The following is a 129,238-nucleotide window of genomic DNA, read 5'->3' on the forward strand; positions in this document are numbered from 1 at the left end:
GAGCATCAAAGTTTCCTCCGGTGTAGTTAGGCCAGGCTCGAGCCTAGGTCACACATATGACGGAGCAGTATATTACCCAGATAAGCTATTTTTTGTCAGCTCTAGCCAAGACAAAAAAATCAATAATCTTTAAAAAGAATGAAGAGGGGAGTCCGGTGGTAGTGCACTGAGTTAAGAGCACGTACCGCAAAGCTCAAGGACCCGCCTAAGGATCACTGGTTCCAGTCCCCGGCTCCCCACCTGCAGGGCAGCTCCTTCACAAGTGGTGAAGCAGGTCTGCAGGTATCTATCTTTCTCTCCCTTCTCTGTCTTCCCCATCTCTCTCCATTTCTCTCTGTCCTATCCAATAATGACGAAGCAATAACAACAGTTATTGTTGAATAGTAACTACATTAAAACAACAAGGGCAACAAAAGGGAATAAATAAATATATATATTTTTTAATGAAGGGAGTTGGGCGGGTTAAGCGCAGGTGGCGCAAAGCACAAGGACCAGTGTAAGGATCCCTGTTTGAGCCCCCCGGCTCCCCACCTGCAGGGGAGTCACTTCACGGGCGGTGAAGCAGGTCTGCAGGTGTCTGTCTTTCTCTCCCCGTCTCTGTCTTTCCCTCCTGTCTCCATTTCTCTTTGTCCTATCCAACAACGGCATCAATATAACAACAGTAACTACAGCAATAAAACAAGAACAACAAATGGGAATGAATAAACATTTTAAACAATAAAGGGAGTCGGGCTGTAGTGCAGCGGGTTAAGCGCAGGTGGCGCAAAGTGCAGGGGACCAATTTAAGGATCCCGGTTTGAGCCCCGGCTCCTCACCTGCAGGGGAGTCGCTTCACAAGCAGTGAAGCAGGTCTGCAGGCGTCTGTCTCTCTTTCTTTTTTGTCTTCCCCCTCCTCTCTTCATTTCTCTCTTTACAACAATAATAACTACAATAATAAAAAAAACAAGGGCAACAAAAGGGAATAAGTAAATGAAGTATTTTTTAAAAGAACTCTTTAAAAAAAACAATAAAAAAAAATGAAGAGGACTCAGTGCCTGGTTTGAAAGTTTTCTGTTAACTAGAACTAAACAAGACATGACTGTGAGCCTGACAGTTCAGGAGGAATCACACATGCAGAACCACTAGCCAGCAGTCTGGAACTGGGACAATTTGGCATCTGCATGCTTCTTCTAGCATTTGCCCTTCTTCCATAGCCAGTCAACAGCGTCAGGTTGACTGCATGCTAAAAAGATTTCACACTTCAGGCCTTACACAAGCACAGATATACACAAGCACTGTGGTTGGATGAGGCAATGGCACCTCAGAACACACCTTAATAGAAGAAAAAACTGGGCCTTGTCAGCATGTAGTTTTTAAATTTATTTTGCATAGAGATAGAAATTTGGAATGGAGGGGGAAGTAGAGAGGGAGAAAAACAAACACCTCCAACATTGCTTTATTGCTCATGAAGCTCCCCCTACAGGTGGGGACTGGGGGCTTGAACTCGAGGCCTTGTGCATTGTAGCAGGTGCTCTCAACCAGGTGCGCCACCACCCAATACTGGCTTTGTCGGCATTTAGGAATTCTGAATGGCCAAAGGATAGAGACAAGAACTGGGCATTTAGGAATTCTGAATGGCCAAAGGATAGAGACAAGAACTGGGCTAAACAGATGCCATAATGGTTATGCAAAGAGACTCACGCCTGAGGTTCCAAAGTCCCAGGTTCAGTCCCCCACATCAGCATAAGGTAGAGCTGAGCAGTGCTTTGATTAATAATAACAAAACTGGGCTAATATGTTTGCAAAATGCATGTCTAAGAACCTTGTACCAAGAGCACTCTGAAAACTCAACAATCAGCCAGATTTAGGAGGTAGGCATAAGGTGTGAAAGGACTTTCACCTAGGAAGGCAAAAGAATGTGGCCATTAGTCACTGGGAAATGCAAACTATAACAGAATGCTACCATTTGGGAGTCAAGCGGTAGTGCAGTGGGTTAAGCGCGCGCGTGAAGCGCAAGGACCGCCGTGAGAATTCTGGTTCGAGCCCCTGGCTCCCCACTTGCAGGGGAGTCGCTTCACAGGCGGTGAAGCAGGTCTGTCTCTTTCTCTCCCCATCTCTGTCTTCCCCTCCTCTCTCCATTTCTGTCTGTCTTATCTAACAGCGACAGCATCAATAACTACAACAACGACAAAAAAAAAAAAACAAGGGCAACAGAAGGGAAAATATAATACAATTTTTTTTTTAATGCTACTACTCACCAACCAGAAAACATACCTGCTGGCGTGGGTGTAAATGGTACAAGTTTCATACAAAGTTATACACACCCAGCCATCTGAATTCCTTCCCTAAGTATTTCTTCACCCAAGCTAAATGTTCATAGCAGTTGCATTCATAACTGTCCCAAGCTGGATCCGAAACTTCCTTCAGTGACAGTGTGACTCAACCATCTCATGGGAATATACCAATAAAGGGCATGAGATTCTACTGCCCCGACCTGCTTTTTCATTCAGAAAAAGTGTCAGGCACCTCCCATGGGGTGCCAAGGCTTCTACCTGAGCCCCCATGCAATGGAAAGACTGGCTTGCTACTACCCAGTGAGTATCTCTTGGTCCCTGTGCTGACAAGTCTCACTTTAAATGAGGCGTGATTTTTTTTTCTTTTTTTTTTTTTTTTCCTCCAGGGTTATTGCTGGGCTCGGTGCCTGCACCATGAATCCACCGCTCCTGGAGGCCATTTTCCCCCCTTTTTGTTGCCCTAGTTGTTGCAGCCTCGTTGCGGTTATTATTGCCATTGTTGATGTTGCTTTGTTGTTGGATGAAGCGTGATTTTTGTCGGCTAGATTGCAATCTGGCGACGCTGGTGCAGGAAAAGGGCAAGGGGAAGGGGAAGGGTGTAGGTGCTGGGAGGAGGGCGGTGCGGCTTCTGGAGGCCCGCGGTGGGGGGGTGGGGGGGAAGAAACTGAAGGAGTCAAAGCGCGCAAAGGATGGAGTCAGCAACACTGGCCTCTGTAGTGACTTCGGCTTCCAGGACAGGGAGCCCAGTGTCCAGACGCGCACCGGAGAGGGCGCTGAACCATGTGGAGGCATGCGGTCCTCCAGTGGACCGTCGCAGTATGGGTGGGCCCGGGCTGGGGGGGCGGGGTTTGAGGTAGCTCGACCCGCCCGCACGGGGTGGACACGCCCAGTTCGGGTCCCGCCTCCCTCTCGCTTCGTCCAATCGGCCCCCCTCGGGGGGGGGGGGAGGCTCTCTCCGTTTCCCCAGCTCCGCCCACGCTTGAACTTTCCGAAAGACAGCCGAGCCGCCCAATGAGCTCTCAAGAGAGGCCGGTGCGGGAGGCCGAGCAGCCAATTGCCAATTGGGGTGCTGCATGGGCAGGAAAGGCGGGCCTCCGGGGCGGACGGGGAGGGGAACGCGCTGGTTGCTAGCAGCTGCGCACGCCGCCACCTTCCGCTGCGGGTCGGCTCATTATCAGTGGGCCTCTGCTGCGACGCCGGGTCAGGGCGCGAGGCCACGGGTCCGAGGTGTGGACCCGCGCTCCCGGTCAACGTGTCCCCCGCCCTCCGCCCGGCGCCCCGGCCCGCAGGTGAGGGCGCCCTGACGCGCGCGGGGCACAGTGTGCGCGGCGAGGGCGAGGGCCGGGGCCGGCGGGCGGGGCACGGGGTCGGACTCGCAATCACACCCTCAGGGGCTCCCCGAGGGCTTGGCTGCACCCCTGCTCCGCGCCCCGGAGGGACTCCCCTGCCGTTGGGCTCCGGCCCCCAGGTTTCCACGGAGAGGCGCCGAGGACGATTCCGGAAGCGCCAGGCGGACTCCGCCCCCTAGAGGCCGGGGGCGCCCCAACCCTCCTAATTCTGTCCGAGTGATTCCTGGTGCATCCCCAGCCCCCAAGGGTGTCGGCAAGGGACCAGCAGGTGTCCAGCCTGGTGGAGTCTCCTCTGGGGGTCTGAGCGTTTGGACTTGTTCTAGTGCCCGGAAGGCTCCCAGGGTGTTCAGAGCCAAGTCCCCTTCAGAATGGTGCAGGGCACAACTGAGTCATTCACAGAACGACAGCTGGGATCTCAGGTCAGGGTTGCCAGTGCGTGGTCACCTGAACCAGGAGTAGGGGCCTGGGGTGCAGGAGACAGCAAGTGGGAAGAGCAGCCACAGAGGTGTCAGGCCACACCTCGCAGTTTCCCCCAAGAGGGTGGGTGAAGGGGGAGGCCTGCAAGCCTGGGATCATCCCAACTTCAGGTATCAGGAAGAGGAAGGGTTGGTGTAGAGGGGGACCCTCTCCCCCAGATGCCTTCTCCTGGAAGCTTCTGTGTGTTCACAGGAGGGGTTCCACTGCCAGAAATGGTTGGGGAACTGGGCCCTGAAGGGTTAAGCAGGTTTCTGCAGAACATCTCAGTACAAACTCAGGAGGGGCCGCCTCTCTGGTGTCCAGTCTTACTGACGCAAGACAGGGGCTGCTTAGTTACCTAAGTTTGGCAGAAGAATAAAACAAATTCAGCCAGGGGAAGCACTTGTCACAGGAGAGGAGGACATGGTTGTCCTCACATCTGCTTGCTTCAGACAGCCTCACCCCCAACCCAGGGAGGCATTACCTGGCACTCCAGGCTCCTTCCTCTGCTGCGGAGGCTGACACAGCCTGCCTCAACCTAGACCAGCAGTGCCCAGGTGCCAGCCCCACTCTCATTGCATCTTCTCCTTCCTGCTCAGGCCAGCTAGTCTACCATGAAAGGCCATCGGACCAGCCCTGCTGGGCCTGTGGGGTGTTGCCCAGAAAGTGTGGACCTGAGTCTAACAGGCCTTCCTCCACCCATGACCCAGCGCCCCAACAGCGCCTCGGCCCCCAAGCCTCTCACCCGATCCATCTCTGTGGTCGCAGGCAGCGAATCTAGGAAGAGGGCACTGGTGAGTGACCTGGGGGGCAGGGGACACACCACTGAGCAAGGGGTTCACCTTCCAGGCCAGGAGCTGGCTCACAGGCAGTCAAGGGCAGCTTCTGAGGCTTTCTTGACCCATGTACTGGCCCGTGGGTTTTTTTTTTAAATGTTATTTATTTATTTTTAATTTTTTTCCTTTTTGCCACCCTTGTTTATCATTGTTGTTGTTATTGCTGTCGTTGTTGGATAGGACAGAGAAAAATGGAGAGAGGAGGAGAAGACGGGGGGAGAGAAAGATAGACACCTGCAGACCTGCTTCACCGCTTGTGAAGCACCTCCCCTGCAGGTGGGGAGCCGGGGGCTCGAACCGGAATCCTTAAGCTGGTCCTTGTGCTTGGCGTCACGTGGGCTTAACCCGCTGGGCGCTACCACTCAGCTCTTTGGCCCGTGGATTTTTTTGAATTCTTAGGCATTCATGTCTGAAATTCTGAGGTCCCAGGTTCAAGAGCTGAGTAGTACTCTGGTCCCTCAGCATCTCGCTATAAATACATGTCTAGGGAGTCGGGCAGTAGTGCAGTGGGTTAAGCGCACGTGGTGCAAAGCACAAGGACCGGCTCATGGATCTTGGTTCAAGCCCCCGGCTCCCCACCTGCAGGGGAGTGAAGCAGGTCTGTAGGTGTCTGTCTTTCTCTCCCCCTCTCTGTCTTCCCCTCCTCTCCATTTCTCTCTGTCCTATCCAACAATGATGACATCAATAACAACAATAATAACCACAACAATAAAACAAGGGCGAAAAAAGGGAAACTAAATAAATATTTAAAAATAAATAAATAAATACATGTATAAAATAAGTAAGAGCCAGGGGTCAGCTCAGCCTCCCAGTAGAAGACACATATTACTGTGAGTGAGGACCCAGGTTCCATCCAACCTTTGGTGCCATGTGGGAGCAGCACACACCAGGGAAGCTTCGCGATCAGTTAGAACAGTGCTGGGGTATCCCTCCTTTTCTTCCCTCACTGTTTCTACCTGTGATTAAAAGGGAAAAAGACAGAGTAACCTTGTCCCCTGACTCCCCCAACCTCTGCATTCCCTACTCACCCTCTCCCTGAGTCAGTCTGACTGTGAAAGGCCAGGTTGACAGTGTGAGTGTTGGGCTTCCCTACACCAGTACTTTGGGAGCAATGAGGGTGGCTCAACCACAGGAATGGGGTGGAGGCTGACTCCAGCTGACCTCCCTTCTCAACTCTACTGGAGACCTTTGAGCTTTGAAAGTAGCCCATGTCAAAAGCCAGCAGAGTGGGGCTTGGGCAGTAGCGCAGTGGGTTAAGCGCACGGTGCACAAAGCGCAGGGACTGGCGGAAGGATCCTGGTTCGAGCCCCCACCCCCCCACCTGCAGGGGAGTCTCTTCACAGGTGATAAAGCAGGTCTGCAGGTGTCTGTCTTTCTCTCCCCCTCTCTGTCTTCCCCTCCTCTCTCCATTTCTCTTTATCCTATCCAACAATGACGACATCAATAACAACAATAATAATAACCACAGCAATAGTAAAACAACCAGGGTAACGGAAAAAATGGCCTCCAGGAGCATAACCCTGGAGGCAAAAAAAAAAAAAAAAGCCAGCAGAGATTAAACCAGCCTTCTTCCTGGCTCCCTTTAGCACATAAATAGGAGCCACTTTTCTTTCTAACGGGAGCACTGCTCAATTCTGGCTCCTAGTGATGCCAGGAATTGAGTTTCAGGCATGAAAGTCTTGCAAAACCATCTTCTCCCCAACTTGAGAGATGCTACCCCTATCCCCCACTGCCAGGCAAGGATTTATTTATTTATTTATTAATGATAGAGGAGAGGAAGGAGAAGCAGGAGCAGCACTCTGGTCACTGTACCAGCTCCTTGGCTGCTGTAGGTATTGTTTTTAATGCTGAGGACTGCTGGCTGTGCTCTCTGTGCCTGACATGAGTTGATGAATACCACCTGCTTATGGCTTTTTTTGCACATACACCCATGGCCTCATGTTTTATTCTTCACAAGGGGTGACCAGTGTGCCCCTATTATAACCAGAGGCTCACAAGGATCCTGGTTCCTAAGCTGGGACCTCTTGCCCCATCACCCTCCTTGCTGTGTGAGGGGAGAGGTCTGTTCCCTTGAATGTCCCCAATGTCACTATATCTAAGTCAGTGTGCTCTGTTGGACTGGTCCGCAGAATTGGTTCTCTCTGTCCATCCAGCTTATCCTTGCAGCCCACTACATGCTGGTCTTGGGCATTTTCAGATCACATTCTGACCCAGGCTCTGCCCCGCCCCTGTCCACAGGCTTCCTTCTCTCTGTTCCATGAGGCTGGCTTGGTCACTGGTCGCTGGCTTAGGCACCTGGAGAACCTATAGGTGTTACCCTTTCTCAGCCCCCCTCATCCAAAGGCCTTGGGAGTTGTGACTTCACCCCCAGGGCAAGGGCTCTATTCCCCAAACCTTCTATCTTCCTCACTTCCCTACCAGACCCCAGTGTCCCCCACACTCTGCTGGGCCTTGTTGTGGGTGCAGCCTGCCATGCTGGCCTTGCCCAAATGCATTCATCTTCCTATTCTGATGGTCCCATGGTTTGGGGATGTGCTTCTTAAATGGGTTGTGTGCGTACACAACTGAGTTAGCCCTGACCAGCCCAGAGAGGATCCTCTTAGGAGTAGTTAGTGGCTTTAGTTTACTGCTGATGCTTTTTTGTGTTCCTCAAAGTCCAAAACAATGCCCATTAGTCAGAAAAGACCCGATGTTGTTCTAGAACAGCCATGGGGTGGGGGTGGGGGAATGAGGGGCCTAACATGGCATCATTGGGACTACGCCAGTGTCCTTCCTGTGGGTTGGTTTGCTTGTCTCCAGGGTTCAGAAGTATTTGGAATTTGAAGACGTAGGTTTCTTCTGCTTAAAGTTCCCAGGCCCTGTGGCATTTGGTCATCGTCCCTGAGGCCATCCTCTGCTGGAATGTGGCTTTTCCTTTGATAGTGAAGCTGTTTTTCTCTACAGGGAAGTGGGAGAATAACCTAAGGGCTCCTGGTGCACCACAGTCAGCACCCCTAGTGTCAGTGTGCAACCATGCTGGCTCTGTGTCCCCACCAGTCACCGCAAAGCCCCCTGCCTGCCCCTTCACCCTTCAGCATCCTGAGGACCCCCTAGCCCCTCCACTGGGCCTTAGCTATGGCCCCTGTTTCCTCCCACCCCCTTAAGGCAGCTCACACCCTGCACTCAGTGGGTTTGTCTCTTTAGACTTGCAGCCTTTAGTCACTGGCTATGATGGTGCCATGCCTGGGCTGGCAGGATGGTGGCTAGGCAGCACCATGTGGCTCTCAGTGTCACATGGTGTGTGTGGTATGCTGCCCCCGCCCATGGCACTGATCTGTCTGTGGTCTGGATCGGTCCCACCCATGGCATCGCCTGTGCAGGTGGCCTTCTCTTCCCCAGCCTTCCCATTCCCTTTGATGATACGCTGGCCGAGCTGGTCTCTCTGCCTTTGCCATACACCTCCCCACAGGTGTCTCTGTCCCATGCTGATAGGAAGAGGCTGAGATTGGGTAGGGAGGACTGGAGGGGGCGAGATACCCAATTCCAGTAGTGGGTGGGGACATGGGTCAGTGTCACAGTTTTCCAGGCCAGAGTTCACACACTCCCACTGGCCCCCACCTGTGGGCATGCATAGCCATCTTCCTGGGAGCACAGTGGGGCTCTTGGAGGCCAGGCTCAGCACTCACAGCCACTACTCCAACTACTCTCCCACTGCCATGCCCCTGTGTTCTCAGCTCAGGCAAGGCCTGGCCACATCATGGAGTCCCCCTTTTTTTGCAGGAGGCCATGGTGCCCGAAGGCTCGAGGGCCATCAACAACCTACGCAGATCCAACAGTGCCACCCAGGTGCCCCGGGTGTGGAGCAGCCCCCTCAGGTGAGCCCACACACGGCATCCTGAATGCTCAGGTGTGCTTGGAGCCCTTTGTAGCCACACCTGTGTGGACATTGGCTGGGGGTGGGTGTGAGTGTCACATAGGCACAGCAGGACCCAGAGCCATCCTCAAGGCTCTTTCCCGGCTAAGGGGTGGTTGTGTGGTCAGCACACCACTTGCTCACTGTGGCTCCTGTGGATACCTCTCCCCTAGGCTTCCCGCCATGCCAGAACCTCCAGGCCATTGTGCTGGGGTTACAGGGTCACCGTCCCTCCTAGCCTAGATGACTGTTCCTGACTTTTTTTTTTTTTTTTTTTAACCAGAGCACTATTCAGCTATGGTTTATGTTGGTACAGGGTATTGAACCTGGGACTTTGGAGCCTCAGGCACAAGAGTCTCTTTGCATAACCATTATGCCTTTTATCCCTGCCCTGCCCCTGATTTTTCCAATGCAGGCCAGCAGAGTCCCCCGACTTCCTGGCCCTGTTTGAGGGGAGCCCCAGTAGCCAGAAGAGGCTGGGCAGCCTGGGCAAGGCTCCCAGTGAGCAAGGTGCCACCTGGAACATCCTGGTAAGGCAGCTGCCCCAGCACCTCCAGGGCCTCCTGTCCTGGAGGGATAACACTGCCCCCCTCCTTGTTCTTCTGTGAGGAGGAGCAAAGAACTCCCATTGCCCCTCCTGTTTGTGGGGGTAGGGTGGGGTGTCAGTGGTGAGGTGTGGCTCGTGGGCTGAGGGCCTCTCTGCACAGGACGAGCAGCCTAGGGCTGTCACCTTGATGTCCTGCACCCAGAGTCCCAGCACTATGGATGCACCTGCAGGCCCTCAAAGGAGAGAGTGTTCAGTGGCCTTGTCCCCCAGCTTCACAGCCAACAACAGGTACACACACACACCCCACCCCCCATCTCCTAGGGGTCTACTGTGCTCGTTTTTGACTTGTTCACCAGAGTGCTTGGCACTGAGTTGTGGACAGGTGCTGCAGCTTGGGGACCTGGGCAGGTGATCTGGGGCAATCAGCAGTGGGTGAAGGACGCTCAGACGAGGCCCGCCCCCTCCCACCATCTGTCTTTTGCAGGAGCAGCAAGGCAGCCGTGGGCAACCGTGTGATGGCCATGGTGCACAACCAGCACAGCCCCGCTGAAAAGGCGCCACCCCCCAAGAGCTCCAACCACACCTCCTCGCCCCTCAAGTGAGGCCCCTCACCACCTACCCTGCTCAGCAGGGACCCACCACCACATAATCACACACACACCAGGCCAGACAGCCAGTGTATGGTGCGTCCAGCCCCTGGCCATATCCAGAGCCACAGAGGGAGCCTGGGCTCTGAGCTGAGCAGTGGCTCCCGCTGTCATGGGTCACAGGGGAGGGTCCAGCAGCCACTGTGAGCCCCCGACCCCAAGGTTGCTGTAGGACCAACCTTTGACTCTTCCTACCCCCCCCCTTTTTTTTTAATTGATTGATTATTGGATAGAGACAGAAATTGAGGCAGGGGAGAGAGAGAGAGACAGAGACACCTGCAGCTCTGCTTTACCACTCATGCTTCACCCCCTCTGTAGGTGGGGACCAGGGGATTGAACCGGGTCCTTGCGCACTGTGATGTGTGCACTTAGCCAGATGTGCCACCACCTGGCCCCTCTTACCCCTTTTTTAAAAAATATTTTATTGCCTCCAGGATTATTATTTAAGAAAGGATTAATTAACAAAACCATAGGGTAGGAGGGGTACAACTCCACACAATTCCCACCGCCCAATCTCCATATCCCACCCCCTCCCCCGATAGCTTTCCCATTCTCTATCCCTCTGGGAGCATGGACCCAGGGTCATTGTGGGTTGCAGAAGGTAGAAGGTCTGGCTTCTGTAATTGCTTCCCCGCTGAACATGGGCATTGACTGGTCGGTCCATACTCCCAGTCTGCCTCTCTCTTTTTCCCTAGTAGGGTGGGTCTCTGGAGAAGCTGAGCTCCAGGACATATTGGTGGGGTCTTCAATCCAGGGAAGTCTGGCCGGCATCCTGATGACACCTGGAACCTGGTGACTGAAAAGAGAATTAACATACAAAGCCAAACAAATTGTTGAGCAATCATGGACCCAAAGCTTGGAAAAGTTGCCTCCAGGATTATTGATGGTGCTCTATGCCTGCACTATGAATCTGCTGCTCTTGGTGACCTTTTTTTTTTTTCATTTCTCATTTTATTGGATAGGACAGAGAGAACAGAGAAATTGAGAGCAGAGTGGGGGTTAGGGAGAAAGAAAGACAGACACCTGCATACCTATTTTGCTGCTTGTGAATCTTCCCCTCTGCAAATGGGGGATGGGGGCTTGACCCCAGATCCTTGTGTACTTTGTGTGCCAAACTGGGTGTGCCACCACCCGGCCCCCTTGTATTTTATTTTTTAATTTACCTACTTGTTTATTTTAACTGAGCCCAACTTGGCTCTGGCTTATGGCAGTACTGGTGATTGAACCTAGGACATTTAGTGCTCTACAGGCATGAAAGTCCTTTTGTATAACCACTATGTTATCTCCCCAGCCCTACTTATTTTATTTTTGTCTCCAGTGTTATCACTGGGGCTCGGTACCAAGCACTACATATCCACTGCTTCTGGTGGCCATTTTTCCCATTTTATTGGATAGGACAGAGGGAAATTGAGAGGAGAGGGGGAGGTGGAGAGAGAGAGAGAGAGACTGAGAGATATACAGGAGGTGGAGGTGGCACAGTGGATCAAGCATTGGAATCTCAAACATGAGGTTCTGAGTTGAATCCCTGGCAGCACATGTACCAGGATGATGTCTGGTTCTTTCTCCTCCTGTCTTTCTCATTAATAAATACTAAAAAAAAAAAAAAAAAAAAAATGAGAGAGGAAGAGAGACACCTGCAGGCATGCTTCACCACTTGTGAAGCATCCCCACCCCCCATCTACCCCCACCCTCAAACCAGTATCCTTGTATTTCATACTATGTACACTTAACCTAGTGCACTATCACCTGGCCCCCACCCTACTTACTTTACTTAATGAGAGATACAAAGAGAAAGACCAGGCTACTGCTCAATTCTGGTTTATGGTGGTGCGGGGGGGGGGGGGGCAGGTAGTAGCCGTACCTGGTTGAGTATAGATGTTACAACACACAAGGATTGGGGCTCAAGCCCCCAGTCCCCACTTGTAAGGGAAAAGCTTCATAGGCAGTGCTGCAGATCTCTCTCTTTCTCCCTCTTCCCCTCCCTCTCATTTTTTTTTTTCTGTCTCTATACAATACTAAAAATTTTTTTTAAAAACTATAGGGTGATACTGGGGATTGAACTTGGGACCTGAGAACCTCAAGCATGAGAGCCTGTTGCATAACCACTGTTTTCTCCCCTGCCCTTTCTTTTAGCAACATTGTCAAGGCAGCTACAGATGAGGGCCATGAGAGCAGCAGCTTCCGGAAGCCTCAGAAGAATCTAGCCAGCAGCAAGCAGGTGGCCCAGAACAACATGGGGGCCACTGCCAGCCTCCTAAAACGGAAGGAGGTGACAGAGGAGGAGGCTGAGAGGTGACAGCAGGCAGGGGTGGGAGGGGGCCCCAGCTCTGAGAGAAATGTCACTTTAGATTCTAAGGTTGAGGAGGCTATGGGCGCTGTGACTCCAGTTGGGCAAAACATCCTGAAAGGTGCATCTGCTGAGTGTCCCCAAACTATCACACTGACTCAGGGAAGCTCTGTGGCATCCAGGCCTGGCGGGTGCCCCAGAGTCAATTAAGGTCCTCTGTCTCTTAAGTGTTATTTATACACCAATGGCTATGCCCACTTGCACTTATACTTCCATGGGCGTTGACACATCATTGACACAACCTTCTAGGTCAGGGACATCCCACCCTGTCCCCCTCACTCCCCAACTGAACACCTCACTCCTCCAGAAGGTCCTGGGCTGTGCTGTACCAGCTCTGGCCTGGGTGGCTACTTCCCACCATGACTGGCATGTGTCGTCGCCTGTGCGTTCACACACAGCCAGATGTCAGTGTCACCCAGCCACCTGACCCACTGGGGTGCTGAGTTCTGCCGTCCTGCAGGTTCATACACCAGGTAAACCAGGCCGCAGTCACCATCCAGTGCTGGTACCGCAGGCAGGCTCAGCGGCGCCACAGGCAGGGGACTTCCAGGCTGGAGCACCTACTGGCATCTAAGCGGGAAGTGAGTTGCAGGGGCTGCTCCCTGGACATTGGCCACCCGGGGGTCCTGTCCTCTGTGAGGCAGAAGGTATCAGGCCAGGGGGAACAGGTCTGTGTCAGGAGACCTTGTTTCCCAGTTACACCCTCTGCACAGGAGCGGCGCCAGCGACAGAAGGAGGGGAATCTTTTGGATCTGCACCAGCAGAAGGAGACAACCCGGCGGAAGGCCCGGGAGGAGAAGGCACGCCAGGCCAGGCAGGCAGCCATTCAGGTGCAGTGACCACGCCAGGACCCCACTCACAGGGTCACTGCACCCTGGGCAGCTCAACTGGGTGTACGGGCCATGCTCCCCACAGGGCAGGCTGCTCACTGTGCTCCCGCCTACGGCAGGAGCTACAGCAGAAACGAGCCCAGAAGTCAGGCGACGAGGAGCTTAGGCTGCCGAGGGGGCTGCAGCCCCCACAGGAGGCTTCCCCGGGGCAGGGCAGTGTCCCCGGCAAACCCCACAAAGCCAACAACACTGGTGAGTGACCCCATGTGCAAGCACTCCATCTGACCACCCTCTCCAGGAAGGCAGCGGACCCAGCTGCTTTACCCTCCACAGCACAGTCCCCTCCAGCGTCCAGCCCACAGGGCAGGGCTCCAGTGCCTATCCTTTTTTTTTTTTCTTTATTGGGGAATTAATGTTTTACATTCAACAGTATCCAGTGCCTTTTCTGTGCATCCCCTCCATCCCTGCCTCTGGCTCCTCCACACTTAATTGCCTCCTTAAGAAGGTAACACCCAAGAGTTGGGCGGTAGCACAGCAGGTTAAGTGCAGGTGGCGGGCGCAAAACGCAGGGACTGGCATAAGGATCCTGGTTCAAGCCCCTGGCTCCTCACCTGCAGGGTAGTCGCTTCACAAGCAGTGAAGCAGGTCTGCAGGTATCTATCTTTCTCTCCCCCTCTGTCTTCCCTTCCTCTCTCCATTTCTCTCTGTCCTATCCAACAACAATGACATGAATAACAACAATAATAACTACAACAATAAAACAAGGGCAACAAAGGGAATAAATACTTTTAAAAAATTATTTTTTAACATCTTTATTTATTGGATAGAGACAGCCAGAAAATGAGAGGGAAGGGGGTGGTAGAGATGGGAGAGAGACAGAGAGACACCTGCAACACTGCTTCACCACTTGCAAAGCTTCCCCCATGCAGGTGGGGACTGGGGGCTTGAACCTGGGTCCTTGCGCATTGTGACATGTGCGCTCAACCAGGTGCGCCACTACCCAGGCCCAAATAAATGCTTTTTTAAAAAAAAAAAAAAATTTAATTAAAAAGAAAAGAAGGTAACACCCAAGTGGGGCAGCTTTGTGTCCTGACTATAGGGGGCCCCCTTTTGCACCGCAGGCATGGAAGACCCCCGCCAACATAGCTCTGACCCATTACCAGAGCCCCAGTCGCTTCTGGAGGACAAGTTCAAGGTTGGGGACCCTCACTCATATCCCTTCCTTGGTCACTCACACCAGGCAGGGCTACCAGAAGTGGGTGCTTGAGCCTGGTGGGGACAGGCTCATAGATTTGCTCTGGGAGGGGGGGTCTCCTGTCTGTACCCCCAAAGCAGCTGGGTGCTCAGATGTTCATGTGACACCAAGGCCCCCAGCTCCCCAGCTGCTGGGAACTGAGTCCAGGCCCCATCTCACCCACCCTTCCTGTTCCCTGGAGATGGAGGCCTGTGGCTGAGAGGGGCTCCCTGTTGGGCCCCAGGAGGCCGTGCCCCCTAGGCCTGGCCCACTTCTCCCTCCCTCCCACTTTAGGACAACAGCTCCTGGGTTGCAGCTGCTGAGGACTTGGAGCCACAGGCACCTGCTATCTACACGGCCAAGCCCCAGGCGGCCCTGCAAGATCTGCTGGCCACACTGAGGCTCCTGGAGGAGGAGCCGGAGCCACTTCCCTGGCCCCGGGCCTACTCCAAGGACAGATACACCTGGACCGATGAGGTGCCGGTGCGGCCAGTGGGCAGGAGAGCCAATGCCCCTCACTTTAGGCTTTGGTGGATCTCCAGCTTTCCACGGGATCCCTGGGGGGGATGATGGGGGCATCCACAGACAACACCCCCAGGGGGTGGCCAGTGGCTTCTGCTCTTCTCCCAGACCCTCCTTGGCTGCCTGTCCCCCCTGCCTTCTGCCCTCCCTGGACCTCTACAGGCCTGGAAGGTGACCTTAAGGCCCTGCCACCCACAGGAGGAGTCCAGCTCCCTGACAGCAGACAACCTAGAGCACTTCAGGCAGCTGGGGGCAGCGGAGCCCCCCGGAGCAGGCACCCTGCTCTCTGAGGCTAAGCTGCAGAGCATCATGAGCTTCCTAGACGAGATGGAACAGGCAGGCCAGGAGAGGCCAGCCTCGGCCCCACAGGTGGAGGGCACACAGGAGGGGGAGTGGCATCCTCAGGCAAGCAGGCCCACCTGACACCTCCCACCCACAGGGGCCGGAGCCCACTGCAGAGGCGAGCAGCATGGGGATGCAGCTTCGGCTGGAGGTGGAGGAGAAGCGGCGAGCTGTGGGGCTGCTGCAGAGAGCACTGGTATAGCCTCCTCCACCCCCCTGCGGGTCCTAGTGGCTGCCCCCCACCCTGCTCAGGCCTGTGTTCTCCCCTCAGGCACAGCAGCGGGACCTCACCGCCAGGAGGGTCAAGGACACGGAGCGGGAACTAGGGCGGCAGCTGGGGCAACAGAGGGAGCACTATGAGGCCACTATCCAGCGCCATCTGGCCTTCATCGACCAGGTGATGAAGGGGACAGTGGGGCCTCGAGCTGGGTGAGGTGGGTCACCCCATGTCATAGAGACCCCTAGAACCCCGACCTCTCTCACTGTACCTCTTCCTCTGTGGAAGAGGGCAGTATCTTTTTCTGCAGCACTAGATTTGAGGCACCCAGCCCCATCAGTCCCCCCTAGTGGGGCCCACTCTTTTTTTTTTTTTTTTTTTTGGTATCCAGGGTTATTGCTGGGCCTTGGTGCCTACACCACGAATCCACTGCTCCTAGAGGCTATTTTTTCCCCTTTGTTGCTCTTGTTGTGGTTATTGTTGTTGTTATAGATGCCATTGTTGTTGGGTAGGACAGAGAGAAATGGAGAGAGGAAGGGAAGACAGAGAGGGGGAGAGAAAGATAGACACCTGCAGACCTGCTTCACCACTTGTGAAGTGACTCCCCCAGGTGGGATCTCGAACTGGGATCCTTATGCCGGTCCTTGCACTTGGCACCATGTGCATGCACCTAACCCACTGCACTACCGTCCGACTCCCGGGGCCCACTCTTCACCTCGCCCTTCCTTCCTCTTCCATGGCCCTGCCCTGTGGGGAACTGCACCCCCTTCCTGGCCATCTGTATTCCAGGAGAATGGCCTTCTCTGCTCTGGGAGGGCAGGGCAGTCAGAGGTCTGTATGAGTGGGGTGAGCGAGGGGTCCCTCAGCCCTCCCTGTAGGCACCCCCACCAGGTCCTCTCACACTCAGGGAGTGGGGGAGGCTATGGATTGGGGCCCAGCCTTTCTGGTCCTAGTCTCCCTGGGAAAAGGGAACTGGGGGCCCAGGGCTACAGCCCACCAAACGTCTCCTCTCACTCTGTTTGCTTTCTGAAGATTCAGTCATTTATTTTCACGAGGAGACAGACCAGAGCACTGCTCAGCACTGGCATAGGTGGAGCTGGGGCTTGAACCCATGGCCCCTAGAGCCTCAGCATATGTGTTCTACATGCTGCCCCAATGCCATATCCCTAGACCCCCTGCCCCATCTGCCCATAGCTGATCGAGGACAAGAAGGCCCTGAGCCAGAAGTGCGAGACCTTGGTGGCTGAGCTGAAGCTGGGAGACCAGAGGCACAAGGAAAGGGCAGCCCAGATGCAGGAACAGCATGAGCTGGTGTGTGCCTCGGGGGGTGCGGGGGGAGGCACTGAGCCTGTGTCTAGGCACCTCCCCACCTACCACCCACTTTCTGGATGACAGGAGATCAAGAAGCTCAAAGAGCTGATGAGCGCCACCGAGAAGGTGAGGCGGGAGAAGTGGATCAATGAGAAAACCCGCAAAATCAAGGAGATCACTGTTAGAGGTGGGGTCCCCTCCTCCAGGGGGTGATGGGACCAAGGGTCCTCAGAGCGGATGAGATCCCTGCAGCCTTTGCTGCCCACCCCTCCACCCCCCCCCCCACCCCCCAGGCCTGGAGCCTGAAATCCAGAAGCTGATCACCAAGCACAAGCAGGAGGTGAAGAGGCTGCAGGGACTGCACGCGGCAGAGCTACAGCAGGCAGAGGAGCGGGCGGCGCAGCAGTACAGCCGGCGTGCAGAGGAGCTGCGTGCACAGCTGGAGAGCGAGAAGGAGGCTCTGGGCCAGCAGGAGCGGGAGCGTGCCCAGCAGCGGTGGGTGCCATGGGTCAGCCCAGAAGGGGGCGGGGGAGGGGCCACCTAGGCCAGGTAGGCAGCACCATCCTCCTGTCCTGGGGTGCTGACCCAGGCAGGGAGGCTCCTGAGGTTTGCCCCTGGGTGGCTCTGACCGCAGGGCGGGTATCCCGCACGCAGCTTCGAGCAGCACCTGGAGCAGGAGCAGCGGGCCCTGCAGCAGCAACGACGGCGGCTCTACAGTGAGGTGGCCGAGGAGAAGGAGCGGCTGGGCCAGCAGGCCGCCAGGTACACCCAGGCCTGGGTGTCCCTCCCCTTGCCACCCTCTTGTGCGATTTGGTGCTGACCTCTGGCCCCCGCAGGCAGCGCGCGGAGCTGGAAGAGCTGCAGCAGCAGCTGGAGGAGAGCAGTGCAGCAGGTGGCCGGGCCCTACGGGCTGAGTTTGAGAAGGAAAGAGAGGGGCAGGAGCGCCGCCACCAGGTTAGGAGGCCCCTGGGGGCTGGGCCGAGTGGGATTTCTAGCTGCCTGCTGGGACTCACTGATGTCCATCCCCAGATGGAGCTCAAGGCCCTGAAGGAACAGCTGGAAGTTGAGAGGCAGATGTGGGAGGCCAACTGCTCCAAGAAGGAGGTGGGGGCACACTCTTAGCCAACCTGCACCCAATATTCATTGGTGCCATACCAGGGCCCCACTCCTCAGCCCCCTCCTTCCAGGGCACATTTCTGGGTATCATGGTCTCACTGGGGGTGGGATTGGCAGTTCTGGGCATATACTGGGCGGTGCTGCTCCTGCAGTCACTGGATGGCCTGTGGGTCCCCTGTGAGAGGATAGACCTCTGCTTGAGTGACCAGTGTCAAGCACAGGTACGGGTGTGGACTCAGTGCCCTCTACCACTGCCTCCTGGGCCAGTATAGCACCCTCAGCCCTAGGATTTGCGGGATCTGGCCCAGAGTGAGGCACCAGAGTGGCAGCTCACTCCCTCCTCTCATGCCCCCAGGAAGCCTGGCTGCTGAGCCGGGAGCAGGAGCTGAAGGAAGAGATCCGGCGGGGCCGGGACCAGGAGATTGAGCTGGTGATCCGGCGGCTAGAGGCTGACACCACGCTGGCCCGGGAGGAGAGCGAGAGGGCTGCGGAGAGCCGGTGAGGCCACCAGTCCTAGGGAGCCGGGCACAGTGCAGGGGGCACCTGCTGACCTGCCTCTTGGCCCACAGCATCCAGCGCTTACGGGACAAGTACGAGGCAGAGCTGGCAGAGCTGGAGCGCTCTGAACGGCAACTGCAGGAACGGTGCACGCAGCTCAAAGGGCAGCTTGGGGAGGCTGAGGGTGAGGCTGGGCGCCTGCAGGCACTGCTGAGGCAAAAGGAAAAGGAACTGGCTGACACGCGAGCGGTGAGCAGGGCACTGGGTGGGTAGGTGGGTGGGCACCTCAGGGCACCCAGCACCCCACTGACGGTTCATGCCCCCGGCCACCAGGTGAACGAGCAGCTGACGGCTGAGAGGAGTGGCCTGGCCCAGGTCCTGCACCAGGAATTCACCGGCCGACTGGCAGCCTCCGAGGAGGAGAACAGGCAGCTCAGGGCCGAGCTGGCTGCACTACGTACCCGCCAGCAGCTGGAGCTGGAGCAACTGACGCGCGACAGGCAGGCGGAGCTGGAGGCCGTGCACAGGAGGTAGGCCAGGTCTCTGAGGCCCTCTTAGCACCTGCTTGGGGCAGGGCCTGGAGCTAGCCTCTTGTGAACGCTAGACTTAGACACCCCATTGGCGGGGGTGTGTGTGTGTGTGTGTGTGTGTGTATGTGTGCTGTCCCTCCCCTGGGCCCAACCCTACCAGGGACCCTGGGAGGGGAGGATGTAGGGGAAGGTCACTTGCCCTTAGTTCAGAGCCCAGTTGCTTGGTTGTTTCTGGGGCTCAGCGCTTTAGGATTGTTTTCCAGAGACAGAGACAGAGAGGCAGGGAGACAGAAAGCGACCACAGGGCCAAAGCTTTCTTTCTTTTTTAAAAATCTTTCTATTACTGGATGGAGACAGAAAGAAATTAAGAAGGAAAGGGGAGATAGAGAGAAAAAGAGACAGAAAGACACCTGCAGACCTGTTGAACCACTCGTGAAGCTTTCCCCCTGCAGGTGGGGGCCATGGCCTTGAACCCAGGTCCTTGCACACTGTAATGTGTGCACTTAACCACTTGCGCCACCACCTGTCCCCCCAAAGCTTTCTTCAATACAGTGGGGGCCTCTCCCTTTTGGGCATTATTGTCACTCCCCACACCCGGACTCAGAGGCCACCGTGCTGTCCTTAGGGTGAAGGTGGCACTGGCCAAGAAGGAGGAGGCAGTGAGCAGCCTCCGGAAGCAGCATGAGGTGGGTGCCTGCGGCGGCTGTGTGGGATGGGGTGCTCAGAGTAGGAGTGCTGACCCGTGTATGCTGCAGGCAGCCATGAAGCGAGCGGACCACCTTGAGGAGCTTCTGGAGGAGCACTGAGTACTGGGCTCCAGCACCAAGTGACGCTGCCCGTAACATGGACACAAGGTGTCAGGCTGTGCGGAAGGAGGTGCTGCCTGGTGGCCCCTGCTGTGTTCCTCTGGGCCCTGCCGTCCCCTCCTTACCTGGCCCTGCCCTGGCTAGGGGTGAGAGCCTCCTGAAATCTTACAGTAAAGTCTTTTTTTTTTTTTTTTTAAACAGTAGAACTGTGTTTCTGTGCTGCGGGTCATACCCATTTTCCCTCACTAGAGCCCCAGGGCCTCTACTCAGAATGACAGTGTGTTCCTTCCCCCTCCAGCCTGGCCTTATGGTCACCATAGACTCACCTCCATTTCATACCAAGCCCAGGAAGGACACTTCTGCCTGTAGGGACTGCGACCCATCTGCTGCTACTGCTGTACCAACCCTGTCCCCACCCTCACCCCCAGACCCTCGGGTTCCTCCCGAGGGAGGTAGACAGCTTGTAACTGGAGGTAGACAGCTTGTAACTGACCTTCAAGAGATGGGCACTGGGGAATTGATGGTGCACCCAACAGAGTACAGGTGACCAGTTATGAGGATCCAGGTTCAAGACCAGGCTGCCTTTTGGGAGCACCATGAGGGGAATATCCCAGGCAGTACTGAAACACTGAGATGTCACTCCTCTCTTTCCTTCTGCTTCTCTCTGATGCTAACCCTTTAGCTAGAGGAAAGAAAAAGTGACTGTCAGGGATGTTAGAGCTGTGCAGGCACTGAGCCCCAGTAATAACCCTGGTGGCAGAGAAATGGGCACTGGACCACCCTGCCCATGAGGCAGCAGGAGCCCCTTTCTCAAGGGATCCCCAAGAATCGGGCCTCCCCTGCTGGGGCCAGGCTGCTGGAGAGCTGCCCTCCAGCCCTGGGTGTCCTAGCCACTCTGTTGTCAGGTGCCACCACAAGGCCAGAGTGGCCCACAGCCACATATGAGCTGAGGCAGGATCCCTGTCTCCCTTTGAGGTTGGGAATGATACAGCAGGTGAGCAGGGTCACCACCAGCCCCATCCCCCAGGCCTGCCCACCTCCTGGACCAGGGTGGCAACACAGTGCTGGTGCCCATCTCTCCCTGCTCACCTGGGTGCCAGGCAGTAAAATTGGCTGGTAAACTGAGGCAGGTGCCCTGACCCCAGCTCCAGTTGGCTCTGGACTTCCTCCATCTTGACCCCCATGGAGAGGAGCCTGTACACACACACCCCCAACCCCTCACCCCAAGACACAGGGAAGGGCTGCAGCCTTGCCAGCTCTTCTGGGCCTCCCAGCCTGGGGGCTTCAGCATTTTAGGAGAGGAAAGAGAGGGAGAGAGATACCATAGCACTGCTTCACCATCCTTGGAGCTTCCTCTGGTGCTGGTCACAGGGCTCAAACCCAGGGCCTCGTGCTGGTAAGGTGTTCACTCTACCAGCTGAACTGGTAGAGTCTCTCAGCCTCTATTCTTTTGCACTTTTGGCTCTCAACCCCCCCTCCCCCACCCACTGTCGTGTGTTTGTGTGTATGTCTGTCCTTACTCTCCTGGCCCCAAGTGCCAGCTCCCCCTTCACATTCATTCATTCACTCACCCACCCTTCTGTCCTTCGTCACTCACTCATCCAGTACCCATTCATTCACCTGCTCATTCATCCCCTTTGTCCTCCATCCAGCAACTCATTTGCTCATCTGTCCATTCGTCCACTTGTCCATCCACCTATTCCTGCTCTATACCAGCCTCTGCACACCATCCCCATTCCCATTGTCAGCTCTCTGTGTCATTCCCAGCTCAGCTGTCAGTTGTAGTTGACTGCAGACATTCAGGGCTCTGGGATTCCTGTCATTCCTGCACCTCAACCCACCCCCCAGCCACTGGGCAGTGTCTCAGCCCCTCAAGAGGCTGGAAGGGGGGACCTGGACACTGGCCCTGAATGGCCTGCTCCCAGGGGCAGGGGGGCTGGCAGGTGGTGCTGTGGTGAGGGAGGCCTATTTGTGGGGTGACCAGTCTATCAAGAGGTGGCCTCTGCTCCTCCATGGGGATATGGGGATGAGGAAGGGCCTGCAAACCCCCCACACACACACACACAGAGCCAGCACCACCCCCCACCCCCACCCCTGGGCAGAGGAGCATAGTGCATCAGCCTGGTGACCACTGCTGCTCCCTGGGCAGCTCTAGTGGGCCTGAGGGGTGGAGCCTAGTGAGGGGCAGTATTAGGGCATCAGAGCTCAGCCTTGGGCTCCTCAGTTAAGACATGGATTGTGGCATCCTACAGCTAGTGTGGGCACAGCAGTGCCTGGTGCCTGGTGGTCTCTGAGCCCCCAGGTGTGCAGGTGTGGAAAAGTGGAGGTACATGGGGAGAAGGGGAGTGAGAGTCATGGGCAGAGCTGATCCATGCTGGGTGTGCTCCCAGGAGTGCAGCCTCAGGGTCCTTCATAGCTGATCTGTGACAGACAGCCCCCAGGTGTCTCCGAGCTCAGCTCTTGAGGCTTCTGTGGCCTGAGTGGAATAAAACCTCCCTGGAATTGGGAGTGGGCCCATGGTGGGAGGTCAAGTCCAGAGAGACCTTGCTGGAACTGGTAGTAGGACCCCCTCCATGGGTGCCCATGGTGAAGGGGAGCAAGGGGTGGCAGTAGGAGTGGCACTGGGAGTCTCCCCCGCCCCAGTTTCCCTCCTGGTCCCTCACAACCTAGCCTGTCCAGCCCCTCACACAATGTACTTCCAGACACTCAGACTGTGTCATGCATTTAATGTTGTTTGTCTTCCATGTTCTGGGTGTGAGCTGCATCTACTTCCTTGACCGCATGCACAACCCATGATGCCCCGAGGCCTTTGGTGGCCCAAAACTCAGGGTTACTTCTTTGGGATTTTCTCCTTTTTGACCAACTCAAAAAATTCTAGAAAAGGGCATGGCATAATGGTTAAGCAAATAGACTCTCATGCCCGAGGCTCCAAATTCTCAAGTTCAATCTCCCACACCACCTTAAACGAGAGCTGAGCAGTGCTCTGGTAGAAAAAAGTGTGGTCTGGGAGGTGGCGCAGTGGATAAAGCATCGGACTCTCAAAGCATGAGGTCCTGGGTTCAATCCCCGGCAGCACATGTACCAGAGTAGTGTCTGGCTTTCTCTCTCCTGTTTCTCATTAATAAATAAAAATATTTTTAAAAATTTAAAAAAAGAGAAAGTTCTAGAGGAGGCTGGTAAATCACAGTCCCAAGCCTTGCAGGCCTGATGAGGAGGCCCCCCTTTCATGAGGGAAGCAAGCCCTTGCTTACTGCCCCAGAACTGAGCTGAGGCGTTGGGTCAGGTCCTACAGGGCCCTCAGGAATTCCCTTAGCCTCTAAGCAAGTCCTTCTGTGGGGAAATAGGCATAGAGAGGCTGGAATCTGGGTCCTGAGGAGCGACCCTCCAGCCCCCAGCTGAACTTTCCCCAGTAACCTTTGTAGACACCAGCAAGCCAACCTGTCTCCACCTGCAGGAAGCAAGAGACCAAGGTGAACAGGATGTACTTGTACTTGCCCTCTCTGGATTGCCCCTGCCCTGTGGCCTGGGGAGGAGTGTGATGGGATGAGCTGTCCCCAGGGCAGCCTTGACAGCCCCAAGGAGAGCCTCCAGGGCCAGCCCCACACTGCCTAACCCCACTGTCCCCATCAGCTGCCCTGGCTTAGTGAGATGCCCCACTACCTAGCTCCTTAACACTCAGTTTCTCTTTCAAGAGTCGGGGTGGCACTTCCCACCACAGAGGCCGTTGACTTTGGGCATGGTAAAGAAAGGGACTCTTGACTGTGCCAAGGCCCAGGTGCTTGTGGTGGTAGGCAGGGACCCAGAGTGCCTGGGGAAGCTGCTGAATGTGTGTGTGTGGGGGGGGGCAATCCTTCTGAGCTGCCCACCTTCAAGGTCGATCCTCCCATCCCCATCTGTGTCAGCTGCCTGAATCATAGCCTCCGCCTCCTTGCCTGTCAAGGGGGTGGCGGGCCCACTGCTGGAAATGGTACAGAGGATGTACATGGGACCAAGAGGGCCAGGTCAGGGATGCCAGGGGTACTCACCTGGCCTGTGCCCCCCACCTCAAATCTCTGGGCCTATGGCCTGCCAGGACGACCATGGTCGCCAATTCCCCCCTCCCCATCCCCACTGTTACTTGATCTCATTCCATTCAATGAAGCCACTCTTGTCCTTGTCCAGAGTCTGAAAGGCCTTGTGGATGGCTGTCTCCAGCTGCCCTGAGGCCTGGAACTTTTGCATGTACACAAAGAACTTGAGGTAGTTGAATGTTCCTGAGACAGAATGCCCTGGTCACCCGGAGTGGCAGGGGCACACCAGACCAGAACCCCCTCACACATACACCCACCCCAGGGCTGAGGGAACTGCCCAGGCCCTGCAGGGGCCGAGATACCATGTCTCCAGGCAGCAGCTGAGACCGCAATTTCCTGAGACTGGAATCTCAGAGTATCCTCTGGAGAAAGGGGCTGGCATGAGGCCTTGGAGTTGGGGAGGGGGAAACAACATCACTAGGTCAGACTGAGGGTACCCAGGACAGACCCTCCCACTACTTCCCCCTCTGCCCTGTCCTGTGGGCACCCTGAGAAGGCAGATGGATGAGACCAAAGCTGGAGGCAGGGCAAGAGCAGGGCTTAGCCATTGGTATTTATAGCCTCACTCCACCAGTGGATAGAGTCTCAATGTCCCCAGATGGGGGTTTGCCTGCCTGGGAGTGGGGGTGGGGTGTTTCAAGGGCCTGGAAGGGCCGTGCCCCTTATGTCCTTGCTGTCTCAGTGTCTCCCCAGGCCCATCTCACTGCCTCCCCTGCCATAGTGCCCAGGCTTTAAGCCTGATGGGCTTAAAGACCCCCCCCACCCCCGGTGAGCCAGACCCCTCAGGGGGTTGAGGATGAGGAAATGAGAAGGGCAGATGGCAGCAGGCCCTGGGGGGCTTGTCAGAATCAGTGGGTGGAGGCCCTGGTTGCTCTGCCCTGCCAGGCCTTCCCGCTGTGTCCACACAGCATCCAGGGATCTCAGGACAGGTGGGGTGCATAGTCTGACCCTAGGGTGCAACCCCACACACCGGCCTGCAAACCCTTTGACCTGGGGGGAGTCCCTGTGGGGCAGCTGTGGTCCCAGATTTTACACCTGCTGCCACTGGTAAAAACATTCTGGGCCTGCAGCTGTCTCCCAACCCCCACACCCCCAAGCACAGGCTGCCCCCAGGGGCTCGCTGGCACTTGGCAGGTCTGTGCCAGCAGAGCAGATTGACCATGTGCCCATGCCCAAGGCGGGGGTGGGGAGGACTGGCTTGTGGAGCTGCATCAGCCACTTACCCACTCCACCAGCTGGGAGCCCAGCAGGGAACCAGATGAGCCATCTGATGGTCTGGGGAGGGGGGGGGTCACAGACCCTCACATAGAGCAGGGGGGCTGCTTTGTCTTGGTGATACCAAAGCTTGTTGCCATTATTGAAGGTGACATTCAGGGTGATGTGACCAACAGAACAAGCCCCTGTCCCCACTGCTAAGCCAGCCTTCTAGCTGCAAAGGGGACCTCAGGGTTTGGGGGCCAGGACAATAATTTGGGCCACAGGAGTTGCCAATGCAACCAGGGGCTGGGGGCTAGGCCGGCTGCTATCCTTCGGCCCTGGGTCACCCTGGGGTCATGGAACCAGGGCCAAGTGCCATTGTGAGGCCCCTCAGCTTGGGGCCTGCAGAAAGCCGAAAAGTGCCAGCCAGGAGGTCCCTGGGCTTCAGGGGTTTCCAGAAGAACTGGCTTACTCCCTGTGAAGTAGGGCTGCAGGTGTCTCGGTTTATCCCCCTCTTTATCTCCCCCCTCCTCAATTTCTAGCTGTCTCTATCCAATAAATAAAGATTAAAAAAAAAAAAAAAAAGACTGTCAGGGACAGGGGTGTAGTTAAGTAGGTATGAGCCCTTACACTTAAAACAAATTACCCCAGATTTGCTAATTTAGACACAAAAAAGAGGGGGCCCATTGGTGGCACACCTGGTTATTACAATGCACAAGGACCCAGGTTCAAGCCCCCAGTCCCCACCTGCAGAGGGGAAGCTTCACAAGTGGTGCAGCAATGCTACAGGTGTCTGTCTCCCTCTTTATCACCCCCTTCCTCTCAATTTCTGGCTGTCTCTATCCAATAAATATAATAAAAAAAGAGAAATACCTGCACCCCATGTTCAGCAGAGGAGCAATCACAGAAGCCAGACCTTCCACCTTCTGCAACCCATAATGATCCTGGGTCCATACTCCCAGAGGAATAAAAAATAGGGATGCTATCAAGGGAGGGAATAGGAGATGGAGTTCTGGGGGTGGCTACTGTGTGGAAATGTATCCCTTTCATCTTACAGTCTTGTCAATATTTCCATTTTATAAATAAATATTTTTTAAAAAAAGACCTGCACACCCTGGTTCCTGTACAAGTGTCCAGATGACAGGGACCTGGCTTGGAGGCAGGTTACAAGAGGGGGTCACGGGTCCATGTTGACAATGGCTGGGCATCAGAAAGAGGCAGGAAAGACCCCTATGACTCCAGGGCCCCTGGAGTTCAGAGGAAACTTTTTTTGCCTCCAGGGTTATTACTGGGGCTTGGTGACAGCACTACGAATCCACCATTCTTCATGGCCTTTTTCCATTTTTATTGTATAGGACAGAGGGAGATAGGGAGAAAGACCCCTGCAGATCTGCTTCGATGCTTGTGAAGCGCCCCCCTACAGGTAAGGAACCGGGGACTTGAACCCAGATCCTTGTGCAGGTCCTATGTGTGCATAACTGGGTGTGCTGCCCTGACCCCCAGAGGAAACTTTTTCTCAGTAAATCATTTATTTATTTATTTATTTATTCCCTTTTGTTGCCCTTGTTTTATTGTAGTTATTGATGTCGTCATTGTTGGATAGGACAGATAGAAATGGAGAGAGGAGGGAGGGGAAGACAGAGAGGAGGAGAGAAAGACACCTGCAGACCTGCTGCATCACCTGTGAAGCGACTCCCCTGCAGGTGGGGAGCCGGGGGCTCGAACTGGGATCCCTATACCGGCCCTTGCACTTTGCACCAACTGCGCTTAACCCGCTGCGCTACCACCTGACTCCCCCTTGGAGGAAACTCTAAACTGTTCAGGCCTTTGGGGCTGAGTGAGGCTCGGTGTCCATGGTGCTCAGTTCCTCAGCCTGTGGTCACTCCCAAGGGCCCCCTGTTGTGCTGGGAAGGCTGGGTGGGGGAGCTGGCCCAGGACCTGTTGGGGAGGTTCTTGTGCCAGGCCCAGCTGGGTCAGGGCATCCACCTGGGGTCTTGGGGTCCCCAGCTGGGGTGTGAATTTAAAAGGGGCTGGGCATAGGTGATTTGCCCTGAATGGCCCTTTGCTTCATCAATTCAAAGCTGATATTTACCTTACTAGGAGTTTCACCCTTCCATTTTGGCTCTTGAAAAATTTGCACTGCCACTTGGGAAGTGGTACAGTGGATAATGTATTGGACTCTCCAGCATGAGGTCCTGAGTTTGATCCCTGGCATTGCATGTGCCAGTGACACCCCGGTTCTTCCTCTCTCTCTCTCTCTTCTCTCTCTCTCTCTCTCTCTGTGTGTGTGTGTGTGTGTTTCTCATTCATAAATAAATGCTGAAAAGAAAATACTGCATTAGGAGCCAGGCAGTGGCCCAGCAGGTTAAGCACACATGGTCCTCAGCACCATGTGGGAGGTGCTTCAACAAAAGAGGAAGTTTCAGTGATGTGGCATTTCTCTGACTATATCTAAATGAAGAAAAAATGGTCCAGGAGGGGATGAAATTGTGCAGGTGTAAGGCAGTAGTAATAGTAATATAATAATAGTAGTAGTATTATAATAACAGTAATATAATACCAACAACAAAGGAAGCTTACCCTTTGGTGTATCTCCTGGGTCAGGACCTTTTAGGGCCTCTGCTCATGACCCTACCTTATGGTAGGTCACTCACACTTCTGTGAGCCACATTGTGGGCCCAGGGCCTGAGATGCTCCTATACCCTGGGGCAGAGAAGCTCCCACCAGCCTGGTCTTGGGGGTGGTGAGCCCCTTAGGCAGCGGTCACTCAGATGTGTGCTGCCTGCTTTGCTGTGAGGGGCCCTGGTACATTTCCCCCAAGTCCAAATTTGGGGAACTTATTGCCATCCTGCATTAGCAGAAGCCAGCACTGTAGAAAACCCCAATAGCTCAGCAGCAGTCACCCTCAGACTGGCAGGCCCATGCTGCCATGCACCCCTGCATGTCCTGTTTCATTGGGCGTAGGGGGGGCATGAAGCGTTCCCAGTCCTGAGCCCCAACACGGGAGAAGCAGGCAGCTCCCTCCCACACGCCAGGGAGAGCCCTGCTAGGCAAGGGTGGGGACCTCTTAGGCCAGGGGCTAAAAGGGGCGCTTCCCTTTGCCCATTGGGGCAGTCGCCTTGGAAAGAAAGGCAGCTCTTAGCCGCCGCCTTGCCTTTGTCCCCTTGCACCTCTCTGCTGGGAACTCGGACCCTTGTCTCCCCGAGGCCCCCTGCCCTGCCAGCCTGGGTACCCTGCGGCCCTGGCGAAAGCTCACCCAATCTCTGCCTGCCCGCGTCACCCTGGCTCCCGGGGGCGGGGCCGGCAGGGCTGCCCCGCCCCATGTCCCTCCCTTCCCCCTGCCGGTGCAAGATGGCGCTGAGGGTGAGGGGGCCGTCCCCGGTGCCCCGCGCCGCGCTCAGCCCCAGACGCGCCAGTGCGGGGCTACCGCCTCCCTCCGCGCCAGGCACAGGCTCGGGAGGCTCATGCAAAAATAGCCCCCAGCGCCCGCGGGGCGCCGCCCAGAGGCTGGGGGCGGGGGGACCCCGGCTGCTCCGGGGTTGCGTGTGCAGGCCCCGTGCCAGCCGTGGCCGGCGGGGAGGGGGTACGTACGCTCGCCTGTTCTCCGCTACGCCAACGGCTGGCACCCCAGCCCGCTTCCGAGCGGCACCCCTTCTTGCACCCAGCACCCCTCGGTGCTCCCTAGACCTCCAACCATCTATCTGCGTCTCAGTGCACCTTCACCTCCCCTGCCTCTGGGTGCCTCCCAGCCTCGGTGCCCCCCTTGTCCCCGGGCTCCTCCTGCGTGTCTGCGCCCCCCCCCCGTGACTCCCCCCCAGCCTTTGGGTTCCCGGTCCGCGCGCCTCCTGCCCCACAGGCGGGAGGGACCCCCCCCCCCCGCGCGCGTTCCCGCCGGTGTTTTCAGACGCACCAGCCCGAGCCCCGCGGCGCCGCGGCAGGCCGGGTGGAGGCTCCGCGTCTGTGTCCGCCCGCGCCCGCGCTCCGAGCCCCGCACCCCACAACCTGCGCCCCGCGCCCGCACCCGCTCCCTGGCGCTGAGGCTGGCGCTCGCACCTGCTGGCGATGGCGCGGCGCAGGCCGGGGCCGCAGGCGTCCTGAGCGCGCCCCCGGGGTGCCTGCCGCGTCGCCCGCCTGGCCATGTCGTCCTCCTTCTTCAACCCCAGCTTCGCTTTCAGCTCGCACTTCGACCCCGGTGAGTCCGGCGCCCGCAGCCCCACTTGCAGCCCGGACTCTGGCCGCGCTGCGGACACTGCGGCCCCGCAGCCTCCGGCCCCGCGGAGCTGAGCCCCGGTGCCCCGAACCGGGCCGGGAAGACCCCCAGAACCCGCGGTCGGGGCGGCGGGTCTTGGGGGCCCTGGCAGCCCGGGGTCAATGGCCGGGCCCAAGACGCGCCTCGCACAGGTAACCGGGGCAGTAGGGCCGGTGGGCCCCGGAGGTCAGGTGAGGAGGCGACCAAGTCTGGGGCCTGGGGATGTGTGGGAGTGTCGCCGCATTGGGGTGCCGGCCTGCTGTGGCCCCCTGCCAGGACACGGGGCAGCGGCGGTGGGAGGCCCCGCCCAGGCTGCAGGGATCCCAGGGACCCCCCCTGGCCCCCCGTGGCCTGCATGGGGTGGGCCGACTGGACAGAGGCTGGTCGACTGGACAGAGCCCTCTGGACCCTCCTCAAATACGGACACCCCCCCGTGGGTGCTCAGGCCCTCTGGACAGCAGGGGGCGCCATGGCGACACTGTCAAACCCCCTCTGGGATCCTGACCAGGCCTCTTGCTCCCCAGGCTGGAGGTCCAGGCAGTTTGGGGAGCGGTGGCATCTCTTGTCTCTGCCAGTGCCAGCCCCTGCCCAAGTGGTGAGGACCCCTTTGGACAGGGGCTGAGCCCAGTGTGGGCCCTCACATGTGGCTGGGGCTCTACACAGGCCCCTGGGGCCCAGACAAGGCCAGGCACACGTCACAGTCTCCCGGGTGCCCCCACCCCAAGCCTAGCGCTTTGCTCCCCTGGGCTCCCCTCATCTGAAGGCATCTACTCCAGGGGTGGAGGTGGGGAGCTAGACTCAAAAATGATCCCCAGTGATTGTGGGGATAAGGGCTGGTGCCAGGGGTGGCCACTCTGAGAGGCCTCGAGGGCAGGGTGGCTACAGCCTTGCAGAGCCACACAACCCTTTGAGACAGGTGTTTCCATGGCTCCCTGTGGCCCCACCTGTGTGACGGGCTTCCAGCCTCCACACTGTGGGTCCTAGAACTGTCACAGGTGTGGCCCCCCTGGAGAAGACCCAGGCCTGCACCCCACCTCCTGCACTCTCGCCCTTCCCTCGCTGGAGAACCTTGGGCTCTAGCCTCTGCCTTTGCATCAACAGCTGTGAGCAGTTAGTAATTATGAGGTGTCAGCCTACTAGCCTGGGGGGGAGACAGTGGGGGAGGGGATCTCTGTGCCCGGTGAGAGCTAAGGGAGGGCAGCCCACTGGGGTGGAGGCAAGTGACAGTTGAGGAGCAAGGCTCTGTGGGGAGGAGGGACTTGGGGCTTCCCACCTCCTGCAAAACCCAGCCTCTGTTTTCTCTTCTCTCTTTCTTTTTTTTTTTTTTTTTTTTTTGCCTCCAGGGTTATCGCTGGGACTCTGTGCCTGCACTATGAATCCACTGCTCCTGGAGGCCATTTTTTTCCATTTGCTGCCCTTGTTGTTTATCATTGTTGTAGTTATTATTATTGTTGTTATCATTGTCATTGTTGGATAGGACAGAGAGAAATCGAGAGAGGAGGGGAAGACAGAGGGGGGAGAGAAAGACACCTGCAGACCTGCTTCACTGTTTATGAAGCGACCCCCGCCCCCGTAGGTGGGGAGCTGGAGGCTCAAACTGGAATCCTTATGCCAGTCCTTGCGCTTTGCGCCATGTGCACTTAACCCACTGTGCTACCACCCACCCCACCCCCCAGCCTCTTTTTTCTCATCTTGGAAATGGAGGAGGGTTGTTGCTCCCACTGGCCTCCTGCCCACCTCCCCTCCCTGCTAAACACAGGAAAACAGTCCAAATACTATAAGCACAGTCCTTTTTAAAATAGTCTTTTTATTTTTTAATCTTTATTTATTGGATAGAGACAGCCAGAAATTGAGAGGGAAGGGGGAGATAGAGAGGGAGAGAGAGACACCTGCAGCCCTGCTTCACCACTCGCAAAGCTCTCCCCCTGCAGGTGGGGATATGGGGCTTGAACCCAGGCCCCTTGTGCATAGTAACATGTGCACTTAAACAAGTGTGCCACTACCCAACCCTTTGCAAGCACGGTCCTTACTCTGGCTTTGATGCTGTGTGCTTTGGGGGGTGTATCCTTCAACCTCTCTAACATTGCCTTGCAGAGTGGGGAGACCAGGTGGGTAGGGCAGGGCAGGGCCGGGCAGCCCAGAACCAGGGGCACAGGGGTCTTTCCTGGGGTCTGGAGCAGTGGGCCAAGCTGGAGGGAGGGGCTGTGGTCTCTAGGAAGCCCCCAGGCCTGCTGGCCTGTCTCAGTCGCTCCAGACTAGGGCTGTCCAAGTGGACCCTGGTACTGTGCAGGTGCCCCTGCCAGGGTGCTGATGGTGGGCATGGAGCATGCAGGCAGAGCTGCTCCTAGGCCCACTGGGTGGGGGCAGCTTGTGCTGACCAGCCCCTTTCCCACACTGTGGCTCCCCGCTTGCCAGCCTCAGTTTCCTGGTCTGTAAGGGGATGTACTGAGTGACTCGGGAGTCCAGTGGGTGGGGCTATGAGTACTGAGTAGGGGTAGGGGGTGGAAAGCTGATGGGGTTGGGCATGGAGCAGAGGTCAGCCCAAAGGAGCCCAGGAGCCCCCATCTTTCGGCTTATGCTGTGCCTCCACACTGATGTGGGCACACTGGCAGCCTTAGGGTGCAGACATGAATGGAGGGAGGACTCCATGTTGCAGGGCACATGCTCAGCTGGCACTGCTGGGCACTTGGGAACTGAGCGTTCAGAGGACCTGCACTGGGGTTGGGCTGTGGGGCACACTGGGCACCATCCTCTGAGCCTGGTGACCTTTGGGGGCCCCCGTGTCCACTGAGTCCTGGGGCAGGAGGTGGCTCTTCAGTGCTCTCCCCATAGCTGGGCTATCCCACCATGGCCTGGAGTGTGGCAGGGCTCACAGTGCTCTCTGGTGGCAAGGAAAGGGGGGACCCTCCCCAGGAAGCCAGGCCACAGCCTTCTTCAAAGGGACTGTCCCCTCTCCCCACCTATGCACATCATCTCACAGTGAGCAAGCACCCTCAAACTGGTGTAGTCGTGACACACACTGTGCTGACACATACACACACACACACACACATATGCTTGTGCACATGCAGGGTGGCAGCTGCTGTTACATGCACGAGCATCTTTGGGGCACTGTCCACTCTGAGTGTGGCCCCACTGTCATCACACCTGCCTCTCTCTCTCCTTCCAGCAGGCCAGATCTGAGCTTGGGCCTGGTCCAGACCCCAGTCCCCTCAAAGCCAGACCGTCTCCCCAGTTCTGTATGACCATGAATCCTGCATGCGAGTGCCCCAGCTTTTGTGTTTGGTGTCTCCTGCCACCTCACCCAGGGGTCCTGGCCCATGAGACTCTTCCAGCACCATCCAGAGCCCCAGTACCCTTAGTAGCTGGCCTCCTGCCTGGCCCCCTTCCTCCCAGGCCCTGACCTGGCAGTCACATCACAGCCCCACCCTGAAGTTGACCTCAGCTGGCCCAGCTAGGACTCTGGATCCAGGTCTGGGATGAGGGACCCTGAGCTCCCTGCTGTTAATGTGGGAGTATGTGTGAGGGGGGCAGTGAACACCCCAAGTCATGGGAGCTACGAACACTTGTGCTCAGAGCAGGCGCCTTAGGCCAGGGACATGGGGCTGCCTCACCCTGTGTCCCCCATCCCCCTGTGCAGGAAACCCTGCGGCAGGTGCTTCACCTGGCCCTTAACCTGGGGGGTCAAGTGTCCATCCTTTGCCCCAGAGACACTCCTCCTTCCCCTCCCCATGGGACCAGATCCAAAACCCCCGCCTATCAGGAGCCTCAGGATCTCATTTGGAAGCATGAACGCCCAGCGTCTGGCCCCCACTCCCCACCAGCAGGGGGAGCTACACAAGCAGTAAAGCAGTGTTGTAGGTCTCTTTCTCTTTCTCCCCACTTCCCTCTCAATTTCTTTCTGCCTTATCAAAATAAAGTTAAAAAATAATAAAATAGGGGCCAGGCAGTGGCGCACCTGGTTAAGCACAGCATAACAGTGTGGAAGGACCCAGGTTCAAGCCCCTGGTCCCCACCTGCAGTGGGGACACTTTACAAGTGGTGAAACACGTCTGCAGGTGTTACTCTAACTCTCTTCCTCTCCATCTTTCCCTCCCCTCTCAATTTCTCCCTGTATCTATCCCTGCATCTAGCCCCTGAGCCCTGCCCCTCCAGTGCCCTCTGGGACCACATCCTGTGGGCTGAACTGGGGGAGTGACCCCATCCTGTGGGGATTTTCGGGAGTGCCACAGGCTTCAGTGAGAGGGTTGAACTGGGGGGGGGGGCACCTAGGCCCTGGCACTGACAGGCACCTGGGAGTTGGTGATTCTAGCTGCACTTGGGATGCATTACCAACTAGGGTGGAAATGAACTGGTAGAGCCCCCCTGTCAAGTAGCCCAACTTAAGAAAGGGGCAGTGTGGGAAGTCCCCTCCTGTAGGGGAGTGTGGGGTGAGCTGACACAGGGTCAGCATGGGCACGGCAGCAGGGACCTGGCCACTATAGGAATCCCCTAGCATTGTCCTCTCTTAAGAACGTGAGGGTGAGTGAGGAGGGGCCTGGAGGGTGCAGAAGTCTGGAGGGAGAGCAGGGATGTGGGGTCTGTGTGGCATGGGGGGCAGCCGGGTCTCACTGGGCATTTTAAATTGGGGTGCAAGGGAGTCGGGCTGTAGCGCAGTGGGTTAAGCGCAGGTGGCGCTAAGCACAAGGACCCGCATAAGGATCCTGGTTCAAGCCCTGGCTCCCCACCTGCAGGAGTGTCGCTTCACAAGCGGTGAAACAGGTATGCAGGTGTCTATCTTTCTCTCCCTCTCTGTCTTTCCCCTCCCCTCTCCATTTCTCTCTGTCCTATCCAACAACAACAACAACAATAATAACTATAACAATAAAACAACAAGGGCAACAAAAGGGAATAAATAAAAATAAATATAAAAAAAATAAAATAAAATAAATAAATAAATAAATTGGGGTGCAAATCACAAAAGAAAACAGGCCATGCACTATGTTCAATACACTCATGGCATTGTGCAGACACCACCTCTGTGCACTTCCAGAACATTCAGACCTCCCAAAAGAAGCCTTGTGCCACCTGCAGTCACCCCAGGTGGCCATTGACCTGTTCTGGTTTGGTGGCTTTGCCTGTCCCAGTTGCCCTGCAGCTGAGGGTTTCAGGGTATCACCTGTCCCAGGTCAGGCTCTTCTGCGTGCCTTCACCTGCTCCGTTCTGTAATCCCATACCCACCCCTGTCACCACTGTGCCCTGTTTCTGCACCACCTGGTGGGTCAGATTATCCCCTCTTCTCCTTCAGACCAGATGGGGAAATTGAGGCCCTGGGTTTTGAGATGGCTGAGGTGACTGGCCAACCCTGCCCACCTGCCTCCTTTCTTTTCTTTTTTATTTTGGGATACTCTGTTATTCTATTATATTTACTTATTTATTTACCAGGGCACTGCTCAGCTCTGGCTTATGTTGGTTCTGGGGATTGAACCTGGGACCTGAGAGTCTCACCTGCTTCCTTCCAGAAATGGCTTCTGACTGCCCATCACTTTCCTCAAACCCAGGAATGTAGGGCCTGGGTCAGCGGAGGGGAGGCCAGTGTTGAGGGAAGGGTGGCCTGCGGGTGGATGGGGCTGAGAGAGGTGCTTTCCTTTTTAAAAATATTGAACTTCGTCTTCTTAAATATTTATTTTAGCACAAGGTGTGAGGACTGGTGTAAGGATCCCAGTTCGAGCCCCTGGCTCCCCACCTGAAGGGGGGTCACTTCATAAGCGGTGAAGCAGGTCTGCAGGTGTCTTTCTCTCCCCTTCTCTGTCTTCTCTTCCTCTCTCCACTTCTCTCTGTCCTATCCAACAATGATGACAACAATAATAACTACAATTATAAAACACCAAGGACAACAAAAGGGAATAAATAAGTAAATATTTTTAAGGAAAGGTTTTTTTTAATTTTGAAAGAGAATGAGAGAGGGGGTGGGAGTATATCACATAATGGTTATGCAAAGAGACTCTTGTGTTTGAGGCTCCAAAATCCCAGGTTCAATCCACCACACCATAAAATAATATCATAAGATAGAGCTGAACAGTACTCTGGTAAAAAGAATAATAAAAATTAAAAAATAAGAATAAAAGAGAGAATGAGAGAGGAGGAAAAGAAGCACTGCTCAACTCTGGCATAAGGTGGAGCCAGGGAATGAAGCTGCAGTCTCTGGGGCCACAAGCATATAGGCTAGTGCTCTAGCAGGCTGAGCTGGGGCCTGCTTGGCCTGGGGCTGCTTTTATGTAAAGGCTCCAGGCCTGGATGCTACAGCCTGCCCTCACCCTGGAGATGGGCGTGGGAAGGGCAAGAGGAGCCCAAAAGGAGATGGGTTGTCCTTGATTTGGGTAGGAGCCAGGTCTGGTAGGGTTGGGAAGGACTTTGTGTATTCTGAAAAGAGGCGGAGCCCCAAAGCACTCCCAAGGCCTGCTGTTCTGATGGCCAGCTGAGCTATGGTTCCCAAATGGGTACAGCACAGCTGAGATGCTGCCTCCTTTCCTGACTGCTCAATGCTACCTGCACCTCTCAGCCATGTCCCCACTGGTTCCCCTGGGAGCAGATGGGGTATGAGTGGGGGTGGTGGGAGACAGAGATGCTGTCACAGCAGGTCTCTGTGTGCATGAGACGATGCAGGTATCTTAAAATGGTGTGAGCACCCCCAGTGTGAGGAGGATGAACACAGGGGAGCATCTAAACTCAGGCTGCATGCTGTGGAACATCTGCAAGTGTACTTGGGAGGAGCAATCCCCCAGACAACTGCTCATCACATCTGGAGATGTTTCTGTTCAGTTTTATTTATACTTTGTAGGGAGTCAGGCGGTAGCGCAGCGGGTTATGCACAGGTGGCACAAAGCACAAGGACGGGCGTAAAGTTCCTGGTTCGAGCCCCCAGCTCCCCACCTGCAGGGGAGTCCCTTCACAGGCGGTGAAGCAGGTCTGCAGGTGTCTATCTTTCTCTCCCCCTCTCTGTCTTCCCCTCCTCTCTCCATTTCTCTGTCCTATCTAACAATGACGACATCAATAACAACAACAATAATAACTACAACAATAAAATAAGGGCAACAGAAGGAAATAAATCTTTAAAATATTTATACTTTGTTTCTTTAAAAAAAATTTTCTTTTATTTATTCCCTTTTGTTACCCTTGTTGGTTTGTTGTTGTAGTTATTATTGATGTCATCATTGTTGGATAGGACAGAGAGAAATGGAGAGAGGAGGGGAAGACAGAGAGGGGGAGAGAAAGACAGACACCGGCAGACCTGCTTCACCTCTTGTGAAGCGACTCCCCTGCAGTTGGGGAGCCGGGGGATCGAACCAGGATTTTTATACCAGTCCTTGCACCTTGTGCCACATGCGCTTAACCTGCTGTGCTACTGCCCGACTCCCTCACTTTGTTTCTTAAATATAACTCTGAGCAGGATATGTAAATAGGGCTCAACCCAGCATCTTGGTTTCAACCTTCTCAAAGTCTAGTTGTCACAGACCAAGTGGCCTAATGAAAGCAGATAAGTGAACTCTTGTTGTTGTTTTCCTAATTCATATTTATTTTATTGTATTTTAATGAGAAATATACAGAGACAGAGGGGGGTGGGGAAAGCACCAGGACTCTGGGATCTCAGAGCCTCAGGGATGGGAGTCTTTTTGCAGGAGCCCTTCTGCTGTCTCCCGAGCCTTGACTGTTGGATTCTTTTGGATATTTGGACCTAAACCCCCTGGCCCCCAAACCAAGTGACAAGCCTAGCATTGCCTGCTTGAAGTGCCCAGCACTTCTCATCACCTGCATGTTACTGATGACTCCTTCATTATTCATAACATCTTTTTATTTTTTTTTTGCCACCAAATATATATATATATATAATTCTACTGGGTGAGCCACTGGAGCTCAGTAGAGCTTGTAAGACTTCAGTGCTCCTGGCAGCCTTTTTTTTTTTTTCATTCCTCTGGATAGAGGGTGAAAGACATAGAAGATACAAAAGAGAGACACCACAGCACCATTCCACCACTTAAGAAGCCCCCCACCCCAACAGGTGGCCTTGCTCATGTGACTTATGCTTGGCCCATTTACATCTTTTTTTTTTCTTTTTTGCCTCCAGGGTTATTGCTGGGTCTCAGTGCCTGCAGCATGAATCCGCTGTTCCTGGAGGCCATTTTTTTCCCTTCTGTTACCCTGGTTGTTTTACCATTGTTGTGGTTATTATTATTGTTGCTATTGATGTCGTTGTTGGATAGGACAAAGAGAAATGGAGAGATGAGGGGAAGACAGAGGGGGAGAGAAAGATAGACACCTGCAGACCTGTTTCACCGCCTGTGAAGCGACTCCCCTGCAGGTGGGGAGCCAGGGGCTCCTTATGCAGGTCCTTGCACTTAACCCGCTGCACTACCGCCCAACCCCCCCCCCCATTTACATCTTAAATTCACTTTTTTTCCCCCAGCAGAGTTATCACTGGGGCTCAATGCCTACAAGGTTGCAGCATCCCTTACAGCTATTTTTCCCTTTTTCTTTGTTTAGAAGGCGAGAGAGAAAGGGAGGGTACTTGCAGTACTATTCTACCACTCGTGAAGTTGCCCTCCTGTAAGTGGGAACTAGGGACTTGAACCTGGGTTCTCATGCATAGTGATGCTCCACTGGGTGAGCCTCCTCCTGGCCCTTAAATTCAATTTTTTTTTATTCCTCCAGGGTTATCACTGCGGCTTGGTGCCTATACTACGAATCCACTGTTCCTGGCGGCCATTTTTTCCCCATTTGTTGTTATTGTTGTGTAGGACAGAGAGAATTTAAGAGAGGAGGGGAAGATAGAGAGGAGGAGAAAAGAGAGAGACCCGCTTCACCTGCTTCACTGCTTGCAAAGTGAACCCTGTGCAGGTGGGGAGCCAGGAGCTTGAATCCTTGTGCCAGTCCTTGCGCTTCCTGCTATGTGCACCTGCACACATGCGCTACTTGCGCTACTGCCCGCCCCTCTAAATTCACTTTCTATGACTTCGAGGATATATCATTGCTTTCAACTAATCTTTTTTTTTTTTTTTGCTAGTTTTTGAGACTCTTTATGATACTTCTGCTGTGAGCATCTGAGTTAAAGGCATCTCCAGCCAGTGGCATCAGTGTTGCTGTTCCCTGTCTAATTTTACTCTGTGTTGGCACGTCCTCAAGGTCATTCTCTCTCTTAAATTTTGGGATGAGGGGATGGTGGCCAGAGAGCTGCAGGTGTCCAGGACTGGCCCACACATCCCAAGTGGCTCCTGTCCAGGAATCTCTCTAAAAACTACAGAGTTGAGGGGTCAGGTAGGTAGCACAGCAGGGCAAGTGCACATGGCACAAAATGCGAGGACTCACGTAAATATCCCAGTTCGAGCCCCCAGCTCCCCACCTGCACAGGGTTTGCTTCACAGGCGGTGAAAGCAGGTCTGCAGGTGTCTTTCTGTCCCCCTCTCTGTCTTCCCCTTCTCGCGCCATTTCTCTCTGTCCTATCCAACAACAGTGACTAATAATAATAATAACAATGGTAAAACAACAAGGGCAACAAAAGGGGAAAAAATGGCCTCCAGGAGCAGTGGATTTGTAGTGCAGTCACCGAGCCCCAGCAATAACCCTAGAGGAAAGAAAAAAAAAAAAAACACTACAGAGTTGAAAATTGGGCAGGGAGGCTTGCGTGAGGGCCTAAGTTCATGTCCTGGTGTTGCTTTAAAAACACAACCAAAAAATTTGTGTGGCTATTCTTTCTTTTCTTTTTCATTTTTTTAAAATTTCTTTATTGGGAGATTAATGTTTTACATACAGTAAATACAATAGTTTGTATATACATAACATTTCTCAGTTTTCAACACAACCCCCACTAGGCCCTCTGTCATCCTTTTTGGACCTGTACTCTCCCCCACCCACCCACCCCAGAGTCTTTTACTTTGGTGCAATACCCCAGTGCCAGTTCAGGTTCTACTTGTGTTTTCTCTTATGATCTTGTTTTTCAAATTCTGCCTGAGAGTGAGATCATCCCATATTCATCCTTCTGTTTCTGACTTATTTCACTTAACATGATTTTTTCAGCCTCCTTCCAAGATGGGCTGAAAACAGTGAAGTCACCATTTTCAATAGCTGAGTAGTATTCCATTGTGTATATATATCACAACTTGCTCAGCCACTCATCTGTTGTTGGACACCTGGCTTGCTTCCAGGTTTTGGCTATTACAAATTGTGCTGCCAAGAACATATGTGTACACAGATCTTATTGGATGGATATGTTGGGTTCCTTAGGATATATCCCCAGGAGAGGAATTGCAGGATCATAGGGTAGGTCCATTTCTAGCTTTCTGAGAGTTCTCCAGACTGTTCTCCACAGAGGTTGGACCAATTGACATTCCCACCTACAGGGGGAAAGCTTCACGAGTGGTGAAGTAGAGCTGCAGGTGTTTGTCTTTTTCCCCTCTCTGTAACTCCCTTTCCTCTTGATTTCTGGCTGTCTCTATCCAGTAAATAAAGATAATGCCAAAAAAAATTTAAAAAGAGGCACATCATCATTGCTCCACTGTTCATGAAGCTCCCCACTAAAGGTGCTTCCATGTGGTGGCCTGGGGCACATGGTAATGTTTGTGCTCTACTGGGTGAGTCACTTGCTGACCCCTGTGGACCCCGTTTTCTTTGAAATGCCGTCTCTCCCAGATGACTCCAGCGTATCGTTTGAGGCAAGCAGATGATTTCCCCAGCTTGGCTTCTTACTAACAGGCCTCTGTGGACTCTATGGGGTGGGGGAGGTGTGGGCTGGGCCCACTGCCCCTCCATATCACACTTTTGGGACCTTTTTGCCCCCATGCATGTGACAGCCGCAGCCGAAACATGTGCGTAGGTGGAGAGGCAGTTTTCCTTCCTGAATGGTTTCTGGACCTGCTTAGAGCTTCATCTAGTCAAAGGTCATGACATTCCTGAAGGGGTTGGGGTGAGGGAGGTAGGGGTGCATCCTGGTACAGACAACCCGCTCACCTGGCCCCACACCATCTTAGCTCACAGTCACTTGATCCTCTCTCACCTGCCCCCATCTGCCTGACCCCCACTGACCCCCCTCACTTGATTGTACCCTTGCTGGAATCAAGCCACTGTCTCCTCCCACTATGTCCCTCAAGCGCCCCAGCCTGGGGATACCTAGGGTCATCTCCCCTGCCCATGGTGGACGGGCTGTCCTGCCTCCCCTTCCTTATGTTGTCTGCTTTCCTGAGGGCCCAGAGGGTCTTCGGAGGTGTCAGGAGAGGGTCTCTGCATGCTGACTTTTGTTATTAGGGGTTGGGTCCAAGGTCCTCCTGTGCTCAGGGCCACTCTTCCTGCCCAGCGCAGCAGGTGGAGCAGGGTGGAAGGGGGAAATTCAAGACTCCTGTCTGGGTGGCCTTGTCTGGTGCCTGTGCTTGGGGTGGGGGGGTGGGGGCTAGTGCTGCCTCAGGTAGAAGCACAGACTGGGGGGACAGGCTCCTTGTCGGTGGAGGGGTACACAGAGACTCCCAAGTTACCAGAAGGCCTCAGTAAGGACACTGAGAGCCAGGGCTGTGAGAGTGGGTATAGGTATAAGTGAGTGTAGGTCGTGGTCCGGGAAGTGGCTCAGTGATAAATCTCAAGCATGAGGTCCTGAGTTCGATCCCTGGCAGCACATATGCCAGAGTGATGTCTGGTTCTTTCTCTCTCCTCCTATCTTTCTCATAAATAAATAAATAAATAAAGTCTTTAAAAAAATAAGTGAGTGTAGGTATAAGGAAAGAGGCGGGGGTAGGGCAGGTGGTAATGCATCTGGTTGTGTGCAAGGACCCAGGTTCAAGCCCCTGCTACCCACCTGTAGGGGGAAAGCTTTGCCAGTGGTGAAGCAGGGCTGCAGGTGTTTTTCTGTCTCTCTTCCTCTCTATCACCTCTCCCCTCTCGATTTCTGACCGTCTATCCAATAAATAAAGATAATAATAATTTTTTTTTAAAAAAAGAAAGAGGTAATAATGGGTCTAAGAAGGAGGTGAGGCTGGGTCTGAAGATGAGGTGAAGGAGGAGGTGAGGCTGGGTGTGAGGGTGGAGGTTCAGGTTGAGGTGAGGGTGAGTCTGATAGTGGAGGGTGGAGGTGAGAATGGGTGTGAGGGTGAGATGAAGGAGCTGGTGAGTGTGGCTCTGATGTTAGAAGTGAGGATGGAGGTGGGTCTGAGACTGGAGGTAAGGGTCTAAGGGTGGATCTGAGGATGGAGGTGAGGGTAGGTCCAAGAGTGGAGGTGAGGGTGGGTCTGAAGGTGAATATGAAGGTGGCCCTGGTAAAGGAGGCCAGGAGACCCTCCCCATCCTGCTCCAGGGCTGGCAAGAGGGCATGCAGGAGTGTGTGTGTGGGGGGAGGGGGTGGAAAGCTGCACCCTTATCACCATGGTGATAGCAACTCCTCCAGGGTGCTGCCGTTTCTGGGGGTACAGTGAGAGTTGTGGGTGCCTGATCCTTTCATAGGGCTTGGTGGGGCTGCATGTGGGTGGCATGTGTTTGCAGATGTCACACGTGTACAAATGCTCACACCCATACCCATACTTTCTGGTATCACTGAGGACATGGCCTGAGCAGGCTCTCTCCACATGCTGGCAGGCAGCACCCCCTGTTCGAACCTACCCCCCTGCATGGGGGTGCAGGACGATTGTGGAGCCCTGCACATAGCTTGTGTTTGGCCTGACGCCACCTCCAGGCAGCCTCCCCGATGTGTGATGGTGTGCTTGGGTTGAGTCCACGACCCTCAGCCATGTGTCCCTGGGCTGGACCAGAGCGGCACCCAGTGGCCAGATGTGGGACTGCAGGAACGTCCCGCCCCGCCTTGTGTCACTGTGGGCAGGTTTGGGTGGGGAGCTGGGACTCAGACTTGGGCGGAGGGGGCTGGAGCAGGGGCTGGGGGCGGGCACCCGCATCACTGCTGCCCCTCCCCTGCAGACGGGACCCCCCTCAGCGAGCTCTCCTGGTCATCCTCCTTGGCCGTGGTGGCGGTGTCCTTATCGGGACTTTTCACCGTAGTCGCCCTCATGCTGGCCTGCCTGTGCTGTAAGAAGGGCCGAATCGGGTTTAAGGTGAGGGCTGGGGTCGGGGCCATGTGTGTGCACCCCAGCCCTGGGTGCTCCTCCCTCAATTGCTATCCCCCCCCACCTCCTCCTCTTCCTCCTTGTCCCAACCTGGGGACTGCACACCAGGCGAGGGATCCTGCAGTCCCTCCTCAGGGGTGCAGTGGGGGAAGCTGAAGGGGTTTAGGAGGGGGGCCCAGCCCCCTACCTCTCCCACTTTGGAGACATGGTATCCCACTGTCAAAGCCCAGCTAGGGGCTGGATTCTCAGCAGTCACTCCTCCAGGGCTGGTGGCCCAGGGCATCCTTGGGGTGTTGCTGTCCTACTCTGAATCCCCATATTCCCAGCTTCAGCCCTGTGGAGGGAAGAGCAGGTGGGAAAACTGGGCAATGGAGACCCAAAGCATGTGACAGAGTTCCTGCAACGGAGTGGGAGCACCTCCCTCCCCCCCCACCTTGTGAAGGACCAAGTTCAGCACCCACACATAATGGCTTGGCATGATCCCAGAACCCTCTGGAGGGCTGTTACCCCCCACCCCAGAATCTAGTGCCAAGTGCTGGTGTGCTGGTGCTGGGAGCTGTGATACATACCCCTTGCCCACTGAGCTGGGCCTGGAGCTCTCCCTTTGGAAAATGGTGTGGGTGCAGACCAGGGGTGCCAACCCCTCCCCAGGCCCCGGAGAACAAGGCTGCAGACAAGGGCTGGTCTCAGCCTCCTCCCACCCATGGCCTTCTCACCTCTGGGGAACAGGCTGGCCAGAACATTCCATCCAACACCAACGTGGGGCGGGCTAGGCTGGGCCTGGCTACGGGCATCTCAGGGGCCAGGACAGCCATGCTCTCACTGGCCTACCTGATTGCTCGCTGCACCAGTTCGGTGCTGGCCATTTCTGGGCAGCACCAGCAGGTAACGGGTTGGGCCAGGACGGGGATGCCCTCTGGGAGGTGGGTGGGATGCGGGTCAGAGCATCACCTAGGCTAGAGCTCCACCTGGCACCACCTGCCTCTCAGGGGTCACCTAGGCGCTACTACATGGGCCCATCACCATCTGAGCACCACCAAAATGTCACCTGGGCATTACCACCACCCAGCCCAGGACCTCCAAGACTGGCTCAGGCGGTGCCCTGGACCAGCGGGAAGGGGACCCCCTGAGACAGATGCAGCCACCTCATTTCAAAATACGAGCCTGGCCGGGTGTGGCCTAGTGTGGGGCTGCCCTGCACCAGGCTCTGAAGGAGTCTGGCAGCAGACAGTGGCGCCAGGGGCAGAGTCCAAGGCGGCAGACAGATGACTAGGGCAGGTGTGGGGTGCCTACAAGGGGTGAGCATGGGTGGGCACTCTTGGACACACCTGATGAGGGAACCTGGGTGCTACCCACTATGTAGGGGATGGGTCCTGAACCCCCTTGACTAGTGGTCACTGCCCTATATCTGGGGGTCCCAGGCAGGCTAGAGGGAGCTGGGGCTGCCCCAAAGGCTCCTGACCCCCTGCCTGGGGGCCCCCAATACCCCCCCATGGGCTGTGCTGCCCCCACCTGAGCTGGGGGAGGGCTGAGGCTCTTTCTTTGAGGGGAAATCCCCCTATGCCAACACCAGACAAAGTGGGGTGTTGGGGAAGGGAGGGCAGGCCCTGGGGCTGGGCAAGGAGGACAGGGTGCTGCCTTGGGTGAGGCTGTATTCTGGGTCCAGCACCCAATTCCAGGGCAGATGGGAGCTGGGCCCCACACCCCAGCTGGCCCTGCCCAACTCTGCCTGTGGCGTGTACCCAGGAGTTCGAGAATGCAGAGGGTGAAGAGTATGCAGCTGAGCTGTCTATGCAGGGCTCCCCCACAGCAGTGCCCAACGGTCCTGACGTGTACATCCTGCCACTCACTGAGGTCTCCCTGCCCATGGCCAAGCAGCCAGGGCGCTCAGGTGGGTGTCCCCAGCTGGCCGGGGGAGGGGGCTCCTTTATCCTTGGGTGTTGGGTGCACTGACCCCTCAGAGGCAGGGTCCCCCACTCAGGGAGGAGGGGCTCCTTGTGGTCCCCCCTCATTGGCTGGGCCTTGTACGTACGTGCCTTTGTCTCAGGTCTTGGTTGGCAGGGCGTGGGAGGGAAGGCAGGGAGGCTGTGTGGAGGTGCAGGTAGGGGTCAATTCCTCTGGTCACCTTGAAATTCCCCTCTTCACCCCTGTCCTGGGCCCCCACTGGTGAGCTGGCTGCTCAGTCCCCATGCTCTGTTTCCATAGAGTGACACTCCCCCATAAGCTCCCTATAGGTTCTGGGCTCCCACTAGCCCCCCACTCCCTACCCCCTGAACTCTGAGAGGGCCAGGGACCTTCATCATTGCCTGTTGCTGGCCCTGAGCAGGAAATGGGGTGCTTTCTGTGCCTCTCAGCCCCTGAAGACACTCTTGGAAGCTGGGAGCCAAGGATACAGCCCCCCAGTCTGGGCTGGGACCACCAGAATCTCTGCAACCCAACTCCAGCCACACTTGGAGACTGTCCCTACAGCTGGGGGTGGGTTGGGGACTGGGACAATGAATAGGGTGATGCTCACTGTTCACTCTACATTGTACCCCTAGTCTGAGTTTTCTGTAGGACACAGGTTGGGGGGGCAGATTATGGGGTGCTGGGAAGATACTCCAGTGTGGGAGAGGTCAAGGGTTTGCTACCAGATCATCAGGTGCCAGGAGGGTACAAAGGACAGTGTTGCATCTGGGATCCCAGGCTGATGCTGTGGGAACCCCCATCCCCACCCAGCCTGTCTTGTGCAGGGCACTACCTGGTCAGGGTGTCAGCACCCTTGAGCCTGATTGGGGTGACTACTGGCCAGAGAGAGGGATCAGCCCAGCACACAGTGCTTTTTCAGGCTCTGCATACACTCCTGGGTCCTGGGGTTACACAGATTGGGGGGACTTCACCCTAAATCCTGCTCTGCACCCTGGCCACTAACCTCTGGGAGCAGCCTCCCATCCCCAAGGCCAGGCTCAGCCCCTCTCCCTTGGGCCTCCCTGGCAGCAGGCGTGGGAGCAGAATTTGGGGAATCCCTTAGGCACAGCTGGGGGCATGAGTGGGCTTCGTACCACCCCTCTCCCAGGCGCCTCACTGACTCTTCCTCCTGCTGACCTCACCCACACGCCTGCAGGAGAGAGAATGGGCCCAGTGTGTCCCGTGAGGGTTGTGCCAAGCAGTCCCCAACAAAGGAGCATTTGGTGTGCCTGGCGGTGGAATGCTAGCTTGCGGCGGGGGCGAGGGGCCGGGCCATGCTGTGCCCTCCTCCACTGGCTGGGCCTACCACACTGCTGCCTGGCATCACCCCTGCCCAGTCCTGCTCAGTCCCTGCTACCCTTTGCCTGGCTAGTCAGGACCCCCCCCCCAGCAAGATGCTCACCATAGTCTCTGGGTGTATGGCCCCCCAAGGCTGGGGAGCCCCCAGGTAAGGGTCTCCTTTGGCAGCCTCTGGAGGGGCCAAGACAGGGCAGAGGAGGATGAAGAGGCAGGGGGTCTCTGAGCTCCCCATCCTCTCACAGTGCAGCTGCTCAAGTCTGCAGACCTGGGCCGACACAGCCTGCTGTACCTGGAGGAGATCGGCCATGGCTGGTTTGGGAAGGTGAGCCCCACCCAGCCCACAGGGGAGGCAGGCAGGTGGAGGCTGGGATGCTGTGGGGTCCCCCCCCAAAGGTCCCCACCTTGGGGGCTTGGGGTGGGACAGCCCCTTCTCTGCAGCTCCCACTGACAGATCCTGGGAGGAGCCTCCCCAGGGGTCAGGGGGAGCTGGGGATAGCGCCTGGGTCTTCTCCCTGTTTCCAGCCTGTTCAGGCCACCTAACCACTATTTGTACTTCAGGGGGCTTTAAGGGGACACTTCCCAAAGATGATCCTTACAGCCAGGAGGGAAGGATGTAGAATTTGCTGATGACTGAACCAAGGTCCAGACAGGGAGGCAACTGGCCCTGTGTTGGAGGGGGCTAGCAGGAGGGTGGCTAGGCCCTGAGCCAGGACACCCCCAACCCCCATAGGTGTTTCTGGGGGAGGTGAACTCGGGGCTGAGCAGCATGCAGGTACTGGTGAAGGAGCTGCAGGCCAGTGCCAGTGTGCAGGAGCAGATGCACTTCCTGGAGGAGGCCCAAGCCTACAGGTGGGTGGCATCGGGGCACAGGGGTGCGGTGGGGGCGGCCCCAGGCAGCTCTGTGATGGTGCGTCCCCGGCCCGTGCACCTGCCCCCTCCTGGTCCCTGTGCCAGGCAGGGGGGCAGCCTGTTGGCTCCTGCAGGGCCCTGAAGCACGACAACCTGCTCCAGTGTCTGGCCCAGTGCGCAGAGGTGACGCCCTACCTTCTGGTCATGGAGTTCTGCCCCATGGTGAGTGGCTGCCCACTACCACCTCTGCCACCAAGCTAGGGGCCCCCTAACTCCCTGGTTCCCAGGAGCAACCACTGTCAGCAGGGGTGGGGACTGTTAGTCCTAGGCCAGGCAGGAGGCTGACATCTCTTTCACCTCTTGGGGCGTCTTTACTGCATGTCATCCCTGAGGGCCACCAGCAATCTGGACCCTGCTGTCCAGCTGCCTCCCTAGGTGGCCATGACCTCTATGGCTTCCCTGGCATGTGGGGAGGGGCTCCCTTGCACTGGATGGGGTCAACAGCTTGGGGAGGAACCTGTGACCTCGGGCCACCTTCCTGGGGTCTGTCCTGTTCAGCGTCCTGCTTAGTTGTGCCATGTGGGGTCTGTTCTGGGTGGCCACAGCATGTGTGGACTGACTGGTTATGGGGCTGCCCCTCTTGGCAGGGGGATCTCAAGGGTTACCTGCGGAGCTGCCGAGTGGCTGAGTCCATGGCACCTGACCCCCTGACCCTGCAGCGCATGGCCTGTGAGGTGTCCTGCGGTGTCCTACACCTGCACCGCCATAACTATGTGCACAGGTGAGGGCTGTGGGGATCCTTCTTGGGCTGAGGGGAGACCCTCCCCTGACACAGCCTCTGGGGACCACTGCCCAAAGGAGCTCCACCAACTATCCAGAGGACCAGGATGGGCATACTATCTGCTGTCTGTGGGTGCCCAGAGAGAGAGCGTGTGGCTGTCCTCTGGCCCCAAGGTAGTGCCTCCAGCTGCTGGCACTTCCTCCTGGTCCCCTGCTCCAGTCCCCAGGGAGATGGTGCTGTCCTCCTCCTGCTCTGTCCCCTGAGGTCGGCGAGCCAGCCAGCGTGGGGTCCCCAGAAGACGTGGCCATGGACATGGCCGTCCTCCCCAACAACATCCTGGTGCTGAGTGATGATCAACAACTCCAGCATCAGTGATTTTGTTGCAGAGGGCAGCTGCTAGCCTCCCGGTCTGATGCTGAGCCCTGCCTGCACCCCGAGTGCAGGCCTGTGCCCCCCATCTGTGTCCCCCTAGTGGCAGCCTCTGGCAGATGTGTGCTGCCCGTGTGTATGTGTCCAGGGCCCCCAACACCCCCGTGGGCACCCAGGGCTGGGTTGGAGGTAGTGGTGGGGAGGGAGAGCCATCAGGAACACTGGACCCCAGCTGCACCTTGGGTACCCCTGGGATGTGGGGGGAGGGCAGGAACAGAAACCTTAAGACACTTCAAACATCTGTGCACTCATGGATTCCCAGCTCCCTGGAGCCGCCCTGCTACAAGCCAAAGTGGCAGGAAAGATTTTGGGGCTGAGGAGGGGTTATACACTGGAGTCCCAGGGAAAGAGGGGGGCAGGCACTGGGATAGGTCCCAGTGGCAGCCAGACCTTGTTTACATTTTCTCTGAGACTTGTCCTTATGGATTCCCCAGTGCCTGGCCTGGAAGGCAGGGGATCAAGCAGGCTGGGGTGGGGGGCTATGAGGGGTCTTCCCCCACCTGCAGGGCCCCCCAGTTGACCACCCTCCCCCCACAGTGACCTGGCCCTGAGGAACTGCCTGCTCACAGCTGACCTGACTGTCAAGGTCGGGGACTACGGCCTGTCCCACAGCAAATACAGAGTAAGTGTGGGGGGTGGGAGGAGGTGGGGACTGGTGGGGCCAAGGTGACCTGTCCCTGTCTGCTGGCAGGAGGACTACTTTGTGACAGCCGACCAGCTGTGGGTGCCTCTGCGCTGGATGGCACCTGAGCTGGTGGACGAGGTGCATAGCAACCTGCTGGTGGCTGGGCAGACCAAGGCCAGCAATGTGTGGTGAGTGGGCGGGGCCCAGGGACAGGCTGGGGGCCATCTGCTGCTGCCACCAGCCCTCTGCCACTCATTCATCTGCCTGCTTCCTAGGGTGGGTGTCTTCCTGGGACAGGCCTGTGCCATCAGCTGTGACACAGCAGGGACATCTCCACTGTGTTCCTGGTCCTTGACTGGGACCCTGCTTGCATCCTGCCTGCTTCCCATTAGAGCCCAGATGTGTAACCTGCCCTGATGCCCTCTCCCTCTGATCCCACCTCTCCCCAGCTGAGCCTCCCTGCCTGTCCCCTGCTGCTTCATGGTACAGGGCTCTGAGCTGTCACCAAATCCACAGTCCTGTGTCCCAGAGCTTCATGAGGCCACTGCCCACCAGAAGTAGCCTAGGGAGGTCTGCCCACCCATGTCCTAGACAATGCCCTGGTCCCCCACCTTCCTCAGCAGCCTCATCTCTGCCCTGGTGTCACTTACTGTGTGTTGCTATGAGGTGGGGAATGAAGGAAGTGACAAACACAAACACACAGCTTACAGCAAGCCGGCCTGGCTTTTTTTTTTTTTTTTTTAAATTTACTTTCCCTTTTGGTGCCCTTGTTTTTCATTGTTACTGATGTCATCATTGTTAAGACAGGACAGAGAGAAATGAAGAGAGGAGGGGAAGACAGAGGGGTGGGGAGAAAGATACATACCTGTAGACCTACTTCACTGCCTGTGAATTGACCCCCCTGCAGGTGGGGAGCCGGGGGCTCGAAACGGAATCCTTACGCTGGTCCTTGCTTTGCACCACCTGCGCTTAACCCGCTGAACTACCGCCCGACTCCCCCGCCTGGTTTTTATGAGCCGTGCCTTCCTGGCCTGGCGGGTGGCAGGCCACACCCTGCCTGGCCACCCCCCACATGTTGCCCTGCCTACAGGTCTCTGGGTGTGACCCTGTGGGAGCTGTTTGAGCTGGGCACACAGCCCTACCCGCAGCACTCAGACCGGCAGGTGCTGGCCTACACCGTCCGGGAGCAGCAGCTCAAGCTGCCCAGACCCCAGCTGTCACCCACCCTGTCCGACCGATGGTGAGACCCCACATCTGGGCTTGCAGGTGGGGGGGGGGGGTGGAGGCGTCCCCACCAAAGGAGGCTTCCAGTTCCCTGAGAGCCAAAATGACTCCTGAGTTGCAGGGTTCCAGCCATTTCTGGCCAGAAGGGATATGATCTCTGTACCCCAAACTGGCCAGCAGGCAGGGTGGGGTGCGCTGTAGGGAACTGCCTCCGCCCCTGGGGTTCCCTTGCTCCCTGAGCATAACTGGGGATAGACGGGGGGTCGCTTAATCAGTGGTGGTCCCTTAACCGATCCCCCTAGAACGCAGAGAGCAAACCATGCTCAGCACTGAGACAACTACGTCCTTCTCTGAGGCGGGCGTGGTCACTAGGGGGCGTGGCCTGCCGGGTGGTCGGGTGGGCGTGGCCATGTCTGATCATGGCGCGGCGTTGCCGAGTGAGCGTGGCATCACCCGACAGGGGCGTGGTCAGACATGATAGGGCGTGACCATGCCGGGTGGGTGTGGCCGCGCGTGGCTTAGCCTAGCCTCTTACAGGTACGAAGTGATGCAGTTCTGCTGGCTACAGCCGGAGCAGCGGCCCACAGCCGAGGAGGTGCACCTGCTGCTCACTTACCTGTGCACACAGGGTACATCCGAGGTGGAGGAGGACTTTGAGCGGCGCTGGCGCTCCATGCGGCCGGGCGGGGGCGGCCTGGAGTCGGCGGGGCTGGCGCTGGGGGTGGCGGGCGAGCTGGCCGCCGCATCATCCTTCCCGCTGCTGGAGCAGTTCGCGGGGGACGGCTTCCACGGCGACGGTGACGACGTGCTGACGGTGACAGAGACAAGCCGCGGCCTCAACTTCGAGTACAACTGGGAGACAGGCCGCGGGGCTGAGGCTTTTCCGCCGCTGGGGGCCGTGCACCTGCAGGAGCCGGGGGCCCTCGACGGCGCACCTCCTGGTGTGGTGCCGGTGCTCAGCGCGCACAGCCCCTCGGTGGGCAGCGAGTACTTCATCCGCCTGGAGGAGCCCGCGTCCACCGCCGGCCACCACCAAGACTGCGCTGGCTGCGCCCCCAGGCCCCGCCGAGGCTCCCAGTCTCCCTCTGACGCCGGGGACCCCGATGACGACTCAGACGGCAGTGCAAGTGCCTCGCTAGCCATGGAGCCGCTGCTGGGCCGACCGCCGCCCTCGGACGACCCCTGGGGTGGCCGCTACCTGAGAGGGAGCCTTGGCCAGCCCCCGCCTTGGCCCTCGCGCTCACCCTCCCCTGAGGCCCAGATGCTGCAGTCCCCCAGAGCTGAGGACCTTGACTGGGGCGCTGTGGCTTTCTGCCCGCCCTTTTTGGAGGACCTGCCCAGCACACCCCCCACAGAGTCCCCAGGTGGAAAGGAGCAGCGGGCAACCAGGGGCAGCAGGGCTGCCTCACACAGACACTGGACCTCCAATGTGTCTGCCAACAACAACAGTGGCCAGCGCTCCCAGGAGTGCTCAGAGCCCAGCTTCTCCCGCGGCTGTGTGGACTGCTGTCCTGACTCAGAGCAGCCCCCCTGGGCCAGCCCAGAGTTGCACCACCCCCTGGCCATGGAGGACTCCAGAGAATCCCTCCTCAGGCTGCAGGAGGTTGTCACCTGCCTGGTCACACCGCCCTGGACAGAGGATGGGGGCCATGGAGACCCTCCAGAGCTCAGGCTTACTGAGGAAGCTGAGGGTCCCAGTGGGCCCCCACTACCCCTCCCATCCATCCCATCCCCATCCCAGGAGGGAGCCCCACTCCCCGCTGAGGAGGCTGGTGCCCCCACCACCCTGCCTGCATCTCCCACACCGGCCACTGAGCCAGCTGGACCCCAGGACAGTGGCAGCAACTTGCTGGAGCTGGAGGCATCAGGCAGTGAGGACGAAGACGCCACTGAGGCCACACCTGGTATTTTTACTGACCTGTCCAGTGATGGCCCACAGCCAGAGAGGCCCAGTATGGTGCCAGCCCTGCGCTCCCTGCAGAAGCAAGCAGGCACCCCCGACTCCCTGGACTCACTGGACATCCCATCCTCTGTCAGCAGTGGTGCCTATGAGTCTTGCAGCCCCTCAGCCATGGGAACTCCTGGTGTGCAGCCCCGTGCCTTGGACAGTGGCTATGACACAGAGAATTACGAGTCCCCCGAGTTTGTGCTCAAGGAAGCACACGAGTCCGGTGAGCTGGGGGCCTTTGGGGAGCAGATCTCTGAGGGCCAGAGCCCAGGGCCCGAGACCCAGCTCTCCACACTTCCAGGCGGCCTGAATGAGAAGAACCCCTACAGAGACTCAGCCTATTTCTCTGACCTGGACACAGAGCCAGAGCTGCCCTGTGCCCCTGAGACCCCAGACCCTGAGCTGGAATTGGGGAGCCCTCAGGGCCCAGCCACAGAGTCTGAAAGGATCTCCCTGGAAGCTGGGGTGCATGAGGAGGGCCTGCCCCTGCCGCTGCCCAGAGAAGCTTCCCCAGAACCTGGCCCTGACCCCACACTGCCACCTCCCAGGCCCCCCAGCCCAGCCCAGGAGCTGCCAGTGGTGCCCAGCCTTGGGGGCTCCATTTTCCTGCTGAGCCCAGTCACCAGTGCAGAGAACCAGGAGGCCCCAGGCCTACTGTCACCAGTGGCGCTGCAGAACCGGATAGGTGCCCCCTCCAGAGCCCCGCTCTGCCTGGCCCTGCCTGCAGCCCCTGAGGGCAGGCCTAAGGAGGAGGACAACGACGACAGCGACGAGTCGGATGAAGAGCTTTCCTGCTACAACATGCAGGAGCCTAGCGAGGACAGCGAGGAGGAGGCGCCCGTGCCGGTGGTGGTGGCTGAGCGCCAGAGCGCACACAACCTGCGCAGCCTGCTCAAGATGCCCAGCCTGCTGACCCAGGCCTTCTGTGAGGACCTGGAGCGCAAGAAGAAAGCCGTGTCTTTCTTCGACGATGTCACCGTCTACCTCTTTGACCAGGTGCGGAGGCCTCGCTGGCAGCGGGCAGACAGGGGCTGTGGTGCTGGGCCCGGTGGCCACCATGTGCTGCTCTACCCCTGCAGGAGAGCCCAACCCGGGAGGCTGGGGAGCCTCTCCTGGCAGCCAAGGAGCCGGCACCAACCTTCTTGGCCGGATCCTCTGGAGCTCTGGGCCGACCACGCCAGGCAGACAACTCCCGAGAAGGCTGCACCGCAGAGGGTGAGCTGGGGGCGGGGCCTGATGCTTCGACGTCACGCGGGGCGGGGCCTTCCAGACACGTGACGTCACGCACATAGGGTCACGGTGTATCATCATGAGTGGACAGGGCCTTCGGGCGAGGCTTCGGGCTGGGACTCCTCAGTGTTGTATTAGTCACGCCCCTAGGCGCTAGGTGGGTGTGTGACGCCACGAGTGACGTGAACTGGTGACGTCCTGGCCCGCGTGACCTACTCTTTGCAGGAGGAGGGTTCCCCTGGGCGGAGGACTTCCCGCTGCTGTCCGCTGAGAAGCCGCCCCTGGCCACCCCTGCACCCCCCACGCCCCCCGCTCCAGGCCTCTTCTCGCGCTTCACTGTGTCGCCCGCGCCCGCGTCCCGCTTCTCTATCACCCACGTCTCAGACCCGGACGCCTGCGCCCAGCGAGGTGAGGCTGGGGGCGCCCGGCGGGAGGGACCCCAGCAGGGACCTAGGGGGCGGGCGGGTGCCTTCACTCCTGTCCCCTGTTCCCTATGGGGAAACTGAGGCCCCAAGAGGTCGGGACACTCCCTGAACCATGGGCTTCGGACTGGACTCTCAGCACAGCCCGATTCTGCAGGGGCCTGTCTACATGGGACTACAGCCAGTGTCCCCCAGTCGCCCGCGGACACCTCCACTTCCCATAGGAAGGAGGGCGTGGTGCATCTGCTGGCCCTGGGTGCGTGCCCTGCAGAAACAGGCCTGGGATGGTAACCCTGGCAAGGCTGGCCGCTGGGAGCTTGGGGGCAGCTATCCTGGGGCTCCGTGTGCTATCATCACCCCCTTGCTCATCCTCCCCCCCCCCCCCGTTTGCCAGGGCCTGCAGCGGGTGCTGAGGGCAGCTGCAAAGAGGCTTGAGGCACAGGCAAACCCCACCCAGAGGCTGACGTCACTGGAGTCCCAGCTCCAGCAGCATGGACAATAGTGACCAAGAATGAGTGGCTGCTCCCAGTGCCCGGGTTTCCTGCGCCCCCCCACCCTCCGTTGGTCAGCAAGGACACAGGCTGCCCTCTGGCTCTGGACAGAGTGAGCCCGGGGTGTCTGAGGCTGGTCTGCCCTGGATACTGGGGTTCTCTACACCCCTGGGGGCCCCAGGCAGCTATGTCCACCCTTTACTGCCCTCCAGTCTGAGGCCCAGTGATGGACTCTGAGGCTTGGGGGGGGGTCTTGCTTTTGGCAAGAGGCCCCCTGGGATAGACTCTGACACCCTCTGCCTGACCCTCCTGGTTCTGGCTTTGCTCAATGTAGGAGGGGGCCCCAGGCCCCTCACCTTGTCTGTGGCTCCAAGCCTCCCCTCCCCCCACCAGCTGACTCAACTGGACTTGAGTGTCCCCCCACTCTGACTGCCAAGGGAAGGGGGCCCACACCCCACGACTAGTCAGGGGCTCCTGATGCAGGGATGGGGTGGGGGCAGGGGGGACAGGGTCATGCAGGGCATATTTTTGTAATCACTGTTGTATGAGCGAATGAGAATAGGGCGATTTTAAGTTATTGTTGCCAAAGAGATGTAAAGTTTACTGTTGCTTCTGGGGTGTGTCTATGGGGGGGATTGTTTTTGTTTTGTTTCCTGTTTATAGTTTGAGGCATAAGACGCTGATGCAATGACTTTCTTGTTCCTTTTTTTTAAAAGAGAAAGCAAGCTAAGGAATAAAAAAAAAGCACTTCTAAGTGTGTCCTTTCTTTTGTGGGACTGTAGTCAGAAGCTGGGCAGGTGGGGGTCTGGCCATGTGGAGGTGGTGCTCAGCTGCTGGCTTTGCCAGGGTGGGCACTGTAACTGTTGGCACAGCTGAGCAGAAAGGCTGCATTGTTGGCACAGTAGGTAGAAGAGAGGTGGAGTGGCCTGGACCAGAGCAGTGATGGGAACCACTCTGTCCACTTCTGTTGTGAGTTGGATTTGGCCACTTCTGCCCTGTGATTCTACCTCCCACCCACTAGAAACCTCCTGTTGTGGCAGCGAGAGGCAGGGAGTCCTCCCATCTGTCCCACATTGTCCTAGGGCAAAGCAGGTGGGGTGGTGAATTCTTAGGGGGATGATATCTGGAACTTGTCCCCATGTCAGTGGTCACCACGGTTGAGTTTCAGCCACAAACATCAGAAAGTAGATCCAGTTAGAATGTGAAAAAATTGTATTTTAGCTGGAACTCAGAAGCAGATGGGCTGGGGCAGAACCTCTGACAGTGGACACAGTGGGGGTGGAAGGGCCCAGGAAGGAGGGCCTGGTGAGGCCTCCCACAGCTGACTGCAAGAGTGGGGTGTCCCAGCAGGGGGTCCAATGCTTTTAACAGTCCTCTTCAAAGAAGGGTGCAGTGCCCCCTGCTGTTCCCTGTCTCAGGTGACAGCACAGTTAGCATGGGCTGGGGGCAACTGCTTATTGAGCACTCAGTTGGGGACCACCCTGAGGATGCCACTGCCCACCCCTAGCCAGCAGGTCTGGTAGGGGCCAGCCCCTCCATCGTTGGCTTGAGGCCACTCCCACAGGGCTAGCTGGGTCCTGCCCAGGCCAGATGGTGGGGTGGCCAGCGCTGGGCAGGTCTCAGGTATGGAAGTGGACAATGCTCTGATGGAGCAGGGGTGGGGCAGGCAGTGGGTGTGGGCCAGCCATCAGCCCAGGATGGGAGCAGACCTGTCATTGGTTACTGTGGGCTTCAGCTGGACATTGGTGAAGGGGTTCCTGAGGAGAGAAGAGGAGATGGGGTTAGTGTGGGCAAGCCTGTTGCACCCCTAGAACCACCCCCTGCCCCGCAAGAGACCCTGGTCAGTGGCCCAGGCTTGGTGTTCAGAACCAATGGGCAGTGATGGCCTTTCAGAGGGATTTGGGGGGTGCTCCCATGGAAGAAGGGAGTGTGTGGGGTCCTCTCTGCACTCTCCACTCTGCCTACGGGGACATGTCACCTGGTAACCATGTGGACAGACATGGGCCACCACACAGGCCTGCCCCATACATGCCAGGGGATGGGGCCTGGCCAGCTAGACAGACTGGGGCCAGGCACATCGGCAGAGACAGGGTGGCTGGGGTGGACTCTGCCCCCTGCAGAGGGCACCTGCCTCCTAGGGGCCACACCACTCCCTGTGCATGGGGCAGGTTCCATGGATAGATGGGACACTCCAGACAAGGGAAGACAGGGATGAGATGAATGTGGGGGCCACAGCGGGGCACTCTTGGCCTCCACAGGTGCAGTGCAGGGCACGGGCTGGGGGGGGGCACAGGACGCAGGTAGCCTGCTGACAGCACAGATGGCACATGGGACATGGACAGGACCACACTTCCAGCTACAAGCATTACCTGGGGCAGGAGTCACCTCTGGCAGTGCTGGTGGAACATCTGAGGGGTGGCCACTGGGCATGTGGTCCAGCCTGCCTCAGGGGAGGGTGCTAGGGGCACCACCCTGCATGTTTCCCAAACCTAAGACTGCACTGAGCTAGGACACACTACTGGGGAGGGGCAGACCAAGACTGTCTTCTTACTTCTGGGTTGAGCCCTGAGTCCTGTGATGGGGACCCCATTAACATCTGGATCTGCAGGCTGGGAGGTAGCACAATAGATGGGTATGTTGGAGTCTTGGTCATGGGGTCCTGAGGTCCTAAGCTTGATCCCTGGTGTCACATATGCCAGATGGATTCTCTGGATATTTTTCTTAATCACTCACTCACTCTAATAAAATAAAAGCCTTTGAAATCTGATTACCAAATTACAGTACTGCCAAATCTGGTCACTCCTAGGGGTGTCCTTGCTTCTGATCCATGCTCCTGATCTGTGACTACATGCCACACTACTATCATACTGCTGTGATGAGGGAAGGGCACCCAGGCCCTGGCTGCCACCTGACCAGACCCTGTTCTAGACAACAGCTTTGTGTCTCTGGCTGTCCCTTTCCCACTCAGCGTCAAGGTGGCTGGTCCTGGGAGGTGGGACACGGAGACAGAGGGGAGAGTGTGGGCCCTGCTTAGGGGTAGGAGAAGGGGCTGTGACTTCTGTATTGATCAAGCTAGAGGGCAGAATGGCCAGGGGGCAGTAGCTTGGCTTCCTGTCTTGACGCTCCCAGTCCCCTTAGGGAGGGTGGAGGGCAAGAGACCACCACTTCTACAGGGAGAAGGGCTCCCAAGAGTCTCTCTGGTCTCTGGTCAGCACTGTCCTCCCTCTAATACTGCGGTGCATACCCTAGATTCTAAGGAGAGGAGCCAGGCTCTCCAGGAACCTCCTCCTGCAATCCCCTCATAGTGTAGACCAGAGTCTTGGGGTATCAAGACCCTTGAGCATATAGCACCTTCTAGAATGTTCTGTGAAAGAACAGGAAAATGCACTGGAGACTACTCATGACCCTGGTGGGTGGAGTGTGAGAACTAAACTGACAGGACCTAACAGGATGAGGCTTCTCGCAAACCCACTGCTCTCTAGGGCAGAGGCACATAGGCATCTGTTGCTGGAGCTAGCAGTGCCAGGGTGCCTCCCGGCAGTGCACCTGGTAGGTGACTAACAAGAGCCAAGTCCACAAAGTGCAGGGCTGTGCTGGAGAAGAGTTGGTTAAAAGTCACATTGGGCTAGTCAATCTTTCACAGAGAGCAAACAGACTTGTACTGGTAGCCTCTGCCTGGCAACGTAGGTCTGAGTGGCAGGAGGCCTCTGCACTGCCCCATGGGTGGCCCTGGGACACCTGTCTTGGAGCCCCATCCTTGAGGTTTGTCTCTGTGGGTGTCTGCTGCCCACTGTCGCTCACATTCATTTCCAGCAGCTTCGTTCCCAGAGCCACCGTGATGGCGGACAATCGTCTGTGATTATTTTCTGAGTCAACTGCTTGCATACAGGGTACAGCTGCGTCGCCGTCAAGTACCATGTTCTGCGGGGAGTCCGGTGCTCTTGGATGTGCGTGGAGCCCAAGTCTTCAGGGCGAGTGCCTGCCCTTTTGGAGTTGATGTGCTGGCATTTCCAGACTCCTCAAACTGCCCAGGGGTACCCTCTCCCCCAACTGAAGGTGGGGCCAGGCTGACAGTGCATCTGGGCGATGCATTAGGGACCCCGATTTCTACCCTGTGTCACTACACCCAGACAGAAGCTGTGCTGGCCTGTGCTCCCTGGGGCAGGACAGGCAGCTGGCTGCCAGTGTGCTCTGGTGACCACCAGCAGAGCTGCTGTGCCCCCCATGTCAGCTGGGCACTAGGCAGGGTGCTGGGGGTGAAAGACCCACTCACCTGGCCATGGTCCCCCCACATCTCTCCACAGGTGGCTCACCACCCGAGCTCATCAGAGGCAAGAGAGAAATCCAGGCTGAAGCCCTGTGTCCACAGCGGGCTGCCACAGGGGTGGGGGTCAGCGGAAGCCAGCAGCCCCATAAGCTTCCAGAGAGGAGGACAGCACCCACAGAGATATCAGGGAAAACAAAGGCCCAGAGCCCATAGCCCAGAATGGAGGTAGCTTGCAGACCCTCAGACCCCAGTCCTTTATGCCCACAGGCGAGGCCTGAGGGCGTGGCAGAGCTGGGATGTGGCTGAGCAGCGTAAGAGCAAGGGCACTTACTACTCTAGTCAGCAGCTCAGAATCGGGCCACCTCCACATCAGAGCTGCAAGGAAACACAAGACTGGTTGGTGGCAGAGTGTATGGGGGGTGTGTGCTCCCCCTGACCCCTGCCCAAGTGTTCTGGAGGCTGCTGGGTACATAGGGGTGGGGAGGCTGGAAGGAAGCACCACACCCAACTCGATGCAATAAATAAAACTTTTATTCAAACAACTGCAGTACAGGGCACAATTCTGATTTAAAAAACCAAAAAAACCAAAAAAAAAAAAAACCAAAAAACCCAAAAGGAGGAAAGGAAAAATATTCTCAGCACTTTACATCTTCACACAAGGTCTGCGGTTTGTGTGTACATTCATCCACGGGTCATGGAATCCCCTGGATTTGAGATCTCTTCGCAGAATGCCCAGGCTAGCCCCAGAGGCGCTTTTCAAAACACAGGTGTGAGTCCTGGTTTGCAAGATTAGGTTCTTTTTTTTTTTTTTTTTCCTTCCTTAAGTATAAAACAGGCCTTTCTGAGTCTTGAGCCACTTCACACACACACTTATCGGCTATGGTCCTAGTCCGAGGGCAGCGCTTGCTAAATGACATCAGAAAAAGGGGGTGTCCTCGACTTGGCAGGGGCTCCCACGGTGGGGCGGGCTGGGGGGCACCCTCGCCCACTGCCCAGATTCAGGGTGTGAGAAGACAAAACCAGTAGCTGCTGAGTCCAGCGTGGCGCTTTCTAAAGTCACCGAGACATACAAAAAGATGAGAGCGTTTAGGGACAGGCGCAGGGCCTCGTGCCCAGGGCGCCCTCCCTGGGGCTAGCCTTGGACCCTGGTCCCACATGGCCAGGGCGCCCCTGCTGGCGGCCTTGTTCATCCAGCAGGTAAAGGAGTGGCTTGCAGAAGGTGTGGGGTGGGTGGTCTCGGGGCTCTTTGGAAAGTCCGTGTGTGGCCAGGTGGTGCCCATACCTGCCCCCACTCCACTGGGCAGGCCACCTTGGGGCACTGGGCAGCGGCCTCCCTCATAGGAGCAGCCAGCTTCCTCAGGAGGCACTGGGGTGGGGAGGGGGCCCCGGGCACCCCCATCCTGTCGCGGGTGCCCCTGTGGGCAGGATAGTCAGATGCAGAATGACAGAACGTACACTGGAGTCCATGCATGTCTGTTTTTTGTTTGTCAGGGGGAAAAAAAAAAAGAGTCCTTTTCCCCATTTTTTTTTTCTTTTTTGGTTTTTTGTTTGTTTGTTTTGTTTTTCTTTTTCTTCAAACTTTGGGCCCAGGTGGAGCCTTCGGAAAGGGACACTGAGTCATGGACATGGCAGGTGGGGAGCAGAGGCAAGGACACCCCACCAGATGGGACACATGGGGTGAGGGGTGGCTTGTAAACTCAGGGAGCAGAGGTGGGGCAGCACCATGGACCCTGGGGTGTCAGAGTCTGGGGGTCACCAACAAAAAGGCGGGGGGGGGGAAGGGGTGGGAGGGGCGGCGGGGGGAGAAAAGAACCCAAGAAGAGACCAGCACACGCTGAGAAGAGACCGGTGGAGACCACAGATTGGGGGTCCTCCGAGCAGTGGCTGCCTGTGGTCAGCGTCCTCACACTGTGGACACCAGCGTGCCGCTGCCACTGCAAAGCAAGCACAGGACGGCTGCGGCAGCACCCCAGGCCCCACCCGCCCAGCCCAGGAGGAGGCAGGGCTAGGACGGTTGAGTCTAGGTACCACAGATGAAGAGCTGGGCCAAAAACAGTGCTGGGGGACCCCCCCCCCCCAGTGGTGGGTCCCAGGTCCAGCTGGATATCCACTAATGGGCCTGTCCCCACCCACCCACTTGGTGAGATCCTGCCTGTGTCCCACTCTTCTGAGGGGGGGGTCAGGCCCAAGGATCAGAATAGGCCCAGAGTGGCCCCCTCAGTCTCCTCTCCCTGGAGATTCTCCCCATCCCAGTCCCCTTGAGACTTGGGACTCCCCCTCTCTCACACACACAACTGTTCATGGAAATCAGGATGCATCAGAGAAGTGCTTACCTGCTCACAGCCCTTGGCCCATAGTCGTCCAGGCCCTAGGAGGAAGGGGCATGGGTCAGCAAGGGTCCCGGGCACCACAAGGTGTGGGCAGGGCTGGACTAGTTGGCACCATTTTGAGCCTGGGCCCCTGAGCAGATGTCCACCTCCCTCCCTGGGCCTTTCAGACCACTGATGGGTCAGCTTTATGCATCAGCACTTGCCTGCAACTGTGAGGGTGTGGTCAAGGCCACACAGTGGGCAGGGGGGCATCACTTGGAACCTGGGGCCTAAGCCCCATGGCTGAGGAGTATGATGGCTATGTGGCTGTGCAGGCCTGCAGGGCCCAACCAGTGCCCTGGACGGAGGCTTTAGTGTGTGGCTGGTGAGGGCTGTGGGTGACACCGCTGGCCTTTCCTCAGGCCATCAAGGTGCCAGGGACCCTTCCACCTTCTAACCCCACCAGACTGCTCAGACTGCCCATGCTAGGAAGGAAGCACAGGGAAGCTGGATCAAGTCCTTCCCAGGATTGCACTACCTAAGGCAGCTCTATTATTGTCTCTATTTATTTATTTTTATTATATTAATTAATTTATTGGATAGAGACAGTCAGAAATCAAGCAGAAGGGAGAGACAGGGAAAGAGACAAAAAGACACCTACAACTCTGCTTTAACACTCGCAAAGCTTTCCCCCTACAGGTGGGGGCAGGGGGCTCGAACCTGGGTCCTTGAGCATTGCAATGCGTGCACTCAACCAGGTGTGCCACCACCCGTACCCTTGTCATTATTTATTAGTACTTCCATTACAGTTACTGCAGGAGTTCTGTGCCTGCACAGAGAATCTGCTGCTCCCAAAATTTGTCATTTTTTTTTAAATGGTAGGATTAAGTTTATAGTATTAGTCTTTAACACGTAGGCATAGTCTCTCATTTCCCCTTGCCTGGTATCTAGGACACACACCAGGACCCTACTGTCCCATAATCCTGTCCCTCCCCCCTCCCCACTCTTGCCTTTTTTCTTTATGAAAAAAGCTGCCAACCCCTGACCACCAGTCAGTAGACAATGGTCCCCTGGGCAGAAGGGTGTTGTCTACTCTTGTACCCAGGCCCCGCCAGGAACTCAGCACATCAAGCACTGCAGGAATCAAGCCTGGGACTCTCAGCCAGGGCCAGCCTCTACACAGGCTCTGATGTACAGGCTGGGCGCTGGTGAGAGGTGGAGGGACTGGAACCCCGCTCCACTGGTCCGTTGCTCCCCAGTCTTCTCGGGTCCTCACCTGGGAGAAGGCAGGCACAGCCACGCTGTAGGGCCTCTGCTTGAAGGTACCAGCCATCTGGCCAGGGAAGGCACGGGAGGATGTGCCATAGTCGGGCGGCGGCAGTGCCAGGTCATCCTTGTCCAGCAGATTGCCAGTGCTGCTGCTCTTCCCCTGCTGTAGGCTGGGGGTGTGTGTGCCAGAGGCTGGGTCCCACCAGTCCCCACACCCCTCATCCAGCCCACAGCCCTCCTCAGGAACTGGCATGAAGCCCCGGGCACAGCAGGGTCCCAGGGCACCCACCATGGCATGCACAGCCACCATTACTCCAGCACCATTACTCCACCACTCCAATGGCAGTGGTGGGTGGTGGCCAGCAGCCAGTGGCCCCCAGGGCACTCAGACCCCCTTCTTCACAAAGCATCTCAGGCCCCAGGGAAGCTGAGTGGGCACAGAGCCAGGACACCCTGTGCCCCCACTCACCTCATATGCAGCCGGTCACTGCCGTCACTGTCCAGGACCCGGGTGTAGGAGAAAGGAAACCAGCCCCGCCTATAAGCAAGGCCGGAGCTTCAACAGGGCTGGAGGCTGCTTCTCTAGGGTCCAGAGACCGCCCCAGGAGAGAGCAGGGCTCAGGAAGCCCCTCCCCAGCCGGGCACATAGCATGCCCGCTCCCCAAAGGGCAGAGTGTGGCAAGGGGGCAGCCCGGGTAGCTGCTGGCAGAGCCTCAGGCAGCTAGAAGGCCCCCAGCTGGACATGACTTCCAAACCCAGAAACACTGGGGCAAGATCTTGGGGTGCACCTGACCCCCTGGCTGTGCACACACACTATGGGGAGCTCTGAGCCCAGGGTTGAGAGACATGGGAGGTGAGCACCCAAGAGGGGTGGGAGAGGACCCTACAGCCACCCCCAACTTCCCAGACCACTTGGGAGCCAAGTGGGAGGCCTCCCCCCTACTTACATCTTGGTCTTCTCGCTCTCGCCATAGTGCCAGCCATCTCGGGCCTCAGGCACCAGCAGGGTGATGAGGTCGCCCTCCTTGAAGCTCAGCAGTGTGCTGTTGTCACCCGCCGCATGTGAGAAGATGGCTTTTACCCGCATGCGGCCATTCCGCTCCAGCCCAGCTGCCATGGAACTGGAGCGTGGCAGGGTCTTGTTCTCGGCTGCAGGGACACAGCAGGAGGGAGGGGGAGCTGGTACACTGCAGGTGCAGGGAAGACCTGGCTTGGCCAATTCTACAGGGACATCCTACTCCTGTCTGCTCTCAGGAGTCTCTCTCAGCTGTGAAAGGGTGGGGAGGGCAGGGGGCACCCAGCCAGTCCAGCCCTATGGGACCCTTACTGGTGGCATAGCTGTTTTTGGGGGCTACGCTCTTGCGCACGGGCAGTGTGTTGGAGTAGGAGTCGCTCATCTTGCCCTGGGGCTGCGGTGGGGAGGATGCCTTGCTTTGTGCAGACTTGCGGTCAGCCCAGGGGTTGTAGTCCTCGCCATCTGGGCCCGAGACACCATTCATGACAGGCGCATTGTCCTGGGCCGACAGCCGCTGCAGGGAGGAGGAGGCAAGTGGGCAGGTGGGTGAAGCCCTGCATCTACCACCCATCCTGCCACCCCATGCCCTGCACACCCCTGGAACTCACCCCCACAAATGGGGCCAACTCAGGGGGGACAGGGAGGGGCTTGGCACCCGGGATGGGGTCTGAGATGACCAGGTTGGACTTGGAGGTGGACAGAGTGCTGGGCAGGATGGAGCCGTTGCTGCTGGCCACCTGCTGCATCAGCTGCACTGCGCGCTCTGGGATCTTGTTGGGGTCAGCACACGCCTGCTGCCACAGCGGCAGCTTCTGCGCCAGCAGATCCTTGCCCTGCAGGGAGGCAGAGATGGGGGTGGAGGATGGTCAGGGCAGATGGCCCCCTGCCTGGCACAGGGGGAACCTGCAAGATGACATCCCACTCCAGGTGTGCTGGGTGGCACCACATGGTACTGAGGAGTGAGGCAGCCAGGGGGACCACTGGGGGAGACTCAGGACCACCCAAATCAACCCCTCTACCCCAAGTCTGGGGAGGGTGAAGCAACTGGGATCCCTCAAGGCACAGCCCTCAGAAGCAGGTAGGATGATGGGGAGCTGTCCCAGGAGACCTGAGAGTTCAGAATTGAGACTCAGGACAGGGAGCAGGGTTGCCCAAGGCATGCCAGGGGGAGGGGGACTGGGGGCATTAGACAGAGCTGGCTGCTGTGGGGTGCTCACTATCCCTGCCCACTGTCCAGGAACCTGTAGTCTGGCTGTTCTGGAGCTGCAGCAGGGCCACCCTATGGACAGGTCAGCCCAGAAGAGGGGTCCCTGGATGGTGGGGAGCTGAAGGTGATGCACTATCTGCTCTAGTGGTACAGCCAGGCCCTCAGGCAGGCCCCAGATCCCCTGCTGGTGCTACCCCAGTTCAGCCAGTATGGGGGGGTTTGAGCTGGAGGGTATACAGGTAGAAGCATTCACGAGCTGAGGGTCCAGGCCATGGCCCAGGGGGCGCCCACTTTCACCACGCGCCACCTGTGGCCACATAAGCACAAAGGGGTCAAAAGCAGATATTCACCAAACACCACAGGGATGGGGGAGAGTGGCTGCTGGGTCTGGACCATAGTGAGCCAGCCAGGAAGCTGTAAGTCCCTGGGAGGCTTCCTTAGGGGGTGAAGCTCTATGTGGGAAAGCCTGATCAGCCAGGGGGCCACTCTCCAGCATAGCTGAGCCACCTTCTCCCTGGTCTGCATAGTTCCCAGCCACCACCAGAGGGTGCAGCTACCCGCTGCTGCCGCCACTGCAGGGCAGAATAACTGTGGCTGGCATTGCTAGCAGGTGGTGCTGCCTACTGCAGCTGATGCCCAGTCTAGGACCCACTCCCACCCACAGGGGACACGGTGAAGGCACTGGACTTGCCCTGAGCCTGTGACAGTGTGCCCTCTGGCATGCTCAGGCAGGCAGGGCACCTATCTCCTTGGTTCCAAGTTACAGGGACTGGACCATCAATGTCTGGTCTGTGTCTGTGTGTGTATACAAATGCCCTGTGGGTCCCCATAACCACTGTAGGGACAAAGGACATAAGCTGGGGTCTCAATGAAGGCTATGAATCTCACTTCCAAAACCCTCAGGATGTCTTAGAACTATCCCTTAGAACTAAGGGATAGATAAGCTCCCACTCCCTGAGGATTATGGGGGGGAGTAGGGAAGCTGTCCCTTCCTCCTGTGTCCTCTGGGTCTCCCTGGTCCTAGGAAATACTGCAGCTCTGCCCTGTGCCCCATGGGGACTGGGAACCTGGCAGGAAACATGCACTCCCTCCCGCTCAACCCCCTGTGAGGTGGCACCCACCTTGGAGTGGTAGGCAGCTGAGCTCTTGGCCACGGCACACTGCTTCTCCACCAGGAAGCAGAATCTCCTCCTTTCTTCAGTCAGCGCTGTCTTGTAGCCATCGGACACGTAGCCCTCCAGCTCACCCTGCTTGTTGCTGATGGCGTCAATATACTGGGAGGAAATGGGGTCATGGGCGTGGGCACCCTTCTTCACTGAGTCAGCATGGGGAGGTACTGACTGTGGGCTCACACAATTGAGGAGGGGATTGAAAGCCCAGGAGTGGGACATCTCTGTCCCTTCATGTCCCTTCTCCAGCTGCTCTATTCCCTCTCCCCACAAGAGCAGGACAGACAGGACTCTGGTGGCAGGGGAGACAGACTGCAGAGCCCAGAAGAGGTGCTCCCACTAATCCAGGGGGGCCTCTGAAGCTTCTGGGCCAGTGGGCACTAGTCAAATCAGGGACAGGAGGACCAAACATGAAACACCCAGGCCTTTCGAGGGAGGCCAGGGATCAGTTAGGCAGCAGACAGAAGGTGGCACTGGCCACAATACAAATTGATATTGATGCTGTGAACTTCAACCAACCAACCAATGAACAATGGCCAGGGTGAGCAGTTTAATACAATTTTCAAAAAACCATTGAAGAAGTGGCAAGCGGGGCTGCAGAGACAGCTCAACCCAGTGGAGCCACCAGCCTGCACACCTGAGGTCCCAGAGGCTGCAGGTTCAACCCTGGGTACCACCTTCTGCCAGAGGCAAATGGTGCCCTTTTCACTCCTGCTCCTCTTGTTCTCCCCTCATACTGAAGGACATCTCTCTATCTCTCTGTGATCTGTGAAGATCCTGGGACAGAACAAGCCTGAGGGAAGAGGGTGAGGAGGTCCCCAAAGCAGGAAAGTCCCCCTGGAGGTGCCCGGGCAGGATGACCCTGGAGCAAAGCTTAGCCAGTGTCAGCAACCCCAACTCTTGATGCTCCTATGTCCCCATAAGCAGGTACTTGCGGTGGCCTGGGACAGGAAGCATTTGGCCCTTCTTGGCACTGGCTGGCTCCATGTCCACTTGTGCCAGGATGGCCTGGGCAGTGACTGAGCTCTGAGAGAGAGCTGAGTAATTCACGCCTAGTCTCCTAGGGGTGGGGGTGGATGGAGGATGCAGGCGATGCTATACACACCAGAATGTTCTCTTGCTATGCAGGTTGGAAACTTTCCGTAACAAAGCACCTAAGAGGCTGTGGGCGGCTATCATGGGGAGCAGAGGCACCCCAGATGCACATGGGGGTATCTACAGAGCCCCAACTGCACCTTCCAGGGCTCCTGGGCTCAGTGCTGGGTGGGGGGCTATGGGGTCCCGGCTGCTACCAGGCAGCCTCCCGTGTCCCCGGCAGACCATGTCCACCAGACATGGCGGCTCTGCAGAACCCAAGCTCTCCCCCCAGAGCAGCCTCCAGCGGGGCCTGGAGGGGGTGGCCTCCCCCGCCTGACTCACAGGCCTCCCCCATGCTGACTCAGTGGGTGGGCGTGCTGGCAGGTGGGGGCCAGAGTGGGTGGGGGAGCAGAGCTGGCTGTTCTTGCTGCTTCTCGCCCCCTAGCAGCACCCACCTTTAGGGGCAGGAAGCCTGTCACCAACACTGTCACTGCATGGGGGTCTGCACCCCAAAGGCAAGGGCCACCCAGTCTCTCTCCACCCTGCACATTGAAGTCCACTCCCAGCAGGGGAAGAGCAACAAAGAGGGCTGGTTATTCCATGTGCCTTCCAGCCCCTCAGGGAATGGGAAGCAAAAAAAATGAGGCTGAGCCATGGGTGTCCCCTGGGGACAGCCAGCTGGGGAGAGGAGTGTGAGACCCATCTGGCAGTCTCAGAGCACTCTGTTCCTGCTCCCCAAGAACTTTCCTGTACCCCACCCAAAAGGCCCAGGAGACAGGACAGAGGCCCATGGCTGGGAGCAGCCTGTGGATAGAAGGGCCCAGAGTGGCAGGGCTATGGAAGGGCATCAGAGAAACTCACCCTCGAGCCTCTACCCTAGTCCTGCCTAGAGGGTCTCCACTCCAGACACCACCTAGCACTTCAGAGCCACCTGGAGGGTCTCTACTCTGCCTGCCACCTCCCCCAGGGGCTCTCGAGGACACAGCACCACGGCCTCACTGACCAGCACAGGAACACACAGGTGCCTAGGAGCCAAAAATGGAAAGGACTGGAGAGATAGTATAATGTTCTTCAAGATGTTCATCCCTGAGGTTCTGAGGTCCCCGCACTACTCTGGTCTCTATGTCTATAAAATACAATAAAATATAAATGGGCTGGGCAGTGGTGCATCCAGTTAAGCGCACATATTGCCATGCATCCCCACTTCCTGTCTGCAGGGAGAAAGCTTCACAAGTGGTGAAACATATCTACAGGTGTCTCTCTCCCTATCTCCCCTTCCTCTCTCAAATTCTGTCCTATCCAATAAAATAGGAAAAAAAAGGGGGGGGGGAATGGCCACCAGGGGCAGTGGATTCATAGTGCAGGCACCGGGCCTCAGCGATAACCCTGGTGGCAATTAAAATATAAAATAAAATTTTTTAAAAAGTAAAGGATGAAGTGCAGCCCCCCCCCGAAAAGTCCCTCACTGGTGTCAATACCTCCACCTTCCCCTCCCAGGATGTGTGGGTGCAGGGGGAGCCAGGCACACAGAGACCCCAGTGGGACCAGAGCTCTGAGCAGAGCTGGCTACAGACAGGTACTAGGCTTGCAAGGCTGCTGGGAGCTGCCGTTGCCACCTTCACAAACACTCTGGAGCATGAAGGGTGCTGCTATGCATGGTCACAGTGGCATAAATGGAGACATAGGGCCCCTGGGCCCAACTTCCAGGAACGACTCCTCCCTGGCTCAGCCCCCGGTGCCCACATGTCCGTCCAGTCCACACGATTTCTAGGTTTCCAGGCCACGGGAACGTCTTTCTGGGGCTCTCTGGGGCGGGAGGAAAGAGTGGGGTGCCTGGCCTGGTTCGTGGTGGGTCACAGGGGGACGGGGAGGGAGGGGGCACCTGTACCACCAGCCCCAACAGCCCACAGGTGGCAGTGGTGGCATGGGTTCAAGCTGGGAGCCAGGGGTCAAGGACCTAGGAGCTAAGCAGGGGTACTCTGCTCTGCTGTCACCCCAGGGCAGCCTCTCAGAGTCTCTGAGAAGCAAGATGGGCAGGCCCCCAGCCCCAATGCAGCCAGAATGGCACAGGGCACGGCTGTTTCAGGGGGGTCATACACCTCCTGGGATATGGCACTGCCAGGTGCTCTTCCCCAAGGATGTGACAATCTGTCAGCACCCCAGGATCAGCTGTTTAGCTGCTCCAGGACCCAGAGTGAGGACGCAGGCACTTCACAGCCTTTGTCAGGCGTGTGTGTGTCCACCACCCAGGTCACGAACTCCTCACGGTGTCACCCCACACAGGCCAGGAGAGTGGCTCTGGCAATGGTTGCTCTTCCCCCCAGGCAGGGTCACCCTGAAACTAGAGAAGAACTGGGGCTCCCTGAAGAAGTGCAGAGGGCAGGCTGGCTGCCCTACATCCCACGCCCAGGGCCTGAGCCCCCACCCCCTTGTAGGCGATACTATAGAAATGGGGAAGCAGCAGCCCCACAAAGCACCCCCACTTAGTCATAGGCAGCCTGTAATTCAAGAAGACAAAAGTGATCAGAACAGAGCTCGTGTGACTCACAGGGCGTGGGGGCTAGTACTCCAGAAACACCTCACAGTGTGGCTTGGCCTCAGCTCCTACACTGGCCACCACCATGCTTCCCCAGACCCCTGAGCCCCAAGAAGCTCAGGGTGACCATGTAGTCCTGCCTGGCCTCTACTGTCACCAATGTCAGTGCTACCCCAGGGACAGGGGAGCTTGTGGGCCTGTGGGGAAGTGAGACTGCAGGGAGAGTGAGACTCGTACCACAGACTCTTCCCTTTGGGGTGCTGGCACTGAGCTCTGTTGTCACCCCAGGGCAGCCTCTCAGAACCCCTGGGAAGCAGGATGTAGCTGACCCCGTTGGCCAGGCTGCAGGCAGGCCCCCAGCCCTAGTGCAGCCAGAATGGCTGGCACAGGGCATGGCTGTTTCGGGGGGGGGGGGGGAAGGGTCGGGATCCTTTCTACTCAGCTAACACCTGAGCTCAGTGCAGAACTTGGATTCAGCTGAACCTGACATTCGTACTATTGTGTCCTGGGGAACCAGATTCCACAGGGAGGCAGGGGTCTTGAGTCCATGGGATCCCCACAACTGGAGAAAGTGCCCACAACTATCATCTGATCTGCACCAGGTCCTAGCAGCTGCATGACAACAGGTGACCTCAACAACCCTGGGTGCTCCTGTGTCCCCACCCCACAGGCCTGCAGGCTCGGTGACGCCCAAAGTTCCCCTGTGTCAGGCTGGGGCAGGAATTACTGGCTCCTCAGGCTCACAGGCCTGCCTCTGGCACCCGTCAGCAGGGGGCACCCAGCCCCCCAGGAAGGGGGTGCAACCAACTGCCCAGGTGGCCCCAAAGCCAGGTAACTACACCTTGTGGGTGTGAAGTAGGTGTGAGATCTACACCCCATTTCAAAGGCTTCCCAGGGAGAGGAGAACTGGAAAAATAAACATTTTTTTCACAGTGAGTATATGTCAGTGGAACATTCCAAACAGACTCAGCTAAGTAAATGTGTTGCCTGTTTCTCTTTCCAGTTACAATGTGGCAGCTTCTCGGTGGGAGACCCACTGCTGACAAAGAGGGCAGGAGGGTGCAGTGGGTGCTAAGTTCTATTTTTTTTTGCCTCCAGGGTTATCGCTGGGGCTCAGTGCCTGCACTAGGAATTCACTGCTCCTGATGGTCATTTTTTTCCCCCCGTTGTTGCTGCTGTTGGATAAGACAGAGAAAAACTGAGAGAGGGGGATAAGATAGATGGGGGAGAGACAGAAAGAACTCTGCAGATGTGCTTCACCACTTATAAAGTGACCCCTCTACAGGTGGGGAGCAGGGGGCTTAAACCGGGATCCTTGAGGGGTCCCGAACTTATGCACTTCATAAGTTCTGTTTTTTTAAGAGGCAGAGAAACAGAAAAAAAAAAAAAAAAAAGAGTGAAAAAGGCCATAGCACTAAAGCTTCCTTCAAAGCAGTGGGGGCCAGGTTTGAACCTGGGTCTCACACATAGCAGAGCAGCGCACTATCCAAGTGAGCTATTTCACCAGCCCTGGTGTTCTGTGGAGCAGTCTCTCTCACTGCTGCCCTGTCCCCTAGGTCAGAGCCCCATCCCTATGACCCTGATAGTCTCTGGACACGAGTGGTGGTAGGGTCAGTGTGCGAGGACCCCACCCTCTCACCCCAAGTATTGGCAGGGGCCTCAGTCCAGGGTGCAGGCACACAGAGAAGGCCCCCGCTAGCAGAGCTGTCAAGGCACCCGCTAGCAGCTCAGCCTCTGCCATTATCTTTTTTGAAGATCTACTAAATGATGGTTATTTTGTTTCTGCTTACTTAATTACACAGCCCTTGAAATAGAACAGATCTCTCCCCTTTCTCAGACCAAGATCTGGGTGCTTGCCTTCCAGAGCTGCTGGCTGGGGGCTCGCCCCCCACCTCAAACCTAACACAAGGGCCCATGCTCCATGCCAGCCAGCTCTCCTGCCTCACTGCCACACCTCACCTGCACTTCCTGTGGCTATTCCTCCCCCCCTCCCAGCTACAGATCTCTCAGCTCAGCCCTGGGCAGCTAGCTACCCTCACTCTGCCCAGGACTCAATCTGCATACACATGGCCTCCTTGAACCCATCCCTCCATATGCCAAAGAGTGCCCACCCCAAAGGCGCAGGCGCCCGTGGTCACCTCTAGCCATCACCACAACCACATATCAGGGGGGCAACACAACAGGGGAGCCCACGCAGTCTGCTTCCATCAGACCAGGTGTGGGAGGTGGGGGATAAAGGTGGGAGAGCTCTTCATTGAGTCCCAAGGAACTGCAGAAGGGGACACACACTCTGGGCCTGATACCCACCCACCACCTGCTGACGGGGACCCCAGCCAGCCACACACTGCAGCCCCAATTGCCACCAGCCAGATCCCAAGGGAGCCACAGCTGTCTGAGTGCCGGGGGTCAGGGTGACATACCAAACATGCAGAGGGCTCAGGGGGTATGGACGTTGCAGTCAGAGGAGGCAAACCCGCCCCCCCATGGACTCAGCATACTTCAGATGGACCCCCAGCCCCAGGAGGTGGGTCCCCACACGGACAGGCACTGCATCTATACCTGGTCCAGGAGTCATGGCCTGAGTTCTGGGGTGACCTCCAGCCTGGAGGCAGTACCCAGTGTGTCCTTCCTTCCAAGGGTGACCCTGTCCTAGTTAGTGCCTCACATGCCTCCAGACGCCCGTTCCCTGACCTACAATCCAACCAACCCCAGTCCTGAAACTCCCCAAGCACATACTCAATTATTAGCCATCCCTGAGAGGGGGGCCAGCCCAATGTGCAGCCCAACGGGGGGCACTGATGGACACACAGCATCCTCCCCTTGACTGCCTGCACCCCACCCCCATCACCACCTTGGCATTGGGCACTGGCTTGGTGCCCAGACCAGAAAGACATCTGCTGGGCTGCCAACATGCCATGGGGCACAGCCCTTCAGTACAGACCAGTCAGTGCCATCAATTGTCACTAGGACCAGGGAGTGAAGAGGGCAGGGTGGACACCCTGCTCCTTCCCAGCTTCCAGCCCTGTCTCCCAGGGTGACACTAAAGACAGCCTCGGTGGCACCTGTGTGAAGTCCAGTGTCTGACCAGGAGGCAAAACTGGCTCTTCTAAAGTGTTGGGGTACAGTGGACCCATCATCCTACATGGCATCTGCCAGGCCAAACCACTGAGTGGCCTTTTCTCACCTTGCACCAGGGACCCTTGAATCATCTGGAGCCCCTCTACCCTGAGCCCCAGCTTGGAGTTGGGACTTGGGAACCAAGGGTGGGGGGTGCTGAAGCAGCACAGAACAGACGCCCCCCCCCCCCCCCCCCGCAGACCTGCTGGCCTCATGCCCAGTGCCTGGGTTTCTGGGTTTGCTGTAAGAGAGTGGATGCAGGCCATCCTTGGCTAAGGGTGCCATTGCCCTCCCGGACATCCGGGGCACTGTAGGATGATCAGATAGCCGTGGACTGAAGTTTATGTCTGGCCGCTCACATGGGGCTGAGATTCTACCACCATGCAGATGACTGCCCTCAGTGTGGCTGGCAGGGACTGAGCTCACGTGTGTCCCCTGTGTGCCCCCTCTCAGGGTATGTGGAACATCTGGGCTGTCCCTCCATAATGTGATGTGGAGGCCATGTGGTTCTAGGCTACACCTCTCTAGTGATGAGTGAATGTGGGCAGCCTCCAAGTCTCTGGCCATCAGTGTATCTTCCTTAGAAAACTCTATTCAGATCTTTGGTATTGGGTTGCTTCTTTGCTGCTATTGAGCTGTGTGATGTCTTTATATATGTCTGGAACCTGCCATCCTTGGGTGGATCTGGAGATGACTTAGTGAAGTAAGGAAGAAAGTGAAAGACTGGATGGTTTTGCTCATATACGGAAGATAAAGAATTAAAATTTGAAGGGAGATGGGAAGGAGGAGGAGCCACCAAACTCAAAGACCCAGTAAGAACTATGGTGGTTCTTGTCGGTCAGGTGGGGCACAGGACTTTGGTAGTGGGTGCTGTGTGGAACTACACCCTGTAAGCTTATGACCCTGTAAACCACTCTTAAATCACTAATACAAATTATTGTATTGACTTGGGTTTGAGCCTCTGCTCCACACCTGCAGGGGAAAAGCTTCACAAGCAGGTCTGCTGGTGTTTCTCTCTTTTCCCCACCACCGCCCCCCCTTTGTAAAATTTTTTACTAGAGCACTGTTCAGCTCTGGCTTATGGTGGTGCAGGGGATTGAACCTGGGACTTCGGAGCCTCAGGCATGAGAGTCTGTTTGTATAAACATTATGCTATCTACCCTCTGCCCTCCCCTCTCAATTTCTTTCTGTCCCTATCCAACAGAATAGAAAAAAAGGGAGGGGTGGGGGATGGCTACCAGGAGCAGTGAACTTACAGTGCTGACAATAACCATGATGGCTATTCTTTAAAAAATCATATTAAAATTACAGCAGTCATCTACACATAACCTGAGAGTTTTGTGGATCCTTGGCTGAGAACCTACCCAGAGGCTGCCTATGGCAGGGCATGGGGACCACCTGGCAGCATCAAGGTCGGTCCCTGAGCCCAAGCAGGACAGGGGCTTGTGCAGGCAGGCAGAAGTGCGCAGCCCCCCCCCCCCCCATGCCTACCTGCAGCTCCTTGTCTGAGTACTTCTGGGGGTTCTTGCTGCCCTGGCAGGCAGGCAGGAGTGCGCAGCCCCCCCACACGCCTACCTGCAGCTCCTTGTCTGAGTACTTCTGGGGGTTCTTGCTGCCCTGGCTCTTCTTACGAAGCTTCTTCAACTCCGCCTGGCACTTGTCTAGTGCATCACCTTTGCTCCTCTGCTCAGTCTGGTACTTCTTCAGCGCAGCCTGAGGAGTCCAGAGCACCATGTAAGCTTCACCAGGCAAGATGGATGCCCACCAGAGCGGGGGCTGCCTGGCCACTGTGGCTGTCCAAGGCCCACCAGGAACACACATACCCCCCCTCCATCAGTGGACCCACCCTCAGTACTATGTCCAGCCTCAATGGCCCTGGGGACCAGCCTTCAGACCTGGAAGGGGACAGTCCCTGCCCCAGGCAGGCATGGAGCTGGGCAGGGTGGTTACTTACACTCAGGTACCTGGAGTCCAGCTCCACCTTCTGCTCCAGCTGCATGAGCAGCTCGTTGTGGAAAGACTTCAGCTGAAGGGAGAGTGGGTGAGTGGCGTCAGCCCCAGGAGGGAGGGAATGGGGGGTCCAAGACTGGGGGGGTGCAGACTGGCACCCAACATTTGAGGGGAGAAGCCCATCTGGCCCCAAATAAATGACCCTGTGAGGACAGGTTTCTTTGGAGCCCAGCTCTGACCAAATGCTGCACAGGAGTCCAGATGTCAGCTGATTGTGTCCTTGGACACTGGGAGGTTTCATGTCTCACAGGGACAAAAACAGGCTCCTAGGAGCAGCTGGTGCCAGAGGATGCTGGAGCTATGGGTGTGGCTGGTGAGGGGGCTAGCAGGTGAGGCACAGGTTGCTACCCTAATGCCATCTCTGTGTGCTCCATGGTCCCCTGGTCATCAGAGAACATGTCCCCACGCCTTCTGCTCCTGGACATTCTGTGGTCCCTGGCCTCACAGTGTCACCTATCTGGGTGTGGCATCTCCCCTTGGTGCCCTGTGTGACATACCCATCCTGTCCAGGGTGGTGAGGGCTGGGACTCACCATTTCTTCCAGCTGGTTCTGAATCTGCCTGTGGACCTCAGCCATCTGGAATAGGACATCTCCTGGAAGGGGGGTAGGGAAGTCTCAGCCACTGAAGGCACTAACCCCATCAGTCACCTGGTTGAGGGCTGGGCATAGGGGCTGCTATGATCTTGGAGGTGTGGGGCTGCCAAGATCAGAGAGGTGGAGGAAAGTGGTGGTGGGGACCCCGACACCAGGAAATAGAAACTTGTGAAATGATAACATAAGTAGGGACCCCAAGTACACAGATGGCTCAGCATCTTTGAGCTGAGGCTCTGGGGCCAGAAGAACCCTTTGCCTTGACAGCAAGGCTCCCTCTCACAGCCAGGCATTGCCACCACCTGCTTTGGACCCAGGTGACACCAGCTCACACTTGGCCCTGACTCCAGGTGTGAGGCCACCTGAGGAGGAGGCACCAGAACCCAGCTCACCTGGCAGCAAACAGGCACGCCCAGGCCTGTTCTCAGGGACAGATGGCACCTGGGGCCTCCCTGCCCGGGTCCCCAACTGGTCGAGCTCAGCTTGTTCAGATCACCCCGTGCCCCAAGTTTTCTCCCTTCCTCCTCCTCTCTTGTGAAACTCTCTCTCTCTCTCCCTCCCCCCCCCCCTCTCTCTCTATATATATATATATGGCCTCTAGGGTATTGCTGGGGCTTAGTTCCTGCAGAATGAATTCACTGTTCTTGTGGCCATTTTTTCAATTTTTTTTTTTTTTTTTGGATAAGACAGAGAAATTGAGAGAGAAGAGGAAGAGAGGGAGAAAGACATCTGAAGACCTGCTTCACCATTTGCAAAGTGACCCCCATGCAAGTTGGGAGCCGGGAGTTCAAACCAGGATCATTGCACAGGTCCTTATGCTTCATACTATGTGCAATTAACCCAGTGTGCCACCGCCCAGCCCCCTGTTAATAAATCTTTTTATGAAAAAGAGAAAGTGCAGACCAGCACAGGGCCCAAGCTGGGTCTCTACCCAGGACTGTGAGCGTCTGGTGCCCACAGTTGTCGAGGTGGGGGAGGCACATTGATGGGGTCCCTTCAGGCTTGGGAGGACACACATACCCCCGGTGCCATGGAAACAGAGCTGCCCACACCTCAGTCACTCGGTTAAAAGCACCAGGCATGAGTGAGCAGAGGCAGAAGTGGGGGTGTGTACAGTGTGAGCCTGCAAGAACGTGTGCATGGGCAGAGGGGGGCACACAGGGCTAGTGTGGCTGTGCTAGGAGGAAGGACCCCTTGTTGGTATGTGAGTTCAGGCCCTTATTCCCTCCTGGCCTCATCATGCTGCTCCCTCAAGTGGGTGCCCTGCACATGGCTACTCGGGGGAGAAGAGAGACACTACAGGTGGGGGCAGCCCCTACACAGACCACCTCAGTCATGTGATAAAGCTGGGTTGCCACCACCTCTGTAATGCTGACCCACAGTGCAGAAAGGGCAGCGGCTGCTGTAGCTCCTGGAAGTGCCAAGCGCAAGTTTGAGGGAGATGGTGGTCTGGGAGGGATGGGAACTGGAAGGCCTCCTCTGTGGCTGCTGTGGTGGAGACTGGTACCCATATGCCAAGGGCTGAACCCCAGGAGAGGTCAGTGCTGATGCCACTTCCACCATCCCTGAACTGGGAGTTCAAGACAACAGGAAGGAGCCAAGCACCATAGGGGACAGTGGTGGCAGGAAGGCCACAGGGAAGGAGAAGAAGCTGTGGGAACAATCCCAAACAGGGGGCTACCCCCCATCCTGAGCTAGTGAGGCTGCATTCCTGACAGGTTCCATGAGCTTCACCCGAGCACCCCATACTGTAGAAAACATGGTCCGAGCCCTGGACAAACAGCATCAGAGCCTCAGACAGCTGCCAGCCCTGCCAAATGCACCAGCCTCTCTGGAATTCCTGGGGCCTGGATCTTCCTGGCCCACCTTGGGGCCATGTCCATGTTGGAAGTGGGGAAACTGAGGCCTGCAACAGCAGTGCCCATTATGTCCTTCTTGTGCAGTGATACCCCAGTCCTCAGTCTCTAGGATCAACACACATCCCCCATCCTCTGTCTCCACTGGCCTGGAGAGGGGCAGCCTAGGCCATATGTAACATAGGAAGCTGCAGCAATGCCAGCTACCAGCACAACCTCCCTGAGGAGGTGCCCCCAATGGCAGCCCCATCTTTGTTTAATATTACCATCACTGCTGCTATATCTATTTTGCTGCAATGTAAAAACTGCTGGGGTGGGGGCTAGGCAGTAGCACAGTAGGTTAAGCACACATGGCATGATGCTCAAGGATTGGCATAAGGATCCTGATTCAAGCCCCCAGTTCCCCACTTGCGGGTGTGTGTGTGTGTGTGTGTGTGTGTGTGTGTCACAAGCGGTGAAGCAGGTCTGCAGGTATCTTTCTCTCTTCCTCTCTGTCTTCCCCTCCTCTCTCCATTTCTCTCTGTCCTATCCAACAGCAACAACAACAAAAGCAACAACAATGGGAAACATGGCCTCCAGGAGCAGTGGATTCATAGTGCAGGCACTGAGCCCCAGCGATAACCCTGGAGACAAAACAAAACAAAACAAACAAACAAACAAAAAACCTGCTAGGGCTTTGAGCCTCTGTGGTTCTCTGCTCCCCAACAGTCTCATTTTCTTATAGGTAGAGGGCGAGAGATACAGAGAGAGAAAGAGAGACATCCAGATAAAGAGAGGCAGAAGGAGAGACACCACAGTACTGCTCCACTACTTGTAAAGCTTCCCTTGTGCACAATGCTTCCATGTGGTGCTGGGGCTTGAATCCGGGTCCTTGCATGTATTCAGCATGTGCTCAACCAGATGAGCCATCTCCCAGGCCCCCTCATCATGATCACTAGGTCCAAGATCCACAGTCAGGATCAGCTGGGAAATGTGTGTTTCTTTCTTTTTTTTTTTTTTAATATTTATTTATTTATTTATTTATTTATTTATTTATTCCCTTTGTTGCCTCTGCTGGTTTTTTTTAAATTGTTGTAGCTATTATAGTTGTTGTTGTTGGATAGGACAGAGAGAAATGGAGAGAGGAGAGGAAGACAGAGAGGGGGAGAGAAAGACAGACACCTGCAGACCTGCTTCACCGCCTGTGAAGCGATTCCTCTACAGGTGGGGAGCCGAGGGCTCAAACTGGTATCCTTATGACGGTCCTTGTGCTTTGCGCCCCATGTGCTTAACCCGCTGCGCTACTGCCCAACTCCCTGGAATGTGTGTTTCTTTAAACATGCTGCCCAGCTAGTTGAGGGAGAGCATATGACAGACAGGAACAGAACTCCTGGTGCCAAAGAGGTCGCTGACCTTGGCTCTGCCACCACCTGCCCCAGCAGCTTTCAGTAGAGCCCCCAGGACCTGGCTGTTCCCAGGGCCCAAACAAATGTGCTGCAGAAACCAGCCCCCACAGCTAGTATTAACACTGCACCTCACAGGCAGCCATGGGAGCCACAGTGGAAGGGGGCTGGTCACTCCCACCATGGCAAAGCTTCCCCCCAGTACCCCAGGCACCAGGGGTGAGTCACTGGTCACCTGTGTCCTTCACATGGCTACTGGGAGTTCCTGGGAGCGCCACAACCCTTACTTCCCACTCTCTCGCCATTCTTGCTCTCTCTACTGCTTTCCATTGTGACACCTCCCAGACCACACTGTCTACTGCTTTCCAAGCCCTGGTCTGAGAACAGACAGCCCCTTAGAGTCCAGGTCCCAAGCGCCCAGCACAGGTGGGTCATAAACTTGCCCTTGAAATAACAGGTGCAGCCTGTTCACACAGGTGTGTATGGGGGGGGGGGCAGCAGAAAGGGCAGTCTCCACCACACCTGACAGATGACTCGGCAAACCTCAGAGCCAGAACCCAGGTCCCACACCAGGAATGTGGAGGACAGTGCAGGAGTGGGGAGCAGGGCCAGGACAGGACATGGCAGATACATGTGAGGGCCACAGGCTTCAGCCAGGAGAAATCCTAGGGGGCAGGGTGGTGAGAGGGGGCAGACGGATCACACCACATCACCCCAAGGAGCTGCTGACTTCTGACTTCTGCGTGAGTTACCTGTGTACCCATCAACTCAGTATTCAAGATACTTGAGAAAACACACACACACACACACACACACACACACACACACGGCCCCTCAGCTCTCAGCTATGCAAAGTCCTCAATTGTTCTGTGGGGTCTGGCCCACTCGGGTGACAACAGAGAGCACACACTCCTTCCAATCCCCAAGGCTCCCAGCTCCTCCTGACTCTTCACTGGACACTGTGGGTCCTCAATTGACAGGTGTGCCTGTCACCCACTGGTCCCATGGCCAGAAGAGCTGAGCTTGGCTCTCAGGGAGTTGTCTGTTTCTATAGTGACCCCAAGTTGACTTGCCCGCAATCAGCCTTCACAATCAGTGTTTGAGGACCCCTTCCCACAGAGCCCAGAGGAGACAAGAAAACTGGAGTCCCAGGCTGGTCAAATAGCTCCCTTGGATAGCACACTGCTTTGCCATGTGCATAACCCAGGTTTGAGCCTGGGCCCCACCACACTGAAAGAAGCTTCAGTGCTATGGTCTCCTTTTCTTTCTACTTTTCTTTCTCTACCTGGGGTGCCCCTGGCTTATGGGGGATTTAGATGCAGGGTGGCCAGTCCCTTCCACTGCATGTGGGCAGCCCAGACCTGGGCCCTCCTGCTCCTCAGGACTGAAGACACAAACAGGAACTGAAGCCACTAGGGGCCACTTACCCAGTGGGTTGGTGACTCAGCAACTGGCCTGGGGAGGCTGGGGCTCACTGTCTATTCTGGGGGAGCCTCAGTGCGGCTGACACCCTAGCAGGAACAGCTGTCAAACCCTAAGATCCCAAGCATGGGCCCTGGGCTCAGCTGTTCCATGCCTCCTCCATGTGTCTTTCATTTTCCCATGGCTGGGGCTGGACTGCCAGTCTGATGGGCCCTCAAGCATGTGCAGAACCTGGGAGAGGCTTGCCTGGTCCAGACCACTGCCATGGGAAGACCAGATAGAGGACACGACCACCCATCCCCCATGTCTACACACGTGAACATGCACACCCATGCACATTTTTTTCTGCTGAGTTACTTGAGATCACCACCCAGCAGAACAACAACCCCACCAAGGTGGCAGCTTCCCTGAGAGCAAGGATCCCATCCAGTACACCTCACCCCATCAGTGTTCATTGGGAGCCTGGCCGTCCCACTGGGGGGGGTTCCTGCCCCACCCCATGCCACCCCATGAGTCAGCACCAGGAGCCCCACTGACCCAAAGGCTGGGTGCACTCACACTGCAAAGGCTTGGTTCTGGATGGGGACCCCCATGAGAGGCACCAGGATGTTTGCAGGGTCATAGTTCTAGGGGGTCCTTGAGATCAAGATTGTAGAGATTCCTTCCAGCTCAGTGCTGTGGACCAGGCCAGAGTCCCCTTGGTGGAAGACAGGAGCCAGCGGGCTAGCCGCCCCCCCCCCCACACACACACCCAGGGTTCAAGACAGCAGGTGAATGCACAGCTTATATGAAGGCCTGTCCCAGAGGGACCTCAGGATGCTGGGAGAACTTGCAGGTACTCCCTGAGAAAGCTCTTTGGGAATAGAGACAAGAACCTGGAGACTGAAGACAGTTCCAGGGAAAAGAGTTAAATGGCACAGAGAGGTAGATGTGACCTGCTGCAGGCTGGGTGCCCCTCACAGCTCCAAGGGCCATGTCTGCACCCAAGGGCATCTTTGTGCCCAGGTGTGACAGTCGAGGGGAACCCTGTGACTACCGTGGGGTGCAGAGACCCTAGAGAAGCTGGTGGAAGGAGACTCAGCAGGGTCTGCATATGGCCCATTATGTCAGCACTGTTGGAAACATTGTAAACAGGCATGACAGGGACAGAGGGGCACTCTCTGCGTGGCCTAGCTCCCACAGCCAGTGATGCAGGCAGCACAGGACTGGGTGTGGGCAGATGGCAGGGGGTGTGTGGCCACACCCTGAGACTTCCATTGTGGCCTTGGATGGACAGTGGGGATCCCCAGAGATCAGGAGAGTTGAGTCATGGCTTTGCTGAGTACATTCCCTGTGGTTTAGAGGGAATGTTCTCAGTCTAGTCCAGCCATCCAGACCTCAGGGAAAGGCACAGAGCAGCAAGTACACTCCCAACCAACAACCAGCCTGGTTCCTAGCTGGGGAAGGTCCAGCTAAGCTTGCTTTAACTAAGACATGCACACACATACATGTGTCTACACACGTGAATGCACACACTCATGAACATTTTTTTCTGTGGCAGTTGCCCTGAGAGCAAGGGCCCTGTCCAGCACACCTCATCCCCTCAGTGTCCACATGGAGCTTGGCTGTCCTGCTTTGGGGGTCCTTCCCCACCCCACACCACCCCGTGAGTTAGCACCAGCTCTGCATATGGCCCATTATGCCAGCATTGTTGGAGACATTGTAAACAGGTATGACAGGGACAAAGAGGGACACTCTCTGCGTGGCCTACATGCTCCTCCCTGGCCTCTGACCTACAAGTGCCTCACGCTGTACTTCCCATAGTGAGTGAGGATTCTAAATACTGTTAAAGTTGCTATTAAAATTTTATTTATTGTGGTCTGGGAGGTGGTGCAGTGGATAAAGCATTGGATTCTCAAGCATGAGGTCCTGAGTTCAATCCCTGGCAGCACATGTATCAGAGTGATGTCTGGTTCTTTCTTTCTCCTCCTCTATCTCATTAATAAATAAATTCTTTAAAAAATTATTTATTATTTGTTAGCTAAAAACAGATATATCAAGAGGGAAGATAGAGAAGACAAACACACACACACACATACACACACACGGCCAGGTATCACTGTTTTTACCACTCATGAAATTTCCCCTGCTGAAGGTGGGGACCAGGGGCTTGAACCAGGGTCTTTGTACATGCTAACATGTGCACTCAACTGTGTGTGCTGCTGCCCACCCTGTTAAAGTTGCTTCTAAAATAGATTTTAGAGTGGCAGAGATGATATACTAGTTACGCAAAGAAACGCTCATGCCTGAGGCTCTACTATTCCAGGTTCAATCCCCAGCACCATAGGCCAGAGCTGAGCAGGGCTCTGGTGAAGAAGAAAGAAGGAAGAAGGAAGGAAAGAGGAGGAGGAGGAGAAGAAGAAAGATTTTAAAGGTTCAAGCTGGGTAGAGGGAGTGAGTGAGTGAGTGTGGTGTGGAGGGACAGGCTGCAACCATGAGCACTCAGACCTCCTATCCTTACCTGTGCAGAGTCCCTCACCGCCCAGGGTTCCTTTTTTTTTTTTTAAGAAAGAAGCATTAGAGTAGCTACTTCTTTTTTTTTAAATTATTTATTTCCTTTTTTTGTTGCCCTTGTTGCTTTATTGTTGTGGTTATCGACTCCCCTGCAGGTGGGGAGCCAGGGGCTCGAACCAGGATCCTTACGCCAGTCCTTGTGCTTTGCGCCACCTGCACTTAACCCACTGTGCTACCGCCCGACTCCCCCCAAGGTTCCTTTTAACCCCAGAGAAGCAAAATCTGAATTAATGCCCCAAGAAGCAGCCCAGGTCTGAGCTGGAGCCACAGAAATGGAGCAGCTGGGTGAGAGACACAGTGGCTCAGGAGGGGGGCAGACCATTCTGGGGCTCCTGGACTGTGGGCCTCCCCACATGAACCTGCAGGACACTCTGACAATACAGGGGAGTGCCAGCCCTGAGACTAGTTTCCAGAGAGCACCCAGGGATGCCACTGCTAAGAAACACAGAGAAAGTTTGGTGGGGGCGGGGGGGGGGGTGGAGCTAGGGCACCTATAGCCCTGGGGAACAGGAGGGGGAGATCAGCACCATAAATGTAACAGAAACTTTTGAAGTCCCTCCAGAACCCTGTGACACTTGCGTGAGGTGGAACACTGCCCCTTGGGGAGACCACCTGCTAGGTGATGATCTGAGCATTGGAGGGGCTGCTCTCAGGTCAGAAGGCAAGGCATCGGGACCAAGGAGAAGGCCCAGAGGAAGGGCCAGACAGAGAGTGAGGGTGGGGTGTCCCATACAACAGGAGGGTGGATGTTGACAGAAGGAACAGCAGGACAGCCCTTCACCACCCTAGACAGGCCAGGCTTCCCTATCTTGCTGGGCCAGAGGGATGGAGGCTGTGGACAGAGGCAGGCTGAGCTGGGATCCTCAGGAGAAGGAAATGTCAGCCACCCTTGGGCTGGGGGAACCCTGATTTGGTTCCCCTCCCTATGGGCCTGGGAACTGGAGTAGAGGGCCTGCCAGGAGCCCCCAAGCCTCTGGGAACCCCTGAGCATATGGGAAAGGCATTTGTGTACCCACCATGTGCTGAGGGGGGAGGCTGTGAGGACCCACCTTCCTGTGCCCAGAGCAGTCCTTCTCACAGAGCTCCAATCCCTGCCCCAATCCCTGTCTGTGTCACTTGAGCACACTCCTTAGGGAAACTGTGACTGCCAATAATGTCATCTCAGCTTATGTTGGGTATACGTCACTTCAGGGGGGTCAGGGCACCCCCTCCATGCCAGTGGAAGAGGGCACCAGGCCTTGGGGCAGGTTAAACAAGGCTGGAGAGCATCCCGTTCTCTGTAACCTCCTGAAGTGAATCTCCATAAAGCACCAATATACTAGAGGATTCTAGAGCAGAGAAGATAGAGGAGAAAAGGAGAGAGGGAAAGGAGGGAGAGAAAGGTGAGAGAGAGAGAAGAGAGGAAGAAGAGGGAGTGAGGGGGGTGAGAAGGGAGAGGGAGGAGGAAGGGAGGGAGGGAGGAAGGAAGGGGGAAAGAGGATAAGCAGACACTGGCACGTGGCAGAGTATAGAGCTCCATCAGAGACAGCCATCGAGGAGGGGCCATGGGGTGCACTGCCAGAACCACCCCCCCCCAAGCCTGGTGCTCGGAGGGCCCCTTGTAGGACAAGGAAGAAGGAGCTCTAAGGGGCTCTTCTCCTGCCTGTTGGAAGGGAGGTAAGGGCGGGGGTGGCCAAGACAAGGATTGGTGGCTGTGCTGCTATGGCAACAGTGGAAGACAGCATCCTTGCCTGCTGTGAGACCTGATGCCAATGTCCCATCCACAGCTGGGGTTCCTAGGACCTGGGAGTGGAGAAGGCCCCTCATGTCCTGCTGTAGGACATTACTGTTCCCGTGTCTGTTTTCACTGTCCCAGATCAGCTGTGAATGGCTCATGCTGTGAATGGCTCATGCATGTCATGGTGGTGCCATTAGTCATGGAGGCTGGGGGCTGTTTCTGAGCATCCTGAGGATTGAGAACTGGAGATGTGCACAGAGGGCTGGGGGGGGGGGGACTCCAGTCATCAGGTGATTTATCCCACATATTAAGTGGGGACATGGTAGGGACACTCCAGCTCTTCTGGAGGGAGGAGATGGAACAGAAGTGCAGGGCTTGTCTGTGAGGTCAGTGCCTGGATTTTGGTATGACTGCTCCCCCCCCCCCATGGCCTCTCCCTAGGACACAGCCCCACAATCCCTCCCTGTTCAGCCTAGGGGGCATAGTACTCAGAGTACACCCGCTCAGTGTCCCCCAATCATCACTCATACCCCTGGCTTTCCTTACTTTCAGGACTCAGGAACATGGCTGGACAGAAGCCAAAGAGGAAGCAGGGCCTGTGGAAACCAGTCCCTGCAGGCAGAAGATGGCCAGACTTGGACAGCCCCCACCCCCCCCCCAAAGAGAAACACACAAACACACACACAGCCTGAGGATGCTTGTCAGTCAGAGGTAACCATGGGAGCTCTCATCACACACCCTGCCTCTTCTCCTGGGGCTGGGACACACCCACTCAGTGGCAGGTGGCACTGCCAACAGCAGAGGCCCTGATGTGGCCACCAACCTTCTGACCTCAGACCACCGAAGCCTAGCCAGGTGGGGAGCAGCTCTGACTAGACTAGGCCCCCCCCAAGACTGAGGAGCCCCCAAGATGAGAACAGACCCCAAGACTAGGCAAGGAGCCCCCAGAACTAGGAGATGAGGCCCCCAACTCTGTGCTCAGCCTCCAGTACCCTCCCCAGACACAAGCAGTCACCAGAAACTGCTCAAGAAGCAGTGGGGTCCCTGGGTGCTGGGATACCCTGATCCTCAGTAGCGCTGCACAGTGTGGAGGGCACTTTGCGGAAGGTGGGGGGACACACTGTGAGCATGGGAACACTGGCTGGGCCCCATTGGGGAAGCTGTGTGAACAGCAGCCAAATGCCAGGGGTGCAGACCACACCTGCTCCTGTGACTCAGGACTTGGTTTGGGGTGCATCCTGCCCCCCTCCCCCCACTGGGTATGCTGAGCTCTCACGGCGAAGCTATGGGTGTGGGCTCCAGCTGCGGCAAGCACACGCATGCCCACTTTACAAACAACGGCCTCTTCAAAGCCACCCAGTACAACACAGGCCTCGGGGGAAAGGGGACACCAGGGCCAAGCCAAACAGCTTTCCCAGTAGCAGCCACATGGTAACCAGGGCTCAGGAAGGCCCTGCCCAGTCTGCTCAGCCACAGCTGGGCCTCACAGTGCCACCTTTCACAAAGGAATAGAAGGTTCCAGAAGGTTACTTCACCTTAGCTTCCCTGCAAAGCCAGGGAGGGCTGGGTGCAGCCATGTGACCCTGCTCTCCCCTGCAGCATCTGGGCAGAGTGCCTGGACCCACACTTGTACCAGGAACCAGGTGCACGGGCCCTGGCTGCCTCCTGACCCTACCAGGCTCCTCTTATCTGCACAGGGTATCCCAGGGAGAGGAGAGAACGCAGCGGCTGGGCTGAGGGCTGCGGAAGAGGTATGTTCAGGAGCACAGCACTGGGAACACTGGGCCTGGGGAACAGCCTGGGGTGGAGATGGGGGAACCTCCTTTGCACCAAGAACCAGAGCAGTGTGCATGTCTGGGACCCCAGGAGCAGGGCACCCCAAGATCAGGATCCCTCAAGGGTACAAACACCAGAAGAACAGACTTGGGCTCAGGGTCCCTCTTGAGGGGCTGCAGTGACAGGGCCCAGGAAGCTAGCCACACTCCTGCCTGAGGCAGAAAAGAGGATATGTGTGAAGGGGGTGGCTCAAGGAGCAATGACTAGACCCCAACAGAATGAGGGGACACTGCCAGACTAGGTCAGTCCTGAGAGGTGGGGTAGAACAGGGTCCCAGGTGCCCACAGGTCACAGGCAGGACCTGAACCTCCAGAAAAGGGGACAGTCACCCACAGGCTGAAGCCACATGGCCACCAGCAGCCATGTGCAAAGCAGCTTTGGGAAGCTGCTTTTACCCACCTCTCTGAGCATCAAAGCTCACCGGAGTTGAGTGTAGAGGCTGCTCACTATGGGAACAGGCATCTGAGGGAAGATGAGAGGGTTATCCACTGGGCCTGGAGTTACCATCACAGAAGCCCCAAGCTGTGACAGTGGTGTGGGGCAGGGCAGGTGGGCCCTGTAGAGTCCAGGTGGGGAGAGAGTTCACAGTGCTAGCAGGAAGGGGCCAGCTCTTCCTCAGCAGAGAGAAGGATCATGGGCTGCCCTGACTGTCCCCAGACACCAGCCCCATGGCCTACAGAGCCACTGCTCCCCCACATGGGGCAGAGTAGAATCGGGATGGGGGGGCTGGATAAGCCAGGGCTGCCTCTGCCACCTGGGAACCCTGACCCATGGCTGGCAAGAGCCACCCTGCCCCCAGGGACCCCTGGAGAGACCCTCCACACCATCCCCCACCCTGGCCAGCAAGCCCAGAAAACAGGGCACAATAAATACCACATCCTGACCTGTAGGAAAGCGGCCAGCACCACCAGACAGTCCCAAAACCAAGTTCATGGCTCTGCACTGCTTGGCTGACTTGGCCTGTGGACACATGAAGCAGGGACACCAGACAGGAGGGCTCAGCTTATGACAACTAGCCTAGAGCCTCACTTAGTTCATGGCCACCCTCAACGGTAACACTAGCCCTCAATCCCTCCCACACACACACACACACATACCAGTGACAACAAAAGGGACACCAGACTAAAATCCCGTGAGCAGAAGGGACACAGAAGCACACAGCTCAGAAGGGCCCAGAAACCTCAATTCCCTGCTTAGAGCCCAGGCAGGACCCCCACCTGCAGTCTGCCCCTTGCCCTCAGGGGCACTGCAGCAAAGAACCTGCCTCAGGACACAGGGGAGACCTCATCCTGGGATGACCTACCCCAAGAACTTACTGGGATGTGCTGGGGGTCCAGGTGGCCTTTGGGGGTGGGGGAAGTAGTCATTGGGAAGAGGGCACAAAAGTGAGAGGAGTTAGGTGGTAGTGCAGCAGGTTAAGCGCAAGTGGTGCAAAGCGCAAGGATTGACGTAACGATCCCAGTTTGAGCCCCCGGCTCCCCACCTGCAGGAGAGCCGCTTCACAAGCAGTGAAGCAGGTCTACCAGTGTCTGTCTTTCTCTCCCCGTCTCTGTCTTCCCCTCCTCCATTTCTCTTTGTCCTATCCAACAACAACAACAAGAACAACAACAATAGTAATCACAACAAAAACATGGGCAACTAAAGGGAATAAATGAATATTTAAAACAAAATAAAATAAGAGTGAGGCAAATAATTTGCTAGTTTCGGTACAGAAATTTAAGGGTGCCCCGTATCCAGCAATGAAGATTAAAGTATTAAAAAAAAAAAGAAAAAGAATAGCCCCACACTCACCCCTGGACAATCACATCTAAAGTATCCAAAGGAAAAACACCCTCACATATCAGAAAAAACCATATCAAAATGGCACTCAAAGACAGCTGTGGGGATGGAGTGGATTGGAGTGAGGGGGGCATGGCAGATAGGAAGCCTGCAGCTTCCTGGAGGCCTTCTCACCCTCCTGCCTCCCTGGACAGAGGAACATCTGTGCTGCACCCAGGAGAGCACTGGCTTACCATGCCCAAGGCCCTGGGTTTGAACTCCACACAGCATGTAGCACAGAGGGAGCTCTGGGGGTGGGGGGTCAATGCTATGGTGATTCTCCTTTCTGGCTCTGAGAGTGTGGTCTCAGGACAAGACCAGAGAGTTCAAGAGTCATCACAACCACAGCATCAGGATCAGCACTGTTGTGACAAAGAAAAAAAAAAATCCATGAACCACAGTCAAGGGGGAAAAAAATAAATTGTATCTCGTTTTTCTCCCTTCTGAAAACACAACCATGAATGGTGCCATGGATGGGGAGAAAACATTTACAAACTCTCCATCTGGCAAAAGCTTCTGTTTAGAGCACAGAGTGCTCCCAGCTAAGACAAAAACTCCACTGACAAAAGAGGGGATGGATCAGAACAGAGACTCCACTGAAGAAGATAAACAAGGCAAATAAGCACATACCTGATGGATGTCTGGGAGGGGGCTTGGTGGTTACAGCACTGGACTCTCAAGCATAAGGTCCTGAGTTTGATCCCCCACACCATGTGTGTCAGCGTGATGTTCTGGCTCTCTATCTCATGTTGACAAATATTTTATTTTATTTTGCCTCCAGGGTTATTGCTGGGGCTCAGTGCCTGAACCATGAACCCACTGCTCCTAGAAGCCATTCCCCCCCACCTCCCGTTGCCCCTGTTGTTGTAGTTATTATTATTGTTGTTGATGTCATTCCTTGTTGGATAAGACAGAGAGAAATGGAGAGAGGAGGGGAAAACAGAGAGGGGGAGAGAAAGACACCTGTAGACTTGCTTCACCACCCATGAAGTGACTCCCCTGCGGGTGGGGAGCCGGGGGCTCGAACTAGGATCCTTCCACTGGTCTTTGCGCTTTGCACCACGTGCGCTCAACCTGCTGTGCTACTGCCCGACCCCCATATTTTATTTTTTAAAGTGTGTGACGGGGGGGCGGGGGCTGGCAAGATAGCTCACCTAGGTAGGGTACCTGCTTTGTTAGGAGGAAGTTTTTGTTTTATGGTGTCTTTCCTCTCTCTTCTCTTTCTTTTTTAAAAAAATGTATTTACTTATTACTGGGTTGAGACAGAGAAATTGAGAGGGGAAGGGAGATAGAGAGAGACAGAGAGAAACCTGTGGCTCTGCTTCACCACGTGTGAAGCTTTCCCTCTGCAGGTGGGAACCAAGGGCTTGAAAGTGGGTCCTTGCACACTATAATGTGAGCACTTAACTAGGTGCGCCACTGCCTGGTCCCTCTCCGTCTCTTTCTATCTAAAAAAATATATTCATAGTTGTGAATCCCTGTTGATAAGAAAAAGATGTAAAATATGTAAATAAAACTTAAAAAAAATAAGGAGGCAGGTATTGGCACACCCAGTTAAGCACACACATTATTACCATGAGCAAGGGCATGGGTTTGAGCCCCTACTCCCCAACTGCAGGGGGGGAAGCTTCATGAGTGGTGAAAAAGGGCTGCAGTATCTGTCTGTCTGTCTCTCTCTCAAATTTTTCTGTTCTATCAAAACAAAATAAAAAGAAAATACAAATAAAATTAAATTGAAAATAAAAAATGGCTGCCAGGAGCAGTGGATTTGTAGTACCAGCACCGAGCCCAACAATAACCCTGGAGGGGAAAAAAAAAAAAAAAAGCTCCACTTTAGCTCATCAGAAAAACACCAACATGGAAAGTACCCTCCTCCTCTGGGAAAACCCACAGCTCCCCCTTCCCCCAGGGCTGAGTGGACGGATGCACAGCACCACAGGGAAGATAACGTGCAGAGAACACACTGGTGATGGCAGTAGGGAACAATGGGGGAGGCAGAGGGACTTCTTGGGTGAGCAGGAGAGCTTGGGGTGATGGAGATGATCACCTTTGTCTGATGGGCCACACAACACCCACAGTTCATGTGACAAAGAGAAAGTTATGAGGTTGAGGAGGGATGGAGGAGGTGGTAGCATGCATTAAGCCCTAAGCTCCAGGAAGAATCTGTTAGGTAATGTCCAGTATCTCCAAGAAGAAATTGCATGACTTGTCTTTAGACACCAGAAATTGAAAACATGAAGCCAACCCTGGGCAGGTGGAATGGCTGCGTGTGGATGTCAGGAAGGTCCTATCCCCATCCCAGGGACACATAAAGACCAGGATCTGTGTCTGCAAAGTGACAGAATGGACACCAGTGCTGCCTATGTGGTGGAATAATATTCAGTCATAAACAACTCATCAACATGCCTCAACAACATGTGACAAGGCCTGGGAGGTGGCATGGTAGATAAAGCACTGGGCTCTCATGCACAAGATCATGAGTCCCATCCTTGGCATCATGTGTGCCAGAGTGATACTCTGGTTCTCTCAATGATGAGTGAATAAACTAATTAAAGAGTCTTTCTAAAAAAAAAAAATGAAAATGTCATCTGAAAATAACTAAAGGTCCCTGCCATGACTGCACACATGTGAAGCACCCTGAGTGGTGATGGCGTTGGACCAGTGGGCGATACAGATGGGAGCCTATGTGTGCATGTGCACCCCTACTCTCCCTGTGTCTGCAGAGAATCTGCCCGGGTGCACCACATGGGCTCCATGGGTGAAAGTCCAAGCCCTCATCCTCTCACATGCCCCACATGGCAGCCAGGCACCCCCCACTCAGCACTCAGTTTCCCTCAGAGCTGGTGAGAGGCAGGATGCGGGTGGGTGGGGCACAGAGCCGGATCCCTATGTCCCCTCCCTCTGTCTGGTGGCCTCTATGCAGGGAGCTTCCTGGCCTGTTTGCTGTCTGTCCATGCCTGGAAGCTCCATGGTGGAGTCTGTCAACAGCCGTCGGGGTTGGACAAGGGCTGTGCGGACACCTCGACTCAGCATGGCTCTTTGGGGCCAGGTGAGCTCAGGAACTCTGTGTCCTCAGACAAGGGAGTGGCCACAGTCACTGCAAAGGCCCTACCACCATGGCAGGCTGTTAGCACAGCCTGGAGACGCCTCACTGGGAGCCAGACAGGGAGACTTCCGGGCCCCCTACTTCTGCCAACACGTCCAGACATGGGCTCCATTTAGCCAAGGGGCACCCCCACACTACACGCCCTCACCTGTAAAAGCAGTCAGCACTGCAGCCTGGGAGGCACTGTGGTGGGTAAGGCCCTGGACTCTCAAGCATGGAACCCCGAGTTCAAACCCTGGCATCACAAAGTGATGCTCTGTTCCTCTCTCATCTCTCTCATTAACAAATGAATCTTGAAAAAAAATATTTTAAGTTAGCTTGTTCTGGGAAATTTAATTATGGGGGGAGGGGAGAGGAATAGAGAAGCCAGCCCAGGAGTTCTGTCTGTGATGCTGTCAGAGTAACAGGAGTCTACACCACAGGCTTGCAGAGCTGGCTCATCACATACTTTTCATTGTCTTCTTTCCACTTATATATTTTTTAAAATATTTATTTGCTGGGGCCAGGTGGTGGTGCACCTGGTTGAGCACACATGTTACAATGCACAAGGACCCAGGTTCAAGGCCCCGGTTCCCACCTGCAGGGGGAAAGCTTCACAAGTGGTGAAGCAGTGCTGCAGGTGTTTCTCTGTCTCTCTCTCCCTCTCTATCCCTCCCTTCCCTCTCAATTTCTGGCTGTCTCTATCCAATAAATAAAAATAAAGATAATAAAAACATTTAAAAATATATGTATATATATTTATTTGCTTGTTGGATAGAAACAGAGAAATCAAGAAAGAAGGGGGAGATAAGAGAAAGAGAAAGAAAGACACTTGCAGTTCTGCTTCACCACTCAAGAAGCTTCCCCCTGTAGGTGGGGACCAGGCATCTGAACCCCGGCCCTTGCACATGGTAATGTGTGCGCTCAACCGGTGGCCATTGCACCGGCCCCTCTGCTTTTCACTTAAAGTAGAACTGCTCCCTTGTGTCTATACACACTGCTGTCTGAGCCTGGCTTTCTCCTGGCACCAGGAGCCAAGCACTGACTGGGCCCTCTGCTGGGGTGATGCCACCGAGCAGCCCCCACAGGCAAGCCTCACATTCTTCATCGAGAAAGGAAAGAGTGGCAGAGACACCACAGCACAGGCCCACCATCCATGGGGCTCCCTGCTGGTGCTCGGGCCTAAACCCAGGGCTTTGTGCCTGTTTAGGCCTGTACATTCCCTACTGGGTGAGCTATGGCCCCAGCTCACTTCCTCACCTTTTACATTATTTTTGAAAGCCGACTAGACAGGGATAGAGGAAGGGGAGAAAGACACTGAAGAAGACACCCAGGTGGTGCCAGGGTTTGAACCCAGAGTTTTGTGCATTAGACTCATGCACTGCTGGGTGAGTGCGTGCCCCACTTCATTTTATGATTTTTGAGATTGATGTAGGCAGAAAAGGAGCTCCTTGGTGCCAGGGACCCTGCCTGAGCCCAAGGCAAACAGAGGCATGGTCGACCTGCTGAGTCACCAACTCACACTGCACACCCAGCTCCAGCTGTGAACCCCACCCCATCTCCTCACCCTAGGCCGGGCCTTCCTTGGCTGAGCCAGCAGAGGAGCTCTGCACAGCAGCCAGGCCCCCCAGCAGAGGGAACACGGAGCCCAGGGCCCCAGACCAGGTAAGGGGCATGCCAGGGGTCTTACCGAGCTCTTTGGAGCCCTGGCTCTCACTGGCCAGCTCACCCATCTTCACCAGGGCATCGAAGTAGCCCTTTGCGGCATAGGTGACACCTGAGAAGAAAGAAAGAGGATGTCAGCCCATGCCAGGGACAGGCGTGGGGGAGAAGATGGTGTGGGCTCTGGGCAGCCCTGACCTCCTTGTGAGGATGGTCATATCTTGCTGTGTAAACTGGGCTCTTCTCACATGGAGGACACAGCAGGCTGTGCAAGGTCAGCTCTGTTCAAGTCAAACTGTAGGGTGCCAAGAGCATGTGGAGGCAGGGGAGGGGTCACCAGAGCAGACAGCTGGCAGACTTCAGGGTGGTATATAGGAGCCTTCCTGGGGAACCCTGTGCTGAAGTCATGTGAGCCAGGAGTGTCCAGGGCCTGAGTCCCAGGACTCACAGCCATGAGGGCCACCTCCGTGGGCATGCCTGGGTCATCCTGGATCATTCTCAAATACTCTCCTCTAGAAGGACAGGGTGGGGGCAGAAGCAGCAGCAGCAGATTTCCTGTGTCCTCTGCAGACACCATAAAGGGGCTAGAGCTGGAGTCTGTCACACATGCAGGCTGTGTCTACCAACCAGGTTATAGTGTGGCTGCTGCTGGTGGGCTGGTAGAGGGCTGGGGTGGAGGGGGTCCTCACACTGTGGAGGTCAAGGGCAGCTCAGGTGATGTGTGGGGAGACAGCCCAGTGCAGCAGGAAGGGGGCTATTTCTATGCCAGGGCAGGCACATGGGTGACTGGTGACCACAAGGGCCCCTTGAAACCACTGGAGGGAGTTTGCAGGTTGGGGCTCACCCCAAAAGTGAGTTAGGCAGGCCCTTAGGGTGGGCCTGGGGGATGGCACTGTGATACCTGCAGCAGCGACAAGGTGAGCACAGCCTGGGGCAAAAACCTTCTTGGGAAGAGATGCTGGGAACAGGGAAGTGCTGCTGTAGTGACAGGAAGTGAGGACCCACTGAAAGCTCAACCTCCCACCCCTACTCCGTCCATCAAATCAGACAGGCATATGGGGGTGTCCGCTCAAGGACTGTGTGGGCAGCAAACGTGGGCCTCCATCAGGGCCCTGGGAGACTGCATGATGACCCCAACCAAAACTGTCTGGTCTCTGGGGAGTAGGAGCCCTCAGAGCCCCAAGATAGTGCTCCCCTCAGAACAGGAATGTGGAGGGAAGGAAGCCTGGGCAAAGCTGGGAGAGGGTGTGGGCAGGGTGGCAGAGTGCACTGCAAATCCACTTGCATGCACCTTTAAGCAAAGCTTGGGACCCCCAACTTTCCACCAGGTTAGAATGGGCATTGGGGGTCTGTTCCCATCCCTGCTGAGCCAGCCCCATGCTGTTTCCTGGGCTGGGCCCCACCCACCTGCCAGCGCCTTCTCGTAGTTCTTGCCCATGGCGATGAAGTTCCGCAAGCTGGGGTTGAATTGTTCCATGATGGTCTGCAAGAAGCAGAGGAAGGGGAAGAGTCTCAGTGTCTCCACAGTCAGCATGTGGGTGGGCATCAGCCCGGGCCTGACCCTCAAAGCTGCCTGCACATCTGCAGGTCAAACCAGCCTGTGAGTGAGCATGTGGGGTGCGTTTGGCACATGGCGGCGTAGCTGAGTCAGTGAGGAAGGGCACCACCGTCGGCCACACACAGGCAGCCCCCTGCTCACACAGGATGCAGACGGTTCCACACACACCAAGAATAATCCAGCCTGTGTGCTGTTGGCAGCGGGAGCCAAATCCTGCCAGCAGCCACCGTTCTTAGACGAAGAAACCAGATCTGGGCTGCACGGGCCAAATCAATGTTTTAATTACGACTGTGAAAACAGGTGCTCGCAGCAACAGCCCCATTCAGGTCTGCCTGGTGAGCTCCACTGAGGTCCAGAGCCTGCAGGGAGTCTGAGGAGAAGCCAGAGCTGGAGAGATAGCTCAAGGAGAGTTAGCACTCTACACCTGCATATGCCTGGGGTCCCAAGTTTAATCTCTGCATCATCACAAGGCTGGTTTCTTTCTTAGAAATTGAATTAATTACTATTTTAATTTTTATTATTTTTTTAATAACCAGAGCACTGCTCAGCTCTGGATAATGGTAGAGCAGGGGGAGGTATTGAAGCTGGGACTCTGGAGCATCAGGCATTACGCTATCTCCCCATCCTTAAAAAAAAAAAAGTAAAATTTCTGGGGGGCCTGGGAGGTGACACAGTGGATAAAGTGGATAAAGGCTCTCAAGCAGCAGATCTGAGTTTGATCTCTGGCAGCACATGTACCAGAGTAATGTTTGTTTCTTTCCCTCTCTCTCTCTTATCCCTGTCATTAGTGAATAAATAAAATCTTAAAAGAAAGCGTCAGGCTGGGTAAATGATTATCGAGAGAGAGAGACAGACAGACAGACAGACAGACTGACTCATGCCTGAGGTCCCAAAGGTGCCAGGTTCAGTCCCCACAATTAGCCAGCGCTGAGCAGGGCTCTGGTAAAGCAAACGGAAAACAGCCTCGGCAGGCTGTGTCCTTGGCGCTTTTGCTCTGAATACAACTTCTACCCCCTTCAGCCCACAGGAGTTGCCTGACAGAGTGCCAGAGGGATATCAGGGCACAGACACCAGTAAGTTCTCCTCCTGGCACCCAGCTGGACCCCTGCTCTAGCACCTATACAGAGAGGCTGCCACCAGTACCTATTGGGAATGGCCCACCTGGCTCCTAGTCCCTTATGGGGGACCCTGCAGAGGGCACACACCCAGTTGGGTTGGCAGGGCAAGAGCACCATTCTACCTGCTGTGAGGAAGGGGACCTGGTGGCCCCAGTGGAGCAGCGAAAAGCGTCCATGAGCACAGCAGGTAATGAGTGTCCTGTGTTTGGAGCACACGGGGTGATGGGGAGGGAGCCCTCATCCCCTGAGGAGACAGCAAGGGTGAGGTGCATCCTTCCCAGATGAGAAATGCAAAGGCCCTGGGGCAAGCCTGCTAGGAGCAGGGGGGCATAGAGCAGAGACCTGGCCTGCACCCCTAGCAGCAGTGGGCCTGCTTCCCTGGCCGAGGAGGGTGTGAACACAGATGCTGCGTGCTACTCTACACTCAAGGGGTACCCTGGCCACTGGGGAGGGTCAAGGTCATGGCCAGGGAGCAGGGACAGATGCAGGCCACTGGTCTGGAGACTGAGTACCTGATAAAACAGGGAGCATCAGGGCCTGGTGGTGGCACACCTCCATAAGTGCACATTACCATGTGCAAGGATGCAGGTTCAAGCCCCTAATCCTCACCTACGGGGGCGATGCATCATGAGTGGTGAAACAAGTAGTGCAGGTGTCTCTCTCTATTTCCATCTCCTCTCAATTTCTCTCTGTCCTATGATATAAAGCACAGAAAGAAAAAACAGAAAAAATAAAGAAAATGGCCACCAGAGGTAGCTGATCTGTGGTGCAAGCCAGAAATAAGCCTGGTGAAAAACAAACCAAAATATGTAGGCAGGTTGACTACAGTGGACCAAGCTGTGGTTGGGAGGACTGGGAGCAAAAGACCAAGGGTGAGGTGCCTCAGACCCCTAGGTGGGGCAGTGGTCATGGGTACCTGCACACCTTCGAGGGAAGAAAGAAGCAGGGTCCAAGTTGATGTGTGTGTCCTTGTGCACATGAGTGGCCGGTGTGTGCCTGGGCATGTACAGGTCTCTGTATGGCTGCTCCTGAGGGTAGACTCTCAACACAAGACATCTTTCTCGTGATCTGGGAAGTGGCACAATGGATAAAGCACTGAACAAGCATGAGGTCCCGAGTTCAACCCCCGGCAGCACATGTACCAGTGTGATGTCTGGTTCTTTCTCTCTCCTCCTATCATTCTTGTTAATAGATAAATAAAATATTTTTTTAAAAAATCTTTCTCACTCTAGTGGGAACATAGATCCAAAACCCTTGGGGGGGGGGCAGTGAGCAGGTAAGAGAAGACCTTGTGCTTGGGGGAATCCGGTTCAGACTCAGGCCACGGACACATCCCAGAGTGCCAGCAGGAGCGGCAAGCGGTCAAGGAAGGGGCCACTCCACTCTGCAGATGACCCCAGAAGAAAAGACTGGGTTTCGCTTCTGCAAGCAGCTGTTGAGCTCACATCAGAGGAATGCAGGGGCGGACACAGTGTGACCCAGGCCTAGTGCATGTCATCTGGAGGCAGTGGCACAGGTGGAAAGGCCACAGGCTGGCTCCTGAGGGCACCCAGCCCCTAGGGGAGGCCTGGCTCTCACTTCCTGTTCTGTGCTGGGTGCCTGCAACTGGGGTGTCCCATGGGCTCAGCAACAGCCACCTGCTTGCTTCCAGGCCACCAGAGGCCCCAGAACCACGGGGTCCAGAGACTAGCCAGGCTCAGGGAGAGGTTCCCTGGTGAGATCCCTCAGAACCCCAGAGCCCACCATTCCAAGGCTCCTGCAAAGACTGTTAGGACTCGGAGCAGGTCCAGGGTTCAGGAGAGGCCCACCACCCTGAGGCCTCTGTTGAGGGTCCTGCACTTGTCCCAGGGTGAAGCACCTTGTCTGTTCTACTCCCAGGCCTGTGCACAGGGGGTACCTGGGAGTCCCACCTCCATTATCACATTGCAGAGGGTTCCATGGTTTTATTACTGACCACGGGCACCTTTGCTGAAGGAGACAAGTGCACCTTTTTTTTTTTGAAAAATTTTTATTATCTTTATTTATTTATTAGATAGAAACAGCTAGAAATTGAGAGGGAGGGGGGATAGAGAAGAAAAGAGAGACACCTGCATCTCTGATTCACCACTCTTGAAGCTTTCCCCCTGCAGGTGGGGAACAGAGACTTGAACCTGGGTCCTTGCGCATTGTAACATGTGCACTTAACCAGGTGCGCCACCACCCAGCCCCCCTTTTTTATCTTTTTGTCTTTAGTTATTGGATTGAGACAGCCAGAAATTGAGAGGAAGGGGAGATAGAGAAGGTGAGAGATACCTACAGCACTGCTTCACCACTTGTGAAGCTTTCCCCCTGCAGGTGAAGACTGGGGGCTTGAACCTATGTCCTTGAGCATTGTAACATATGGGCTCAACCAGGTGTGCCACCACCCAGGACCAAAATCTGTTTTTTATTTTAATTAATTAATTAATTAATTAATTTTTACCAGAGAACTGCTCAGCTCTGGATTATGGTAGTGGGGGGGGGGATTGAACCTGGGACTTCAGAGCCTCAGACAAGAAAGTCTCTTTGCATAACAGTTATGCCATCTACCCCCACAAATAGATCTTTTCAGGAGGAACTATGAACCCCAAACACTCTAGCACCCTCAACAGCACGTGCTGAGGGGCAGGACTTGTTTACTTGGGTGTTATCCAGGGAGGGGTGAGCTGGCACTCTGGCCTGCCCAGACACCCAGGGCTTCCTACACCACCTTCAGACCTGCTGCATAATGGTTGCCCAGAGACCAATGGAGAACAGAGATGCCCACAACCCCAGCCTCCAGTCCCTATACCTGGGCAGAGGACCCACTGCACAGGCAGCCACAGCAGTGCCTCCCTTGAACCTGGTGCCCATAGGAACCCTAGCAGTTCTGGTCCCTAAGCATGGTCGCTGTTGTGGCCAAGAGCTTGATTTGGCTCCAAAACCTTCCCTCACCTGGTCACCGGCCTGTACTGATCACAGAATCTTTCAGCATGGATCATGGGGAAGCTCTGGGGTGAAGGCATCCTGCAGACTGAACACCCTAGAAAGGGGAGTTGAAGGGGACTCAGCCTTATAAGCACAGGGCCATCCACAGTGGCCCCACTCTGCCAGGACCCTAGACACAGGGTGTGTCCTCAGCCCTGAAGTCCAGGAAGCCAAGTCTTAGCACCCCAGGTTCCTAACACCCCTTGGAGCTCTGCTCTGCTGTGTTGGGTCACAAGTCAGCCAGCCTAAAGGATAAAGGGCAGTGGGATACTCCCTCCTCCCACTTGGAGAAGCAGGAAGCTGGGCCAGCTTCTAGAAGGGAGCTCTGCCAAGTGACTGCCTGGCCTCCTGTCCCAGCTCCCTGCTCCCAGCACTGTGGCCCAGCTCCAGCTGCTTCTGGCAGGGCGGCTCCATCGAAAGCAGCTCCTCCTGACAGTGGGAAGTGACGCAGCTATAGCTCCCTAGCCTCCACAGAGTGTAGCCTCCTATATACACCAGGGCCTGTGTGTGTGTGTGTGTGTACACACTGGAGCACACCTGGGGCTAGGCCAGGCTGCTCAACACCAGAACAAACTTACAAGGTTCCATTTGGGGAGGGGTGCCCTGCACCCCCATATTCCAACCCTTCTGCCTGCTGGCCCTTTTGATACTTGCTATGTCCCATTTTTCAGAGAACTCAGAGAACAGAGAGACAGAGATAGAAAGGCTGATCTACGAAGTTTCTGGAGGTGCTCAGACCTGGCTTCAACCCCAGGCCAGCTGCAAAACCCACATAGGATCCTCCTGTCCCCACAGACCACCAAGGCTGGCAGGACAGGTGTGCTGAGCCAGCCCCCCCCCCCCCCCCGGTCTCCCAGCACAGGCTAAGAACAGAGCAGTGCTCCCCTACTGGGCCAAGGCCACTCACCTGGGCTCACAGGCAGGCCCAGTGCTGTTACCCACTCACCTGGGACACCCCTGGCCCCCACAATGAGGGACCAAGCTATGTTTGTGGGAAGCGGGGAGTAGGACAAGAGCCCAGATCACAGAGCTGAGGGCAGGGGTGTGGAAACCCCCAGCCAAGCCTAGAGTCTGGCTTCCTAGAACAACTCTGCACAAGCCCTGCCTGCACACAAGGATGGGTTCTGGGGACACTTCTTTCATTGACTTATTCTTGCCACCAGGATTATTGCTGGGGCTCTAGGCCTCTGCCATGTTTTAGATACAGAGAGAGAAGGGCAGGGACAGGTGGTAGTACACCTGTTTGAGTGCACAAAGACCCCAGATCAGGCCCCTGTCCTCACCTGCAGGGGGAGAGCTTCATGAGTGGTTAGTTAAGCAGTGCTGAAGGTGACTTCTCTTGTCTCCTTCTCTATTCTCCTTTCCATCTTAATTTCTCTGTGTCTCTTAAACAAATTCAATTAAAAGAGAGAGAGACAGATAAAGACAGACACTACAGCACTGCTCCACCATTCATGAAGCCTCCTTCCTGCCAGTGCTCCCATGAGACACCCAAGGCTAGAACTCAGGTCCTCAGCCCAAGTATTGTGTGGGCTCTATTGACCTGCCAGCCTTCCGGGGACACTTTTGAAGGTACCTGAATTGGCTCTGGACAGGAGCATTTCAGGGAGATCAGCTCAGCCCCAGGCCCAAGGAGACATATGAAAGCACGAAAGCACTTTACAGTCAGAGCCAGAACAGGAACAAGGTGCACAGACTGTTCCAGAAAACAGGTGTGCACTGCGGCCTCGACAGCACAGGCACCTACAGCCACCACCAGCCCCTTGGAGCCCGAGCCCTGCTGCATCCTGCCTCCATGGGAGCCTGCAGCAGGCTCCTTATTTATTTTTATTTCTTATTTGGTAGGACAGAGAATTTGAGAAGTGACGGGGGAGATAGAGAGACACCTGGAGACCTGCTTGACCACTTGTGAAGCTTCCCCCATGCAGATGGGAAGTGGGGGCTGGAACCCAGCTGGGTCCGTGTGCACAGTAACACATGCACTCAACTGAGTGCAGCACCGCCTGGTCCTCCATAATGACCCTCCTGAACACACTTCCCAGCCCACAAGAAGCTGCCACCGCCATGTCCAGCCAGGACACACTTGCCACCCCCCTACCCAGCCCACAAGTGTGGGCCAGGTGTGCATGTCAAATGGCATCTGTGGTAAGCAGAACCGGGGTGCCAGCTGATGGCTTTGGGGCTGAGCCCAGTGTCATGGAAACCCATGACTGAGGTGGGAGGAGGAGTTTTACTTGCCCTACTGGCCCACAAAGAAACTGGCAGGGCTCTAAGATCCAGGGCATCATTGATGTCCCACCACTCACTCACTGGGTGCCCTCTAAAACCCCACAAAAGTCCAACCCCAGACCCCAGGAGGCTCATCTTTAGAAAGATCTGCATGCATATATGATTATGACAAACAAAGTCATATGGGTGGACCTAGGCCACATGGCTGGTGTCCCTGTGAGAAAGGAGGATTGGGAAAGCTCCAGAGGGACAACCAAGAGGACACAGAGGCTGTTAACATGGGCCCAGGAATAAGGCCATGGGAGAAGCCAGCCCTGCAGCCTGATAGTGCTCTGGCCCCCAGCTGGGATTTGCCCACAGCCTGGGCAGATGTACAACCTGCAGTGTAGATGCCAACCTCGGACAGCAGGGCCAGGTCTAGTTACTGCTTGACCAGAGAGAACATTCCAGGCCACTGACCCTTCCTGGTCCTTGAGAAAGGGGTGATCTGAGCTTCAGGGGGCTGATGGGTTCAGGGATGCAGCTGTGGAGTGTTCTGGAATGGTACTGGTGGTAGGCAGGGAGGGTCTCCAGGCCACCCAGCACCTGGGATTTCAGACAGTAACAACAACAGAGGCCATGGATGCCGTCCCCCCCAAGAGTGCTGCACTGTGAATGTGAGCAATCACGGCCAGGCTTGCCCAATACCTGCTTGTGCCAGCAGCACCCTGCCAATCCAACTAATCATTAACGGAACCTCTGAGAACAGAAGCTAAGGGTCTCACCCCAGACCCTTGGGGACATGAGTGGACATGCCCTCCCTCACACCATGCCCCCCCCCCCACCGGGGACATATCTGGGCAGCTGGCAGCACAAACAACAGCACTGCTATTCCCCTGCCCCCGCCCCCCTTCACTGCAGCAGTCTGAGCCAGTCTGAATGGGGGAGCATGCAGGCAACCCTTGAGGCCCACAAGGATCCCTAAGGACCCTGTGTCCCTGCACTGCAAAGCCCATGCTTCAGAGGGAGAGCTGGAGAGTGAGCACAAGTGTAGGACCTCGGGGGCAAAGAGGGGTAGCTCAGTGATTTATGCAACAGACTCTCCTGCCTGAAGCTCAAAGGCCCCAAATTCAATCTTCAGTATCACTGTAAGCCAAAGCTGAGCAAGCCTCTGATCAAAATATAAAATACATAAATGAATATATAAATGCAGAAGTGTGGACAACAGCTGCTTTGCCATGGTGTCACCAAGCTTGGGACCCAAGCCAAAGGGCCCACAGTGGGTTCTGAGGAGCCCCAGGTTGGGAGAACACACTGATCCTCATGGGTGAAAAACTGCATCTAGGATGAGGAGAGATGCTGGAGGTTGAAAGGAAGGCCTGGAGCCAGGTGGGACACAAGGAGCTGGCTTTCAGAATCTGATGGTTGAGTTAACACAGTTGATATGTTTTTTTTCTTTCTTTCAGAATTTATTTATTCATGAGAAAGATAGTAGGAGAGAAAGAAAGAACCAGACGTCACTCTGGTACATGTGCTGCCAGGGATTGAACTTGGGACCTGAGTCTGGTACTACCCATGGTAGTGCCTGGGTGACTCATGACTAAGACTCCAGTGTTTTAACCACTGCGCTGCCTCCTGGACCACAACGTGGCTTTTCTTAAATGTGTCTGAACATCTCTGAAAAATGAGTGATGTCGGGGGCCGAGTGGTGGTACACCTGGTTGAGCACACATCTAACAGTGCACAAGGACCAAAGTTTGAGGCCCCGGTCCCAACCTGCAGGGGGAAAGCTTTGTTAGTGGTGAAGCAGGGCTGCAGGTGTCTCTCTGTCTCTCTCCTTCCCTGTCACCCCCTCTCCTCTCAATTTCTGGCTGTCTCTATCCAATAAGTATATAAAGATAATAAAATAACATTTGTAAAAAAAAAAAAAAAAAAAGTCAGCTGTGTAGGGGCCGGGCAGTAGCACAGCGGGTTAAGTGCACATGATGCAAAGTGCAAAGATCAGTGTGAGGATCCAGGTTCAAGCGCCTGGCTCTCCACTTGCAGGGGGGGAATCACTTCACGTGGGCCATTAAGGCTGCCAGTGGAGTAGGTAGGACCTGAAGCTTCAAAAGGGAGACAGGCTATTTACATAAAAGAGAAAAAGCTTGATCACACTATACTTACTATTAATATATTTTTTTTACCAGAGCATTGATCAGCTCTGGCCTATAATAGTGTGGGGGATTGAACCTGGGACTTCGCTTCACATGCGCTGAAGCAGGTCTGCAGGTGTCGTCTGTCTTTCTCTCCTCTCTCTATCTTCCCCATCTCTCTTGATTTCTCTGTCCTATCCAACAACAACAGTAATGACAACAACAATAATAACAACGATAAACAAGGGTAACAAAAGGGAAAAAATTAGCTTCCTGGAACAGTCGATTTGTACTGCAGGAACCAAGTCCCAGCAATAACCCTGGAGGCAAAAAAAAAAAAAGTTAGCTGTGTCAAAAAAGAAAATGAGTGACATCCGAGGTTAAGTGCTCCCTTTACATGCACACCGTGCCCTCTCCAATCCAGCAGACTCCAGGAGACTAGAGCCAGAAGGTGGGGAGGTCTGTGGGGTGGGGACCACCACACACCACAGGAGGGACAGGACAAGTGCTGCATGGCTAGGGGAGGAGCCAGCTCCTCCTGCAGGGGGAGGGGCTGACTCTCAGAGTCAGAGGAGAAGGGGCTGCTCACTGGCTTTCCCATCCTTGACAATGCCAGAGATTACTTCTTGGAGCCAGGAAAGGTTTCTAATCAGCTACTCCTGCCCAACCAGTCCCTCTCTCACTGGTCCCATGATCCTCCTTTCTATTTTAAACAAAGTAAGTGAAATAAAATAAAATAAACAAGAAAGGAGGAAGAGAAAGTTGTGGGGGGGGGGGGAGAACACTGCTCCGCTCTGGCATAAAACAGAGCCAGGGATTGAACCTGCAACCTCTGGGGTCTCAGATGTATGGGTGACTATTCTACCAGGCTAAGCTGTGTCTCTAGGCCCCTGGAACTTTTTGTTCTTGCAGCAAAGGCCTCTGGATACAGCAGGATGGAGTACTGTTCAGCTAAGTGGCAGCCCACCCACCTGGGGGCCCAAGAAACAGACTGAGCACTTGGAGACAAGCTCACCACTTCCTTCAGAGCCCCTACAGGAGGCTGGGCCACTCTTGGTGAAATCTGTTTCAGAGGGCAGACAACAGCAGAGGCGGTCACCCAGGCACTACCGTGGGTAGTACCAGACTCAGGGCTCATGCACCCCCAAGCATGGACACTCAATTGCTAGATACATCTGCAGGTCTTGGAGGGTCCCCACCTCAGAAGCAGGGGCCCCAGGCAGGGCTGGACTCCTTGGAATCCTGTTACGGAATCCTGCTGCAGGAGGGAGCCTGGCACCCTAACTTCACTCACGTCTGCTGGTGGGCATCAGCAGTTGCCTCCTCAACCTCATGACCTCCTGACAGGGTCCCTGGCGTCGTCTCAGAGCTGTGCGGTACAGACATGGCAGGGTGAATTTCAGCTGGGATGGCAGGGCAGGGGAAAGGAACGGTGGGGGAACCGTGGTGCTTCCACTGAGGAAGACAATGTAGGTAGCAGTGAAACTGGCCAGGGACACAGGTCTCGGCTGTGAGGGGAAAAGGAGTCCCCCATCCAGAGGGCTGCTGGGAAGACAATGCAAGCTGCCCCTTAGTTCTGTGTTCCCCATGTCCCAGAGTCAGAACAGGAAGAAGCCCACATTATCCAGCACTCTACACTACACCCCTAGACCAGGAACTCTGTGTGGGGTCCCTCTCCAAGGTGACAGCCGCTGGCAACACCAGGCCAGCTATGCCTAGCAAGTTGAACAGAAGAGGTAGCAGGGCAGCCAGTCTGGTTCCATGGTTACATGGGGAAACAGGACCCATATCTGCAAGGGAGGAGTAGCTGGACTGAGCTGGGCTTGGGTCTCACTGGCAACCTGCTGCCCAGAGAAGCAGAAAGGAAGCCCTGATACCAACAGCACATATGTCCAAGAAGCTCTGGTCTAAAACAAAGCAGAGGGGGCCAGGCAGTGGCACACAATCACCAAGTATGAGGACCTGGGTTCAAGCCCCCAGTCCCCACCTACAGGGCAAAAGCTTCACAAGTGGTGAAACAGATCTGCAGTGTCTATCTCCCCTCCCCTCTCAATTTCTCTCTGTCCTGTCAAATAAAATAGAAAGAATAAAAGGAAAAATAAATATCCACCAGGAGTGGTGGATTCCTAGTGCTGATACTGAGTCCCAATGACAACCCTGATGGCAAAAAAAAAAAAAGTAGAAAAACTGGGCTCCAGAGGTACAACCCCCTAGGACACCCCCACAGCCACGTTAGTCTCTTCCAAAGATACCCACTCAGCAAGACCCCAGCCCCCACCCTGTTCCTCTCAGTGCAGAGCTCTGCAAAACCTGGCATTGCCACCACTCGACCATCAAGAGTCCCATGCCTGCAGCCTCTGTGACCTGGGCACAAGGATCTTGCAGCTGGCAGGATCAGGAACCACTTTTCTTGCCCAGTGCTCCAGAGAGGGGATACTTTGGGTGGGAGGACACCATGCAGCCGCTGGGAGCGAGGTTCAGAGAACCCCCCAGGTTTAGCAGTGCCCTCAACCTACTAGAGGACTCCCTGCAGCACTTCTGAAGTAGAGACCATGAGTACACATGTGGGTAAGCATGCCCTTGGTTTCACATCCATACACTCACACAAATGTACTCACGTGCTTATTTGTGCTTGCACACAGCTGGGTACAGTGCCTTGACTCTTGTCTTTCAGAGAAAAAGGTGCCAAGTCCGCCAGACTCACTTCCATCAAGAAGATGCCCACTGGGCCCTCTAGCTGGGGCTGCTGAACTCCACCCACTCTAGGTGCCAGGCTTCTATCTTGGTGACTATGAGTGCCCAGCCACAACTGAAGCTTGTGTGAGGTCTACAATAGAGGACTTGGGGGCTCACCTTTCCCCGGAACAACTGCCTGGACCTCCACTTCCTAGTGCTGTCACCCATCTTCCACATGGTCCCCATCTTAGCAAAGGCAAGGCAGCCAGATCCTTCCTTGAGTCAACAGGCTACTGGGTGCAGGACACAGAGGTCCTGTCAGTTACTCCAGCCACCAGAATGTGGCTGCTACAAATAACCGCAGTGGGGGCCTGCTTCCAGGGAGATGCTGCAGTGAGTGCTTTCTCTCCTCCAGGGAGCTCCTTGGGGTGCCCCAAGCACAAGTCCTGGGCCCAGGGCTCAGCTGTTTACACAACATCCCGCCTCCTACCTTATAGGCACTAACTAGTCCTGCACCCCTTGTGCCTCATGAGTACGGTTCTTCTCCCCTCACCTTCCCTGGGGGGCTCCCTCAGGAGGATGTGGTTGAGGGGACCATGGACAGACCTGCAAGTGGGCTACTGTAGGAAGCATCCAAACTGACCACTTTCAAAGATCCCAGGAACTCCCTTCCTCACTGCCGCCATCCAGGTTTGCAGGGGATGCCGGCCACACTGAGTAGGACCACATTGTGGTGACTCTGCCAGCCTGGGAAAAGCAGTCGCACTGTCTCTGGCAGCTGGGGGACTGGCTGAACCAGCCCCAGACCACACAGGGCAGCTATGGCCCTATCCTGGCCAGCACTCCAAAGCTGACCAACCTGTCCTGGCAATATTGTCGACTGAGGTCCCCAGTGACCCACACAAAAAGAGACTCGAGCCCGCAAGCAACAACTCTAGGTGGGTGCAGAGCCACCTGGCCCGTCTGGGTCCATGCCTGCCTCCAAGCACACCCTTCCCTGCTGTGAGCACCAAGTTCCCAGTCTGCTTCCACACACTGAGCCTGCCTGTGGGTAGCTGACTCCAGCCCTCTTTCCCGCAGTACCTGCAGTGCCCAGGGGGAAGGTGCTGACCACAGGCTGCTGAGCTTCATTAAGGCGCTGTGGGACTCCCCTGGGGCTAAGCCACACCACGTGCCCCAGGCAATTCTCCCCTGAAAGTTCCCTTTTCAAGGTTTCAGTGCAAGACTCAGGAAAACAGGAGAAAAAGACTATGACGAGCCCTTCCCTTCCACCTCTGCAGGAGTGAGCAAACCGTAATGGAACCAATGACTAATAATTTAATCCACCTCTCTCCTTCCACAGCGGCTGCAAAGCAACAAGCCCAGAAGACTGTGCCACCACCGCTACGTGATGCCCCACAGAGCGCACAAAGCCTTTCCCACCCAGCAGCCCAGTGTGGCTTCGGATCCGCTCCTAGTCGCAGTCCCTTCCGGATCCCCAATGGGACGTGGCCGCAACTTGGCAGCCTGACCCTGCCTGGGCTGGCCCCTTGCCCCCACAGAGCTGAGCGGTATCACTGGCCGGTGTGACTCGAGGAGAAACTGTTGCTCGGCGCCCGCAGCCCTGAGCGGGCAGCCACGTAGATGCTGCAAGGCAGGGCCAGCCGGCGGCTTCGGGCACAGGCGCAGCCACCGCCAGCGACCCCCGCTTCCGAGGCCCGCTGGGCTGGGCAGGGGTCCACATTCCGCAAGGGCACCCAGGACGGTGCGGGGGAGCGCGGGCCCGTGGGCGGCCGTCGGTGGCAGAGTGACATTTCGCAGCCTGGAATGCGGATCCCACTCCCGACGCGCGGAGCCGAGCGGGTGCGCCACCTCCCACACAATTAGTCTCCCCCCCGCGGTTACATAAGACGGATTACCCGCGCACCCTAGCCCGCGCGCTCCGCTCCCGGCGGAGTTGCGGGAAGACCTGGAGCGCCGCCCCCCGCCCACAACACACACACAGGTGCCCCGAGGCCGGCGCCGCCCGAGGAGCCCCCGCGGACCCTGCACCCGGACGCAGCGACCACAGCCCCTAGTCCCCGCTTTGCCCGGCCCTAGGCTCCGCTTGCGGTCAGGACTGCGGCTCCGGTCCGCAGCACCACACCTGCTGCACGGAGGCGGCGCGCCAACCTGTGTCCCACAGCGCCCTCCCCCCCCCCATACACGGCCCGGAAGACCCCCGTGGTCACCGCCGCCGCGCTGCGGGCTCACCTTGTAGACATTCTCTGTGAGCCGGTGCATCTCCTCCGAGCGCGATAGCGACATGGTGCTGGGTCCGGCGGTAGCCCTGAGCGGAGCGGGGGCGCGGGCGGTGGCTGAAGCGGGCCGGCGGAGAACGAGGCAGAACAGCGCGCGAAACCCAGACTAGGAGCGCGGCGCCCCGCCTGCCGGCCCCTCTTATAGGCGCGCAGGCCCCGCCCCGTGGAGGTCCCGCCCCCTACGCCCCCGCCCCCGCCAAACCCGTATCACCACCCCCAGCTGCCCGCCCCCGCCCAGCCCCACCGCTGCTAGGCAACCGGCAGACCCCGCCCCCGCGCTGCTCTTCCATTGGTGGCTTCGGGAAACAGGGGGAGGGGCAGGGCTGGAGGCGGGGTCTTCCGGCCGGCAGCGCGGCATTATTGGTCAGCTGTGCCGTCGGTCGCCGGGGAGGGAACGGAGGCGCAGTTCGGGCTGGGGCCCTGGAAACAGCCTGAGGGGGCCCGGGCGACAGCCGGGCTGGGGGTGGGGAGGTGGGGGCAGGGTGGCGCAAGAAGACGCGAGCAGAAGGTGGGGAGTGGGTGCGAGGGGCGCCGCGGCGGGCGCTGGGAGGCGGCGCCTCGTGAAGTGGCGATGGGGTCTGAGGGCTCCGGGTTTGGGAGGACCCGAGGGTTCGGGAGGGGTCGGCACCTCAGGAGGTAAGGCCGAGAGGTGGACCCCTGGGGCGACTGGGGGAGCACCTTGCATGTGTGGGCAGCGGGCGTTCTGGAGCCGGGTGGGCGCTGGGGAACATCTGCAACTGGGATTCAGGAGCAGGGAGGATGGGTCGGGGAGAGGAGGCTTGTGGAAGAGAACTCTGGGGTTGGAGGACCAGGGAGCTCTCCAAAGGGGAGCATTTGAGAGAAGGAGCCCTCGAAGAAAGAGCAGACTCACGTTGGTGACGGTTTTGTTTTTTGGGGGGGAAGCTAAGAGGGAGGGAGGACTGTGGTGAGGAGAGCAGGAAGATCTGAAGTGCAGCAGGGGAGGAGTAGGGAGGATGGAAGGGAGAGGAGGAGGAGGGGGTCTTCCTGGTTGCTGGAGGACTTCCTGGGGGGAGCTGCCCAAGCTGGCACACGGGGTTCCTGGCGCAGTTCCCTTGGAGAAATATTTACATGAATTAGACTAATATAGAGGAATTACATGCTTTACATTGTAAAACGCCAGATCTGAGTGTTCCCTTTAATTAAACCGCATCACCCAGTCCCCAGGTCCCCTCAGAGACCCACGGAGACTGGCAGCCCCTGGACAGACAGGCCTGGGGCCGTCCACAGGTGTGGGGCTGAGCCCCACTTGGCGCCTGCGGAAGGGAAGTGTACAGAGCCAGGCTGGCTACCCTCCCCCTTGAGCCCCCTTCACAGACGGATCCTATTTGCTTTCACTTCCTTCCCCTGCCTGTCCTGGTTTCCTCCTCTTTTATGGCTTGCAGCGGTTTAGAGGAGATTCCTGCATCTGTAGGTTCTGGAATTTTTTTTTTTTTTTTTTTGTCACAACAAGAGAAAGCAGCTGAGACTGGCCCCAACAGACCAGGCCCTTATGACTCAAGAAACAACCTCACCTCCTCCATTATGGACTAGCAGTCCGGTGCCTGCTTCACACCACAGGTCTCACACCCTGCAGGATCAGCCCCTGGTCCCCATGGCCAGTAACCTCATGGAACTGAGGAGGGGCGGTGCTAGCCTCAACTCGCCCAAAGAGAAGTTGTGGCTGTAGGGATGAGAAGAGTGACAGGCAGAGAGATCTCTTGTTCTGGGAGGGAACCCAAGACATATCTTGCCCTTGTGATCTGGGAGACCATAGAAGGAGGACAGAACTTCTCCAGGACCACCTGTCTTGAACCCTGCCCTGCCTTCTAGAAGGTTCTGCTTGGACTGCCTGCTGGCCAGTGGATAGGATATTTCCTAATGTGAGTAGTGGAGGGTCAGAGACCACTCAGAGCTCAGCCGTCTTCCAGGTGGGCTAGTGGTCAGTTTACATGTTCTGCCTCCTGGCAGCTGAGAAGAAAGACTTTAATCAGAAGAATGTGCCAGAGTGCAGGGAGCAGGACAGCACATGGATCAGAGGATGGGCTTCAAGCTGGACAGGTAGAGGTTCCAGGCTTGGAGCACAGGTGAGACCCAGAAACCTCCTGAAGTGTCCACCTGACTACCTCCCCACAGCAGAGTCCCTGTCTCCCTGGTAGTGATGGGGTCTGGGGTAAATGCTGAGTCCCAGGCTCTGGACTGAGGCAGTAGACAGCATAGGGCTGTGAGGAGGAGGGGGGTTGGGGGGAGGAGGAGGAGCCAGTCAGCCAGCCACTGTCACCATGGAGAAGCTTGGGTTTAGCTCCAAAAGGAAGGAATGAGGGCCTTCAGGTTCCCTGCCCCCACCTGGGCCCTGGGGCAGGAGTGTGAGTGCAGAGCACCTGGCAGCTCTCAGGGACTCCCCAAGAAATCTGGGGGACTAGAACCCATGCTGGCTCTCCCTGAGAACCTCAGCCAGAGTCCCAGGAATCCAGCAGGCCATCCTCAGCTCTGACTGGGGGTCCCCTGGCCTGTGCCATACACGGCAGGTGGGTGCTATGCCCAGACAGAAGTAGAAGTGTGACCCTGTAGATGTGGGTGGGCAGGGGGCTTGCTGGGGCCAGGCTCAGGAGCCCGGAGACAGGCCTGGAAGCCAGGAGTGGAAGTGCAGCTCTTCCTCAGCTTATTTTTAGTCACCTTATGTAAGTCAGCGTCACATCGGGAGGGGGTCTCAGATTTAATTACTGGATGACAGTCCCTCCTCTCCAGCAAGCTGCTCCCCTGGCAAAGGCGCACCAGGCCTGAGGAGCCCTCCAAGGTGACCACCCGCGGAACTTCCCATTGTCACCTCCATCATCCCTGGCAGGCAGGCCAGACCCAGGGGTGTCCGTCTCCCCACAGGAAACTCCCCACAGGCCTATGACTGATCAAGCACCTCTCCCCCACCCTCCCACCCACCCTCTTGGCTGCCTCCTCTCTCTCTCCTGAGAGAGACTAACGCAATCACAACTCCTCTTCTCTTTCCCCCTTCCTGAATTAAAGCACTTGTCATTGGTAACCAGAGAGTTTCAGAGTGGAAGCAGGAGGCTGGGAGCCCTCAGCTGGACTGGAAGCTCAGGCTCCTCCTCTTCCTCCCAGCAGCTAGGGCCTGCTAGCAAGTATCCACACTGTGTCTGCAGCCCTGGCTTCTGGGGGCCTGCTTCCCCACATCAGCAACAAGGGTACAGGCACATCCAGAGTGGCAGGAAGGAGGTACAGGGAGACTGAGGTTCTGCCCCCCATATCTGGCTTTGTCCACACTGGCTTTGTCCAGAGCTGCCTCCCATAAACATACGTACATACACACACACACACACACACACACATGGTGAGCAAGATGGGATGACACAGAAACCAGCTCTAATGGATAGATCACCTGGATGCAGAGTAGACAGGACCCTCAGAAACTGCCCTTTTGAAGGCTGGGGGCTGGGGCTCAGGGAGGGAAAGGAACCCCCAGCTGCTCAGCTTCCTCCAGGAGAGCCATGAGAAAGAGAACATTGGCCCACCATGGCCTGGGGACAGGCCACCTCAGCAGAGGGAGTTAGGGTGGCCAGACACAGCCTTGACCTGCTGAGAAGGCCACTGTGCCCTCACTCACCATCCTGAACCCCAGCCCAGCCGGCAGCCCCCCATGGGGGATATCGGACAGAGCTGCGCATCCCACGCTCCTCAGATCACCAATGTCACAGCAACAAGGACAGTTCAAAAGATAGTCACAGCAGAAGAGAGGAGGCATGGGTTGGGGGGGACAGAGCATGAAGGGTCTGGGGAAGCAGAGAAATTGGCAGAAGTAAGAGCCAGGGCAGGAAGTGTGGACAGGGGCAAGTGACAAGTGAGTGACACTGGGCAACAGTAACAATGCTGGTGGCAGAGAGCTCTACTTGGCAACAGTCACCCATTCAAGGCAGCCCCCATATCACACTCAGGGGCACCAGTGGCCTTGGCTCCTCTGTGGCCTGTTCCTAGACTCCAGTTCCTCTGGGGCCAGCAGGATGTGGATGCCCAGTCCCCACATGCCAGACTGTCCCTGCCTCTTGGCTCCATGGCTGCGCTTCGGAGGCTGCCCACAGTGTGCTCAGCTTGTAGCAGCCGCCACAGGGCCCACGGAGAGATGCGCAGGCCTGCCCTCCCACCACACCAGCTTTGATTCTCAGTTTCCCCTCCTCCTGACTTAGATCTGTCCTTGCCCTTAGAACCTGCTTTTTTTTTTTGTTCCAGCTCAGCTCAGAGACTATCAGTTGTAGACAGGACAGCTTCCTAGAGCCTCCCACCAGGGTCCCTTCCCTTCCCTTAGAGGGCACATGTACAACCTGAGCCCATGACCCTGAACTTGGGGGGCTGTCCCCACCTGGGCAGCATGCCTGGGTCCCAGGCCCCTGCTTGCTGTGGTCCTGGTGAAGCAGCCTAGAGTATTCCAGTTGCCAGCTGGCTGAGCCCCCAGAGAGCCCCTCAGGCCAGGCCCAGGGTGGGCTATCTCTCAGGGCAGGGTGTGGGGGGGAGGTTCCTCTGCAACGGCCCCCTTACATAATCTTGGCACACAGCGTGACTCCAGGTGCCTGTGGGAGGTGCGTGGGGGTGAGTGCAGGGGCGCGAGCAAGTCGCCGAGCTTTCCTCGGGTGTTTCTCCCCCTCTTATTACATTTCAGCGTCACCCTGCGTCTGCCAGCTCGGTCACCCACTTGCTTATTAGAATACATCAAATGACAATGCAGATTTAAATAACTTGGCAGGTGACAGGCCTCCAGCAGCCCAGGTGAGGCTAGGAAGGCAGGAGTCGCAGGAAGAGCCCGCCCACCCAGAGTTGGAAGGCTGGGGAAGGCTGGGGTGCAGGGCAGCTGAGGCCTGGGCCCAGTTTGGAGTGGGGGGATCTGAAGGTAGCTGAGGAGGACCCCACACCCATCTGTACACACTGACTTGGCACACATGCACAGACTGGCGGCCTTTCCTGAGCAGGAGGCAGGAAGGTCAAGGCAAGGCCACTATCAGGATGGGACAGGGACCATGTGGCATATGGCCATGGCCAGGTGGGGTGGTAGGTAGTGCCTGGCTCCCTGGGAAAGAGGAGGACAAGCCAGCCGACCTCATAATGCCTTTCGTTGACCTGAAAGTGATCTAAAAGGTGTTTGGAGAACAGAGAAGAGAGCCGCTGGGGGGCTTGCTTGGGGGCTTTCTGGGGTCCCGGGAATCCCATCCTCTCCTGTGCCTGCCTGCCACCACCTTGCACACTGGCAGATGGTTCCTCTGCTCGCCGCTGCTGCTAATTTTGACTGCTGGGGGCTCCGCGCACTCACTCTTTTTTTAATTCCATGTTTATTTAAAGCTGGGTTTTAAGATGTTGTCTTGAGCTCTGAGTCTGACTTTGTCCTTGTGTTACAGATCCTGAAACCCCACCAAGGACCCAGAATTCCCCAGGGGGAGCTGGGGGGCTGTCCAGGCTGGGTCCCCCCCCATGTGACACCCTGTGGATGACTGTTGGAAGGGGTGTCTGGAGCTCCTGCCTGTGGTCTCCTCATGGTGGGGTGTGTCCCTGGAGGTGGGATGGGGACCAGATGGGCAGTTCCCTCTGCTGGGCCTGACTTCAGTCCTGTCTTGGCTCCTGATGCCCAGCCACACCCCAAGCCCCCACCCTTGTCACTTCTGGCTGAGCACATGAGAGCTGGGGCAGCTCTGCCCTGCCTGTGCCCACACACCCCTCGGTCATCCCAGGGTCAGTTGCAGGCTGTCAGATGGATGTGAGGAGCTCTGGCCCACTGTGAGGGGCACAACCTTCAGGCCCAGCTCAGATGCTGGACACTCAGTAATGTGAGGTACCAGAACGGCAGAGGCTCACATGTGCCTTGATACCTGTTCAGTCGAGGCTTGAGCCCCCAGCACCAAATGGGAGATGCCACGGCATCAAAGAACTCTGGTACTGTGACATCTCTCCTTTTCTCTCTCTCAGAATGAAAACACAGCCTAGGAGTGGTAAAACATCTCATGAGTGAGGCTCTGGATACACACACACACACACACACACACACACACACACACACACACACAGAGGTCCCATACCCTCCCTTACTTTGGCATTCACCCCAAGAACATGCTGGAGGGACTGGACGGGCCTAGACAGGGAGAAGCCAGGCTGGGCCCTCCACCCCAGTGTGGGCTCCAGTCTGCTCAGAGAGAATGACAATTTCCAGGAGAATCACTTTCCTGCTAAGCCTGAGAGCAGCACACCCCATCAGGCTCCTCCTGTCCTCAAAGGTGGCCAGAAGACCTTCAGACAAAGAAAAGAATGTTCTATCTTGCGGTCACTCTTAACAATGGTGTCGTGCTCCAGCCCAGCCAGACCTCAGTCCCATGTGGCCTTTGCACACAGTCACTGTCCCCGGTCCTGTGGGTGCTGGTAGCTCAGCCTCAGCCCCTCAGGTCCTTGCCCAGATTCCTCTCGACCTCAGGAGCCTTTGGTGCAGCCTCAGTACTTGGCCCTGGACCTTGTGTCAGATTCGCCAGCTGTGGTTCTTTTCTCTCTGGCTCTCTGCTGTCCCCCTGGGAACACTCCAGTGGCATCACTATGCAGAGGGAAGTGGTGACTCCTCCTGTGGGACCTGGCTTCTCCTGGGGGAGGCAAGAGGCATCCAGGGAAGCTTTCTAGGGACTTCAGCGGCCTGGCCAACGCTTGGGACCTACAGGACTCGTGTGTGTGTGTGTGTGTGTGTGTGTGTGTGTGTGTGTGTGTGTGTGTGTGTCCATCCCAGAGCTTGTAACTCCTCCAGCCAGCAGCCCTGCCTCCCTGAACTAAGTCATGAGGACAGAGCACTGTCCCCAGGAGAGTGGAGACCTTGGTGTCACCCCCAAAGACAAGGCACAAGTAACTGAGGGAATGAGTCTATGGATGGGGCCTTTGCTGCCACCTGGTGGGCAGCTCAGAAAGGTGACATGGGACGTGTTGTAGCCAGAAGAGCAAGGTTCTACAAGGGAAGGGTGACAGCGTGAAGTGGCACAGGGAGAGAGGGATGGACACAGGGACAGAGGCAGCCATAGGCTCAACTGGAGGTGGTGTTACTTGTCTGAATCCAGCTAGCTCTGGGATATGTATTGTCACAGGGCTGTGTGACATCTTTTGACAAAGCCACAGGACACAAAGGTAAGGGCTTAGCCCACCTTCACAGCCTTTAGTGCCCTCGCAGTGCAGCCGAGCACCCTGCCTGGTTCCACAGTTTTCTCAGATCCCACAGGATGCCCATCCCCATCAGCCTTACTCCCTGCCCCATCTGTAGCCCCTTGTGTCTGTGTTCCACCTTCATTGGACAACTCCCACCCAAGGGGCATCACACCTCACATGGACTTCTCATTATTATTGATGTTGTCATCATCATTGTTTTGTTGTTGTGGATGACTTCACAGAGAGACAGAGGGGGAAAGCTTCCTCCAGTGCAGTGGGGTCTGGTCTTGAACCTGGGTCCTGCACAGCGGGTACACTGTCCAGGTGAGCTGTCTTGCCCACCTGCATCCCCCCCGATCTTTTGTGTCTGACTCTGTCACCACAGAGCAGGTGTCAGAACTCTCCTTTTCTTGCCAAGTGACTTTTTTACTGTGTAGGTGGCCTACCTTCCCTCTCCCCACCCCCTCCTCCTCTTCTTTTTGCCACCAATGTTCTCACTGAGCTCAGTGTCTACACAACCCCACTTCTGATGGTCTTTTTTCCCTTTTAGCTAGAGGGTAGGAAAAAGAGAGAGAAGGGGAGAGAATACAGCACTGTGCCACCCCTTGGGAAACTTCCTCCTTGCATGAGCTCCTCTATGGTGTCTCCATACTCAAACCCAGACCCTGACACATGGTAAGATGTGCTCTCTACCAGGTGAGCCACTTTCTGCCCCCAGCATCTTTGGGGGATGAATCCAGCACACATGGAATACCATTATTGGACTGGCCCTTTCATGCTGAATCTTCTCATTCTTTATTGGAGAGAGAGACACACCAGTACTGCTCCACTAGCTATGGGTGCCACCCATTGGTGCTCAGGACCTCATGTCTGGTAAGATGGCCACACTCCTGGGTGAACTATCTCCTCACCTCTGCATAGGTGCCTTTTTAAAAAGCACCTGACTTGGGGACCCAGTAGATTACATACATTATCACACATGAGAACTCAGGTTCAAGCCCCTGGTCTCACATGCAGGGGGAGCTTCACAAATGGTAGAACAAAGACTGTACTTTCAGGAATCATTTCTATAGTTCGTTAGTTACAAATGGCAGAACAGTGCTGCAGCCTTTCCTCTCTATTTCTCTTCCTTCCTCTCATAGTCTCTTATCCTCTATCAAAAAAGAAAGTGAAAGTAGAGCAGAGGGTTAAGTGCACATGGCGCAAAGCGCAAAAGCCGGCGTGAGAATCCCGGCATGAGAATCCCAGTTTGAGCCCCCGGCTCCCCACCTGAAGGGGAGTCGCTTCACACGCGGTGAAGCAGGTCTGTAGGTGTCTATCTTTCTCTTCCTCTCTCTGTCTTCCCCTTCTCTCTCTATTTCTCTCTGTCCTATCCAACAACAATGATATCAATAATAACTACAATAATAAAACAAGGGCAACAAAAGGGAATAAAATAAAGAAAGAAAGTGAAAAATACGGCCACTAGGAACAGCTGAGTTATGCAGGCACCAAGTCCCAACAATAACTCTAGTGGCAAAAGAAGTGTGTATATAGGGGAGGGGGCAGTCAGGCAGTGGTGTGCCCAGTTGAATACACGTTGCCTTGCACAAGCCCCCAACCCCCACCTTCAGGAAGGAAGCTTCATGAGCAGTAAAGCAGTATTGGTAGGTGTCTTTCTCTCCCTGTCTCCCCATCCTATTTTTTTCTCTGTTCTGTCAAAGAACACACACACACACACACACACACACACACACACACACACACACACACACACACACACACACGGCTTGTCTAGGGGAGTCGGGCTGTAGTGCAGCGGGTTAAGCGCAGGTGGCGCAAAGCTCAAGGACCGGCATAAGGATCCCGGTTCCAACACTGGCTCCCCACCTGCAGGGGAGTCACTTCACAGGCGGTGAAGCAGGTCTGCAGGTGTCTATCTTTCTCTCCCCCTCTCTGTCTTCCCCTCCTCTCTCCGTTTCTCTCTGTCCTATCCAACAACGATGACAACAACAATAATAACTATAACAATAAAACAACAAGGGCAACAAAAGGGAATAAATGAATAAAATAAAATATTAAAAAAAACTAGGCTTGTCTAGAATGTCCATACCTTCTTTTCAGTATCACATTTGGGAATTAAGACTGGGAGATGTCAGCCAGCTCCCCACCTGGTCTCCTTCAGAGCCTTGACACCCCCCCCCACACACACACACACGGCTTCCCATGCCAAATGGAGGTGAGGAAGCCTTGGCACAACCCTCAGGATGGCCCAAGCCATCAGAGTTCCAAACTATAGGACAAAGCAGCTCTCTCTGGAAGTCACCAGGAAGGCTGGGTGGTCAGGTTGTGTAATAGACCATGTTGTGGCTTAGTCATATCTTGCTTTGTTTGGAACTTCAGTGGCTGTAATGGTCAACTCCTCCTCCTAGTTGTATGACTGAAGCTCTAGCTATACACTTTCTCAGTCTTAGATCACACATTGGCAGATATTCTTAATCTCTGGAAACTCCTGACTGGCACTTCTCTTCCTCCACCCCATCTTTCTGAAGCTGCCTTTCAAAGGGAGCTGTCATAGCCAATGGCCTGTGAGCTCAGACAGCTCTGAGACCAGCATGATAAATAATATAGAGAAGAAACAAACACAGAGCAGCCTGAGAGTTGGTTCGGGACTCAGGACACGCAGCTCAGAGCTCCAGCCCTGGTACTACAAAAGCTGTGGTTCTCTCCCTCATTCCCACTCTCTCTGTTATATAAATAAATCTCAAAAAGCAATGAAATGGAAGGAAAACCAACAGCCACCCCAAGGAGTCTGGAAAAACCAGAGCTGGGAGGCAGCTATGGTTCATGGTACACAGGCAGGTGCACCCTAGCCAGATGTAACTGGGGCCAGCAGCATCCACTGCTCAGAGGTAGCCATGCCCCCTACCAGCCCAAGGCTGCTCTAGATTGGTACCTTCTTGATAAATGTCCCACCAATCACAGCTGCACTTACTCATCCTTATTTGCATAAACAACAGCTCCTCTCTTGCCTATATAAGCCTGGTCCTGGCTGGTTAGCAGGCATTTAAGGAACCTGGGTTCCCAGGCTGGAGTTCTCTGCCACCAACTGAAGTTGAGCTTCTTCTTCTCCTTCTCCTTCTCCTTCTCCTTCTTCTTCTTCTAGCGTTTGCCTAAGTTGAGCTATGACACAGGAGCTGTAAGAACACACAGCTGTAGGCCAACATCAGCTGGAGCAAAGTCCCAGCTGTCATGTGGGTAACTTGAGAAAGACTTCACTGCCTGGGTTATTTCTGGGGTTCTGTGCCTGCAAGATTCCAGCTCTCCTGGAAGACTCTTTTATGATATTTATTCTTCCAAAGAGTGAGTGAGAGGAAGAGGGGGAGACAGAGCAGGAGAGACATTACAGCAATGCCTTACCACTGTGAAGCTTCCCCTTTACATGGTGCTCCCTTGTGGTAGCTGGGGACTCAAACCCAGTTCTCCCAGGATATAGAACGACAGGGTTAGCTGTCTCTTGTGAATGGGGAAACAGGACTCAGGAAGGATTTATTCAAGGGGTGAAGACCAGTACCCAGGTAGAACACCCCCACCCCTACTTATCTGATAGCACTCTGGAGTCATGTATTAAATTCACTGGAAGTGGGAGCTGGACAGTAGCACAGTGGGTTAAACACACATGGCACGAAACTCAAGGACTGGCATAAGGATCCTGATTCAAGCCCCTGGCGCTTCCCACTTGGTGCGGGGCGGGGCGGGGGGTGTCACTTCACAAGTGGTGAAGCAGGTCTCTCCTCCTCCCCTTTTCCCTTCCTCTCTGTCCTATCCAACAACAACAGCAACAAGGGCAATAAAAATGGGGGGGGCATGGCCTCCAGGAGCAGTGGATTCATAGTTCAGGCACAGAGCCCCAGCTATAGCCCTAGAGGCAAAAAAAAAAAAAAAAATCAATGGAAGTACCAGACCAGGGGGGCAGCAGACTGCCTGTTTGTGCACATGAAGTTCCAAGTCACAGCCCTGGTCATTGTTTAAGCCAGGTTGTCATGGAGACAGCACCAACAGGGCAGAGGCCACGCCTCCATGTCACTCATCAGCTGCCCTGACCACAGGGCAGGTTCTTCTGGAAGCTGTGCCTGGCCTTCCTTGCTCTGTTCCCTCTGCCCTCTGCCTCGTGTCCAGGACCAGGCTGACTGATGGCAGGAAAACCAGCTGAGTTTGTGCATCACTCTGGGCCTGCACCCTGCCCCCCAGGACTTGCTGGGATCTGGGCCCGCGACAGCCCTGCTGTTCCTACACTGTTCCATTTGCTCACACAAGTCTCCTTCTGTGACTGCAGCCATGTCAGGAAGCCTGGCAGGGCACAAGCTTGGCATGCACTCCCCACAGATGGTCAGTCGACCTCACTGTGTGACTTTCCCTCCCTTGGAATCTTGACCCTGCTGGTTCCCAGAATTCGGCATCTTTCCCACTGTCTTGCCTTTCTCCAGCTTTTCTAGTTCTCGATGGGGGCGCTGATCTGTCACACGTTACTCTGCCCTAGTTGGCAGTCAAGCCTGTTCCCCAGGTTGAAAATTTCATTTTCAGTTTCCAGTTCACTGCTAGCGAGTAAACAGCAAATCAAACACGGTGGAATCTTGTGTACTGATTCAGTCTTGACCTTGATCACTCCCAATCTGTTCTTGGAGATGCTTTTGGGATTCTCTATGCCAGTAGTTTTATTTTCTGCAAAAAACAATGTCTTCCTTCCCTGTGTTCTGTTTCTCCTTCTGACAAGGACCTCTAGTGTGAGCCTCACTTTCTTCACCATCTTATGAGGAAGGCATCCAGCTTTTTCAAGGTCAAGTGTATTAGCTAAGCAGTAAAAATGTACCCTTCTGTACTGAATTTGTTAAGAGTTTTTATTATAAGTGGATGTTGAAGTCTGTCAGATGATCTCCCTGCATGTACTGAATAATATGTGACTTTTTTTCTTTCATTTTTTTAATGCCCAGACCTATCCCTTCTTTTTAATTAATTAATTAATTAATTTATTTATTTATTGTTAGGACAGAGGGAAATTGAGAGGGGAAGGGGAGATAGACAGGGAGAGAGAAAGATAAACCGCTGAAGACTGGCTTCACCATTTGTGAAGCGACCTTGTTGCAGATGAGGAGCTGGGGGCTAGAACTGGGATCCTTGCATGGGACCTTGCACTTCGGTGCGCCACCACCTGGCACCATACAAGTTTTTTTCATAACCATTATGCTATTCCCCTTCCCCCCTTGCCCCAGTTTGTTTATTTATTTATTGTTTATTCATGAGAGAAAAAGGGAAGGAGAGAGAACCAGAGCATCACTCTTGTAACTATGATGCTAAACATTGTTTTTGGGACCTCATGTTTGTGAGTTCAAAGCCTTATGCTGGCCTGTCCCTTCTTACCCCGCCCCTGCACCTCCCCTGAAGCCTGCCGTGGTCATAATACATCATAATACATGATTTTTCTCCTTAGCCTGCTGATCTAGTTAATTATATTAACTGGCGGTTGAACCAGCCTTGAGTTTCCAGTTTCAACCCCATTTCCTGTGCCCCCAAATTGAGAACATGCTGTCTCAGGGTGAAGACCCTTCTTCTCCTCCTTTTTTTTTTTTTGCCTCCAGGGTTATTGCTGGGCTCATTGCCTGCACTAAGAATCCACCGCTCCTGGAGGCCATATTTCTCCCTTTTCTCTTTCTTTCTTTTTTTGTTGCCCTATTTGCCGTTATTACTGTTATTGCTGTTGTTGTTGTTGGATAGGACAGAGAGAAATAGAGAGAGGAGGGGAAGACAGAGGGGGAGAGAAAGACAGACACCTACCTGCTTCACCACTTGTGAAGCAACCCACCTGCAGGTGGGAAGCCAGAGGCTAGAACTGGATAGTCCTTGTGCTTCAAGCCATGTGCCTTTAACCCTCTGCACTACAGCCAGGCCCCAGGGGAAGACTACTTATCTACCAGTGGATTCAGTCTGATGATGTATTTATTTATTTATTTATTTATTTATTTACTTATTTATTTTCCATTTTGTTGCCCTTGTTTTTCATTGTTGTTGTTGTTATTACTGATATCGTCATTGTTAGATAGGACAGAGAGAAATGGAGTGAGGAGGTGAAGACAGAGAGGGGGAGAGAAAGACACCTGCAGACCTGCTTCATTGCCTGTGAAGTGACTCCCCTGCAGGTGGGGAACCTGGAGCTTGAACCGGGATTCTTATTCCAGTCCTTGCACTTTGCGCCACTTGCACTTAACCTGCTGTGCTACTGCCCGACTCCCCAGTCTGCTGATATTTTACTGAGTGTGCCTATGTTCCTGAGAGCTGTTACTCTTAGGTCATCTTGTGGTTTTAAGATTAGGGTAATGTTGGCCTCATCAAAAAAGTTGATGACACAGGAGGTGGCTCAGTGGATAAAGCATTGGGTTCTCAAGCATGACATCGAGTTGGATCCTCAGCAACACATATAAGTAAAAAAAAAAAAAAAAAAAGGAAGTCTTCCTTAAATGTTTAGTGGAATTTAGTTTAACTGATATGAATATTCAGTTTATCATGTATTTTTATCTATATATTCCTTTTGAAAAGTGATTTATTGTATTAGCTCTGGAGAAAGACAGAGTAAGAGAGAGAGAACCAGAGCATCACTGGCACATGTGATTTGGGGTTGAATTCAAGACCTCATACACTAGAGTGCTTTACCCACTGTACCACCTCCCAGTCCACTATCTATCCGTGACTGTGCATTGACTTCTAAGGGGTTTGCCTATTTCACTTATATTCTTGAATTTATGAGCATAAAGTTCCTTATAATACTTCATTAACATCCTCTTAGTATTTATAGGGTCTGTAGTGATGGCCCTAATTTCATTCTGGGTGTTGTAATTTGATATATATCTATTTCTTTCCCTGATTAATCTTTTTCCTAGTCTTATCAAATTTACCATGCCCCCCCAATTTTCCTTTCATGAATTTTCCCTAATGTTTCCCTGTTTTCATGTCACGTATTTCTGCTATTTATTCTGATCAGTTTGTTTTTATTTTTTCCAACTAAGGTGAAAACTTAGTAACTGTAAAGTGCTGGGCTTGCCTGTGTGAGCCCAAAATCCCGAGTTCAGCTGCATTTGCACAGAGAATGCTGTGGTCTGTCTCTCTCTCATAAACAAAATCAGGGAGGGGATAAATAGCATAATGGTTATGCAAAGAGACTCTCATACCTGAGGCTCCAAAGTTCCAGGTTCTATTCCCTTCCTACTATAAACCAGAGCTGATTAGTGCTCTGGCAAAAAAAAAAAAAAAAAGGAAATCAGGCAGTAGTGCACGGAGTTAAGCGCACGTGGCGGCATAAGGATCCCAGTTTGAGCCCCCAGCTCCCCACCTGCAGGGGAGTTCCTTCACAGGCAGTGAAGCAGGTCTGCAGGTGTCTATCTTTCTCTCCCCCTGTCTTCTCCTCCTCTCTCCATTTCTCTCTGTCCTATCCAACAATGACGACATCAATAACTACAACAATAAAAAAACAAGGTCAACAAAAAGGTAATAAATATTTTTAAAAATTAAAATATTTATATAAAATAAAATTAAAGTAAATTAAATTAAAAAACACACAAAATCACAGAGGCCCAGGAAGTGACTCAGTGAATGAAGCGTTGAACTCTCAAGCATGTGAGGTCCTGAATTTGATCCCCAACATCACCTGTGCCGGAGTGATGCTCTGGTTTTCACTCCCTCTCACTAATAAATAAATAAGGGAGTTGGACAGTAGTACAGATAGTGCAGAGGGTTAAGTGCACATGGCGTGAAGCGCAAGGATCAGCAGAAGGATCCCGGTTCGAGCCCCCAGCTCCCCACCTGTAGGGAGTCACTTCACTGGCAGTGAAGCAGGTCTGCAGGTGTCTATCTTTCTCTCCCCCTCTTTGTCTCCCCTTCTCTTTCGATTTCTCTCTGTCCTATCCAATGACAGCAACAACAACAACAATAATAATAACCACAACAATGATAAAACAACAAGGGCAACAAAAGGGGAAAAAATGGTCTCCAGGAGCAGTGGATTCATGGTGCAGGCACTCAGCCCCAGCAATAACCCTAGCAGCAAAATAAACAAATAATAACAATTTTAAATAAACAGCTTTAAAATAAAGCAAACAACTAAAATATAAAATTTAGATGACTGATCTGATAGCTTCCTTTTTTAATTTATTTATTTTAATTTTATTTGTTTGCTTTTGTTGCCCTTGTTTTATTGTTGTAGTTTTGTTGTTGTTGGATAGGACAGAGAGAAATGGAGAGAGGAGGAGAAGACAGAGAGGGGAGAGAAAGACACCTGCAGACCTGCTTCACTACCTGTGAAGCGACTCCCCTGCAAGTGGGGAGCTTTCTTTGCTTCTTTCTTTCCTTCCTTCCTTTTTTTTTTAAAGGTTTATTATCTTTATTAATTGGATAGAAATGGTCAGAAATTGAGAGGGGAGGGGAAGATAGAGAGGAAGAGAGACATAACCCTGCTTCATCACTTGAATAGCTTTTACCCTGCAGGTGGGGACCAGGGGCTCGTATCTGGCTCCTTGTGCATTGTAACATGCACTTAATCAGGTGCTCCACCACCCAGCCCCATTTAAAAAATATTTTATTGGGGGTCTGGGTGATAGCGAAGCAGGTTAAGTGCACATGGTGCAAAGTGCAAGGGCCAGCGTAAGGATCCTGGTTCAAGCCCCTAGCTCCCCACCTGCAGGGTAAAAGCTATTCAAGCAGGTCTGCAGGTGTCTTTCTTTCCTCCTCTCTGTCCTATCCAACAACAACAACAGCTATGACAATAACAATAATAACTACAACAAGTGCAGCAACAAGTGCAACAACAAGGGCAACAATATGGGGAAAATGTCCTCCAGGAGCAGTGGATTCATAGAGCTGGCACCGAGTTTCATCAATAACTCTACAGACAAAGAAAAAAAACTTACTAGGGGTCAGTCAGAAGCACAAGCAGGCTAAGTGCACATGGTGTGGAGTGTAAGGACTGGCATAAAGATCTTGGTTTAATGCCCCGGTCTTATTTACTTTATTTATTTATTTATTATTTTATTTTAAATTTATTTTTAAATATGTATTTTCATTTTTTAATATTTATTTATTTTCCCTTTTGTTGCCCTTGTTTTCTATTGCTGTTGTAATTATTATTGTTGTTATTGATGTCATCGTTAGGACAGAGAGAAATGGAGACAGGAGGGGAAGAAAAGAGGGGGAGAGAAAGATAGACACCTGCAGACCTACTTCACCGCTTGTGAAGCGACTCCCCTGCAGGTGGGGAGCTAGGGGCTCAAACTGGGATCCTTACTCTGGTCCATGAGCTTTGTGCCACGTGCGCTTAACCCACTGCGCTACCACTCGACTCCCTTTTTTAAATTTCCTTATTGGGGGAGTAATGGTTTACAGCATTAAATACAATAGTAAATACAATAGTTGGTACATGCATAACATTTCTCAGTTTTCCACATAACAGTACAACCCCTACTAGGTCCTCTGTCATCCTTTTCCAGGACCTGTACACTCCCCACTACTCACCACAGAGACTTTTACTTTGGTGCAATACACCAGTGCCAATTCAGGTTCTACTTGTGTTTTCTCTTCTGATCTTGTTTTTCAGCTTCTGCCTGAGAGTGAGATCATCCCATATTCATCCTTCTGTTTCTGACTTATTTCACTTAATGATTTCTTCAAGCTCCATCCAATATGGGCTGAAAACGGTGAAATCACTATTATTTTTTTTAAAAAGAAACTTCATATTTTCCCTTTGCCCTTGTTGTTTATAGTCATTGTTGTTGTTGTTATTGTTGGATAGGACAGAAAGAAATTGAGAGAGGAGAGGAAGACAGAGAAGGGAGAGAAAGACAGACACCTCCGACCAGCTTCACTGTCTGTGAGGTGACCTCTCTGCAGGTGGGGAGTCAGGGGCTAGAACTGGGATACTTGAGCCAGTCCTTGTGCTCTGCGCCATGTGCATTTAACCCACTGTGTCACCACCTGCCTCCGCAAAATCAGTATTTTTAATAGCTGAGTAGTATTCCATTGTGTATATATATATACCACAGCTTGCTCAGCCACTCTGTTTTTGTTGGACACCTGGGTTGCTTCTAGGTTTTGGCTATTACAAATTGTGCTGCTATGAACATAGGTGTACACAAATCTTTTTGGATGGGTGTGTTGGGTTCTTTAGGATATATCCCCAGGAGAGGAATTGCAGGATCATAGGATAGGTCCATTTCTAGCCTTCTGAGAGTTCTCCAGACTGTTCTCCATAGAGGTTGGACTAATTAACATTCCCACCAGCAGTGCAGGAGAGTTCCTTTGACCCCAAAACCTCTCCAGCATTTGCTGCTGTTACCTTTTCTGATGTATGACATTCTCACAGGAGTTAAGTGGTATCTCATTGTTGTCTTTATTTGCATTTCTCTGACAATCAAAGACTTGGAGTATTTTTTTTTCATGTGTTTCTCGGCCTTTTGGATCTCTTCTGATCCAAAGGTGAATATTCTGTCCATGTCCTCTCCTCATTTTTGGATGGGGTCATTTGTTTTCTTGTTGTTGAGTTTGGCAAGTTCTTTATCTATTTTGGTTATTAGCCTTTTGTCTGACGTATGGCATGTAAAGATCTTCTCCCATTCTGTGAGGGGTCTCTTTGTTTGGGTAGTGGTTTATTTTGCTGTGAAGAAGCTTTTTATTCTCTTTTTTTGTTGTTGTTGCTCTTGTTGTTTTTTTATTGTTGTAGTTATTGTTGTCATTGTTCGATAGGACAGAGAGAAACGGAGAGAGAAGGGGAAAACAGAGAGGGGGAGAGAAAGATAGACACCTGCAGACCTGCTTCACTGCCAGTGAAGTGACTCCCCTGCTCGTGGGGAACCGGGGGCTTGAACCGGGATCCTTAAGCCAGTCCTTGCGCTTCATACCACCTGCACTTAACCCGCTGTGCTACTGCCCTACTCCAGAAGAAGCTTTTTAATTTGATGTAGTCCCATAGGTTTATACTTGCCTTAGTCTTCTTTGTAATTGGATTCATTTCATTGAAGAGGTCTTTAAAATTTATACAGAAAAGAGTTATGCCAATATTTTCCTCTAAGTATTTGATAGTTTCTGGTCTAACATCCAGGTCCTTGTTATTCACTTTTGTGTTTGGTGAAATATAGTGAATGGTTCAGTTTCATTCTTCTGCATGTTTCAATCCATTTTCCCCAACACCATTTGTTGAAGAGACTGCTTTTCCCACTTAATAGTCTGGGCACTTTTGTCAAAGATGTCCATTACCTCTGGGCTCTCAATTCTATTCCACTGGTCAGTGTGTCTATTCATGTTCCAGTTCCAGTTTTGGTGACAATGGCCCTATAATACAATTTGAGATCTGGGAGTGTGATGCCTCCAGTTCTGTTCTTTCTTCTCAAGATAGTTTTGGCAATTTTAGGTCTTTTCTGGTTCCAGATAAACATTTGTAGCATTTGTTCTAATTCTCCTAAAAAATGTGGTTGGGATCTTGATGGGGATAGCATTAAATCTGTATATGGCTCTGGGTAGTATATGCATTTTGATGATGTTAATTCTTCCAACCCATGAACATGGAATATCTTTCCACTTCTTTGTGTCTTTTTCTATTTCCTTGAGTAGTTTATAGTAGTCATAATTTTCAGTATACAAGTCTTTCAGTTCTTTGGTTAGGTTTATTCCTAGATATTTTATTGTTTGTGTTGCTATAGTAAAAGGAATTGATTTCTGGATTTTATCTTCTTCTTAGTGTTTGCATAGAGGAATGCCACTGACTTTTGTATATTAATTTTGTAGCCTGACACCTTACTATATTGCCTGATTTCCAAAAACTTCTTGCTGGACTCTTTTAGGTTTTTCTACGTATGCTATCATGTCATCTGCAAATAGGGAGACTTTGACTTCTTCTTTTCCAATCTGTATCCCTTTAATTCCTTGCTCCTGCCTGATTTCTATGGTAAGAACTTCCAACACTATGTTGAATAGTATTGGTGATAGTGGGCAGTCCTTTCTACTATCTGATCTGAGGGGAAATGCTTCATTTTTCACCATTATGATATTGGCTGTAGGTTTGTTATATATGGACTCCACTATCTTGAGGAATTTTCATTTACAATCCAATTTGGGGTCGTCTTCCCTTTTTTATTTTGTGAGTCTGGCTAAAGGTTTGTCGATTTTGCTCACTCTTTCGAAGAACCAACATTTATTGCATTGATCTTTTGTATGGCTTTCTTATTCTCAATATTATTTATTTCTGCGCTAACTTTAGTGATTTCTGTCCTTCTGGTTGCTTTAGGGTTCCTTTGTTCTTCTTCTTCTAGGTCTTTAAGATGTGCAATCAGGTTGTTAGAGCTTTTTCTTGTTTCCTAATGTGTGCTTGTATGGGTATGAACTTCCCTCTCAGTACTGCCTTCACTGTGTCCCAAATATTTTGACAGCTTGTGTCTTCATTTTCATTGAAGTCTTGAAACATTTTGATTTCTCCCTTTATTTCCTCTTCCTTTTTTTCCTTTTTTATTTTTCTCAGTAGTTGTTAAGTAGTGTACTGTTGAGCTTCCACATTTTGGGACTATTACTAATCTTTCGTTGATTGTTAAGTGTTACTTTAATTCCACTGTGGTCTGAGAAGATGCTTGGGATGATTTCAATGCTCTTGAATTTGCTGAGGCTGTCTTTGTGGCCTAACATATGGTCTATCCTTGAGAATGACCCAGGTGGACTTGAGTAAAATGTGTATTCCAGTTTCTTGGGATGAATGATTCTGAAAATGTCCAATAGTTCTAGTTTATCTACCTCCTCATTTAGTTCCCTCATGTCTTTATTGATTTTCTGCCTGGATGATCTGTCAAGCTGAGAGAGGGGGGTGTTGAAATCCGCTACTATGACTGTGTTGCTATTAATGTATTGCTGTAGCTCTTTCAGTAGATGTTTGATGTATTGAGATGGCTTCTCATTGGGTGCACAGATGTTAATGATTGTTAAGTCCTCTTGATTGACTGATCCTCTGAGCACTAAGTAATGTCCATGCCTAACTTTTTAAATTTTACTTATTTTAATGTCTATCGTGTCAGATATGAGAATAGCAGTTCCTGCCCCTTTTTGTGGGCCATTAGCTTGCATTATAGTTTTCCATCCTTTCACTTTGAGTCTGTGTTTGTCTTGTTGAGTTAGGTGGGTTTCCTGTAGACAGCATCTTGTTGAAGTTGTGTTTTCAGATCCATCTTTCTACTCTGTGCCTTTTAGTAGGTGAATTCAGGCCATTGACATTTATGGATATCATAGATTGAAGATATTTTAATGCTATTATTGTAGATTTTTAGAGTGTTCTGATATATGGCATGTTTATGGTGGTCTGACTGTTTATAGGAGACCTTTCAGAACTTCAGGGCAGGCTTGGTGATGGTTGTTTCTTTCAACTGTTGCTTGTCTGAGAAGGTTTTTATGCCTCCATCTAGTCTGAATGACAGTCTAGCAGGATATAGTAGTCCTGGTGTCTGTGTTTTTCTCCCCCTCCCTGTCTTCCTCCCCCCCAATTTCTCTATGTCCTATCTAACAACAATGAGAGCAATAACAACAATAACAACAACGATAAACAACAAGGGCAACCAAAGGGAAAAAATGGTGCCAGCAGCAGTGGATTTGTAGTGCAGGCGTCGAGCCCCAGCAATAACTCTGGAGGTAAAAAAAAAAAAAAAAAAAACCAAGGAAGAAAACCTGGAGGTACATGCATGAGCTTCAGCTCTCCCCAAATTTAGAGGAAAGCATAGTTTACATTACCCAGATACTTACTTTTTCTGCCTTCAAGATACAAATTTCTATCTGGAATGAAGCCTAAGTCCCAGGTTTAAAACCCCCCCCCCCCGCATACTACCATAAGCAGTGTTCTGTTAAAAATCAAACACACTAGAGAAAGATAGAAATAGTCTGGAGATATGGATTGACCTACCAACATCCATGTCCAGTGGAGAAGCAATTACAAAAGCTAAAACTCTTATCTTTTGCACCCCAAAAAGAATTCTGGTTAAAAAAATATTTTTTGGGGGGTCGGGCGGTGGTACAGTGGGTTAAGGCACGTGGTGCAAAGCGCAAGGACTGGCGTAAGGATCCCGGTTCGAGCCCCGGCTCCCCACCTACAGGGGAGTCGCTTCACAGGCGGTGAAGCAGGTCTGCAGGTTATCTTTCTCTCCCCCTCTCTGTCTTCCCCTCCTCTCTCCATTTCTCTCTGTCCTATCCAACAACGAACAACATCAACAATGGTAATAATAATAACCACATCGAGGCTACAACAACAAGGGCAACAAAAGAGGGAAAAATGGCCTCCAGGAGTGATGGATTCATGGTGCAGGCACCGAGCCCAGCAATAACCCTGGAAGAAAAAAAAATCTTTTTTTTGTTCATACTCCCAGAGGAGGAGACATGTTAGGGAAAGAGGACCAGAGGGCTTTGAACTTAAATTCCATCAGGACCTGGAGAGAGAAGAGGGGAAAAAAAGGGAGGGGCTTGGACACTCAGCGGTAGTAGGTATGACTTAGAAAGGAAGAAAAGGCAGAGCCTTAGAAAAAATGGGGGAATATATATAAATATAGCTGTAGAAGTAATAGTCAACACATATCTATGACCTTGGGAGAACCACCACAGTTTCCAGTAAGGGAATGGGGACAGAGAATTCTGCTGGTGGGAACAGTGTGGCATTATACCTGTTATCTTATAATTTTCTAAGTCAATATTAAATCACTAATACAAATTAAAATAAATATAAACAAAAAAAAATAAAGATGAACAAGAACCAGAACATCACTCCAGCATATGGGATGCCAGGGACTAAATTCAGGACCTCACGCCAGAGCTCTTAGCACAGGCCACTTCCCAAGCCCCTCAGATTCTTTTTACTTTCCGCATTTTTATCATTTTAGTGATGGTTTGTCTAGGTGTGGTTTTCTTTTCTTTCTTTTTTAACATTATCTTTATTTACTTAATGGATAGAGACAGAAATTCAAAGGGAAGGGGGCAATAGAGGGAGAGAGGTATCTGCAGCCCTGCTTCACCACATGTGAAGCTTTCCCCCTGCAGGTGGGGACCAGGGCCTTGAACCCAGGTTCTTGTGCACTGTAACATGTGCACTCAACTAGGTGTGCCACCACCTGGCCCCCTGGGTGTTTTTCTTTAATGTATGCTGCTTAGGGGAATTGCAGGGCTTTCTCTCTCTCCATCTCTGTGCTTGTTTGTGTCTGCTAGGGCTTCCTGCTTGAGTGATTCTACTGTTCCTGGCGGACTCCTTTTATTTTACCAGAGCACTGCTCAGCCCTGGTTTATGGAGGTGTGGGAGATTGAACCTGGGGCTTCAGAGCCTCAGGTAGAAGAGTCTCTTTGCATAGCCATTATGCTGTCTATCCCTGCTCTCCTCCCCCCTTTTAATCTCAGAGATAGAGGGACAGAGATGTGGAGAGAGGAGACAGCACAGTGCAGCATCTCTTCATGGAGCTTCCCTTGGTGTTGTATGTGGTGCTGCCATGTGGTGAGGGAGCTGGACACCAACAAGAAGTGTGAGCTAGCTCCTGCCTCCTGATCTGAAAAACTGATACTTTTCACCAAATCTGGAAGATTTTTTTTTATTATTATTATTTTTTTTT

The 129,238-nt window shown here is 54.7% G+C and overlaps 3 protein-coding genes across 23 annotated transcripts; 2 read left to right on the forward strand and 1 right to left on the reverse strand.

Annotated features, from left to right (window-relative positions):
* Positions 1 to 3,353: 3,353 nt before the first annotated feature.
* On the forward strand, positions 3,354 to 19,951 carry CEP131 (centrosomal protein 131). Of its 8 annotated transcripts, none has more exons than XM_060171802.1 (26): positions 3,358 to 3,562; positions 4,678 to 4,872; positions 8,674 to 8,768; positions 9,222 to 9,336; positions 9,514 to 9,641; positions 9,838 to 9,951; positions 12,134 to 12,292; positions 12,808 to 12,928; positions 13,061 to 13,177; positions 13,297 to 13,429; positions 14,299 to 14,372; positions 14,706 to 14,888; positions 15,132 to 15,302; positions 15,373 to 15,471; positions 15,547 to 15,672; positions 16,687 to 16,803; positions 16,888 to 16,990; positions 17,097 to 17,298; positions 17,458 to 17,565; positions 17,640 to 17,757; positions 17,833 to 17,907; positions 18,275 to 18,417; positions 18,489 to 18,666; positions 18,751 to 18,947; positions 19,552 to 19,633; positions 19,703 to 19,951. In XM_060171802.1, exons 2-26 carry the CDS (start codon positions 4,693 to 4,695, stop codon positions 19,751 to 19,753), a joined length of 3,189 nt encoding a protein of 1,062 aa, XP_060027785.1. In that variant the 5' UTR covers positions 3,358 to 3,562; positions 4,678 to 4,692; the 3' UTR covers positions 19,754 to 19,951. The 8 variants fall into 8 exon arrangements, with proteins under 8 accessions (XP_060027791.1, XP_060027789.1, XP_060027785.1 ...); XM_060171804.1 differs by having other exon boundaries at positions 19,707 to 19,951; XM_016193264.2 differs by having other exon boundaries at positions 19,573 to 19,633; positions 19,707 to 19,951.
* An 8,771-nt stretch (positions 19,952 to 28,722) lies between these two features.
* Positions 28,723 to 58,393, forward strand: AATK (apoptosis associated tyrosine kinase). 10 transcript variants are annotated; one of them, XM_060171810.1, is made up of 15 exons: positions 29,014 to 29,212; positions 42,194 to 42,327; positions 44,086 to 44,230; positions 45,828 to 45,907; positions 46,316 to 46,434; positions 46,569 to 46,656; positions 47,082 to 47,215; positions 48,182 to 48,266; positions 48,336 to 48,457; positions 49,360 to 49,509; positions 50,031 to 52,437; positions 52,521 to 52,656; positions 52,897 to 53,079; positions 53,251 to 53,349; positions 53,488 to 54,275. In XM_060171810.1, exons 1-15 carry the CDS (start codon positions 29,158 to 29,160, stop codon positions 53,526 to 53,528), a joined length of 3,978 nt encoding a protein of 1,325 aa, XP_060027793.1. In that variant the 5' UTR covers positions 29,014 to 29,157; the 3' UTR covers positions 53,529 to 54,275. The 10 variants fall into 10 exon arrangements, with proteins under 10 accessions (XP_060027800.1, XP_060027793.1, XP_060027794.1 ...); XM_060171811.1 differs by lacking the exon at positions 29,014 to 29,212 and adding an exon at positions 44,666 to 44,814 and having other exon boundaries at positions 42,208 to 42,327; positions 46,540 to 46,656; XM_060171817.1 differs by lacking the exon at positions 42,194 to 42,327 and having other exon boundaries at positions 28,723 to 29,212.
* Positions 54,776 to 106,554, reverse strand: BAIAP2 (BAR/IMD domain containing adaptor protein 2). Of its 5 annotated transcripts, XM_007534742.2 has the most exons (15): positions 106,396 to 106,554; positions 92,891 to 92,966; positions 91,512 to 91,598; positions 74,093 to 74,154; positions 73,505 to 73,576; positions 73,126 to 73,263; positions 64,773 to 64,925; positions 63,053 to 63,277; positions 62,757 to 62,958; positions 62,377 to 62,578; positions 61,899 to 61,967; positions 61,437 to 61,599; positions 60,185 to 60,219; positions 58,183 to 58,226; positions 54,776 to 55,341 (listed from the first exon to the last, which is right to left on the reverse strand). In XM_007534742.2, exons 1-14 carry the CDS (start codon positions 106,447 to 106,449, stop codon positions 58,199 to 58,201), a joined length of 1,566 nt encoding a protein of 521 aa, XP_007534804.1. In that variant the 5' UTR covers positions 106,450 to 106,554; the 3' UTR covers positions 54,776 to 55,341; positions 58,183 to 58,198. The 5 variants fall into 5 exon arrangements, with proteins under 5 accessions (XP_007534804.1, XP_016048744.1, XP_007534805.1 ...); XM_016193258.2 differs by lacking the exon at positions 58,183 to 58,226; XM_016193259.2 differs by lacking the exons at positions 54,776 to 55,341; positions 58,183 to 58,226 and adding an exon at positions 59,023 to 59,785.
* Between the last annotated feature and the right edge of the window lie 22,684 nt (positions 106,555 to 129,238).

This window comes from Erinaceus europaeus, chromosome 14 (assembly GCF_950295315.1).
Source record: "Erinaceus europaeus chromosome 14, mEriEur2.1, whole genome shotgun sequence".
Taxonomy (NCBI): Eukaryota; Metazoa; Chordata; class Mammalia; order Eulipotyphla; family Erinaceidae; genus Erinaceus; species Erinaceus europaeus.

Coding starts and splice junctions, on each gene's coding strand:
- AATK (XM_060171809.1), top strand. CDS start 44,024: ATGGGAGCTGGGCCCCACACCCCAGCTGGCCCTGCCCAACTCTGCCTG. Junction 44,231..44,665: donor CAAGCAGCCAGGGCGCTCAG/GTGGGTGTCCCC, acceptor GGCCCTGAGCAG/GAAATGGGGTGCTTTCTGTG. Junction 52,438..52,520: donor CCGTCTACCTCTTTGACCAG/GTGCGGAGGCCT, acceptor CTACCCCTGCAG/GAGAGCCCAACCCGGGAGGC.
- BAIAP2 (XM_016193258.2), bottom strand. CDS start 106,449: ATGTCGCTATCGCGCTCGGAGGAGATGCACCGGCTCACAGAGAATGTC. Junction 61,968..62,376: donor GAGAGCGAGAAGACCAAGAT/GTAAGTAGGGGG, acceptor CCTTGCTTATAG/GCGGGGCTGGTTTCCTTTCT. Junction 60,220..61,436: donor CTGTGCCTGCCTTCTCCCAG/GTGAGGACCCGA, acceptor CCTTCCTCCTAG/GGCCTGGACGACTATGGGCC.
- CEP131 (XM_060171802.1), top strand. CDS start 4,693: ATGAAAGGCCATCGGACCAGCCCTGCTGGGCCTGTGGGGTGTTGCCCA. Junction 4,873..8,673: donor AATCTAGGAAGAGGGCACTG/GTGAGTGACCTG, acceptor CTTTTTTTGCAG/GAGGCCATGGTGCCCGAAGG. Junction 9,642..9,837: donor AGCTTCACAGCCAACAACAG/GTACACACACAC, acceptor TGTCTTTTGCAG/GAGCAGCAAGGCAGCCGTGG.